The following is a 109,062-nucleotide window of genomic DNA, read 5'->3' as shown; positions in this document are numbered from 1 at the left end:
CTTCCCACTAAGTGCTGCTTTGCTACAGCTTGTAACAGCTCAGATTCACAGAAAAGTTTGACAGTTCCAGCTGCAAGACTACTGTTACACACAGCTCTTGACTTCCTTAGACCCGGAACAAAACAGGGGAGTTATCATTGCAGAAGACAGTGGCCACACATAAATAACATCCATCTGGTTTTCTGTGACATCCTACTTTTCTATTGTTGGGGTATTTTCCTCTTCCCACAATTTCTGCATTCTTAGGGTTGGCAGGCACAAGAATGCTCCACAAATTGAAGTTCCAACGTTTGTATGGTTTTCACCAGATGAATGATACAAGAAAGGTCAAGATGTAACATGTAATAAATTCTTTCAGGAACTAATTCTACCCTGTAGATTCTTGACTAGTAAAGAAGCAGAATTAATTACTCCGGTGCACTTAGAAGATGCAGTTTCCACTATGACAGTTGTCTCTGTGTGCAACACTGTCTCCTGTATCCTTAGTGTCCTAGTTGAATCCCTCAGATTTGACTACATTTGACTGTAAAGAAACTGAAGAGTAGAATAGGATAATGTATTTGAAAACTACAAATAACCATATCTCCATGCCTCTAACTAAAATGCAGACATCATTCTGGGAAAAAAGTTTTGGAAAACCTGATAATAATTGTATGAAATAGCATGCATGGGAGAACTCAAATGTGGCACAAAGCATGAAACAGTCAAATTTAAAACTGTACAACTTCAGAATATCTTCTTGCTAGAAGCCTGTTTAAGATGCTTTATGAAGAAGAAACCGCAGAGTCATCACCACTATGCAGAAAGGCATGTTTCCTCTCCCTTTTATATGTGTTATAAATCCGTGGCATACTCACCATAGAAATCAAAAAAGCAGCACTTAACATTACATATGATATGCTGAATACAAAAGCACCACAGAACAGCATACTGAAATGATCATTTTAATGCACAGGCATTGTAAATCAGTTAACTTCATCAGAATTGAAATACATATAAAAGTACAAAATTCTGGTTACAGGTGAGCTCTCTGCTGTACATATGTATATACTATGACCAATACGCTGCAAAAAGCATCTGATGACAAAGACTGCCATACATCACTTTTATCACAAGGTGGTGCCAGTGACCTAAGAGCACATCCACTTTACAAAACTCGGACAATATTTTTTGCTTTGTCACCCTCATGCTATTAATGCAATTTTTACGCATAAAAATAAACAAAAAATTGCAAAACAACACAGTAACTTTCCTTCCCCTTGACTCACAATCTTCTGCATTTCTTCACTCAGAATACCACTTCAGCCTACCCTGGAAGTTTTCAACAGCCACTAGCTGTAAACCTCTGTTATACCAGTTCCTGCCACGGTCCTGTTCGAAACATTTAATTTACAAAGAATATGGCACATTGAGAACTAGATGTCGTTGATAGGCTATTTAACTCCCTAAGCCTGAGGAACATGGGAGCAATTCTCTAATAAGAGATAAAGAAGTCTCTACTGGAGAAACTCAGAAATTATGCATAGAATACAGACAAAATAACAAGGGGTTTTTTACATGCAGGAGATACTTAGTATAATAATACATATATAGTAGCATATAACAATTCCATAGCAACTTAGAATTGGTAACACAACTCAGGCACAGGATTATATTTTTGGCAGACAGCTCAGAGGAACTTCAGTAGTATCCTGTACTCCCATCAGTAGTACTCATCCACTACAATTAATGTAGACAAAACATTAATACTGCATCCAGTTCCCTCTGTACAGGAAGCAGGTAGCTGTGAAACAGTTTACTTTTCCAAAATCATACACTCTCAACTTACTATAATAAACCTAAATCACACTGCAACTTCCTTGATCTCAATATTTTGAGTTGCATATCTGATATGACACTTCATCACAATTTATAAGTAGCAACAGATTTTCACTATACTGATTATGATTAGAGATTATTTTTTTTACATAAATACATTAATTACATCTTAAAAAAAGAAAGAGCTTGGCTTAACATGAAACAAACTTCTCATTAGCATTCCACTACCTGATAGTATTTAGGTTCCCCTTCCACCAAGAAAAATGGAATGGAGATAATATATCCATTCATGATTGATTGATAAACGTCAACTGTCTACAAAACATTCGGTATGTCTTCTGAAAGATAATCTCAATACATATATCTTTCATCCATCAACGTTAATGTGAATTCAGACTTTTGACAGGATTATAAATGTTAAAAAAAAAAAGCCCACTAAGCAGCTGCAGCAACTAAGAGTCAAATACTCTCTATGACTGGGTGAAATCTTGAGTGTCCAAGTGTCCTAAATTTAGTATTAGCCCATTCTGTTCTTACATGCTACAGCCAGACCATCCACATGAGATAATCTGGATGTCTAACTCTAAACCACTTCAAATGTGAAACTGCAAAATTAATGTTCAAGACTGACATTTCAGAAATGATGAACGTGACCTTTCAACCCACTTACATTACACAGAGGGACAGAGAGATCCTCAGCAAGCAGTATGCAGCTGGGGGTCAAGAAACCACCATTTGTCCACTAAGCAAACACATGATTTATATTTGGTATAAAAGGTGAAAGGAAAACTCAACCCAAGTAAATAAACCAGAAATTATTTGCCCTGGTATGCAGTATGATTATAGACTTTACCTCAAAATATGCAGTTGTAAATCAGAGAAAACTTTTAAACTATAAATCGAATTCCTATTTCACAAAAAGCCCTTTAAAGACCAATAATCATGACTGTTTTATTGGGGGGGGGGGGGGGGGGGGGTAACCACAAAACAAAATCCCTACCAAAATAAATCTGGAATTTCCATTTTCCAGTACCCTGCACATTGGAACACATCTTACAGCCCTTATAGTAGTAGCTTCAAAGGCCAGAAGTATTCTGAGATGCTAGAGGTTTACCTTGATTCACCCTAGTTATTCCCACACAACCTTAAGAGAAGGCACACTATAAAAGAAAATATATATTTTAATGTCTTCTTTGGCTTATGTTCCCACAGCCCTGAATCCCAGGCATTGCCCAAAGGCACTGAAGTGGCAAACAAGAAGCAGCTGTACAAGGAGGGCCTTTATACTCTGTGGCACTTATCTGAATATGAAACACCTGTGTCAAAACTTTGTTATGGTGGCTTAATAGAAAAAGAGTTTCTTCTCAAAATCAAATGCATCCATGTAAATACCATCTCTCAAATCAACATCAAATCTAAATACCATGACAGTTTTGGCCCTTAAAAGGCACACTTGGCAAAGTGATCTGGAGGCAAAAGCTGACAGACATTATGATAAAGAGGCATGCGTATATGTTTACAGAAGTATTTTGAGAACCAAAGTCTGTAGATAGAGCAAGTAAAGCAAGCACAACGTCTCTCCTCTGCTCTGCCCATTCATTTTGCAGCAGGATTCTTAGGAGGCTGAAGTTTGTAGGTGCTGAAGTAGTTCACCACTTGCTGAGGGACTTCTGCCAGGACACACTGAGCCAGAGCTTCTTTGGGAGACTTATAAAAAAAGAACACCAAGTTTCAGTTTCCACCAAAGATTCTAAGGCAAGTAATAAGCACCTCCTCTAGAACGCCAACCAAAAGTCTGACACTTCATAGCAGACTTTACACAATGCCCTTGTATGACAGACAGATGGAAGCTTCCTGTCAGCTTTACCTTCTCACTCCTGCTACCATGAATGAGATGGCTGTCTTAGTTCCTGTTACTTCAGTGGCACGAGTGTACAAAGGGCTGCTACGTCTGAAGATACCTTTTGTCACATGAAATACAAAGCTCAGATATGAAGACTTCACCACATACTACTTCCACTACTGACTTAAGATGACCCTCCAGGGACTTGTCTAAATCATCCACAACCTTTTGAACCAAGTCTCATCCACAGTAACTATTTATATGGAGTAGCTCTTCTGCAGATACTGTTTTTACTGTAAAAAACAGTAATCTTAAGTAACCATAAGAGAAAAAAAAATCTTTTTCTAGAAACTGAAAGCATTTGAATATATAGTGTTATACTGAGCATTGACTCTAGTTAATCTACATCCAAGTGCATTACTTGATAAGCATATTCTGTATTGATTTTGCTCTCTCATTTCAGTTTGCCTGAGCTACTCTGAGATTAAACAAAGAATTTGTATCAAAAGTAAAAATATAAAAGCAAAAGAAGTTGTAAGGAATATTATTAACAAGCTAATACTAAGACATGAAACAAAGTTAGAATATATTAGGATGGAAATAAAAACAGTGATCATATTTATCCATCCTGAGGAAATTCTGGTGGTTTTTATTTCAGTCAACTTTTTCCAACATTATGACTCTTAAAAGTTGACTTCTACTAGCCTACACATACTTTATTGGGTTTTACAGAAATAAAAATATAACAAGACTTTATTCCTTCACCACGTTTTTTTTTTGTATTTACTTCTGTGAAAATGAAAACTACCACCACTACTGTGGCCACAGAGTTTCTACTGATTTTGACCTCCCTGATTATGACTTAGCCTTGAATTTTAATACTGCACTAAATTGTGAGACTAATCCACATTCATAAATGGGTATCCACAATAAACAGAAACATTACCATAAGAAAAAAGTCATAGTAAGTTTTTCCTCACAAATAATAAAAAAAAAACATCAATTTGTTTAATCGAGTTTTACAAAGGTCATTCAGTTGAAGCAGCAACTAGCCAGAGATGCACTGCTGGAACTAGGAAGTGAGGGATTTGACGTTTTTATTTAGCATTTGATAAAGACTTGTCTTAGAGTACATATGGGATACACCACAAAAGCTTAGGACTAGATGTAGGACATCCTAGCAAGCCCAGCATACCTCTACAGCATTTATGAAGCGTATCAGTAAGATTACTTACATTTTGGAACTTTCTGAAGGGCACAAATTGGACAATGTCTCTGACAGCTGGTTCTCCTGATGAGGACCTAAGAACTCCATCGTCACCATCAAGAAACTCCATGGCATCGAAGTCTGCTCCTCCAACACCAACAATGATAATGGACATGGGCAATTTCGAAGCATTAACTATGGCAGTTCGAGTTTGGTCAAGGTCTGTTATCACACCATCCGTTATGATCAGAAGTATAAAGTATTGCTGTCAAGTCAATAAACACCATGTTGTGACAAAGAAATAGCAAACATTTAGGCATGTACACTTAGAAAAAAACCACAAAGACTACATAGTGTTGTCATTTTGGCATGTTCAGTGTGCTCACTGAATTTTACAATCAAATATCTAATTTGTAGTCAGATTTCATCTGTGCAGTCTGAAGAAGTGCATAAGGACAACTATCTTTTCAAAGAAGTAATCTATAAACAGCCACCATCCTAATGGTATCACTCTTCTTTCCTCCAAAATCCCCAGGCAAACCAAGAGATAACCTATTTTTCCATTATTTGTTCTGGGATAGAAGGCAGATTACTGAGGTTTTGGAAAGGTAATACCTTTGAAACTTGTATTTGTTTCCTTTCTGGTCTAAATACCTTTACGAAATACTACTCTTTACTTCATTCATTGTATCTGGAAAATCCTAAATCACACCTTTTAGTGTTGAAACAGATAGCCATTTTCAAATTCCATTAATCATGTTTTCTAGCTGCTTCATGAAGTTAATTACCAAGGTGCCTGAGACTACTTTGTAGTAGATCAGTAATTTAATTATGTACAACCTGAGTTGCTTCCACTATTCTTCTGGGGCTTCTAAGCTTCTGTTCTGGATTGGAGCACCAAAAATGAGCTACAACTACCAAAACTGGAAATTATCAAATGCTTTTTGAATTTCCAGTCTTCCCTCACTTCATTTCAGATGATTACTGAATAGCATAAATTCAAGTCCCAAATATACTCCCAGTATTCTTAGAAGAGAATTCTCTCTTCACTATTTTTCTTCCCATCTGCTTTTATCTGCCTCCAAATAATTGTTCTTCCCTTATCTTGCCTGTTTATATATAATCACCTTCTCTCCCTGCTTTGTGCTAGTCTATTCCCTCATTCCAGCAAGAGTATCTATAAAGCAGTTATGACCACAGAAAGCTATAAGCAACTACAGCAGGATAGCACATCACATGGATTTATTTCTCTCTTCTCACACTTCCTCCACACTGGAAAAAAAACCATCATCAGAATCAAAAGCCAATCCAAAATGACTATGATATGTATTAAACGTCAAGGTAGCAAATTGTCTTCAATACATCCTTTCAGGCAGGAAAAATAAATGTCTTGCTAGGCATACTACATGAAATAAATTTGAAAAAAAACAAACAAAAACAAAACCAAAAAGAGGCTTTCTCCTTTCCTAAGATCTTGACATGTATACATATACATACATATATATATTTTTTTTTACAACTACTAGTGAAAGACTACCAAGGCAAACCTTACCAGCCTCATGGGATATGAAAATACATAGCTCTTTTACAAACTGATTTCTACAGATAATTTTACATGCAAAAATAACTAAATTTATTTTCTGATTTTACATAACATCAAATACACCAGTATTTGCTGTCATCAGTAATACAGGGTTTTTTGAACTTCCATGCATTATCAACATGACTCAGTACTCAAGACTTGGTCTTCAGAATTTCTGTTTTTAATATGGTCAACAACTCACATATAAAATTTTAATATGGAGGAGAGCACAGCCCATACAGCACCTAAATCTTTATGGTACAGTTAATTATCTGTGTTGGTACCTAGGTGTCAGGTGCTGCACCATTCACTTCTTCACTACCTTAGTTAATCCCCTCACCCAGCTATCTGATGTAAAACCAGATCTAGACTTTTCTCAGATGAGGTCAAATCACTCTCTCAGATATTATGGCCTAAATTAAGACTTCAGTAACTGTATAGTACTGCAAGAGCTTTAAACAGAAGATACCATTAAGGTGTTGTATACTTGTAAGTTTCTATTCCAAATCTGAGGAGTTTGTTTAGTTAACTGATGAAGAGGACTGCTATCTACAATATGCAAACAACTAGTTTTTCTATTGTTTTAAGGGTAACATTTATTCACAAGGTAAAAGGCCAACTTTCAAATGAATAAACTTATAAATTTAAAAGAGAAAAAAAAGTATTTATAAACAAGAAGGAAAAGTAAGAAAAACAGAGAGTACCATAAAGAACTTACAGATGCTGTTTGCTGTTGAGTAGCTGCAGCAGCAAATCTTGCCACATGATTTATAATTGGAGAAAAATTTGTTGGTCCATATAACTTCACTTGAGGAAGACAGGCTCGATATGCATCAACAATGCCTTGGATCCCTAGAGAAGAAAGAAATTTTTTTTTATTTTGTATTAGAATTAGGATATTTTAAAGCACCTGATTGTCCTAAAGCTGTATAAATCAGTTACTTGATGATGCAAAGATTTAAAACTAACCACGGCAGGAAAAAAAAAATTATTCATGAGCAATTGAAGTTTTCAGTTTGACCAATGCTCAAGGCACACACATAACATGACTTCCCTAGTGTGAACAGAAAGGCCAAATACTCTATGCTCAAGGGTGTGAAACTGAACTACAGCAGTTCTCTTCACCTGGCTGCTTGTGGTGGTTGGTAGTCTGATCAGAGAGGCCACAATGAACAAGCATTAGCAGCACCATACTCAAACCAGACAATTCCACAGAAGTAGCAATGTAGAATAAAGTGGTTTGACAACACAAGAGAATTGTTCCCAGCCCTGTGCTCTGGCTGTTTAAATCACTTCTTTCACAAATCATTACAGAAGACACATGCAATGCTATTTCTCCTAAGTAAGAAACTGGCTGTAAAATTCTTTTCTGCTACAGGACTAAACTAATTATTTAATTAGAACAAAATGCTTCAGTTCACTTTTCAAGTGTCTTTATGCATTCAACTTAGGCATTTTACTATCTAGGTCTGATGTTACTTTCTCAGACTTACCATTACAGAATGGGTTTGACGGGTTAAAATTTATAGGGAACTCATGAGATACCTGTGAAGACACAGAAGACATAGCCAGAACTTCAGATACCTCCTGAAGTAAGTGCTTTCAGCTGTCCTGGGTAGTACATTTACACATTCCATTACCTGAAAGGATGGAGGAATTTGTGCACCAAATCCAAAGGCTGGAAACATCTTATCTCTAAAGAAGCAATTTTAAAGAAAACAAAGTCAGTGCCTTCCATTAAAAGCTGCCATAGTTCAGTAAGTTTAGTTATCAGTGCTGCTTTTCATCACTAAAAATGCTATTTCAGAGGCAAAATTAAATGGAAGTTCCCCATTGTATTTGTTTCTAGGGCCAAAACCAGTCTTTAACACCAAAGTGGCAAGAATGCAAGCATTTATTTAAATCAGTACTGCTCTTTTCATAACATATAAAAAGCCCTGCTTGTACACAGTAAACACAAGCTTACACTTCAAATTATATGCTGGTGTTTTAATTCTATAACTTAGCTCCGAAGTCTCATTCCAGTGTATCTGCAGGCATCTTCAACACCGGTTTATAAAACTACCACAAAAGTCTATACATATCTAAAATAAATTATCTCAATGAAAGTTGAACACTTACGTATCATAATCCTGAATGACCATCCCGACAGACCAAATAGCTGTTAGGTATTCATTAACTCCATTAGGGCTGAGGTAATGCAGAGAGTCTGGAGAGCGAGGGTCTCCATTGGAGCCTGTAAAATCTATCCCCACCTGTCAAATGCAGTATTTATATCTGATTACTCTTAAACGTTAAATTGTGCTTCTTATCTCTGGCTAAGCCAAAGTGAAAACCATGAAAGAGTAGTAAACAGGACATCTACAAATCTAAGAGGTACAGCACTTGGATGCAGGTTTCTTGGAATATCAACACTCTTAAAACAATGCAACTACAAAACTCTCAAAAGCTCTGCATCTCTCCAGAAGAGCTGAAATTACCTTCATCTGAATCACAGAATGATTTGGCTTGGAAGAGGCCTTAAAGATCACCCAGTTCCAACCTCCCTGCCATGTGCAAGGATAGCTTTCACAAGACCAGGTTCCTCAAAGCCCCATCCAACTTGGCCTTGAACACTTCCAGAGATGGGGCATCTACAGCTTCACTGGGCATGCTGTCAGGTTTTCGCTGTGTTTACTTCCAGTTACTATTCACAGCAGCTCTTCAAAATCTGGCAAATTAACTTCATTCTGTATCTGGCCACACACACCTTTCTTCTCAGAAGTACAACTATCCAGGCTCCACAGAAGCCTAGACAGTTCTTTCTCTGACTTCAGGAGGTCTTCTTCGCCTTAGTAATGAAGCATGTTACTAAGGTGAAGATATCTTACTGTTATTCGTGCTGCATTTGGTTCACAAATTACATAACTTAGGCGTTCTAACCCATATGATAACCTCTGCATGCTGCTTTTGGCCTCCATCCACATAACTTAGCTAGTTCCTAATGAACATAACCAGAGGTTCAGAACCTTTTGTCAAGAATAAAGACTATCTTTTTTTTTTCTAAACCGAATAGAAGTGCTGTGGCAAAATAGCTTCATGCTCCATGCTACAGAATAAAAAAGAAGTAAACAAGAAAAAAAACTAAAATAATCAAATAAAGCGCACTGCCAATCAACTCTATGCTTAAATTTGTTCCAAAACTCAACAAGCATTCATATGAATGATTTAACTTACGGTGAAATTCAGCTGACATCCACCCATGATGTAATCAAGGAATGTGCATTCTACAATGATCTAAAAAGAGAAGATAGAAATTTTGGTTTTTTCAATGGGAAAAACCCAGCTAACATTATTGTAGAAACTTCTCGGGTTCCAGATTCACTGCCTTTACCCATGAAAAGCACTTGTTTTGCCCTTTAGCTATTCCACCCACCCACTGCAATGAGGATATTTGCAACATATGCCACCATACACTCAGTGCATCAGAATCAGGCCTTTAACAAAACTACAGACAGACACCAAAGCAGCTCCAAAAGGACTTTAATTTATAAAATAACACATTATGACAGTTACACAATTTTACTTTGCCATAAAACCATGAGTTGGGAAATGCAGTGTTTCCGGAATGACTTTATAAACTGGTAAGCAACCTTTCCCATCACGAGAAAGTAAAGGGACAGGGGATGACAGGTATGTGATTCAGCTCTCAATTTGTCTTTTTATATATGAATCAGAGTCCCTTGTATATTTACTATGTCTGAAACTTTCAGACATTTTAATGTTTCTTACAGTTTGAAGATGAAGATATATGAAATGAGAGTTATGTGTGAACACTTAAAACCAGAATCATACCAGAATATATTACCAACCTCACAATGCTTAACGCTCACAATGCCAGAGTTTTTATAGTTCTTTTTCTTCTGTCTTTTCTTCTCATTGATGCACTCAAACTCAACCTGCATAAATGCAAATAAATCCAACAAAAATACTATAACATCATTTATGCAACAAGTTTAATATTCCTTTTTTTTTCAGAACTGATACTCTGAGGTTATACTAAAAATGCAGTTCATTTCATAATCCAGCAAAATTAAACTCAGCCTACCCAATGTCAGAAAGAAAAAGCCCTACATTCTCAAGACAGAAATCCTCTCTTACCCAAGGGCTACAAATATATTTGTTTTGACAACTGCACTTCAAACAAAGCAAGAAATTCTGTACCATTCTCCCTCTGAGGATTCTGCTAACAACTTTCGTTTTTGGTAAAAACATCACAATTCAAACAAATTCAAACAGTGTTTCCAGAAGTTGTGGCTTCAATTATTATTATTTTTATTATTTAGTACAAATACAGCACTCAAATCACTAGAAAAGTACGAGCATGCACTATTAAAAGGTTTGGAAATTTTTAAGAGTTCATAAGATCAGGAAGGTAATACCACTTTAGTGAAAAGCCACCTAATGTAACATAGCTGCATTTTTGTACAGTGGAATAAATACTAATTCTTCTCATACTCACTGAAGTACACAAAATAGTTCATAAGAGCCACATTTTAAAATGAAGGATTAACTAGTACCTGAAAAAATACAAGCCTTGGTCTTTTAACTGTAGTTAAATTTGTGCTGCAGTCTGTCTTTTGACAATCCAGGGGTTTTTCATTTCTGTATTTTTATGATTAGTGAATTTCTTTTGTGCTGATGGTGGACCATTTATATACATAGTAATAAAGACTGCAACCAAGACATGAATCCTAAGAAAATGGACATAAAATGTAAATGCTGTTTCAGCCTCAATAGCAATGTCAAGTTGTAGCCTAACACAACTTGGAGGTCACCTGAGGCCAGGTGACCTAGGTTTTGCTTCAGTATGAGTGAAACAGCTCATCAAGAACACACAGGCAGCTTAGACTGTGTAACACTTACAGGTGATGACCGAGATGCTTCCTTCAGTTTTGACATGGTCGTTTGAAAACTTCCTATGAGATCATGAGACCCATCACTATCATAGTCATAGCACTCAACCTAAAAGGCAGCATTACTTAGTGTTAGTAACAGACATGGCCCTACAAAAAACAAAATACTCTGCAAACAGCAAACCTGAACACCACAAATATTCCTGTATCTTTTATATCACAGAGTTTCTCACACTGAAATCTTAGAACAACATAGGGCTGCACTTAAAACAGATTAAGATTGGGTAGAAGCCAATACACTCAGTTTTGAATCTAATCTTCCACTCAAGTGAAGAAGAGACAAGAATACTAAGTAGTGTCAGGTCTTACATGAGCTAGTAACACCAATTATATTGAACTATGTTTTGAGAGTGATGGGGTGTTGGGAAGAGTAAGAAAACAATGTAGGGTTTTTACATTCATCATTTATTTGAGCATCCAGCTAAAAATTTAGTAAATCAGTTATGTGAGCAATCACAAGAGTTTTAGCAACACTTTTATACTACTTCATTAATCCTCAAAATACCACAGAATTTATAAGCATATGAAGGCTCACCCCTAAAGCTAGAACAATATTTGAAATTTTGTTTTGTAAGATTAGCAAATTTAAACAGTGGATCTGTTCAACTATGATCTACACTTCATGGATCAGAATGTCAACTAAAAAATCACTTTTCCTATAGTGAGAGTTTAAAGATAAGCTTAATTATTTAATCAATGCACCCTTTTAACAGCCCAATCTACCCAAGAAGGCAGGAGTGAAAAACACTTTTTTTTTCTTTTTCAAAACATGACAAAACTCCTTTATTATATACAAAGGTAGTTATTTATCTGCAAAAGCTTATGTGAATTTCATCCACTTCTGATATTTTATTTCAATTCAGCAACACAGACAAGATAGCTAACAATCAAATCACATAAAAACATATTAAAATAATATAATAATTATGATGATAAATAGAAACAATAATAAATTAACTGTCAAGTAGGTATCCCACATTACTTGGAATCAAAATGCAAGCTTCAAGAAAAATGTTCCAAGTATGTATGGCTTAAACTGAACAGCTATTGCATGTCCATCTTTCAAGTCTGAAAATACTGTACCTTATATTCAAGAATCAATTTATCTGATTACTTGAGCATTTCAGTTAGAAATAAAAAAAACAAACCAAACAACTTTAACAGACACTTGAGCTTCTGAAAGAAACTAGGCTTCTGAAAACAAACAGGAATGTTGAAGTACAAAACATGATGTGCAGATTGGGAATTCTACTGCACAGAACATGCCTCTATTTTGCAGTTTGCACTACTACAACATTTTAAATTCACTATTAAATAAAAAAAATGCATGCACGTGCACTGAACAGCACCTCAAGTCATGCAAGCAGCCAAAGAACCAAGAGACCATTTAATGTTCATGGCAGATGCTATGTAAACTCTTCTGAATACCATAAATTATGTAAATCAAATACTCAGCCAAGTGCTTCAGTAGCTGAAATTTAAAACTGAACACTATTTCCTGACCCCCCAATTGTTCTGATAACCTGTTAGCACAGTTAGTAGATGAATTTCTTTTTATTTCAAAGAAATCAAAATTTGTCTTGCTTGACATCTTTGACCCATTTAAGATGATTTCTAATATTTATTCCCTACAAGAGAGAACCATTTCCTTTTATTCCATAAATGCCCTCCTGGACATGCAATAGCAGTAGGGAACAATGTGATTTAACATATTTTTCCCAGCAGAACTAGGCATGCCTGCTCCAGATGAAAGGCTCACATTTGTGACACAAAAAAACTTCACTGACTGCAAACACACTCACATGGAACATAACCATGAATCCAGAAGATAAAGGTTCAACTTGGTTTGTGCACTGCTGGGCATACACAAACTAAGCCATTAAAGAAGTGAAAAGCCACTCATAGAAAAATTTCTGGTTACTTACTATGACAAACAGCCCATTACACATGCAAGTGTGTGCATATAAAAGTGTTAAAGGCATTGTTTAATCCTTCAATAACATTCCATAATACAATTCTGCCCACATTTTAATGTTTGAAGTGATAGGTCCTGCATTTCTAAGTAATAGCATAATCAAACTGCCTGTCTGCAAGTCTATAACTATTCTAAGTAAAGTCTATTTCCTCTGGATATAAACCTACACTTCTGAGGTAAGATATCATCATTTTTATTAAAATGATGATAGAGCTGAGAATAACTCTCCATAGATACATTTAGATAAGTGGTCTACAGCTTTAGTATGGCTGTTTACTGAAAAGGAGAAATAAATTTATAGTACGTGGAGATAAAAGAGCTGTCACAGCTGTTTTGGGGAAAAGAGAAGCAAAAAGGAATGAGATGGACACAACATAGAAGCAGTAAGGGAAGAAGGTTCTGGGCTTGTAAAGTTGGTAATTAGTCTCCTCTATAAATATGTATTTAAATCCATCCAGGTGCTGGTAACACCCTGGGGCTGTTAAGAACTTTCCAGGACTGCCTCAAGTCATATAATACCCATTACATGCAAATCATGTTCTAAGTTTTCCTTCCCAGAGGAACATCATCCAATATAGCAGTTTTCTGCATTCAGGTTTTCAGGTTTCTTTTTCAAATGCTGAAATACCAGATTTCTAACATGATCATAATAGCTTATAAATGGCATTTTGATTGGCTGTTTAACTTCAGTTCCACTCCTAAAGGGAATTCCTGAAGAAAAATACTCAGAAGTTAAATACAATTTATTCAAAATAAAATTAGAAAATAGAAAATATTCAAGTCCTGGTAGAACTACCACTACACTATCACTACTAGGTTTGGTTAACTTTCTGACAGAAAATTCAGTTTTAAATGAAGAGAAAAAGTTGCTAAAACTGGTATTCACAAGCTGAATTTGACCCACATCTATTAGCTAGCATATTAAATGTACTTTAGTTTATCGGGCAGTAGGTTAAAAATTTCATTAACGTTATCTGTTGCACGAGTAACAAAGCATTACAAGATCCATCACACAGAACAAAGCACCTTCTAGCCCTTTAACATGTTTCTTTCATTGTACATTATCTTTAACACCACCATTATTGGCTGATGCCATGCTAAAACTGTACAAACAAAATAAGAAACTGCACTGGACACTTCAATGATAATTGTGTTTTGCTGGTGTTCCAGACTTTCAAAGACCAGCTTCTACCACACTATGTATCCCAAACATGCAGTACTTTCCTTTTTTCTCCCTAAAACATGCATGTGTATCTGTGCCTTTCAAATAAGAAACCTAATACTTTCACTAAATTTGAAACAAAAAACCTGCAGTAACTAGAATAACACATCTTCCCTTGTTACATATTTTAACTTTTAATGCATTAATTTATACACACATTTAATAAGCATTACCTTGATTGACTTATCCATGTCACTGTAACACAGAGAATTGAGAGAGATTTTAAAGGGCCTCCAAACAGGATTCAGGTTGTTTTTAATAACCTGTTGACAAGAAAAAGGCAGAACACCATTGTTCACAATGGCAGAAAGTAGTCATTATAATGGGTCATACCTCCATGCCATGATTTTTGTGTGCGATGCAGCTAATGCACTCCAAATACTATAGGATACATAGGATATAAATCAAACTATTCAACATGCTGTTGTTCAAAAAGAGATTGTCTCTTTCAGCTCCAGATTTTGCTATACTTCACTGTCACCTATTATATCCTTCAGCTACTGCACTGCAAAAAAACCAAATTTATCATTACATAAATAAGATACTGGTTGTTTTCTTTTAATAAGCACACATACAAACATACACACACAAATAAAGGCATGAGTTACCAAAAATGTGTGGAAAAATATTACACTGGAATTTCTGAACACATTAGTGCTCCAGAGATTACAATTCACTCCCATGTATTACTTATTCTGAAATGTCATTTATGGAAATATGCCCTCAAGAAGTTCACAGTGTAGTGAAGTAAAAACAGTGCATGAGGATAAAAGGCCTCTCAAGCTGAACGCTAACGTGTTATTTACAAGAAATACTGAAAGATCTTCAAAATTTGTCAACTGTTATCCTATATATACACCAAATACACCAAATAACGATCTTACAATAGTACAAGAAACCACACATAACACGCACTACTGAATTAATAACACCTAACAATAGTAATACTTCCAACACTGTAGGAGTCCTGAGAAAGAAATCTCCCTTGAAAATGAAATTAATAAAAACAGTAGTTAAAAAAGAGGTTTTTCGAACCTGCAATCCACCAGACGTTTCTAGGCTGAAACAAAAAATTCTGACTCTATTAATGAAGTTGATGACTGAAATCATCCTAGAAAAGATGCATCTCAAGCAGAAGAACCACCTCATGAGGGAAACAAGTCTGACAAATAGTTCTTCGATATCCATAATTCAAAAGGAGTACAGTCACCACTTCCTATGGGCACGGCACCTCAGCTGTAACTGGGCCCTGAGCTGCCACTGCAGTGAGACATTTTGAAATTACTCTTAGCCTGTCAGTTGCTGTCACAGGACCCCTATACCTCCTCCTGGGTGAAAGGCTGCTGCTGAAGCACATTCTCCCTCACTCTGCATTCTCCTAGGTTTGCCATTTCTATGCAAGCATTCAGCATCATTACTTTCATTAGTAAAGGGTACAGCCAGGTGACACTTTCCTAAGAACAGCAGAGTTAGGAATGCCCAAGCCCTACCCCACCACTGGGCAGAACTGAGCAAATGTCCCTGTGTGAGTATGCAGCTCTTTTCCAAAAAATTGTTTTCTCCTAGATTGCTGAAAGAAAAAAAAAAGTTTTCTTTCCAAATAGAACGGTGTATATCAAAATGAGCAAAAAGAGAATAAAGCAGATTTCCCAGAGAAGTCAGTGGAAGAGATGATGCAATTTCTAACTAGTCTGCATGGCAACTTCAGGCCAGCCAATTCTTTTCATAAGGCATTATATCTCTAGTGCTGTGACACACTGGAAATTAAATAACCTTAACCTCTTTGTTGTTAACTGAAAATATCCTACCTCTGTTCTGTGAACCATCACCCAGTTTCCATCTCCAGTCTGTTTGTGGAATTCCAGATAAGGATCTGACTTTCCAAAAAAATCCTGTATTTAAATAAATGCAATTACCTCAGAACAGCCTGTAGTGAGAACACCATGAAATTCTAGTTAACACACACTTAGACTGACAAATTTAAATTAAGGGAACAAAAGCTTTAGATGATGAAATGCAAGTCTGATTATATTACTGCCTGCGAAAGAGGAAAAGAAAGTAGGGAATGTCCTTCAATTTAGGAGAAAAATGTCCACATATCAAATACCTGACAGTTCAATACTTATCTATACCAGTAAGAATTACAACAGATAGATAGAAAACTAAGGATTTCCTCCAGTTCGAAAAAAGTATCATTACAGCTAAAGTTTAACATAAAACATTTTTCTATTATTTTTCTAATTTTATTTTTAAAAGTCTCTCTAAAGCCAGCCCTATATTCAATATAACAAATTCATACACACCAGGTACACTTTTCACCATTTATTTCAGAGAGGTAATGGGCAACCATTTACATAGCCATTGAAACCAATGGATGTACCAAAACTCGTTTTCATTTATGAAAAAATGTAAGGATTTGCATTTAAATGGGAACACGCTGCTCATAGACTACCTCTGAAACACATTTTTTATCTTACTTAGAAATACATTACAATTAATTTCAAAATAGTCAATTAAGTTACTCTGCAGCAATGTTACTTCAATTTCTTTTTAGTCTAAATAAAATCTTAATAGATTTTATTTCTTAAGCAAAATTGAGAATAAATACTCAAATGTTTCATACTTTGACAAGAATTCAATTTTACTACTTTATCAAAGAAACAGCAATCACTTAAATACCTTATTGTCCAGTTTCCTTGCTTCTAATTCAAATATAACCACCCTGTTGTCCTTTACTTCTTCTGCTGTAATCTAAGCAGGCAAACAAAATACTGAAGTTTTTATTCAGGAACTACAGAGTTCTCCCATACTCACATCATTCCTATGACAGGTCCATTAAAAAAGCCCCCATGTTTTCTCACAAATGAAGCATTAAAAATGGGGGGGGGGGAAAGCAGGGGTAGAAGGAGAGAAACAATTTGATTTGACATTGGGATTCCATTCCATCAATCTACCACAAATGATGCCACTGACAAAGATATGCCTCAAACAGCAGCCACTGGATGCCGTAATGGTGCATGCAATGGGACTTCTAATACAGAAGGTGGACTGCCACTGGATGACAAAGATAGATTAGAGGAGCAAAAATGTATGCTTTACGGCACTATAGAATAGACTCACTGCATTCAAGCCACTAATTAAAAATAAAACCCAAAAACAATTAAGGATTAACTCAAGAGATTTATTTCTTAATTGTCTTACCGTAATGCTTCCTCTTCCAGCAGGTTTGCCATTTTTAAGTACTAACGGTTTTGTTAGAGTCCTGCTAGAAACTATCTGCCAAGACAAAATTTGAGTATCAAGCATTATTAACAGAATTTAATAGATTTTCAAAGGAATTAAATGAGTTAACAAGGTATTTCCATTTTAGCAATTTCTCCTTTTTTGTGAAGATGACAGCATTATATTTACTTCCCATAACTTTCTATAAATAAATACGCAATATTTTATTCACTTCAAATTTTTTAAATATATATGCAGATAAAAACATGCAGAGCTTCTGGAATAATAAGAATTAAAATGTCTTTAGCAACATGTACACATTCATGGACAAAGACAATACCTTAGGTTCCAATTTCCAATTGTTAAGTTCTCCATACATACCTTTAAAATGCATGCAAGGCATATTTCATAAATGGATTCAGCTAATAGATTTATAAACACAATGTCTGTCATTCATAAAAATCATCAGCCTGCACAGTTTCCAGCTGCTTTTATTTTACCCTATTCAAGCAATGCTTCCTCAGAAGTGTGTCTATTCATTCTACAGGTCCTTCTTTACCTTAAGAATGAATGATTAATTTTTAATTGATACTAAGTTTCAATGCCTCTATCCTTATAACGCACTTAAAATAAAAATACTATAGACACGGGGCAGGAAAAATTCCAAGATGGCTCTTCTGAGAAGTGGCTTTGAAGGATCTATTCAAAATAATAAGTAAAAAAGAAGCTGCCCCATTGTGATAGCATCAGTAGCAGAATATGAGTGGGAAATAGCAGTAAATCTACAGCTGGCAGAACTAGGATCATTGTTTGCATTGAGTGGAAAACAGATTACAAGGATAACATAGCCCTTGTGAACTACTCACATGTTCTACACTCATTCTCTTTTTTTTTTTTTGGGAGCATAAAAATAGGAATTTGAGTATTAGAGTAAATAAAAGGCAATTACTACAACTTCATGCTCATTGATAGTTCTCTTACTTTTAGATAGCTATCCAACAGTCAGCATCCGAGAGCACCTTTCAGGGCATCATCTCAAGACCTTTTGCAAATAAAATGTATATACAGTGAACTGATGCTTGAAAAAATAAATGAAGGGCACCCTATTCAACTTAAGGCATCCTATTCAACTCCAACTACACAAGGACATAGTGATAAATTCAAAATAAAAGTCACTAATGATTTCCAGTAACTTAATTCTAAGGGAAATCATCTGCAAGCTTACCTGTCCCAGCGTACATTCTAATTCTCCTAAGAAGTCATCATCACTCAGATCATAGGTTTTGTTATCAATGTCATATATTCCAAATTTAAGTTTCTGAACAAGCTCAAAATAATAATCAATTAAGAATTTCTTGGCAAACCTTGGGTTCAAGGAATTCTTAACTCTTTCTGTGCGATCAACCTGAAAATAGAAAGATACCACTTTATCCAGTATTTCACAAACTAAACAAGCAAGCAAATCAAATACCATATTATTAAATATATTCAAAAGTTCTTAAAGAACAAAGGAGTATCTTCTATAAACCTTTAATTAAATATAAGTTAAATTACGCAATATTACATTAGATAAATTTCGAAATCCACTGCTCTAAGTTAGGAATACTTGACCTATTTTTCATCACTCCCTCTAAGGTGGGACCTATTCCTGCACAGGGAAGACCAACATAAAATCCTGTATTGTCAAATCCAGGACAAGACCCTAGTTTTGGAGTACTGTATTTATAAAAGCACATTTAAGCACATAGAAGGCTTCTTCTGTTGGTACACACATGGATGGGGAACAGGGCTAAAAATCAGACAGTTGCAAGTATTTAACAGCAAATTATTAGTAGTATGCTGCCTATGTAACTGTTTGTTGTGACCTGACACGGCTTGGATTTTAAGTAAGAGAAAAATCTAAACCCACTACACTATTAGATATATAATCTAACAAAAACTGTTCAAAAGTGCTGGTACAAAATTAAAATATTTTAGTGAAACCATATGCTATAGTATTTTAAAAGGTCCAACGAGGCAGAATGTGTTTTTAGCAGATTTGTGAGAAGCATCAGGCTGTACCTCATACCACTGCTGACCACTTGAGTTCTGGAGAAGCACACACAGAGGGTCTGACTTGGAACCAACATCTTTATCCAAGAGATTGGTGCAAGAAATAGTCAGCTCCACCTTTGTCACACACTGTGCTGCCATTGGTTACACTAGAAAGCAGCAACAGAGATCATCATTAAAATGGACTAAAAAGCAAACAATAGGATTGTCACAATGCATTAACTCTCCAACTGATCACAAGTGTTAGCTTATCAAAAATAATTCTCTGAGGTAACAAATGCAAATTTTTCAATTTATGAAGTACCAACAGTATAGCATTATTACTGTCACATTCTTGTGTTTCCCACACAAGTACAAAAAGTAACTTCAAAATCTGCACATAAAAAACAAGGTAAGGTTTCTGAGAATGCTTGAGGAACCAAATGAAAAATGGGATATACCTCAAAGAAGGCACAGTGGTTTGAATTGCTGACAGTAAAACTTCACAAGCTTTAAATGAAATCTAAAAGCCCATTTGAATGCCAGTATCTTATAATGTAGATATTATTAATAACTCCACAAATAAAGAAAACACATTATATTACATACTTCTCTACCAAACCTTTGTAACAAAATGCTGAAACCATACGCATGGCAGAATTGGAAAAGCTGTTTAAGCAGGTAACAGGTGATGTTACTTTACTAAATCTACAAAAACAACTACAAATTTTAATACTAAGGATAAACACTTTGAAGTCAAGTAATAACTGAAGAATTGGGGGGAACTGCTCTTTCTGAAGATCCAGTTTAAAAAAAAAGAATAATTGAAAGCATCCTCACATTTTCTCTTTAAGTCCATCACTGTCCACTGGACAATGTCCACTAAAACCAGCAGATACTACAAACCTGCAGAAACAACTTGATTATCAGTTATGAATCCCACACTGGCATAACATGTATTTGCAAGCCTAAGAAGGTCTGAGCACCAAATTACTTGCTATATATATATTAAAAAAAACTCCATAATTACACACTTCAAGGATAGAGTTGATAATTTCCAACAACTCTTGGGGAAGTAAACCTCTACAGTACAAACGTCCTTGACTCAGAGACTAAAACTTCCAAATCTTTCCACAAGCAGACTACCTAGGAAGCTCCCAAGCCTCTTCAGTTTCAGGTTTGTCTTCTCTCCAGAAAACCCACAGTTTAGACCAAGTATCCCTCTGGATTAATTTATCCAAAGTGCATGAGACACCAAAGAGAACAAGGCAGAAGGAAAGGCATCTGCTTCTATCTGGTCAGCTCACTAGCAACATATGCATTCATATTTGAATATGAAACTATACTTAACCCAACTCAGCTCCCTTCCTTTCACTGTATTCCTAAGACTTTTCATGAAAATGAATCATTTTTTAGAGACAAAAAGGGAAAAGAACATGGAAAAGACAAAGAAGAAGCTCAAAATAGGAGAAAGAGAACATTGTAGAGTCTCAGGGAATTTTCTTGAGGCTTCTTGTACTCCACTAGGGCATAATTCACATGTTGTCCCATCTCCATTTTTCTATCTCAGTGATGGACCTTTCAGAAACTGAGTACATATCTGTAAAAGAAACACTCAAACATCCATGCACATATTTTAAGAAGCATGTCAGTCATAGAAATCTTCATGCACCTCCCAAACACTTCAATGTGATTTCTTCTTTGAGTATCTTTTTGTTCCCATGACTTTATAAAGTTTAATTAATTGTCCTTGAGGGGAAAAGAGTGAAGGTCTAAGTAGTAAAATAGTTTTTAAACCAATGGTTTTTAGGCTTAGAAAGCATACCTCTTAAAAGCAGTCTGCCCTTTTTTTCCTGGTTCACTTTTTATACTGGTATTTTCCATTCCCTATTGTTTTCCTGGCTGCCAGACCGAGCTCATTAACAGTCAGTGCCTTTCCCACAGCATCCAGTGCAGACCAGTATATGACTCCTTAATGACAGTTTCCAGAGAAACAACTTTCTGCTGACAAAATGATGCTCTAGCTCTCCCTGATGCTGCAACACCAAGTAGAAAGGGTTCACATGAAACTCAACAGAATTTAAACTTGATTTGAGATGCATTTTCAAACCAGTCAAAATTTTCTTGCTTCAATTTGTCTGAAACTCCTCATTATTAAGCACTTTGAAAGCACCCATTTCTTTTTTTAAGGTAATATTTCCAAAATCACTGGAAAATGGATAGCATCCAGTCAACCTAAAAGTATGGTCAGGTTTTTCCACTTTTTGTCTGTGTGTGTACTTCTTGTACACTTCTTACACTTCTTGTACATCTGAAGTACTTTCTCACATGAACATATCAATTCCATTACTGCCTTTCCTCCTCCATGTCACCAACTCTCCCACTATGCATCTAATGCAGGAAAAGAGATTAAGAAAGAGTGCCACTCAAAACTACATCCTTTAGCATAGAGAAGGGAAGAATAAAAAGGCTGATTCCCTTCCATGAAATGCAAAGGCTCATTTAAGATGCAACAACTGTGTCCTTGTTAGATAAAAGCCAACTTGCAACAAGAACATGCATTTACTTAAGTGGAGGACACTCAAAATCAACATAAAGAGCAAAACTTCACAAACCACAAGATGGTCCTGTAGTCTTTAACTTCTCCAGTTTTGAAAAATGCAAGATGAAAAACAATATAAGGCATTTTCTCAGAAGTTATGAGAATATTAGGAATCTATATTTGCATAATAGGTTGAAGAAGTCTGTAATATTAATACATTTCAAGAAATAATTTTGCTATTTTACTCAAAACAAAAATGTTTCTCCATAAGAATGTTATCTTTTACTGCACATAGTTATATTGATTTTCAGTAACATTATAAACATTAAAAATCAGTAAAACACTTACTAGCAAGAAAAAGTCATGTCTTACGAATCGAAATAAGTATTTAAGGTAGTGAAACAGTAAATAACAAGAGATACTTTTTTTCCAACACTGCACACCTTACAGAATTTGCAGAGGGCATGTAGGCATCGCATGTGTGAAGTGAGGAGTCTTTCAAACAGCAGGACCTGCCGGAGCTCTGCCCACCCTGCACAAATCTTTGTCATCCCAAATGCATGAATGGAAGCATTACTCCAGCTCCACCCAATTCTCTTCACTTCTAAAAGCCCATGTCATCTGAAAATTTCCAATAGCTTGAGAGGTGGATAATGGTAAAGATGATAAACATCCTCAAGGATCAGTCACTGCCAGGTAATCAAGCAACCTCTTCTTGAGGACTTGAGGTCTGGCAAATTGCAGTCTTTGCAGGATGGTGAAAATAAATCATGGCTGCACTAATGCATTCCCTCTTGAAATACCATTCTACAACATATCTAGTAAGCAAATCAAATGTAAAATATTCTATATACATGACCAGATTACTTGAAATTGAATACTTGCATACACTTGGAATTCGGGAATAACCTTACATGGACAGATTATATTGTTCAGGCTGTGGTAGGATAAGCCTCAACTGCCAGTAAGTTACAACACATAACAAGAGATTTACTTATTTAATTAGTTAGTGTTATTAAAGTAGCTGTGATCCACATTGGTCATATTTAATTAAAACCTTTGTTTTTCTTAAGCTATCAACTTGCCCTCCATGTAGGCTACCATAAAGAGAGGCAAAGCACACCAGAATGCATGCAGGTGATAGCTCAGTCATCCTTTTTATTGAAATAGCTTTTATGATTGCAGAAATATATCCGGATTTAAAAAATTGAAAAGACTGAAGATTACCATATATAATGTACATTTGAACTGCAATGATTTACGGTCACAAGGGATCCTCTGCCACATCTAGGCTGCTCAAGAGCTTGATTAGGTCAACTAAGAATATGACAAGTCTTTCTCCTTGAGCTGTAATTATCAAAGCAAAATCTAAGTCAAGGACTAGTCTTGTCTTGCAGTTTTAAAGATCAGAATGTTCTTTGAATTCCAGTGACAATTCTAATGAAGATATGTGGTGCACATCAAACAACTGAGTCAACAGAAACCACAAACAAGTCATTCTACCTGGAAAGGAACAGATCTATTATCAGAATGATCTAATGGCACAGTTGGGAACTGCTAGTCTGTAGCAATCCTCTCCATGCTGCATTGTCAGAGGACAGTATTGGCTTGCCCAGATAACCTTGCAGAGCATTACAATGACATGTTCCCAATTACAGGTGCATTCAGTCTGACAAGCAGAAATACCCACCTAAAAGACAAAAAGACTAATGAAGTGGATTTGGCATCAGTGTCTTTAGTCACAAGTTTCAAACCTGTTCTGATGAAAATTATTGCTGACATCGAATATCTCCTAGTTCCTGTGAAGTGCTAATGGAAACAGACCTAAAATCCGTATTTTTTAGATATCTCAGCACCCAAATGAACAGAGAAAGGCCACAAGAAGCTTGCAAATGAATTCTATTCCTGATCAGCTCATCATCTTGCCAGAATACTACACTTAAGCATTTTATATCAGCAGTGTGCCAACTGAAAAAGGCAGACAATGCCATGTCTGCTGCAAGAAGCTGACAATGAAATTATGACAAATGGATGCTTCCTCTCACTGATAGGGCTGGTAGCAACACAATTGCTAGTGATCTTGGCCTACCTGCATATAAATAGGTATTTTTAGATCTCAAGATATCCCTTCAGTTTGCAACAACAGACCACCTCATAGGAAACAGACATTTCATACAAGGTTACAAAAACTAAGACTGTTTCCCAACCTCATTTCATCACTGCATTCGGAAAAAAAAAAAAAAAAAAAAAAAAAAAATTCTGGCTCCTCTTTTCAGTTTGTTTACAAGCAACACAGCTGGAAAAATCATTCAGCTGATGTGCTGACATGGTAAGCACCAGAAGCAGCTTGAGTAATTCTGTATTTGAAGAACCACACAAAACCGTAAGATTTCTCTTCTAATAGTATGGGTACAGCTATCACTTCTTGAGTGACAGCTCAATCTTTGAGGGTAGGAAGGCTCTGCAGAGGGGTCAGGCTGGACCAATTCATCCTGCACTTGGGTCACAATAACCCCATGCAGCATCACAGGCTTGGGAAAGACTGGCTGAAAATCTGCCCTGTGGAAAAAGGCTCAGGAGTGCTGGTGAAAAGCTGGCTGAACATGAACCAGCATGTGTCCAGATGGCCAAGAAGCCCAAAGGTATCCCTAGCTTTTAGCAAAACAAGAATGGCCAGCATGACAAGGGCTGCGATTGTCCCACTGCACTCAGCACTGGTGAAGCCATACCTCAAATCCTGTGTCCACTTCTGGGCCCTCAATTCAGGAAGGACATGTACAGAGAATGGCAACAGAGCTGGTGAAGGGTCTACACAATGAGTCCTATGTTGAATGGCTGAGGGAGCTTGGGGTGCTAAGCCTGGAGAAAAGGAGGCTCAGGCATGACCTTATTTCTCTGTACAACTCCCTGAATGAGGCTGTAGCCAGGAGGGGGTTGGCCTCCTCCCAAGGACAAGAGGACATAACCTCAAGCTGTACCAGGGGAGAGGTTCAGGTTGGACATCAGGCAGACTTTCTTCATGGGAAGTGTTGATAAGCATTGGAATGGAGTGCCCAGTGAGGTGGTGGAGTCACCCCCCTCAGAGATGTTCAAGAAGCATCTTATTGCGGCACTTAGTGCTGTGGTCTGGTTCACAAGACAGTGATAAGTCACAGGTTGGACTTGATGATCTTGGGAGATTTTTTCCAACCTAAATGACTCCATGACTCTCATATTCACTATTTAGTATGCAAGAAGGAATAAGAGCATTCTGAACTAAACAAGTAAGATTAGGCTGATAAAACATTAATGATCACACCACTCATTTTAATGGGGATTATGCTAATCAAAAACAAAATCTAATATTTAAGAACTCTGAGGTAGATGCATGCATGAGAATGGAAGCATAGTTTTCTGTACTGGACATGAATCATCTATTTACACAAGCTTTATGATACTCTATTGAATTGGTAGCACACTGGTAGAACAAGTCAGGCAACTACATACAGGCTGTTTCCGTATATAAAAATCTATCACTAAGTTACATTGCCAAAGAACATGTTTAAAATTCAATTTTGTTTATTTTTTTAAATCCACTGCCCAGAAAATATTCATTTGATTTCTATGACACCTGTTCACAAAATTACTTCAAAGCAGTTATTTCTAAATATCCTACTGCTGTCTATTTGTTTGTTTGTTTTTTTTAAATTCTGTATACTTGTCTTTGCTCGTTAGGCACATCTTTAATGCTTGGTTCTTCCCAGCATCTTCCTCACACAAAAGTATTTTGGGTGATGTTTTGATTCAAGTGAACTAAACTATAAATGGCAATATTGTGCCTTGAGCAAGAAAATTAAGAAATACAGATCTCCTGACTTCAAAATTCAATTATTTTAAGCATACAGCAGCAAACCAGAGGAAAACGTGTTCCTTGCATATACGTTTATATGCTTTATCAGAGTATCTTTATACCAATTATTTCATGTCAAACAATCCATGAACTATGCAATGTGAGTAGTATCTTAAACTGTGTGCTCTTCATTGCAATTTCTCTGTGTGTGTAGAGCCACTGACTGATTGATTACATAATTAACATTATTCACAAGAAAGAAAAACACATCTCACTAAACCTTGCGCTATACTTTACTGCAGAAACAAGATGCAGGTGAACACATGCTTTAGACTAATCCTTTTTACAGTCTGTTTCAAAGGACATTGTGCCTCTTCACTGTTATAAACAGTAGATCTTAAAAATAAGTTAGAGTAACTTACCACAGAGGTCTGCCTCCAGGCCTCTCAGCAAAAGTCTAAAGCTTCAACCAACAGTAAGCACTAAAATGTGAAATGAAAGGAAATTAAAACCGAGAATTGTTATTCCCATGGATCAAAGTAAGAGGTTTGAAGGCATATGGTCTGAGGAACTACAGTTCCTCTTAAAATAAATAACCTGTCCAACAATTTTATGTGTCCATGACAGCAACGCTGTAAAGATTACTCAATGGAAACTCAGAGCTTTTGTTAGAGAATAATACATACTAAATATTATAAAAGTCCAGCAGAAAAACTTCTTTAAGATTTTAAGAACAAAGACCCAATTACTGGTTTTGTCCTATTTATTATTTTTTTTCCAATAAGGTGATAGTGGATTAGAGTAAGTAGATCAAAATCAGTGGCTCCCAATGTTGTTTATGCTCTAACAAACCTGTGCATCCTTATACAGCTAAAGGATGACTAAGAAAAATCAGTGAATCATAGACAGACCGCAGAATCACAGTGGTCCAGCATATCTCAGTATAAACAATAGCAGCACAGCAACACTTTGAAACCAACAATCACAAAACTGTACTTTACTGTAGCCCAGAGATATTTCAAACCTTCCTGTATGCAAATCAAGAGCTCTCCAGTCAGCTGCCCTTCAGTTCTGTATCACAGCAGCTACTTGCACTCAGCATTCCCTGTGCCTGGGAGGCATCATTCATGCTCTGCATATCCACAGGCTCCCAAGTGGCTCTGAAGACAGGCACACAGCAATCAGGCTACTTCCTGGAACCTCCAGATTAATTGCACATATGCTAATCACCTGCCATGAGGAATTTATAACAACCCTTCTGAACAAACTGCCCCAACTAGAACTAATTCAGCCGCCTCCTAAGTGTGCTTTTGACAAAGCACTGAGCGAAAATGCACTTGATCCCTCTACAAGATGGAATGGATCTACAGGATATAGCCTTCCTTCAACCAGAGAACAAAGTACAAAGCAACTAAAGCAAATCAGTAAAGACTACTCCTTAAACAGAACCTCGGATCCAGCAACCAAGCCCTAAAATTCCTGTATTCATAAATCTTTCAGACACTTAATAGTGCCCTTTCAAAATGTCTGGGCAAAAGCATCTCATCTAAAGCAATATTAAAGATAAACCAAAAAAATCAAACAGAATCAGACTTGATGGAAAAGACCTTTATGATTATAAAAAAAACTACAACACAATTCTACTTCCTGCCTACTTTCTTGCACAAGCCATACCATGCATTCAAATGTCATACTAGGAGGGGCCAGTATCTATCTTTGCCTAACTGATCTATGAACAGAAGTAATTTTCTTGGGTTTAACAGGAACTACTATCTACAAATACTAAGTTGATCATATATTACTTATGTGCAAAGAGCATCGTGACTTTCACAGGAAAATAAACAGGAAGGAATAGAAAGTATCTTGCTCCTTAACTTTTTCCCTGAAGCATTTCCTTTAGGAAACCATGTAATGACAGCATTTGTTCCTAAATCAAATAAAGGTAAAAAAGAAATAAATTAAATTCCATCTCAGATATGTGTACAGTTGAGATTTGAGATTTTAGTTTTACTACCCCTAACACTATGGCTTCCCTTTAGCATTCAATTCTGGAGAAACATTCGGCATAAAAGAAGGCTGTACAAACACTGTGGTACCAATTTTAATATTCTGGAATTCTGGCAAACTACATTTAATAATATCTTAGTTATTCAGCCTAGCAGAAATAGATTTTTGCTTTTGATAGCTGAACCAAAACTAACAGTCTAACAATCACCTATAATGAATCTGTATAGATTAATGTTAAGACATTTCGAACAAACATACCTGCTGTAAAAACACTGCATTGTTCCTAGCACAACAGATAACCAAAAAGATCTCTGTCTCTTAGTCCTTGAACATATTTCCTGATTTTTTTTTCCTCTAATGCTTTTTGGTGTTCTGCATGCACCCCAAAAGATCTTTCCTCTGTGATTACACATACATAAAGTTAAAATTTAAAGCTCCAACTGAAAAAAAAAAAAAAGGCTGGAATTAACTTTGGTTGTACTTACTTCTACTAAACAAACTTTTTGAACCAACACAAAAATATTTTTAACTCGAACCTTCAGAGACATAACCCTTCAGGAACATATAAAAATATAAATAAATAATAAATAAATATAAGTGTTGGAAGCAGGGCAATACACGCCACTTTCAGGATACTTAATGTACTTTCAAGATACAAGTACGTAAGCAAAAGTGAAGCGGTTTCACATTTTAGAAGTTTTCCCTAGTGGAAGGGTAAGTTATGACAACATGAACATTATCTAAGGTTTGTCTTGTATACATTATGCAACTACAGTGAAGGAAGAAAACAACCACCCACTCAACTAGCAGCTCAGATAGAACAGCATGTGGTTTTCAGGAACGACGCTGACTCTCGACAGCCTCCTCTCCCAGAGGCAAGGATGCTTCTCAGAGCGGCGTTTACTCCGCCACGGAGATCGGCACTACCGACTCAAACCTTCAGGCCTACAGCTTTAACTTCAGCGAGCTCCACTCACTACCTGCGGGACGGTGGATGGGGCGGCGCTTCCTCGATCCCCGCAGCAGCAGCCCCCGGCAGCGCGCTGCGTGTCCCGGCGCAGGAAGCGGGGCCGCACCTGCGGAGACGCTTCACGCGAGGAAGGGCCGGGATAGCAGCCGCCCGGAGCCCTGGTCTGCCGCCCTAGCACCGCACGGCTCCCCCCGCGCAAGGCAGAGGGGCCAAGAGCTCACACCCGGGGGCACGGCCGGCCCCCGCCCTCACCTGCAGCGCGGCGCCTCCGCACCCCGACCCCGGCGGCCACACCCGCGCACCCGGACACGGCCCCGCCCGCCCCGGGGCGCAGGCGCAGAGCCCCCGCGCGCCCCCCCGCCTTGGCCCGCCCCGGCGGCCGCTCGGGCCCGGCGCGGCTCGGGGCCCGGCCGCGCAATGTCCGGCCCCCGGCACGGCGGGCTGGCCGGCCGAGCGGGCGGCCCTTGCCCTTGTGTGCCCCCGAGCCCGGGCAGGGCCGCGGGGCGGAGCGGTTCCTCCGCAGGCGGGGGGCGGTGCCGGCGGCGGCGATGGCGGCGCTCATGGTATCATCGCTCGTGACATCGCTGGCGCGGCCTTTCCGCCGCGGCCCCGCTGGCCTGGGGACGGCGCTCCGGCGGGACACAGCGCCCTGCGGCCGGGGGTGGCCCAGGACTCAGGTAGCGGGGGGAGCGCGGGCCGCTTCCAGGGACTGCTTGGAATGCGCTGCCCGGGGGGGCGCTGGGGAGTCCCGACCCTGGAGGTGTTTAAGGGAGGACTGGACGTGGCGCCCAGTGCCGTGCTGTGTTTGATGTGGTGGGGTTCGGTTGTTTGTGCGAAAACCGAGCCCTGGGCTGGCTCCCTTGAGCGGTGCGGGTTTGGTTTTTGCTTCCAACCTTGTGCTTGCTCCGTACTTCTGGTTTGTGTTCAGTCTACTGCTCTGTTCCTGTTTTCAGGCGTAATCGTGAGCTTCTGTTGAATATACTTCAAATACCCGCTTGGTGAAGTGGCGTTTTGTCTTATGAGGGTTTTTTAACATTTTAAAGTTTGCTTGTTTGTTTTTTCAGAATCTGAAATATAACCGGTGGTACAGACAAGAAAAACCTTTTATAACTCGGAGTGCTAATGTTCATTAATCATTAACCTATCGTACGATTCTACACAGGTGCTTAGAAAAAGTCTTCAGAGGGGGGTTGTGCTGTCAACAGGGTCCTTTTTGGTTTATGAAGCTCATAAGCTGATTTCTGGCTTTGCTGAGGTTCATGCAAGCTTCAAAGGTAATATTTTCAAAATTTGAATTCTGGTTATTTCAGTGTGAAACTTAATATTTTTAGTGCTAGAATTATTAAGGGAGATGGTGTAATGCTTTTGATATTTTTCCCATTAAGTTTGCATGTAGCATCATATCATGAGAGGATGCTTTTGAATTGGTTATGGAAGGTGTGGTAGTACTTCAACAGGTGATTATTTCAGGTGTAACCGAAAGCAGATTAGCAGCTCCTCCTGTCAGGGATAGAACACCTACACAAGGTGGATAATAACTAATTTGTTGCCCAGTCTTATTATCTTTTATTGAGCAACTATGAGAGAGTGCTTCATAGGAAATTGAGAAACATCTTCTCTTTCTGTAACACTAAAAAAGGGGAAGCAAAAGCTTGATTTACCTACTAGAAAACAATTTAACAAGTGGTAAAATGTTTTTTTCATATTATCCCTTGAATAAGAGTAGTGTCACTGTGAGAAGGACAGTAACAATATCTTAAAAGGGGATATTTTTGCAGACTTAGAACTTGTCTGTCTAAATAAGGATTTTCAGAGTAAGCCTGACTGAAAGGAGAAAGAGCCTAAACTGGATGTGTGCTTACTGCATAGTTGAGGCAGTAACCAGTTCAGGTAGCCTGTTTCTCTGTGCCTCAAAAAAAGGAGCATCTTAGATGTTTATGCAGATAGAAATAAAAATTCAGATAATAAATTCTTAAATGGAGAAGGAGCTGTTTCCTTTGCTAGAGCAGGAGCATCAGTGAGTAGATTTGAAATAGCTACTCAGTACACAATTAGGGAATAATAGTAATGAGGATTAAAGAAGTCATCATTTCTCATGAGGAGCATTGCTTAGTTCCCTTTGGTGTTTTCAGTGCTCCCACATGAATGTGATGTTTACATTGCCAAGAAAAGCAATGCTAACAGGCTTTCTATACAAGACATGTAATAAATATGGTGCAAATAAGGGTAAAATAGAAATACCTGAAAAATACTCTAAAGTAATAAAAGTATAATAATTTATATAAAACACCTTGTGGGAAATGCATTCAGAGGTCTTGAGTTCTCAGCATTTAGTCATTAGATATGGTAGTAGTGTTCAGGTCAGCAAGCAAACATAACTGTTTAGTGAAGATCATACTGAAGATGTACTGCAAAGCTAATTTTGGACGCTAAAATCCAAAGTCCATGTAGACTGCTACCTTGTATTTGAAAGGGTTGAAAGAATACATTTAGAGACAGCAGGGTTAAAAATTGTCCACAATGCATTGATTTATATTCTAGGATCTTTTTAAGATGAAGAACAGGCTTTTGTGTTCAGTAGCTTTCAATATTTTACTACTTCTGTAAAGAAAGACTTTAAACTGACTTGACTTTAAGCTGACTTTAAACGTGGCTACCATATTTAGTAGGTGACTTGAAAAAGGAAACCTTATAAACATGATTAGTTTTTATTAAAGGGGTTAGAGCTTATGTTTTGACTTCCAAGTTTGATCATGGATCCAGGAGTGATACCAAAGAGACAATAAGCATAGGTAAAAGGTCTGTAAAAAGTTAAGGCTCTACACTTAAAAGATAAACTTTTTATGCTTAAATGTTGGCAGAAGAGTAAACCTGAAATTTGTTCTTCTCCAGTACAGTTACATATGTCAACAGTATTACATATCTGCTTGCCTTTGTGTTATTTTCCTAGTAATTCCATCTTTTTTCATGCTATAATCCTCTGTAGTGTGGCGTTTGATAGTTCTGTTTCCTGTACATTGTTCCAACTACTATATTAATTTCTATAGTACTATATTTATGTATTATAGTCATCCAGTGGGGAAATTATATTCCCCTACCATTGTTGTGTTTCAGAGTATTTTCTAGAAAAACAAAGTATCATAACAATTAGGGTGCTTAGTTCATAAAGTGATACTCCAGAAAGCCAGTTCTGATTTTCAGAATTATTTTTTCTATTAGTATCTGGAACACACAGGAGTTTCAGTAGATTAATTGTAATTTTTGCGGTTGTACTTGGGGAAATCCTAAGGACTTCAGTCAGAAACCCTTTAAGCAATGTTTTCTTTTGGCTTGTGAGTAAATTATGGGACCCACTCAAACTGCAGTAATATTCCGGCAAAACTGGGGGGGTCATATTGAGAGTGAAGAATATTTTTCAAAGTTGGGGTTTTTTTCATTGTTATTGTAAGATTTAAATTCTCTACATATACTAATGAAGGGGCTTTGTCACTGTCAACTCTGTTGTACTTGCTTTCCTGACCCATTTTCCGTACATCTTTTTTCTTTTCTGCCATTTTCACAAGTTAAAAAATAAGGTTTGTGTAGTAGTCTGATTCAATGAGAAAGACACCTTAGAATGTTAAATCTGTCCAGCAAGCAAAGATGTCTTGCTGAAAGCTGTTGTAGTTTCACTGGAGAGGCACCAATTGTCATCCTTGTTATGCAGTGTACATGTTGCTTATCAATCCTGCTGTGCTTGTAAGTTTGAAATGATGGCCTAAAAATGAGCTATATCATTTTCAGCTAGGTTGTCTTGCTCTGAAATGTTTTGGTTTTGGTGATAATGTCTTAATTAACTGTAATTTGTTCTTCTGTTCCCATAATTTTAATTCCTTCATAAGTGGAAGATGTGATAGAACAAGCAGATTACCTGTATGGGAGTGGAGAAACTGAAAAGCTATATCGGTTGCTGGTTCAGCATAAAAATAGGTACTTCATTGCCTTGGGACAATACTGTGGCTTCTTTTCTATGCTCTTCTGTGTCTGTTTTTCGACTAATACTCTCACTGTAGAATGCTGGAGAACCTACTTTTCACCCCTATGTAAGCAGGAAAGAAGGACTTGTGATCTTTTTCCTCCTAATGGAAAAATGAATGAAGAAAGAACTGATAGTTGTAGAAGGTGAGGGTTAACCCTCAAGTTTTTCAGTCATGGTTGTTTATTTTGTTACTCTAAGAACTCCTTAAAATAAACTGCAAAATTCTGAAAGACTCTAAAATCTCTATTGAATTAGTAAGGCAGTGGTAGTTATTTAAAGTGTAATGAAGCAGTGTTCCATACCAGTATGTCTTGGACTGTATATGCTTGGACTGTAACCTACACTACACCATTTGTTAAAGTGATATAAATAAGTGCATAAATGTACAGGTTTATGTGCTAATGGTGTGGCCAATCTGTGGTTTTGTTATTTTTTTTTCTAGGAAGAATTTAATAATTTAAGTAAAATTTGAGGAAAAAAAGGTGCATAGTGATTTAAGTATTCCAAATAAGCATCAATACAAACCAGCAGAGTGCTGGAAAAAATAGCCATCTATCTAAGAACAGAGTAGCCCTCCTTTTCTTTCTGGTGTTTTGAGTGATACCATTGGAGTTTCTTAAATCTATATCTTTTTTCTGAGAAAATAAAAACCTTTCCTGCAGGTGTGTTTGCTCTGCAGACCAGAATGGCAGAACAAAGGTATTGTCAGAGAGCCTATGATAGTGGGCTTTCATTTGCTGTTTGTTACCTTGGGGTTGTACATAGAATGACAGATGATTCTCTGTTGTCCTGTCACCCACTTGAGAAAAGACTCGTTTTTGCTTTGTTTCCCTGATTGCTTTAAAACATGAGTGTTTCTGTTCCAAACCAGCGACGATGCAGAGTTGTTATGGCGGCTGGCACGGTCATCACGGGATCTGGCTCAGCTTGGTAGTACTTCAGCAGAGGAGAAGAAACAACTGACATATGACTCCCTTGAGTATGCAAAAAAGGCACTTGAAAAAAATGAATCAAATTCTGCAGCACACAAGGTGAGCCGTACAAAATTACTGAAAACAAAACAAATGCCATTGTGCTGATTTAGGCAACTTCAACATAGTTTAACTTTTCAGTTGAGAATGAATGAGGTTTCTAGTTCTGCCTAATGTTTTTGGAAGATCTGAGTTCAGACTTTTCCAGATAAACTTCCTCTAGGGAAACAGAAATATTCAGTATGTGCAGGACCATGGAAAGAAGTGACTGATCACGGTGATTACGGTAATCAGCTCCTTCTATCCTGATGTAGCCTTAAAAATGTTGTACATCCTACATTCACATACCTTTTCTGTCAGGCTCTGTCAAGTTTCACCTTGGCTGCATTCTGCCCTTTTTTTTTTATTTTTGGTCCTGCTTTTCTCACAGGCAAAGAGGTAGCAAAATGTAGTCACTTGCCTTGGTATGTTGGATCAGAAGAGGACATTGATTCCCCCTACACATGAAGACCAGCAGCTTGCTCTGATATTGATTGAGCTGTTCACAACAAATACTTATTGTTTGTTGTTGTTTGTGGTGGTGGCAGTTGTTCTGGTTGCAAGTTTTTAAAAATCTTCATTTAGTATAGTGCTGTATTAAATGTTTTATTTGTGTTATTTGAATTACAGTGGTATGGAATTTGCCTCAGTGATGTTGGAGACTATGAAGGAATCAAGACTAAAATTGGAAATGCTGTTATCATCAAAGAGCATTTCCAGGTAATGCAGTTTACATGTAACAAGATTAATGTGTCCAGTATGTAGATTGTGTGGCAGCTGGTAACTAATTTTTGGTGAAATATTGAAAGCATACTTCTGCTCAGACTTCCTAGTAGCACTTTGTTTTTAGGGTTACTGTGACACATGGTCCAGAAATGCCCCAGAAACAAGGAATACAAATTGTCTCCTGCAGTAAACTAAGTCACTTTGGAAGGGAGTCTTGAAATAGCTGAAGTGCTTTAGACACCTCTGAGGACTAGATCAGTTGTAACTGTGATACTGAGAAATGGCAGTGTGACTGTCCTTTTAGCTGTGGATTATGTAACAGTAAAGGACAAATACTGGAGAATATGAAGAGCTACTAATTTTATATTACCAGAGATTATATAAAAATCTGAACATGCCATGACTCAAATGCAACTTTTAATAAGCTACTAAAGAGACAGGCTCAGACATCTGTCGGTGTCATCAGATTTTTGGAGGTGAGCTGATTAGGTTGTGCACTGAATAAATAGTGTGTTGCCTTGAAATTCTACACACCAATCTTGTTTAATTAACAGTAGGATAACAAATCTATTTTAAAATGTATTTTAATCCATGTGTCAGAGCAACTTCTTTACATATTGTGTTGTTTTCTTCTCCCTGTACCAGAGGGCCATTGAACTGAATCCAAAAGATGCTACAACAATTCATCTTATAGGGATTTGGTAAGATGTATTTTCAAACTAAAGTTAGCACATGGCACAGAAAAATACAAGACTACAAAATACCTTGCATGAATTGCAGAACTGCTTGGAATAATTCAGAATGTACTTGTAACAATTTGGTGCAAGCATGAAAACATATTGAACAGATACAGGACGTTGTGCTTTGAAAAAGTCTAGCTATTAATTCTTATGCAGTTGAAAAGATGAAAAATAATTATTCATTTAGTTTATTTGTATGGAGCTATTAAAAACTCTTTTTGCATATGTTAAGTTTGCTTCATAGAATCCATAGTGGGCATCAGTAAGTAGTAGCTCATTTTGTTCTGGGGTGCAAATGGAGTCAAAACTCAGCACTGGCTTTATGTTGAATTTCAGTGATGGCTGCAACTTAATACGATCCCTGAAAAGCTATCAAAAATGAGATGTATTCCTAAAATATTTCTGTTGCTATCTGACAGAATACAGTATTGTAAAAGTTGCATTAAATAAAGTGAGCTTATAAATGCATATGTATTAACTAAAAATCACTGAAATTGAATTTACTGCTCAGTGAAAGTGATACTAAGAATTACTGTTACCTAGCAGGCAAATGGAATGGAAATTGAACTTTCCAGAGTAACCAGGGTATTCTGTGCAAGTGGTGTCATGGAAAGCAGTATCATTTACACGTTAATGAGAGACTCCAGACAGCACTTTTGATTATTTGTCTGAAAATGACCAAAGGTGTTACATTGTTTTACTGAAGATCTCTACTGTAATATTGAGAGATTGGAAACTTTATTTTTTCAGCATCCATCATTTATTCCCACATGATCTAACAATTGCAATTGTCCAGATTTATATGCTACCAGCTGCCTGAGCCTCAAAGTCAGTTTTGAGATAGGAAACTTAAGATATTGTTCCTAAGTAAAATTGGAAAAGATGATCAGAAATGCTGGATTAATGCTGCTTTTGGCTCTAAAATCTTTCCATGTTGTGTATTTAAATATACTTATTTCTGAATTCCAGAGCCATCTTGATCTGAAACTGGCATTTAGTATCAGCTAGTTCTTGAGTATTTTTCTCTTTTCTCTTTCTAACCTGTCCCTGACTGAATCCCTTTCTGATAAGGCACATCTAATGACAGAATTTCAATTCCAGCTGTGTGTTCCATGTCTTGCCCCCCTCTCCTCCAAACATTTGCAGTTACTAATTTTTCAACTCCTCTAGAATGCTCTATTTTACACAGTGAATAACAGTTATAATATCATTGTGGGAGGCTGCTAAAGTGAATATCATTGTTTAATGTTTGCACCTAGAATGTTCTGTGCACTTGAAATGCTTCAGTAAAAATGTTTAATCCTTCCAGCACCAATAAGATAGGTGACTGATTGATTACCTGTGTTATTTAGTAGATAGAAAAACGGGGTAGCATGGCTTAGCCTAGAGCACAGTGGTTTGATTCTTGAATTTATTTTCATTCTTATAGATCAGAGTCTCAGGAATGTACTGCAGATCTACTTTATGTTAATAATTGAGAAAAGCAAAGTAGTGTTGAGGTAAGGCAATGACATTACTCAGTTGTGCTGCTTTTGCAAATACATTAGAAAAAAATACACATAAATCATTAAAATCATTCAAGTTCAAAATCTGTCTCATGCTTAGTAATCACCCCAGTTTTAGCTAATGTAGTTAGTTCCCAGTAAAATACACACCAAAAATTCTTTAGCAGCAGCTTCAGACATCCTGCTATTTTCTTTTACAGCTGTAAGAACACTCTTATAGAACTTGCGGTGTGTCTGCAGTTTTGACTCTTGAAATCAACAATTATGACATCCAGTTGTTATGTCCAACAACAATTATGAGAGTGTTGCTCTAAAACAAGAGAAATGGAAAAGGTAGATAAAAATTTTATTTTTGCTTTAGGTGTTACTCCTTTGCTGAGATGCCATGGTACCAAAGAAAAATAGCTGCAACGCTCTTTGCCACACCACCAACCTCAACATTTCAAGAGGTACAGTATGAAAATATTTCATGGATTCTTCCCCCCCCACAAAGCTGATGATACACTTTTTATGTATTTCCCTGACAAAGCTGACCTCTCGTTATGGTACAGAGTTGTGAGTTTACAACTGTCAATAATAAAATTAGAATAGAACAGGAGAGTAAGGGGTATCGAAAAGCATAAAACCCTTTCATTTTATTCAGCTATAGCACACAGAGAATAGTGTAAATCATTTTGTGTAGTTTTTGCATGAGAAAATAATAAGTTATATGTAACTTAGTTTGCATTTACCGTTGCGCTCTCTTGCAAATAACTGTCTGTACCAGTCCAGGGCTGATGATTATATGGTGGTGTTATGCCATGTACTTATTTCATAATTCTAATAGATTTTATCCCCATATAACTAAATGCAAAAAGCAACAGCTTGCTTTGTTACTTAAGATAACAAATACTCTTTCATTCTCTGGCCACATATGGTGTGGGTTTTTCTCAATTGAAAGTACTTCTGTTCCTCTTTTCTGTGATGATTCCTTCTGTCATACACCCTAAAACATACTGTTCAGATGTTTATCCTTTAAAATCACGTGTCTAAAACTGTGTGTGTCTAAACCAGTGTGGCATCTTATTTAAACAGCCATACATATATAGAAGCTTGACAATTAAATGTGCAACAGAAAAGTTTGGTGCTGCTGTTTTAATCTTTGTTTAGAGCAACCAATAACTGTTTTGCTCTCTTCAAGTGGGGGGGGCAGGAGTCACTAGAAAGTAATTGTAGCAGGCTGCTTGCTGTTACACAGAAAGCAATTTAAGAGCTGATTGAAAAAGAAATAAAGCTTTTTAATGGAATGTCAAGCTTGTAAGTTTTGCTGAAAAACCACACTCAGAAGACTACAAAATGTCAGCCAGGATTTCAAATGCTGTCACAATAATGCCAATCCCAGCATTCAGTTCTGTAGCACCTAAGCTCACTGAAGAAGCAAACTTATACTGGAAGGATTTCTGCAGTTTCAGTACAAAATCTGCTTTGTAGATAATGTCCACCCTTTCAAGTTCTGTAAGACCTTCTTCCCTCCAACTACCATTAGGAAAAGTTAGGGATGGACTGAAATTTCATATGTGCTGGATAGGAAACTTGTTGAAAATGTGTGGATATCATAGATGTTTATCTTCATGTAAGAAGTTACTTACTTGTGCTCTGTTGGAGTCAGTTCTCTCTCAAATATTAATAACCTGAATCATAAGATTTGTTTCATCTATGAAATTTGTTCATGAGAAATGGATGGGGGAAACTACAGATGTGCTGAATAGTACAAACAAAATTCAAAATTTATCTTGACAAGTTGAATCAGAAAAACACATTTCAGTTTGGTAGGAAAAAGTAGGAGTTAATACACTTATGGAAAAAGTGGTAGGCATTTAGGTAAGTACTAGTTCCTTTGAGATGATGTCAAATCTAATTCTACATTGAATGAGAACCATCAGTAGCATGCTGAGTTAATAAAATAAGATCATGGACAGGAACTCCTTCTTCAAGTACATGCATAAGGTTTGACTATTGTGTTGAGTTTATTCTCCACTTTAAAGAATGCTACTGTGTCTTTACAGGCTCTTCGTTACTTCCACATGGCAGAAGAAGGTAAGACTTCGTGGCTTGTTTTCACTGAAAAATATCTTTTAGGATTGATGACTTGCAGTAAACCTCTAGCAATCAGTATTACCTTCATAACTGTAGCCATCAAACCCAAAACAGTAGTATATGATCAGCTGGTAAATGTGGTGTGCCAGTCAGCACACTGGGCTGTTAGATTGAAACATTTTATCAGAGATACTTAAAAGGATGTTACATACCTAGTATACATCACTTACATGTAACATGAAGATTTTTTTCAGAGTAAATACTAAAGTGAAATTTGTACCTTCCTGAGAATAAAGTACTCTTCCTTAAGGAATTCAACAGGAGCACAGGGAGGCAGAAGAAATAAAAAGGGAATGCTGTGTTACTTTTTCAGAATTTTCTTAAGAGTCTAAAAGTCCTCCATATTCTAAATAGAAAACAGAAAAAGCAGAGTTCTTATTATGTTCAGAGATATTATGATCAGAATGGCAGTCTTGACAGTTAAACTGTCCAGAGGATATATAAAAAAAAAAAAATTAACATGTTATTTCTCCAGGAGTGAGACCATAAGCAAAACTCACTAGCTGAAAGATAAAGGAAGACAAGGGTAAACAGTATTTTATGAAAGATTTATTGTTAAATTATTGAAGATTAGAGGGAAGGCTCATAGTGTGTCTTCCCCTGAGCGTCAAGTTATGCATCTGTGAACTGGAACAATTAACTTAATCTCAAAATGTGCCTCCAAAACACCTTCATATGTTTTGAAACCTGACCTTAAATCCAGCAGTAGAGAAAGCCTATGTTATAAGTAGGGACAGCAGGCAAGATTAGCCTTTAATAATGAATGATGCTTTATAAAAGCAAGGTTTAAATCTCTCCTTAAAAAATGTGTAGTGTGGATGCTAATAGTTTTGTTTTCTTCTGTGCAGCAAAAACTAAGCTGGTATCTGTGTGTGCTAGGAAATGTGCACTATTTTCTCTTGTCTATACCTGCTGAGATGGTTACATTGTGTGTTGTACCTGCTAGGTCCAGAAAAGCCCAAAACCTGCAAAGCAAAGCTGGTATGCGTTACACTCACTGCTTTGCTCTTTGTGAGGAATCTAGTCTCATTCAGTATATTCAGCAAGCTGCTAGTTAATACAATTGTTTATGAGACAAAAATCTATCAAGTGAAAGTTTGACACTGGCTTCCTTTTGATCCAAAGCCAAGCTATATTTTCTGAAACAAGTATCAAAGTATAGTACCAAAGTACAGTATGCTCCTAATTCTCATCTAAAGCTTTTCTCCTGTCTCTATGCAGCTGATCCAAATTTCTACAGTAAAAATTTGCTCTTTTTGGGGAAAACATACTTGAAGTTAAACAATAAGAAGATGGCTCTTCTGTGGCTAAGCAAAGCAAAGGAGTATCCTGCACAGACAGAGGAGGACAAACAGGTAGGAAGTTAAGAACTGTAATTGTACAATCGTATATTGTATCCAACATGTATGACATCATGGCAGTGGAATGTTTCATAAAATAACTCAGGGGAAGTTGTAGTTCAGCACCTTCAATTCAGAATCACATCAGGACCAAAAAATTCGAGTATGTTACTAGTCACCTCTGAAAATAGTGGTTGGAAATACTGTGTTTTATTCATAGCAGAGAACTGTACCCCTTTCTTCTTCATGAAAGAAGTGCTAACAATGACCCAGCCTTAGCTGTGTTGCTGAAGTTCAGGCTGTCACCTTCACTAGCCTCTTTCTCTGTGAACACAGATTCACCTTTGACATGCCTGAAATGGGTAAGGTAGGAATTATATTTTGGAATAACTCACAGTCATGTGAACACAAGGAAAAGGAAAACAAAGATGTACCATAACCTTAACATTGCAGTTCCTTATAAAAACATAGCAAAACATAGCAAATCTCACTTTATTACCCTTGGAAACTGTGCAGGATTCTGGTTTGAAGGCTAGCCATCTCCTTCCTACCTAAACATTCAAAGTACTTCCAGGAGAGGTAATCCATTAGACTTCTTCATACCTGATAATGCATTCAGTATAAACCAAAGCATTTGCAGTTACCTTTCAAAAACAATCCTGTTAGCATTAGGACTAAAAAAACCTGATTTCCATTTGATTTTCTTATTGTTGATTGACCTCTATTTCACATTTAACATTAAGCGGCAGTTGAGATGTACATTCTGCAGCTCCATGCAATACTATGGATGTCCAAAGTAAGAAATCCTTTGGTTGGATTTTGCATTTCACATTTCAGAAAAAACACTACCGAGGTAGGGTTTCAGAATGCCTGTGTAGATTTGCCAATAACCCTCAAACCATTTCTTCCAAAAGTGAGTCCTTTTAGTAACATCTTTCAGTGGAAATATGAATCTGACATTCCTCCAGTGCCTTGCAAAATGTTTAGGAATTTAATAGCCTGAAGAAGCAGTGGTCTCAGGTGTGAAAGAAATTGGTCAGTTCTTCAGACAGTTACTAGTAGCTAGAGGCACATGTGAAACCAGTGATCCCAAAAACTTGTCTTTCTTTAGGAACCATACAAAGTATAGTCAGGAGTGAATTCTGTGCAGTAGCCAAGTTGTTAAACTGCTGATCTGCTTCAGCTACTTGCAGCCTCCTATATATGTTAGATAGATAGATAGATAGATAGATAGATAGATAGATAGATAGATAGATGTTTCCTAATCACTTAGAGGGGTGCAGAGCTGTTGAACTGAGAAAGGCAGCATTCTCCCCATTCTCTGAGTGAATGTGTAAAATACAAAATTCATTGGGAATTAGACTTGATAGTCCACTGTGAAGGAAACTGGCCTGTGCAGACATTTGAATTCTTGTCTCAGCATAACTAGGGTTTTTTGAACATTTGGTACTGCAGATACTGAGAGGTATCTGGCTTACACTGTCTGCATGGCTTGCTGCGTCATTACCAGAAGTTTGTTGGGTTGGAGGTTTTTTTGTGGTTTGAGGAGGGAGGAGAGGGTGTTGAGACTTTTTATGCTGTTTTGTTCAGTTTGTTGTTGCGAGGTGTTTTAATATGAATGTTAGAGATCATATTAAAATTTTATTAGGTTTTAACCAGAAACCTTAGGCAAACAGAGCCTCAGAAATGGTCTCACACTTATTAGTCACTGCCTAAAGCATTGAAAACTCTACGTTGGTTGGTATGGTCAGAGGTAGGACAACTTCCTTCATGCTAGTCTTGGACTGCAGCAAATCAAGAACTAGTACTTGTATTCAACACAAATAAACTTAATTTATGTAGTAAGTGAATTACACTGAAGACCTCAGCTTAAGTGTTTTATTCCTATCCATATTTCAAGTATTGAGCATCTTAAACTACAGAATAAAAATTACTTGTCCTAGGACTGGTTTGACTTTACACAATTGCAGTGAAACTCTGGGTGCTTGTGAGGGAAGTTTTGCTAGAAGAGCCTGGAACTGCCTGGGACTGTTATGTTACATTTATTTCTTTCAGGTACAGAAAGAAGCTTTGGAACTACTTAATTCTATATAAGAAGAAACAAGATAATGGGAATTCAGTGCCTCAGGTTTGAGCAGCATAGGAAAAAGGCCCCAAATACTACTTTGGTTTAGTGAAGCTGTTACTAAAAGTACAGCTCATATCTTCTATCTCTCTCTCATTTCTATTAAACTTTGAATTGGAAGATCCATTTCATTATGTGATCCTGTCTGTTCATTTACGTGGGAATGAAGGGAGCTTCATTCACAAGCAGGGTTTGTAGTTAGACAGAAAAGGCTGGGAGAGTGATAGCATGGGGTTAAATAAAGTATTTTACACTTTTAAACTACACGTTATTTATGAGGAATAATGAGAAATGTGACTAGCATAAGTTTAAAGAAAGGAGGGAAAGGGTCATGACATAATTAGAATCCTGCAGATTTTTCTGCAGTGTTTTCCTGTAAGGTTAAATGGTTAAATGGTTCAAGAGTTACAGATGTTCCTATAGATTTATCATTAAGGCTGCACCATCTTAATCCCAAAACTATTAAATGCTAGTGTTTGACTTTGCAGAAGGTGTTGTGGTTTAAAGTAAAAAATTGAAGGGAAAACAATCCCTTTATGGGTGATGTGAGCAAGTGCAGTGAGAATTTTTCCAATGATTTAGTGGCTGTAAACGTTTGTTGGGCACACACACTACCCTAGACTGTAACAACAGGAGCAATACACACTCCCAGTACATGAGAAAGGAACTACTGTGTGGAAGGATGTGGACTGTTGTTTGTAGACATAAAACTTTATTCTTGTTCTTTCTACTAATTTTCACCAGAAATACAAAATTACCTAAGTTAGGTGTCCAGCCAAACACTATATTCCAATTACCCAAGAGAAAAAGTGGAGTAAATAATGGGAAAAATGGTAGGCAATCACTTACATGTGGTATTGACTGTAGAACAGCCTAGAAAAAGTTGACTAGAAATACCTAATATTTGCTTTCCTAGGAAAGGGTATTGCAGTTTCTAGGAGGAAGATGAACAGCATAAATTGCCTAGACCAACAAACCAAGCCCAAGCTAAGTCCGCAGTAAAAATTCACAGTTGAGAGACATTCTGGGGCTTAAATTAAAGCCTGATGCCACAAAACTACAGTTCAAACAGGGCCATAAAGTAATTATTATTTTTATATTAGTAAAGCATCATAATGAAGTCCTCTATGTCACAGTGCGTCAGGGTAGATGGTAGAGTGTTTGAGAATTTTCTGCATTGATATTTTACAAAAACATCTGCATAGTTGCTTCTAGTGCCTTTGTGGCAGAGGCACCTTTACTTAGGTGCTTTTGCTGCTGCTGCACAAAGGAAGAATATCCAGTACTGAGTAATAGCTGTGGAGTGTGAAAAGCAGCTGAGTTGCAGGAAGAAATGAAACAACAAAACCCATGAGCTACACAACAGTTCCTTCAAGTAGTATTACCTCCCTGGTACTCTGGTCTGATCTGCAACCCTTGCTGCCTTCCCTCTTTTTGCTGTCTTACTCACTCACACCAAATATATGTGAAATATGGGGAGTTCAAGTGGGAAAAAAATTACAACGTAGTCTTACTGAAATAACCAGAAAATTCAACTATTGTACACACATGCACACAGGTACATTAATTTTGCTTTCTTTTCCGCTGGAGCCATTCTTTCAGTCAGGCCCTTGACACCAATTCACAGATCATACACGTGGACAGAAAGCTGTGTTTTTTTCATGCTTACTAATCCTTACCCCCAGGAAAAAACACTGCAGATATGAGACAGCTGAAGTTACCAAAACAATAAAACAACTACATTCTTGTGATGTGCTGTCTTTTTTATTTTGTTCAGTTACTCACAGATTCACAAAATTCAGCAGTTGGTAGTGGGTCACCAAGTCATTCATTAGTGCAAATTCATTAACTGTGACATTTAGCCCTCCTTCTCTTTTAGGCAAGTGACGCTCCCGGTGCTTGGCCTTGATCCTTCTTGGTTTGTTTTCTTAAACTTCCTCCATTCTAACCAGTATAAGTGATAATTTAAGTGGATTTGCACCTTAAATGAATTTAGTGCTGTATAAACATAACGTGGTTTTGCAGAATGTATTTGGTGGTGTATGAAAAAGCCTCAAAGTAGTGGAAATTTTTGAAGCTCTTACATGAAATTTTCTGTAAGACAGCAGTCTGCACCACTGCTGTGACCAGAGCTCTGTACAGGTACAGCTCCAGTGTAAGCTGTGCATATTGAATACAAAGCCTCGAGACGATTCAAGATGTAGAAAAATAAATTTTTGGCAGAATTCAGCTGCTGCATTGCAAATATACATGAACAGTTATAGCAGGTTTTTTTTCCACATGTACACTTTTAACAGTGCAATATGATATGTTAACACACGTGTGTTGAATCGTATTCTAAAATTATTTTCATGTGTGTATAAAATTCTGTGTACTTTAAATGTAATGGAATTTACAGGTAATATTTAAAGCATATTACAAATGGTGATTTAAAACACGTTTTTACTCTATAATAAGGAAGCACAGTTTGCTAAAAGTAACAGTTAATATAATTCACATGAATAAGGTGTTAAATTGTAGTATTTTTTAAACGCATCTTTGCACTTCAGCAAATATGTGCCAATAAAACTGATTTTAAAATGCTTTTATATTATTGTGCACTTAAGACAAATCTGACCTACATAAAGGGATGACAGGTTGTAGAAGTACTTCATTCAAGTACATCTAAATTTCTGTAAGAACTTTAGAGAAATGAGAGTATTTAATACTAAATAATATTTTTATCTGCAAAGCTTAAGTAACTTTCCTTTTATTTGAGTTTTCTAGATCCAGTATCTGAAACTGAACATGAACACAGAAAGCAGCAAAATTCACATTACCTTTTGTATACCCTTATAGCTCAGTTTACATTAATATAACTCTACAAAGTTATAAAAAGGACATCACAGATTGAAAAGGGAAACCAAATAAAACAAAACCAAATTAAAACAAAACCAAAAAAAAAAAAACCTGCAAGACACCAGACCAAGAAGAGAATGGGTAATATTTTCTCTTTTATTATTTTTTTCTTTGAAGATTACCTAACATCTTCATGGTAATAACCCAAGGTACTATGTAAACAAATTTCAATGCTGCTCAAATGAATTAAAATACTCTGTTCAGCTCCTGCAGTAAGTCAGAACAGTGGCACCAATTCCTTTCAACATTAAATCACATTCATCTCTTTGTACATGACTCTTGTGCAAGTAGTAAAGGTTTTATTCATGACCTTGGCTACATCAGTAGAGAGGGATATATCAGCTATTTATGTATTTTAAAAAATTAAATGGACAGAAGAACAGATTCTGTCATCTCAAATACCAGCAGCATCTTTCTACATATTTAGGATAAGTTTGGCCTAAGCCTTTAACACCTTTTAGAACAGCCATGCAGTAAAACAAACTTGGAGATGTTTCTTTAGAGAACACTGAGCAGTTTAAACATTTTTCTGAATGGTAAAGCCAAGATAAAGCAAATCCAGGCCCCTTTAAATGGCTGCAACTTTTCATACACTTAAAGCTCTATAAAACTAGAGCCCATTAGTATATATATTTATATTTATATATATATATTTTAAATAAGTCTCTTGTCTGCTTTCAAAATTTATGGAGGGGTTTTTCTGGTCTTTTGAAAGGGCAATAAATAAAAGTATAAAAGGCTGAACTGTTTTGCATATATTTGTGGAAGAACAGAGAACAATTTAACTTTTAGAGTTCCAGAAAGATCACTGTACAGAACAAAAAGCTTATATACAATTAAGTGTGCAATTTTAGTTGGCTGGGCCTTTTATTATGCAAGATATCCTTTTTGACTACAAGTCACTTCTACTCTTGTCCAAATCCCTCAGTTTCTTCAATGGCAAAGAGCAACTTCTCTTTTAGTTGTTCATAGCTTTTATATGGTGGCAAATCCAAACGATTAAAACTGAGCAGGAAAAAAACAGAATTTTGTTAAATATATCTAAATCCCATGTAGAACTCTACAGAATATAAAATCTTATGATCTAACAATTAGAAAAAAAAAAATAATCAGCATGATTTCACTGCCTTGGTATTTCTACCAGAAGTAAAATCAGACAAAGTTTCAGAGGAATATTTTAAGAAAAAGAAGACTGTTACCAGGTAAGAAAAACAATGGTGAAAGATTAAAGGCTGTACAAGATACAGGGAACTATAATACTTAGAAAAAGACAATATAAAATCATGATACTACTACTAATAATAATAATAATAGCAATAATAATAATAATTACTTGTAATATGTAGAAAAGGAAATTTTCAGCATGAAGTTTAATATAATCCTAATTTGATGCTTTTCAACAACAGCATGAAAAAGATGAACTCTTCTCCTTCCTACACTTTTGGATATAGATGGGTGTTTTCTGCCCTCTAAACTTTGCCCTAAAAGGCTTCTTCCAAAACATTTCATTCCATGTCTTCCCCAAAATTGTCCTAGACAAGATATGTTTAACTCTTGCAAACATCACTCAAAACAAAATCCAGTGGAGAAAATGTAAAAGTGAGGATACTCTTCACAGAATCACAGAATAACCAGGTTGGAAGAGACCTCCAGGATCATAGAGTCCAACCCATGCCCAAACATCTCCACTAGACCATGGCACGGAGTGCCACATCCCATCTCTTTGTAAACACATCCAGGGATGGTGACTCCACCATCTCCCAGGGCAGACTATACCAGTGCATTTTTATTCTTTCAATGAAAAACTTCCTAATATCCAACCTATATTTCTTTTGGCACAGCTTGAGACTGTGTCCTCTGGTTCTGTCAGTTGCTGCCTTAAGTATTTTAAAAGTAAGATGAATATTACTGTCACAGGTTGCCAAAGGAAAGTGTGTCCATTTTGTGCAGTTTATATAAAAACACTGATCTGTGTACCTGATACCCCAGTTCAGTACGCACAGGAATGCCAAGCCCATCTGAAGCCTGGTGGGAAAAAGTACCAGCATTCTTGGCTAAGGTACCAGCATCCTTGTTTTGAAGGCTATAATTTCTTTCATGCTACTTCTTCTCGTGACTATACATTTTATCTTTTATAATGTTACTGCACAATAACGGTATCTAATAACTATGTGCCTACTACTAACGTGACTTGTTCAGTTATTTAATATTCTCTAAAAGAATCAGGAGAACACCTTTCAGTTCTACACAAGGATGTTCTCATGCTCTTGATAGATCCAACATTGACAAACTGTTCAGTGCAGTTGCAAAATTCAAGAAGAGGGCAACTAGGAAAGTTTTCAATACTGGCATGTCAAGGCAATCAAATGAAGCTGAAGATGGAGATAGAGAACTGATCCGAATTATATTTCATTTGATTTGGCCAGTGTAAGCCTGGAAGAGATAAAACCACTAAAGGTACAGGAAGTTTACACATAACAACACTCACCAAGTGTGACTTCTTGGTAACCACGTTTCCTTACCAACTTTTTCAATGCAGAATTTCTGAGGACCATTGCTTCCTAGAAAAGATTTTGAAAAGTATAATCTGTTCCTTTTAGTAGCATACATGATATATACGTGACATAAGACACAAATGAGACACAGCAGACAGAATTCATTAGTTACATGAACATGTTCCTCACAGAAACAAGCAAATTTCCAAATAGTTTATAAATGTATTCATGGGATTTATTATATAAAAAGCCCTTCTAGATCCAAGGTGATGAACATTAAGTTCCTCTTATCTGTACACTTGCAGCATGGTTCATTTGCAAATGAAACAGTGACAATATACAAACAGTTCTGGTCACCTTTTACTTACCCATAAGTTCAGCAAATCCACCCAGTGGTAATCTGCAAGTGCCAGTGACAAACTGCAGAAGTCGCATGCGAACCTCATTGTCTGTTTCTTTTACAAACTAGGCACAGAAATTCAAATTACTTAATAAAAAGCCTTTATACAGCTGGACAAAAACAAAACCCCCATGAGATGGTTGAAAAAGTATCATTCCGTTTAAAAATACACCACCTTGTTTGGTACCAGTTTGCTGTTCTTTACTTCAGCAACATTGGGTGGAGGGAAAAGAACAGTGATTTCAGATTATATGCGCTGTCAGCCATTATAATGTGAAGGCTGGGAACAGCAAATAAGAAGAATACTTATTTTATTCTACACTAAATCATAAATCAAAATTTGTATGAAGACTACTGCCATTGTTATTAAACACAGCACTAGTCTAACCACAGAGTCTGGGTATTGCAAGACTAAGAAAAACTTGCATATAAATGTTGATACCTCTGGTATAGATTCCTTCAGTACCAAGCATCTTAAAAACATATATCATCAGATCTTATGATATAAATAAGACAGGAAATAACCCATTTACATCACTTTCCCAGAGAAACTTAATCAAAAGCATCTCTAAAATGGTGATTTTTTCAAAAGATAGGAAGACCCTAGATCTTACTTCTCTTTAGGAAAATTTGTAGCAACTGTGAGCCTGAATAGTATTTGAGGGTTTTCCTTAGCCAACTTCATTAAAATGTGAGTGAAGATTAGTCAGTGCTAGACTGGAACAGTTAATATGACAAATAACCATATGTACTATGTGACACTTTTAGATAAGAGATTCAGAATGGTTTGGGTTAAAAGGGACCTTAAAGATCATCTAGTTTCAACCCCTCCGCTATGGCAGGCACACTTTCCACTAGAACAGGTTGCTCAGAGCTCCATGCCTTGAACACTTCCAGGGATGGGGCATCCACAGCTTCTTTGGACAATCTATTCCAGTGCCTCACCACCCTCATAGCAAAGAACTTCCTCCTAATATCTAGCCTAAATCTACCCTCTTTTTGAATCCATTTCCACTTGTCCTGTCATTACATGCTCTTGTAAAAAGTCCTTCTCCATCTTTCTTATAGGCTCCCTTCAGGTACTGTGAAGAGATGATATACAGGTGTACTACATATAAGAACTTTTAGAAGGTAGATCATTACGAAAAAAATAAACCTCATGGAATAATCAGTAAGGACAAGATACAGAAGAAAATATAAGCCAACATCAAAATGTAATGTGTGAATCTATCTGCCATTTCTCATCCTAAAGTATCCTCCCTAAAGACCAGTAACCCTCCTTTTCTGAAAAGGAAAAAAAAAGAAAGAAAGCTCTAAGTACCTTCATTTGGACAGCCCTCCACTCCATATGTCAGTTGTGCTACAGATAAAACAAAACCTACAGAAATCAGAAATGTAACTGATTAATATACCTGCCAGAACCATATGATCTGCTTGCTATTCCTTGTGTAATGACGATAAACAGTGTTCCTCTGCCAGTCTGCTAAATCAACTTCTTGCATACCACAGAGCATAACCTAGAAAAGAGAATGATTTCTTCACATTAAACACGTAAATTAAGAGTATTTTCTATTTTGTATGAGACGTGGTAACAAAAATGAAAACTTCTGCCCTGAAAAAAGGACCAGCAAATTTTTTTACTACACCATTAGATTTTCCTTTATCCTAAGTTTATAGAGCTACTCAAAAATTGTATGGTCTGAAAGACTGAACACCAGAAACTTGGTATCTTCCAACTAATAGCTCAGTGATAAAAGATACTAACTTTCCATAAGAGGAATTTTATATTAAGGAGGATATTACCCTTTCCATTCAATCTTCACCTCATATTCCAAAACGATGATGATTAAATTGCTACTACTGCTACTATTAATAAAGATAAAATATACTGCAAAGTATAAGTCTGAAAAGTATTCTTTAAAAGAGGCAATGAAAGCTGAAAGCGCTAAAGGCAAAGCCTTCTACGAAACTGAACACTGAATAAGACAAAGTCTTTTCTTAGAAAAAAATCCTCCCTATTTAATATAATAAGGTTTCAGAAAACTGCTCATTATATACAGGGGAAATTGTCAAGTCACAGAGAAATAAATGAGTACAGCACTACAGAATCTTTTGTCCCTACTCCAAATCACAATCCCAAGAGTGAACACAGGCCAGGCTGATTGTTAAGTAAACGTGGAGCATGCAAGCAATCCCTGTTATCAGCTCTTGGGTTGCACACTGAGGATCTACAAAGTTCCATTTCATGCTCTGTTGGTTCCTCCAATTTTCTGTCTTTAAATATAAGAATCCTAGAACCTGTCTCAGACCATGTATGTGATACTAAGCAATCACTAACAATCAACTTCAGTGTCATCTGTTACACGGTAATTCTACCCATCTACCACAGAGGGAAAAGTCTGTGACTCAGATCCATCACTGATCTCATTTACTTTCACAGAAACTTTCAAAAATACATTTTAATGCTGAACACCACAAAACACTGATTCAATTTTCATCATGATTTAATCCCACTGCTCCTAATAAATTCTCCATGTTCCAGAAGCTAATAAATGCAGCATGCACAGAGAAGAGATTCACACCGACCTATCCAGGTAATCTCTCCATACATATTATCTTTGCAAAAGGCAAAAATGCTGAATAAAAAAACCTCACCTCCAGTTCCTTCTCATCAAAATAATGTAGCCACTGTAGAGGAACTACTTCATTAAAACCATCAAGAAAAGCTTTGGTTTGTTCTCTAACTCCCCGAGAAAATCGCCACTCCGCCATTAGCCTGGGATAGAACAAAACCAAACATAAATTAAACCTCAATTAGCATTCAACATGAAGAAGTTCAAACATAGGACTGCATATGTGTTCCCATCAGGTAAGAATCCCTCAAGTTTCACTTCTCACACTGTTCAATTCCACTAATTATAAGGAACCTATATTATCACAAATCTTCAAATGTAGATATTACTAAAGTAGCAAGATGTTACTTAGATTACCATTCCAGTTAAAAAGAAATGTTGTTATTAACCTTGATTTATATATATACTATAGAAAGTATTTCTCTGAGAAACTGAAGACTGCTAATTTAAGTGGAAACTTTATGTGCAGCACAGGACATACACTATCACAGAAAAGGGTCTGTATACATCTGCTTTTGAGACTTGAATAGATAGATCAGAACAGAGGCTCAGAAAAAGAGGGACAGTGATAAATTTTGGAAATAAGCAGAAAAGAGTAGCAGAATGAGTTTCAAAAAACAGTTGAAATCACAGCTTGTTACACACCACTCTGAATTTCAATTTCCTCATTTATAGCCAAGTTCTTAACAATTTTATAATATTCTATCAAATAGATATCTTCCCTCTACCTAGATTTGTTACCTGAAGTTACTGAAAATAGGCTTGCTCATTTCAGTTTCACATGTTCTCTTACTGTACATATAAGAGCATGACAGGTCATCTCTCCACATGGTCTCCTTTTGTACCAAATAACTGTGTATCAAGATATCAACACGTACAAGATACCACTTCCATAACAGTCACAAGAACTACACAGTAACATGGGAAGAAAAAATAAGAACAAAACAAAACCAAACCACCAGAAAACACCATGTCAAAAAAGACTAGAGCAATAGGAGAAACGTGGAACACTTTTTTCAGCATCTACACCTTCCTACCCTATATATTCTTCTTTGTTCTCCTCAGTTACCAAGATATTTGAACCTCCTGATTTCAGTTCATGTGAGGTTACTTTTCCTAAGAGCTCCATATCCACACAGAAGTACATTTCCAAGTTACACTCCTCAATGTTATTATCCCTGTATGTAAAGAAAAAAAAAATTGCAATTAATTCTATATAAACAAAAAAATCCATAAAATATCAAACACACACACCAAAAAAAAAAAAAAAAAAAAACCAAAAAAACCCCAAAAATCTGACTACAAACCTTATCCAAATTAGTGAGTTGTAAAATTCAGTATCAATAGATTCCAGGTCCTTAATAGTAAGCTTTTTGCTCAGCATTCGTTTGTAGAAAGGCAGAGAAAAACCAGTGTCAATAAATTTCCCATGAAATAATGCCTGTTGAACAGAAAAATATGTTAAGTTTTATCGAACTACTGAATTATTGAAGTGTTTCTGGACTTGAAGTCTTTTTTTTCTTTCTCCTTCAAATAATAAAAAGCACCAAATAGCAGTAGCAGCTTTATAAAGTCATATTTATAAAGAACAAAACATTAAATTAAATGGGAAGCAAAAAAAATGGACAAAATGTATCCAAGCATATGTTATTACAATTTAGAAATTCTTTAATTAAAAAAAAAAACCTACTCATAAAGAACTTCATCCTTTCTTCCCTTAATTATGTGAATAGACATAATTGGGAATCACATTTTCTTTATAGTTGAGTAACAAATGCAAGGAATTAAGTTCTCCACAAAACTGAAAAAAACCACCAAACCCAAAACATGGTCATACTTGTCTCACCACACATGCACATATAGTGTAAGCTGATTTCTAGTACTGAAGCACAGCATTACACACACACACACACACACACACACACACACACAGTGTTAACCCTACACTGACTCAGTGCATCTGAGAGCTCATGGAGCACAACCACAACCATCAAAACCCTTTCTTCCCCTGAGCTTTATCAAATACACTTTCCTCACCAATACAGCTCTTAAAAATAAAACAAATCTTAAACATAGGCATTCATTGCTTCTCTTTCCTCTCAACTGAAATTCTGTGAGTGGAAGAGCTGATTAACAGTCCATTACCTCTCCATCTTTTTTCCCCACATCATTTACCCCTTTTAGGCTTAGTCTAGGATGCATTTTATTCTGCTTAAGGAGACCTTAAAGAGGTTTTCTTAAAGGCCTTTATTTATTTATTTGTTTATTTATACATTAATTTACTTTTAAACTAGTCTATTATTCTTCTCATGGGAGGGTGACCTGATAGAAATTCCATGTCAGGTGCAGTATCTGGGGATATGATTTACTGCTTTTGCAAAATCAAGCTCTTAAGATCATTTTACTTGATATGTGTGATAATCTTACAGCAAAATATATAAGTTTCCTCAGCCAACTTCATTTAACAGATTTTTATTATGAAGTAAGATGTGTATTCTTTATGTTTAATCCTGTTTCAGTTGAAAACAACTGTGGCTACTTCAGTACTTAAAACTAAAAATCTCACTACTATTTTAGAACTGTGGGAAGAACAGAAATTGCAACTTCATTTCCCAGTTGCATTATTACCTGAGCTATCTTAAGCCACTAGTGGATATCCCAGGAAGCAGTGCAGAAAGTTCCATCCAGTATAAACTATGAATACACTCAAACCTTGCAACAGACCACATCAGGCAGCATTACACAGGTCTCTCTCTTGCCCCGCTTAGAGAATTTAAAATATAAACACATAAATATTTCAGAAAATAAAACAATTTGTCTTTTAATTACAATACTTTAATTAAGTTCTCTACTATAATCTGTACTGTTATGAAATAGCTTTCCTAAAGTTAACATTTCTTACACAAACAATCCAAAGTCACCAAATGTAAGAAACACTGGCTCTAGCACCTCACTGGCTTTATCATGCCATCCTGCTAAGTGCCCCTGCAATTTTCTGAGGACTAAAATAAAGAAAAAAGGTGGCAGCCTACTTAAAGTGTTAACCCAATGAGGAAAATTTTCATGACAGCACAAAAATTATGAACTCAGCCATAAAACGCTTGAAATCAGTGATGTTAGTGTCATAATTGAATACATTTCTGAAGAAGCATCTATAAGAAAAGCAGAACTCAAAAACCACCCAAACCTAATTTATTTTAACTCTGAAAGTAGTTTTTCGTTTATGTTACACTTGGCTTTGTATTTATGCTAATTTTGTACAAAAAGCGTGAACAATACAAGGCAATAGTCTCTTCAGTATGAAGATGCACTTGTATCTACTCTTTTTGGTTTCACTATCCACCAAGTTGAGGGATGCTGCTGAGGACTACCTGTAGACGTGATGATTATGTGGAAAGATGACTGTATCACTACATGGAAGGAAACAAATGTGACAGAACAGGAGTCACTATAGAAGACCGACTCAGTGATACTGAAGAAATGATACAGCATGCCTGATCAGCTTGTAGTTTGAGAGAAGTCAGATGGCAGAGAATCAGTTCCCTGACAGCTTCTGGTCTCCTCCTTATCAAACTCATATCCAAACATATACATTTAAATTACGGCCCAGTGTACTCTGCAAAACTCATTTTTTCAAATATACTGAGGTATACAAAGTCCAACCGAGGAGCCTTTCTCACAAAATATTAGTCACAGTTTTCAGAGCATCAATATTCAGACACTCAGACAACAGTTTGCATGAAGTACACACATCCAATTGATGAAAATAAAATTTATTAAATGTCGTATTAACTTTGATCACTCTCTGAGGAAACATGAGTGTGCAAGAGACTTAACTCTCAGGGAATTGGCTAAATAAATTTATATGCCTTAATCTTCCATTTCTATGAGATTAATAAAACCTTTAATAACTGTACAAACAAATACTGTTCAGGAGTAAACGTATAGCTACAGCAAATATAAAACCTTAAAAATCTAACCTACCATGGCAATAAAGCGCCCAATGAAACAGAAATATGAAAGATGGTCAGGATTGATTGTTGATGCTGGATTTATCTGCAGGCAATAGTTGCTCTTGCCAGCATATTCAAATAGGCAGTACATAGGGTTCAGTACTTCATGGGAAAGCAAGAAAAACCATTCTCTAAGGAAAAAAAAACATGTATACACATAAAAACCATCAAATACAGATGTTCATCATCATTCCCCTTAGGTAACTAGCAAAAAGGTAAAAATATATGCAAATTTTGAAAATTAATATAAACAGTTTTTTATTAGAATCACAGAATAATATATGGTATATATTTGTTAAATATAGAAAATTAATTATCAGAACAAATAATGTTAGAAAATCATTGTTTCCAAAGCTTAAAAATTGCAATTAAGATTTTCATCTTGAACACACCATCACAGCACTGGTTTTAGCTGCCTATCAGCAATATCCTTTTCTTACACAGTCCTTGCCTCAACCAGTACACAGCATTTACCCACCTCGTGCCTACTTTACTGACAACTCACATCTTTACTCAAAAAAAATCACAGATTATTCCACGCTTATTATAAACAGCTTTGATAAAACAGAACAGAACAAACAAATTGAAACCTCAGCACACCTCATTTGCTTTACCAGTCTGACAGCAAAACACTCACTGAGTTACTGTAGTTTAACAAATTACCATGCATTGGTTAAGCCTACACAATATGACAATATAAAAGTATCTTTTTGCTGAGGTTAAATGAACGTATGTTTTTTACCACTCCAATTCTTTTCAACTCATCTGATATGAAATAATACCAGAATCTGTATTTCAGTGTTCAGATAGGTGATTTTTAGAGTATTTCTTATAGTATCTGCATATAGTATTTGCAGAGACCTCAGAACAGTCATACACACTCAGAAGCTTTTCTGTCAGGCACTAAAAGGTTGGTGCTGAACAACCAGACCTAGGGATAACCCATAAAAACAGCTGAAAATCTGTCCTATGATAACTGTAGGGACTGAATTCCATTCTGACTGCCTTTCAGCCGTCACAGTTAGGAGGCATCTTTTCTATCCCTCTATTTACTCAAGATCAAGGAATACAAATTAGGTTTGCTGGCATGTTTCTCCTAACAGTGCCATGAAACTCAAGTCATGGATCACAATTCACTATGATACACTTCCAACCCAAAGGCCAAGTAGAAAGAGTAAATGGAAAAAGGCAGCCAGGATCTGATAACCCTAACAGGGTTCCATGTATCTTCCAGTAAGCACAAGAATGTTGTACAGCATACTAGGCAAGTTTCATACTGAGACAATCATATTAACTACACAGATGCATCAAATTTGATAGGCATTTAAATTAGAACAAGTCAGATAACAGGGGAGGACTAAACTAAATTAAAAAGAAGTTGCAAAATCAATGATTTTTTCAAATCAGCAGCTAAAACTTGCCACAGGACATAATGTCAGATTGGTCCTTCTACATGCAAGGTAAAAATCTGATGGGAACACTGAGTGTAGTCTGCTGAGAAACAGCTGATCTGTATTTGTATTAATGCAGTATTTCATTAGTCACTACATGAACATTTAGTGTCACTTAAGAATTCTCAGCTCAAGTTACAATGAGATCCTGGCTGGTTCTCAGTTTCACATACAAAATCTTGGGCAAGACTTAAGTAACTATGAAACTATACTACTTATGTTTTATTGTTTCTTTATTTATTCTACTTTGATTAATATGCTTCAGTTAAATTATTCTAACATCTTTTCTATGGAAAGAGCTGTGAACTGTTCTGGTTGCCATCCTAAACCTATGGCACTCACAATGGGGACACCAACCAAAGAAAACCCATGCAAAGCACAAATTTAATTCCTCCCTGCAATCACCCCCCAAAAGTCTATGTGATACTGTAATCAGAAGCAAAACACCACATACCCAAAGAAGCTCAGCTTTCAGAGGCAAGCTGCCTTATTTACAAATACTACACATTTTCATTGAATTCAGTTTTAACATAGAAAGCTACATAAAACCAGAACAAAACTAAACCAAAATACATTTATGTTAAAAAAAAGAAACAAAAAAACTCCCAAAACAACACAACAAGAAAAATTCTATCACTGATGACCTCTTCCAATTTCCTGGATATATAGTAGTACTGAATTTTTTTTTCCTAGCAATAACATTTAATTCAAGTAACTGGCAGCAGCAGTCACTGGTTGTATTCTCTGTGGTCAAGAAGTGAAACCTTGTCTGTGGTTTTCCTGTTATCAGATTTTTCCCCTCTGAGTTCCACCTCAGATTCTAGAAAAGCCCATAGTCCAGCTGTTTCACAGTCCAGTGGAGCCAACATTGTCTGTCTGTTGTTCCTCCATGCCTTCATGCCTCTCCCTTCATTCATACCCCTTCTGTTCTTATCAGCCCCAATCTGGTGTTCACTTGCCACTTTTCCAAATAAGCAGAACACTGTAGTTTCCCACAGTCCCCACTTCTGGGAAATTTGAACTTTCTGATAGAAAGTTTTCGAAATAATTCAGTCCAGAGCAATTAATTTCATTCCAATTTAAACATCACTTTTTGTCAAAGAACTGAGCAACTGAGACCATAGTTCAACCAATGTGAAGTTATAACCTGTTACAATAGCCAGTGCTGCCAGTTCCACCTACTTAATACATTTAGGGGGACAAAAAAGGTACCTAAGAGGTCAGACTGCAAGAAAAATCAAGGCTAAAGTGCTGTTAAAAAATAAAAACTATTTAAGAAAACTTCTTTTACCTTGCCAAGCCACCATAATCCAATCCTTCTTCTCCTCTAAATATAACATATAATCTTCTCCTCAAATCATAAGGTTTTAATGCCATAATCTATTAAAAAAATAAATTAATAAGTTATAAACTATGGATTGTCTCTACATCACTCATTGAAATATAATTTATGTTGACACAGAAATTGTATATATGTCAAATGTTACACAAATTTGAAAAGCAAGTAGACCACCTCATGGAACAAGCAATCAGTGAACTACACACAAAAATACCAACTTGGACTTAAAATCCTTGAGCAGCAGACTGCTAGCAAGTTCTTACATTCTTCCTAAGGCAGTCATTATTTAAGGAAAATAGGCAAAAAGGCACTTCACCTGATATATATGATTTTTGATTTTAGGGAGATCACTTAAAGAAATAATTTAATCCAGACTAAGTTCATACTTTTTATTTATATAGAATCCCTGCCAAGAGATCTTGTGTTGAAAAGAGCAAGAATTTTCATCATACATTGGCAGCAGACTGTAAGAGCTCAAGGACTGTAAGCTTCAATTACACAGATTTAATCTTTGAAGGACAAAGCAGGACACCAGTTTTAACTGGAGAAAACAATATACTGAAAGGTATCTAAACACACACAGGAATCAGAAAAGCAAATCCAATGTGGCTGATGCCACAATAGGTTAAGCTATGGAACTCTACCATAAGAGGTTGTAGATACAAAAAGTTCACAAGAGGAGCACAGACAAGTTCATAGAAGAGAAATCCCTGGAGGATTATTAAAGTACTCTGAAACCACTTCAAGCTCAAGAAGCTTTTCAATTGTAAGCAGCTAAAAATGAAAGATCATATGGTAAAAGTATTATATACTGTACTTCTTTTCTTACAGTCTTCCCTAAGAAACCCCCACTAGCTAATTCCAGGGGAAGATTACTGTGCCTGAAGGACCATTAGTCTGAACTAGCTATGGCCATTTTTGTTCTTCTGCTGTCTTCATAAACAAACACAACAATTTTTGCAGGCTTACTTGCTGGAAGGAATCCTCAAACAAAGTCTGTCTGGATACATTGATTTTCACATGACTTGGCAGTGCATTGGACTGTAATCATAAGGCAATAACATTAAATGGCAGCACATACACAGGTAAAAAGTAATATAGTTTAAATAAATAAATAATTACTAAATCAGTACCTGACACAAGTAACGGAAATGAGCAAGTTTCCACCTGAAGCTACGCTCATAAGCAATCTGTGGCCCTTTATTTCTGTAAGGAAACATATTGGAGTTACCTTAAGCATCAGACATCAAATAATAGTTTCAATGCTAAACAACAGCATGAAGATTTCAAAAATACACAACAAATGTTATTGCAAGATATGATCAAATGCAGCTGGTGGTTTGGAATGCCAGTCTTCCTTTCCACCATCCCTCGCCCATTCTTTTTTTGCAAGTCAATTTACCAAATTTGATAGAAAGATAAAAGATCAAGGGGATATGAAATCCCTATGAGATCTGTAAAAACTACAAGTCACATAGATGAGAGACATCTAATTTATCATCTCCACTCAGAGAAAGACTGCTAAGTGAGGCTTTATAAATTCAGCTGTATCTGGAACTATCAAGGAATTTCTACTGCAACATTCTACAGGCTCATTGAATGGTAAGTCATTACTATGTTGTCAGAAGTAAACCCCACCCCATATACAAGACATTAATGAAGCCACTATAGGTTGGGTAAATACTTCTAATCAAAATATTTTAAAAATATTTGCATGTAAATTTTGTCAGTTGTATCACTAATGTGTATCATTATAAGCAATACTCCTAATGACCATTTGCCATTACTTTAAAAATGCACTATTAGTTACATTGGTTCAGTATTCAAGTTAACCTCATTGCCCCACTCTATTTATAAAATTGTTACCATCTTGGTATTTCAAAAGCATATAAAATCTATTGAACATCAGAGCAGTACAGTAGAATGTGTCATAAAGTCACAAATAAAATTTTTTAACTTATTAAATTTATAATTTAAAAACTTGCTTTAGTGTTCAATTCCAGCTAAAAGACTAGATCATTTTATAGTATGAGAAAACCTCACTATCAAACTATAACAAGGGAAAACATTCAAAAATATTTAATTTCTCACTTACACAGAAGATTTGCCAGTACGAGGATCATTAAAGGTGGTGGTTCTTGTATTATGATCAACAAAGTATCTAACACCTTCTCTGGTATATCTGATTTCCCAGCCCTCTGGAAGAGGGTCCTCATTTTGTAAACTGAAAAAGAAATTGCAGGCAGTGCTTTTTCCCCCATATCACAATATAAAAGAATTAAGCAAGATCTTTTGAATCTGCACAGTCATTATACACACCTACCCTTGAGTTCGAGGGTCTTCCCACTGTGTTGTCTTTGTGTTATGATTTACAAAATACACCCTATCATTTGAATCCACTCTTCTTTCTACAAAGAAGAGAAAAAAAAAATTCCACTATACAACAGCTGTATTCTAAATTTCTGTAATTGCCACTTCCTGAAATCCACAGCTGATTAACTTACCCCAACCTGGTGGTAAAGGCCCAAGTGGATCATTTTCTGCTGACAACATTGAAGCCTATTTAAAAACAAGAAGATTTTCAGTTAGGCCAAATATTAGTCATATTATTTTTCTCAGTGTTTTCTAAGACTACCACGAGTCCTGAAGACTATTCATTCTGAAAAAAAAAACCCATCATGTCATTTCTAATCCAGTTTTGCAAAATAACTTAGACTATATGATTGGAAGATATGCTTTGCACATTTATTTCCAGCACAAGGTACCCTCCCTTCCCCTTCCCACAACAAACTTTAGTGCCTGTACAAAGGGGTGCAGTTCATACAAGTTTTGAGGAAGCATGTATCAGCAGATAAGCACTAAGTTCTTGCTTAAGAGCACCTTTTACCATAATAAACATTTCCAAGCACAGTGACTACTGCCAACATAGGGGGTTTTACTTCCTCAATACATCATTAACTTCCCTGGATGTTTGGCTATTTTCAAATATTGTCATTTTGTTTAAAAATGCAGCTGCGCTCATATGCGGATGGGTAAAATTACACCAGCATACAGTAAGTTTAAAAGGGGAAAAAAAGGGATTACATTATTATGTAAATAAGTGCTAAGCTCATAATATACTGTAACCTTGCAGAAGTCCCTAAGTAGCTCCCAAAAATACAAAGCATGGGGAAAATAAAAATAAAAGGCAGAAATCCCACAGACTATAGGAACCATGCTCTGATTTATAATTAAAAGCATCCACTCCTAAAATTTTGTGGACACTAACTTTTACTGTGTGTGGCCACAGAATGGAATTTTGATATAAGGGAACCAAATTATGTTTTCCAAAGAGAGTCTTAGAAACTAATACTGCTTTATATAGCATTTGCAATACAAAAATATCAAATAAGAGTTTACAGGAACAAATTCAGGCAAAACAAATTTATGATATTTTTTCTCTGAAGGAGAAACAGATCAAGGATTAGAAGGAAATGCATTAGTTACACTCAAAATCAAGCTGCATAGTTGTTCCAGCCACCAGCTACTACCCATGAACACAGAGTTATCATTATTTCAGCAGCAAATGCAGTTTTCTGCTTTAGGAGACCACACAATCACAATAACCCTCTAACCAAAGACTTCTCTGTGGTGACTGTAAAAGAATAGTTCACAAAAGCAAAAAACTGTTTGCCAAAGAACTGAATGGTGGCACAGTTCAGATATTTCCAACCTTCTTAATGGGTCTGAGGATTTGTGTGTAGCTGCTGGCACACAGAGCTATGTATCTAACAGAACACACTGAAAGACCAGGCAAATTCACTTTCAAAATGACTATGATAAATTAATCAAGGTAAAAATGAAAATAATTCAAAGAACTATATCCCATCTACTTTTCTTTCTTTACAAAGTTCAGCTTTTCTCATTCAAGGCAATTGAAACATTCTCTAACTGAAAGGATTCATCTACATTTTCTCAAAAAAATAAAATACAATCTCACTCAAACTGCTATATAGGCAGAGTCCTGGTCTGTAACCAGAGCATGAAAAGATAGCTGTAAATTGATGTAAACTATTCTAGAAGAAACATATACAGAAGCACACTAAAGTAAAAACAAACAAACAAACAAACAAATAAAAAACCAAAAACTACCACTTTCTACAAAGTAATTTCAAATTTTCCCTTCAATAAACTGTGAGTTCTACCTGTGCAATAGATATACTACATAGAATTCTAAAGAGATGACAACAGTGAAGTTTTCTTTTCCTTCAGGTTTATTCTGTCACACTAACAAGTCCTCATTTATTGATTCTAAGGTCAGATGAGACATTTTAAGGAATGGGTCTGTGGTGTTCAGTAAGGGCTACCCTTTAAAGAAGGAAGTAACAATTTAATTTTAAAAATATATTGTTCACCAAAGGATAAATCTAGCAAAAAATAAATCTTGGCATTGGAAAAGTGAGAGTTTTCTCAGATGTTTTATGCAAGTACACAAATACACGAAGTTGGTCAAGCAAGAGTTTTTAGCTTGATGTGCTTCAGCTGTGATTTTTGGATTTGCATTAGAAAATTACAAGTGTCTTTAAATACCTGAAGGAGGGTGCAAAAAGGATGGAGCCAGGCTTTTCTCACTGGTTCACAGTGGCAAAATCAGAGGCAATGGCACACACTGAAACTCAGGGGGTTCCCTCTAATCATCAGGAAACACTTTTTACTGGGAGGGTGACCAAGCACTGGGACAGGTTTCCCAGAGGGTTTTTGGAGTCTCTATCCTTGCAGATATTTACAAGACATCAGTCCTGGACAGCTGGCTCTAGGTGGCATTTCCTGAGGAGGGACACACCTTAAGAGGTCCCTTCTAGCCTTGACCATTCAACTTTTCTCTAATTGCATAAAACAAATTAAATTTGATGCACAGCTCTGGGAGTTCAGAAAATTTGTGCTGATGTATATTTCCGCTATTGTTAGTGACAAGATATAATGTCTAATTCAATAATTTGAGAATTTTTAAATGTAATACTGCAGCATCCTTTACTTCAGAGGGGTGTGTGAATAAAGTCCATCAAATTCAAACTTAAGTCTGCACATGCAGAAAGTCTTATTCCAATGAAGCTGTTTTAGACTTGTACTTCAATGGTTTCATCTTTAAAACACTCCAGCTTTGCTGCATATCACTTACAAAGTTTCTGGGATCAGATAATTTTTTTAAGAAGCCAAGCACAATTCTTAAAGTACACTGTTTAGAGTGACCGTGACATACAGGCACCATAATTCTTAACTCTGAAGAAACAACTATCCTATTTATTCAGTCACAGATGGAAAAATCTGACTCAAGAAGTATTCTTTTTGAAGCTACTCAAATTTTCTTCAGGCAGAAGTAAGCAACTATGTGAGATAAATGGAAAATCATGTAGGAAATTCCAGAGCTGAACCAGATGTATAACCTTCAAAGTAAAAGAACTTCCACTTGTATAAGTGAAGGACTTCATTAATACAACAATTAAACAGTTTTTTGTAACAGAAGGCTATTTAATGCTCAAAATAATCCCTCATAGCATTTCCATTATTTTTCAGTTTAAGGGACAGTTTTAGTTGTACTTCTTACTACTGGCATTAAAAGTCTTACGTAAAATGCAGTACACAAAGCTGCTGTTGGGGAACAAACAAGGAAGGGAGTACTTTCTGCCTTCAAGAATGATTTTTAACTTTTTTCAGAACAATCAAGCTAAATTACTAAATTAAATTAGATGCTAAACGACTTTTAACACATGTGGTTGAATAGTTACAAAATCCCTTTCTTTAAAGTTAAAGAACAAAAAGTTCACCTGTACCTCTGTACTAATTTCAAATTGTGTAAACTTTACCGAATAGAGGTATCGTTGGTTGAATTGTTGCATAGCTCCCTGCAGCTGATTCCGTTGAGACTGCCATTGCTCAAAGTTCCTCACTGACTCCATTGTTGGCCGCTGCCACGTTGTCGTTCTGGTGTTGTGGTCCACATAGTAAACTCTCCCACGATCATCAACTCTTCTTTCCCAGCTTTCAAGAAACACAAATGTTAACAGTTAATTCTTTCAGTAGTGTTATAACCGATTTTCACTTTATGCTAAATTCCTAGGTGTTACTTGAATGAGCTACTGGAGTCACAGGTATGATTTCCATTTCTAAAAGACACAAAAGCACCCCAGCTTAATTGGTAGACGAACAATCACAATGAGCATACGCAGACTTCAAGCAATTGCTTGCTCAGCTCTCTGACACCTCATTTTTAACTTTGTAAACAACCATGACTGCAAGTAATGTTGGCAGATTCCACAGAGAACACTTTGCTGGGAAATCTGAGGTTAGGAACCAGTGCACTATACTTAGTGGTGCCACCTAAATGAAGGCAATCAAATATGCATTATTTCATACTTAAGTTTCAAAGGAAGAACAAAATACTTTAGTAGCTGCATTTGAAGAAGTGATCAGAACTAGTGACACAGTTTCACCATTCCTGTAACAAGAGCTGCAATTAATATAATTAAATGAAAGCTAGAATTTATTAATATATGATACAGAATACAGTTTTGATGAGCTGCTGTTTGTTTCCAGCAAAAAAACAAACAAACACAAATATAGTAAGTTTATCGTATTTAAATCAAAAAGTTTACATTACCCAGGAGGTAAGGGCTGTGGTCTTTCCCATGTTGTAGTTCGTGTGTTGTGATCAACGTAATAGGTTCTACCATGAGGATCCTTTCTTTGCTCCCACCTTCAAGACAAGGAGACTTGCATGTAAGTGAAGGTGCAAACACTTCCTTGGGACTTCCCACTAACACAAAAAAGTACCTTGGCATTGAATGAAAATTCCATGGTCCAAAACCCATTCTTGAACACCAAAGAAACTTCACATCAGAATACAGATCAGTTACTTCCTATTTATCTGATATCACCAAAAAGACTTTGAAGGCTTTAGCACATAACAAGCATACATCAATATTCACAAGCATTTTCCTTTTATGTTTAAGTTGGGAAAAAAGTCAATTAATTATCCACTCAATGCCTAGCTGCTAAAATAACCTCATTCCAAAAGTGCTTAGAGATGCATTCTTTGCATTTCCAAGTTCACATCTCTCAAAAAACGAGACTGTTTATATTTTTAAGCTCTGTTCTCTATATCCAACCAACTGCATCTTTCATAGTGAACCTGAAGTGTGTGCTATCAGCTGTTCTTCCTGTGTTTCTATTTAGTATCCGGGTAAATTCTAGATCTGATATCCCTGAGGAATACTTCATTTTGTGAAACAATTTTACATTGGAGATGGAGCTAGGACCAAACATTATCAACAGTTGAAGTTTCATGATGCTGAGAACTACCATAATGCAATAAAAGTATGTATAAATGGCAAGGAAACCAGGATAAACATTAGGTGAAAAGCTGAAGGGCTTGTCTGCAGTTGACATATATTTTTCTTACATAAACACTTAATTCCTAAAAATGTAGGCAGAACACCTGGCCTGCTACTCCTAGGACTGGGTGTGCATTTCCTCACTATTGCGGAGCATTGTATGAAATGACAAAATGTTTTCTGCAATTCAAGAGGTTATGTGTTAAGACTTCAAGAAGAGTAGAGAGGAGAGGAGCAGCAGCATTTTACAGAGCTCCCAGTGCTATTGATAATGGAGACTCAATTAGGCAGGGGTGATAGAAGGGGGGGGTGTGGAACTACCAAATAAAAACCCCACAGAAACGTGATCAGGAAATGATGAAGAAATGCAGTTGGCCATAGTGTGCACTATGCCTGGAACTCATGACTCTCACCTCAGTGGGAAAGCATGTAATTAATTGAAAAAAGAATTCCCACCTACAAGGACAGAGTATCTGAAAATTAAAAACTAAGTAATTCTTCCAAAATTTATATACAATACATCTATCTTTTAAATATTTGTTTTCATTTGCTTCTAACTGCAGAAACTCAAGTGAAGTGTCACTAATAACTTACTGAACCTTCTTCACAGGGAGCAGGTATAAGACAGACTCTCTGCAAGATCAGCTACAGTAACACAAGGTATATACACTTTGGGTTAAGAAACAGTTTCTGTGATCAAAAAATGCTAAAATAGTTAATATTTACAATATTACAGAAAAGTCAGTATTTCTAATTTGAACTGAAGGTATCTTTTCACCCCAGCATGAAAGCATGTATTAAAAATCTTAAGATCTATCTGTATATATTTGAGCATGTACTGTACTTTCCTTTAATGTCTAAGTACATTTTTTATTTTGTGTTTAAGACTACTAAGGCAATTTCTAAAAGTCCAGTAAAATTAAAATATTCTAGCTCTTCTTAGCCCATACCTAGATACACATCAAATCTTACTTTTTAACTATTAGATTATTGAACTCATTCTTACACAGCAAGCACCTACGAGCATTTATAGATTAGTCATTTTCACTTCTTTGTAATTTGGTCCCTACTACTAAGAAACAAAGGAATAATGACTTATGGCCCAAATAAGTTTGCAAATATCAAATGAAAAGTCTTCACATCCATAACACCCAGGAGTTTGTCTGTTAAGATCACAATACCTTCTCAGCAAATCAGTTACCAGTTGGTAATTTCTGGGACAAGAGTAGCCAGTTATAGCAGCAGTACAAATCCCATTTTAAATCCAATAACCCCGTCTCAGCCAGCTGACCTGCATTTGACAATCCCTGCATAGAATTAAGTTTCTGCTTCTTCATATGCACATTTAGATGGCACAAAATGATAGCATTACAATCAAAACAACATACCCTGGTGGTAAAGGTTCTGTACTGGCAGTACCAGGCTGCTGTCTTACAGGTTCTGCAGATGCACTTGGTGCGGAGGAGGATTCCCTTGGCTTTGCTGCCTCTGCTGCTATGCTGTTTCGAGCATTAGGCTGAGCACAGTCTGCTGCAGCTGAAGGTTCTAGTCCAGCAGACACAACAGATAATGCAGAAGTGTGGCTTTCAGAACAACTAGTTGCTTCTGTTGCTGACTGAGGTTCTGCTGTATCATTAGTGCAATCTGCTGAAGACGCAGGAGCTTCGACTGAACCCGTCGGAGCCTCGGAGACAGAGGAATTACCAGCTTCAGGTGCAGAGGCAGATGACTCACCATTAACTGAGAAATGGGAAATAACATTTGTGTATCAGAATCTGATGAGATTTACTTTTCAAATAACCAAATTCTGGAGTAAACTACTTGAAGGGAATATATTTAAGTTGCACCTGAATGCCTTAAGCAGCACTGTTATTTAAGATGACAAAAAGTCACAACATACTTGCCTCCAGTTAAAACGTACAGTTTGCAAGGCATTCTCTATACTTCCCTGTTACATATGGATATATAAATGCAGTTTTTTCTTAGTTTCTGCATGTCTTGGACAACTCAATGTTACACCTTAGTCTAAATCAGCAAGAACACCCATCTGCTTTCCTCAAAACTGTATAGTTGTTTTTAAAACTCTGAACTTACACTGAAATTCAGAAAAGAATCTTGATCAGCATGACATGAAAACAAATATTAAGAGATTAATCTCTGAGATTTGGAAAACTAAGGCATTTGCTACAGATAACTTCTTTCCATTTTCAGAGTTGAGGTACAGAACCCCACAATTAACCCTACACCTGTGTGTGACTTTGAAGAAAAAATCCCCCCTCCAAAAGAGGGATTAAATTATAAAAGCTGCTATTGGCTAAAACAATGTACATAGTTCAATGGCTGAAGAAAATTGCTTTAGAATCACAAAGTAAATCAATTCTATCTTTTGAAGAACAATGAAAATTCCATCAAACTGAAGCAAGCACAATCTCATAAAAGGTTTAAAGAAGGCAAGGATTTATCAGGCAAAGGGTCTAAGAAGGCTTTGTTAGTCCCAAACCCACTTGGCCAACAGTACACCAATCATCTGCAGAACTCAACAGAACAGTCTTTCAGCACATCCAGACCTTGTCTTACTTAGACAAGTGACATCAGGTATAGCAGTCTGTATGACATTCATTAAAAGTCAAGGCCCTATAAAAAGCTGTGCAACATCATTCAGCACCTTCATTTTCTGCACCACTAATCAACATCATACAGTGACAATTCTATTTATGCTTAGTAGCTTGTAGCTGTTTAGAGCTGAAACAACTTTCTAGAGGACTAAGGATATACAACTCATGCTTCAAGCAATTTTCTTACCTTACAGTATATTATCACCTTACCATTCTAAAGACTGAAACTAATATAATTCTATACCCTTAACCTTACTGATACACATTTTCAAAATTTAATCCTACACTACTGCCTATAAAATGTTGCTTCATTATTTTAAAGAGTTCACTTGTTTAATTCTGTCATCAGAATTTAAATTGGAAAGTCACTTTCTTTAAGGAATTATCACTGCACAATATGAACTTTCTTGATATACATCATGATAAGCATTACTTTACAGGCAACAGATTTTTAAGTTCTATAAAGGCTCTACTTTTTGAACAAAACTTTTCCAGAGTAATACCTCACTACTTCCAGATGGCATGAAAGAAACTAACTACATTAAGACATATCAAGATTTTATATTGTTTCTGCATTACATGAAATCTATGAACAATTTGATCAAGTTTCATCAAATTTCTGCTTAAACTAGCAGTAACTTGCACAAGAAAAAAGCCAACTGAAATTTCAACTTCCGTTTTAAAAATTCAACTCATCCACATGAGTGAATAGGATTACATAATTAAGTTAGAAGCAAAATAATGAAAAAATCATCTGCTCTATTAGTAAGTTCATCTCCAAAACAGATGTATAAAACATTACATCAGATGATTACTTCACCAATTATGCCTAAAACAGCAATTCTGGCAACATTACATAAAATTACAATCCTGCTAAAGCAGGAAAAAAAAGTGGGGAAAATAGTGTCATCAAAAATGCCAGAGATCTGTTTTATGCCTTGCCTTAAAAAATCTTCACCCACTGATACAGTTGTTGATTACTCCTACATCAGTGTTTCAGTGCAAGCTCAGTGATGATTTAATCAATATTGCCACTTGAACAAATCAAAATTTTTCAATTACCCTATCCTAATACAGATTTCAAATGTCTCTCTTTGCTGTTGAAGAAAAAGAGAGCAATGCCTTAATAATATATATGCCCTCTAGCCTTGAGCTGAAAGAAGGGAATCAAAGTTGTCCAAATAGAGAAAAGCTTCAGAGCAGACCTAATTTAATTATTAATTTTTAAACTTCATAATTGTTTCTGCTATCTTCCAACCATACCAATATTTTCCACTGTATTACAGACAGTTTGACAATCTCTGTTCTCCCATTTAGTAACAACTTGTCTACTTCTATTTCCAGTTGTCTTTTCTCTCTGCTGTCACTGTAGTCTCTCTCAAATGGCTGAGAAAAGTCATTATTAGATGCCAGAGGAACAAAAAAAATCAAAAAACTTTTTTTTTTCATTAGTTTCACTGAATCAAAAGTGAACTGAAGTCAGAATCAATGTTTTTGTGTTTAAGAGGAAAATAAAATTCAGTATTTGCCACTACCTGTTTTTAAATGGAATTTTTGAAAAAACAATGAATGCATGGAAAGTCTGCACCACATCTTGACTCAGAGCACAGCAGTTCTCTGCCTAAATCAGATTTCTGTAATGTCAGGAAAAATTTAACCATAGTTACTCAAATTAATTGTGAAAGAAATCTGATTTTTCCTCCAGACAAAGAGCAATATGGTTTCATCATCTGGGACAGAAAAACAGAAGATTTTGGACACTTTAATCTTTCTTCATCAGAGAAAAGAACTTATGATAAAGTGTGAAACTCAGTATATTTAAGAATGGGTCTACTGCAAAAAAATTTACAAAAGTGGACACTCAAGGTTATAAATTCAAGCCACATCCTTTCAGTACTTTTGAATTCTAACAAAAATTTATAGAGAAAGTAGCTCACACTGAGATACAACTAGATAAAAAAAGCTTCATGGAACACGTTCTCCCATTCTTACCAGTGCTGTTGACAGGCTGAGCTTCGAGTGGTTTTGGTACTGGTGTATTTTTGGGTCTGGCTGCAACATGATTAGGAGATGGTGTACTGTCTCCATTAACAGCTTCTACACAGAACGTATTCTGTACTACAGAGCTGGAAGGTACTTGATTGTCTATCCCATTAGAAATGTCACAAGCAGATCTTGATAAAAATAAAAGATGATTTTAGGTTACTACAAGCAACATATTAAACAATTATGCATCTAAACTAAATGCTACACTAAACTGTGCTATAGAAACAAAGAACTGGTGGTAAATTCACAACTGTTTATAGCATTATATCTTGGTGTTTGCAGCCCAGATAACTGTTTTGGTCTTCTACTTGACTGTAAAGAAAAAGGCAATAATCACTTTTGAGGATTTCAGATACTTAAAACAGGTAAAAGTTTCCATTTTCACTTTCTCTTTTACTTTTAATGACATATTAGAATTGAATTGAATTGAATCGAGTTGAATTGAATTGAAAAGACTGATGCACCTACTGCATCTTCCAAAACAGCCTTAGGGACCCTTCCAAAGTACAGCTATGAGCAGGAAGGCTTTTCCTCTCATTAAGCAAGAGGAATAGCTGGTTTTGTCAGTCATATCACTAAAAATATTCATAAGATAACAAAATTCTCCCTCAGTAAAAGGAAAGTAAGATGAGTATCTCTATGCATTGGCAGGATGGGGCATTGTGAGGACAAATACACACAGGCAGCTCTGTGTTTACAAGGCCACATGGAAATAAATGCACTTTAAGGGCTTGTGAATGGAAAGTTTTGTTCAGTTACAACAGTACACTCGTTTCTTTTACTTAAATCTCTTTCAGAATGCTTAAGGCCATCCACCAGAGACACATATTTTGAAAATTACACTCAATGCCAACTCTTTATCATCTCAAGGAGTAGAGGTTAAATAATGAAATTATACAGAGGACAAAAAATGTGAGAACAGCTAGAAGTCAAACTTTGTGGAGTAAGAAGGGAAGAAGCAGCATTTCCATGCTACTTTACCCAACTTCAAAGGAGCAGTATAAACAGAGAATTGAAGTATTATCCCTTTTCAGCTCTGGACTGCCAACTGAATTTACCTCCAAAAGACACGCAGAGAAACTACCTTAAAACTTTTCTTCGTCTCTTAATTTTAAAACTGCAAATCGAAACTGCTGGATAGTTGTGTGGAAAACTGCAGTAAATTAAAATATAAACACCAAGATCAGGATCTCAGTAAAAGAGATTATCTCCAGCAACAATAGCTGAATGAAAACAAATGATTGGTACTACTGTTTCAAAGTGGTATGGAGATGTGCTTCAAATCACTTTTAGCAGTCCCAAACCTTTCAAAAAAAAAAAAAAAAAAAGCAGAAGCAACTTTTTACTCTCACTCCTTCATCTTGAGTACCCATTGGGGGAGACAAACATCCATCCATTCAAAAAAAGAATCAAGTCAAACATACAAGGACAAACATGTCCCTGTCACTCAAATGCATAGCAACTGGATGATTTTCAGTTCAGTCAATAACTTAAACAGAAATGGGTTCACACAAGGTAACTAAGCAGACCAGTAACATTAAATTGATCTGAATTGACCAGTTTGTCTTTGGAGATGAGGGGGCGAAAAAATCTATTCCTACTTCTCTCCAGCCAGTCCTTGAGCAGGTTATAATGGTAGAGAAGCCAAGAATGAAGCTCTGAATTGGTCTGAATGTCTTTTTCTTGCCACTTCAGGAGGAAACAGGCCTTGGTCTCAGTGTTACAAATACTGCTTGTGAAACTCAATACAAATCTCTTAAGTTCCTTATCATGACCTTAGAAAGGCCGAGGAGGAAGTAATTCAGGCTTTTTCTTCCTTTTCCTTCCATTCAGGTGCTACATTGCAAAAAGCTGGTAGACATTAATAGAAATGGTTCTTAAGCAGCAAAAGAAAATAAATTGAGTAAGTACATAAAAATACACTGAGCCACTGCTCCCCTAATTTCTGCTGCAGCATTTTATAGATTTCCAATCAGTTGAACTAAATTATGTAATTATCAAATAAATTTTTCTAAAACCTGTGGCAATATAATTTAGACCTCAGCAGCTGAAATCTGTCATCTTCAAAACCATTAAAAAGCAAACAAACAAAAAAACCCCACCAAAACACAAACAACCCCAATATTTCAACTGATAAATTTGCTAATATACTTCATATTGCATAAAACACAAAAATAAATTCCAACCTGGATGAACTTCTTGCTGAAGCATCTCTGCTTTCATGTACAGCCTCGCCATTTTGCTGAACTTCTACTGAACAGCAAGAAACAAATTCAACAGAAATAATTCTATTATATCTGTTTGAAATCTTAATCCAAATATTATAATTTGAATTAATCATTTCAACTTACTGGCTGCTGATGAACTGAGATTTGTAAGAGATTCTTGTTCAACCACCAAACCATCTAGCACAACTGTCAGTTCACCTGTTTGCACCATGCCACTCTTGTTTTCCAAAGACAGTTTCAATTGCTCTTTCACCTTCTCCACTAAAAATGGAGTTGGGGTGGGTAGGAGATGGGAAGAAAATAAGGGGTAAAGGAAAAATTAAATTCTAAATAATATTAGAAGAGACCTTCATCACACAAATGTGGTATCTGCATTTAGTTCTATAAAACTGAACATCAGAGATATCCAAATCAAAGCAGAAATCACTATGGAGCTGTATGTATTTACACCTGCTGTGTGCAAATGTACACTTCACTTTAAAAAAGAACTACCTGTTTATACAGTATATTATATAGGTATGCTAAAGAATCCATGTGGATTCAGTACTTTGTTGTTAATGATTTCCCAGGTCTGCCATTTCCATTAAGCCCTTCAGAAATTATGCACTACTTACATAACATGTGATGGCTTAAAGTAAAACAACTTCTGAACCACACATCCAAATATTAAAAGTCATTGGGAACCTCATTTTACAACCAGAGCCCATATTCATTTCTCATAGCACCTTCCAAAACTAATTCTAAAAGACGACTGAAAAAAATCTCTTTGAGGAAGAAGTAAATGCAAAGACTGCATAGAGTCCTCCCTCAATTTTAAAAGTATTTTTAGTAAATGATTACTAGTATTTTCATAGATTGCAACTCCAAGGATTAAACAGAGAGGATGCCTCAGGTAACCAAAAGTTAAATCAGAATCTATTTTCTCTGAAAGAAAATTTGAGATAACTGATGGTGCAGTAAAATAATCCAATCTGACTGACAAGCAGTACACACATTTGTAGGGAGACATATATAACCCAGAGGTAAAATATGCTGGAGATGCTACGTAATTCTCTCTAAACCAACTATTACAACAGTCAAAGCTACATGTCATAAATCCAAACACAGTTAGCTAGGAGTTCACATTAATCAGGTTAAAATGGTTAAGACTTTTTAGTATTTGTGCTCTCAGATTAAAAGATTAGTTTTTAAAGGTATGCCATCGTATTTCCCCCCATATGATAGCATTCCAAGTTAAATTTAAACTGGGCACTTCTATGCATTAAACCAGCATTTCCTTTATTTTTTTATTTTTTTTTTCATTCTTAGCATGCATCTCAAGTGAACAATAAAGATGAAAACAAGGGAGGCTGCCATAACCTACTGCCAGATACCCCCAGGCTATTACTTGAAAGTGCAGGTTTCACAGTGTAGCTGGGCAGCAGTTACCAGCAGACACACACTGCTGTGCTACAATGGATTTTAAGGGACTATAAAGCTCTGCAGCAAGTCCAAAGCTCCTAAATCTACAGGATTACTGATTTAGCAATATGCATTTTGGAAAAAAGTACCATCTCAAAGAAGAGAAGAAACTAACCTACCACTGAATTGTTTATTTAACACATTTTAAATTTTTGCAAAGGCTGGTTGGTTTAACTTCGGCAATTTTAACATGTTATCTTCCTAAACCAGATCGACTGTTGGCTGTAGTTCAACTGAGCTGGCAAGAAAACTCTGAGGTGTGTGGGCAGCAATTTAATACTTGTGGTATTTAGGAAGAAGTAACCAAATTAATTCTAAAGTTTCTGCATTTAGAGGACTTCCTATTTCATATTCATCAGCATGGAGCCTTTCAAATGCTACATTTTAGAATAGGCATCAATAATTAAATGAATGAATGATACTGATCAGATTATTCTACCAGTGAACTCTTAGATAATACAGTGTATAACTACTGACTTGCCCAAATAAGAAACATTGCACATAATTACTTCTGGTGCAATGTACAGCAAACTCAGTCAACCATTCCCTGAAAGAATTTGTCAAGTTAGATCCAACCTCCCCTGGATCTACTGCAATAAAATTGCAGTAATAAAAAAAAATAAAATTAAAGTAATAAAATTGTTAACTATTTTGTAAGAAATTGTTAAAATATTAATTACTTTTTTGCGGATAACATTATTAGAAACCAAGTTTCTTCTGATACAGTTTTCTTATTTAAAAGAAAATTTTCTGCTTAACTATAAAATTTACTGCTGAATTGTTATAAGACTGTTGAAGAAGCCCCACTTAATTTTGGATTCTGTTTCAATTTTCTCTACGAATCAGAAAAATGTATATATATTTTGTTGTTGTTGTTGTTGTTGTTGTTGTTGTTGTTCTCCTTTCCCCTCACCTTTCTAAACAGTCACCTCAGGTTTATATATATAACTTGTGAGAAAGGTTAAGATTGGTTTAGCTGGAATTCTACTGCCACTCTGGAGTGGAATTTAAAGTGTGGATTCACCATCTTGTTGTACTAAAGAAAAAAAATTTGCAAAGCAAATTATATTAAATACTTTTAATAGAATGCATATTAGAAGTTACATAGAACAAAGACTCTCTAATGTACTAAAAGGAAGATCACAATTGTTTAATTAATCAATGTTTTCTATTGCTCTCTGGGCAGCTAAATTATGAGGGACAAAAATCCAGCCTTTCTATTAGTGACTCCAGAGAAGGAAAGCATGAAAAATTACACAGCTTTTATGAAAGTTTAATTTTTTTTGTTACCAAATATAAAACAGATCTTCTATCAAATTAGTTACTAGCTTATTACAAAACATAGTATTTAATCACTTCTGCTTTTACTTAATTTTCAGCAGCTAATACTCTACTGTTTGTTTCAAAAGTATTATATCCCATTGTTACATTTAAAATGTAATGTTCTCAACAGCACAGACATCTCTAGAAGAGACAAGTAAAGATATCAACTGAAAGTCAGTTGTAATTACACATAGAGTTAGTAGTCCGGTTGCTGGTTTGATATATAGATTAGTAATAATAATTTTACTTCATTCAAAATATCCTTCATGATAACTTACATTTTCTATTGTGTACTTCCAAAGCTTGTCTCAAGTCTACAGTGGCTCTTCCTAATAAAGCATCTGCTTTTAAAGTGTGATGGCTCCACACTCTAAATTCCAGCGTAGTCTGTGGAGTCACATTCCTGCATATAAAATACATTTTTTAAAAAATATATACAGATTTTTAAGAATTAATTATTGTTATTAGGAGTATTTGAACTTTATTCACTTTCTCATTGTATTTCTTGATACTACCAAAGTGAAATTTTGTATTGCAAGGGGAAATTTTTAATTAAGAACTGAGAACACTATGATATTTACAGTTAGGATCAAACTTAAAGTGCATTACTATGATAGCATAAGGAATTTGAGAAGTATCAGAATAACCTACACTCAGTTCAAATCTCAGTTATATCAAACATATCTTTATTTATGAAAGGCTTATTTCCCCTATTCCTTCAGAGCTCTAGCTAAAAACTTATACTATTAAATGTGGAGAAAAAAGGTGGGAAGTATATTTGTTTGTCACTGAAAACAAATACTACAAACAAACCACATATATTTTTTAAAAAGCAAAAAGCGACAAAGCATCTACTTGCAAGCAAAAAGAACCCACTCAACAGATATCAGCCTGCCACAGAAGTGCTGATAAACATTTTTTGTGAATCCACAAATTATATAAAACCATAAGGCATACTCACAGAAATCAGAGGGGAAAATTCAAATGATGAAGCTAAAGTAAAAACTGGAGGGAAGCAGAAAGGTAAAGGACCCAATTGCAGTAATATTATGACAAGCTTTGGCATTGATCTCCCCTGCTCAAGCTATGCTAGGTCCTGGAGAGTAAGTTTTGTAATACAGGGTCTAGTACTGCAAAGGTGCTCTTGGCTGTGAAAAATGGGAGTAGAAGTACTTCATTGCAAAAAGTCAAAGGCCAAAACACAATATTGACCTAATGTATAAAGAAAGTTATATCAGCAACGATGAAAACAAGAACAAAAACAAGCATCACTCTCCCAACAACCGGACTAGCTCTACAGTCACTTGAACATGTTGGACAAGGTGGACCATTTTTGCTGAAACACAAGCAAATATATTTTTGGATTTTGAATAAGCTGTCTTCTAAAGGAAGTCTTGGTAAAAGAGCAGCTCAACAAAGTAAAGAAAAAAATCCCCAACACCTGCAGACAAATATATTGCTCATCCACAGAAGTGAGGGGAATTTGGTAAGCCAGAGAGGTCGCTTAACCTCATATACCATTCCAATAGCCAGAGGAAGAGGAGGTCAGAATACCTTAAAAATACATATAAGGCTAAGACCCTAAGTAAGCAATACTTATTATGAAACAAGACTGCCTTTACTACGCATTGCAATTTACCTCATTTCTATCAGATCACCAAATCCCACCAAATCAAACCTGTCTCCTCAAGAGAAACTCAGGTCCCTGTGAATACACCGATAACTCTCTACTTGCTCTAGTTCTTGATACTGGAAATCATCCTCAGGTCCAAGACTACGTTACTCTCTTTTGCAACATTGCAAAGGGCTAATAAGTTCACTAAACCTGAAATACCAAGAAATGAGGCACAGGAGCACCTAATTGATTCAGACCAGGTCTGGAATAAGTGCTCCCAAGCAAAGAATTCCCCAAAGTACCACCACTCCCCATTCTCCAGCACTGTTATTGGAATCTAGCATGGTTCCTACTGCTAACAAAGCTGGCTATAGCACACAGACATGTCAGATGCTGTGAAATGTACTGGCCCAGGCTTGATGCCACTTGATAGGAGCTGTGCTGTTTCCAGACCCAAGTCTGAACCAATATAATCTTGCTTGTGAATAAAGAATTCTAACCAAGTGCCAGATTGCCAGTTCTTCTTGGAGTCCTATTCAGGTATAGCTACACCCCTAGCATAGTTAAACCAAACTAAACCACAAGAAGATTAGAACGGTCAAACAAGGTAACTGCAGTTTTTGTGTGCGCATCCCTTCAATGGGAAATTCAAAGCAAGAAGTGACCTTCCTCGTAACTATTACTCATCCAGTTCAGACTTTTTTCCTTCTAAAACTGAGAATGACATGGTTACAATTAGTAAGTCTTTCTAGCAACGTGTGCTAAACACAGTACTAACAAATATCAAGACTATATCATGTACAGCCACTGTATGCAAGTAGCACACTCTGTAGGAAAAAATATTCTCAAAACATTGTAAAGATGAAAAAAAAATAAAAATTTGAGATAAATACCAACTTATGTCTGCATTTAGACAACAACAGCCAGAGCAAACTATGTAGGCAGCCAAGCTTAGTAAATATTTGCTTGCAATGTCTATCTAATAAATAGTATCAAACAACCAAAAAATCTACTTACACTGTCAGCTGCTCATCCCATTTGGGATTTGAAGAACTACTTGATTTTGCTGTTTTCTTAATTTCTCCATCTGCAGTTAATTCCGTGTAGAAAGTTGTTCCAAACCAATTCTTTTTCCGTTTCAGTTTGGCACTAGAAACTAATAAAATACATTGCTTTATCTATAACAGCATACTGTTGCTGAAAAACAGAAAATGTACTGCCTACACAATGTATGAAATATTTTCCATGGCAGTGTTTTTCCTCACCTTCTCTACTTCTGCTGAACAGAAAGAAGACAATGCAAAAATGGTACCTTTTATTTTCAAAAGCGACTCTGTCAGATATTTGAAACCAAGTGTCACATACTCTTTTCTCCACACATTGGTAGGACTGGTTGTAGAGACAGCACAATTATTTTAGGGATAAATACTGGAAATAACATAGGTTATTTTCTCATTGTTCTCCCTATTCTTCCCTTAACTGAAAAATGCCTAAGTATGATGCATCTGATGATGCACCTGAGGGACAGACTTTATTTTTTAGTTATATACTGTTATGCAAGTCGATGCAGCTCACACCTATTTCAAAATGTCCCTGCATAGCAAAGCCTGTATACAGAGCTTCATTTCTTTGCCTGCATTACTGCATGGTTGAATTTGTTGGTTTACACATCAGTTTGTCAAAATTAAGAAACCTACTCTTAGATCCCCCCCCCATTTAAACAGATGAACTCAAAGGTTTCAGGTAAATATTCAAAACTTAGGAAACACCACAGATCAAAGAAGTCATTTCAACCTCCAAATCACTGGTGAGTTCCTCTGTGTTCCTCAACATAAATCTGTTCTCCTTCTTCCATGCCCAGCTGAGGAAGTCACTATAAAAACCAACAGCAGCATAACTGCCAAGATTTTAAATTCTATTTCAGGCAGATGGTGTCTTGAAAAGACAACAAGAATGGACTCTCAACTATATTTACCTGTTGGCTGTGCCTTCTCTCTAATTCCTCCCTTGCTTCAATGGGATTCTTGTTCCCTCCGCTTGCAAACTAAAACAAAGCTGAGTATTTTCAGCCATTTGGAAATAATTCTTCCGTGTTCCTTTCCTTTCTGGTACTTGCTAACTCAACGTGGAAGTTTGCTTAACTGAAAGGCAGACATATTTCTGGGCTGCAGTATTCTGAGATGCATACTTTAGTCATTTAAAAGCTAGTGGGATGCAACCATCCAAGATTCTAAAGGCACTAGCCATGGACTTTTACTTGGTTTCAAATAAAAGGTGCAAACTGAACTCCCTCACATTTGGAAAGCCCAGTCTTAGTAAAGCATCATGAGTCATAAATGCGAACTGCAGCCTGATAATGATGAAAGCTGGAATATAGAAAACTGAAACTGTAATTCCACACACAAGTCATATTTTTCCATCTGAAATCATTATATATTTTTAAACTTTGACAACCTCTACTTCTTCCACATTTTCCTCCAGAATTTGCTTTCCAAAGGAAAATACAATATCTATTAAAATACAGGTATTTAGTAATGATATTCAAGCTTCATTTTATTTTCCCCTCTTTTATCTGATTATGTTTCAAGTTAGTATGCTTTGAGTACCCAAACATAAAAGGAGACCATTATCATATTTTGGCTAGGACATCTTCTAAAAAACCCCTTATGAATAAGTAATAAATCCAGCAAGACTTCCAAAAAAACTAACAAGGTAAGATCCCACCAAGAATATTTGAACAAATACTGATGGCAAAACATGCCTACAACATGCTGTATCTGTCCAAATGCAAGTCACCGCTCCATGTGAATTCCCTGTATGCAAAATGAGTCTATGATACTTGCTGCTTTTAGAAAACTGCTTCCTAAGTATAGTTCTTGAAATATAAGTCTAGCTTCTACAGCAAAGAAACTAAACAAAACTGCACATAATATGCGGTGTAGGTCAGCAATACTACAGTCCCACATTCCTCTGTCTCCCAGTACTTTCCCCACAATACCGCCACTGGCATTCATTCCTGAGAACTTGCAATAACGACTAGGTTTAGAGAACTAAACCTTCAGAAAACTAATCACAAATGTTGTAAAGCCTTCTTCCCATTTGAGCCCTGACCCAGATTTCTTGGAGTCAAAACAGGTCCAAGTACCAGAAAAACACAAGACTATTTACATAAAGAGCAGCTCAGCACAAGATAAAAAATTGCCATTTCTGTATACATAGATCTGAAATTAAGGGTCATTTGTGTAAGTCAGTTTAGTTATATATATACACATTCAATCGATAGGTGGCTGAATCTCTGCTGTTAGTTATTGCCAGTTTTGATGATTCATCACATTATTGAGTACTGTGCTCCTTACATAAGGTTAATCATTTTTGAGGTTCCTTTCTTATCTAATTTCATAAAATATCAATTTTGGGGACTCTTCAACAGTATATTTTTTCTCAGATAACCTGGCCATCTTTGGATCATCCAGCAAGATGCATCTGTCTTTAGATGCAGCCTTTATTATGACATGGTACCTTACTCATATTTTTCCCAAGTTTTGTTCAGGATAACCTTAATATATTATTGGCCTTTCCCAGATTTCTCAAAATCCCTGGAAAGTTCAAGTTAGTTATCAATGGTAAAATACTAGTTATACACATATAAGTATTTATTTATACATATATATTTACAATAGGTGCATTTATGTACAGTATCTTATCTATGCGCTGCTAACATTTTCATTTTAAACAGCTGTAACACTGTCACAATTAGCTAAAAATCTTGTTTACTTAGATGCACTTTGCTTATCTTCAGACTACAAGGAAGTCTCAGTTCTACTCTACTATGCCACAGAGAGAGTAGCCAAGATTGACAACTGTCACATCTTTGACCAGTTCTTGTCTATCAGTAGCAAAGTGCATAATCTACTTGGCCTGTTCAACACCTACTGAAAAAGTGTCCCCATCACAATCAGAAATTTTCAGGACTGTTTGTAGCCTCCTGTGCTTCCCTGCCACAGATACTGTGATGGATGACTGCTGCCTCAAACTATGAGAACTAGCAGAGCAAAAGGAAAAAAAGTAAACAGTCACTAGAGACGACATGGTAAATTATAACTGGATAGAAGGAAAAACATTCAAAGTTACATGGCTTATCACAAGGAAAGCTGGTAATCTACAGCCTTTGAGATACTGAAAATTCAGCTGGACAATATAATGAGCCACCTGATCCAACTTCAAAGGTAGCCCTGCCTTCTTAAGAAGAGTAGACTAGGGAATCACCAAAGGTCCCTTCCAAACTAAATTATTCCATATGTCTGTTTAGCCCAACCTGCGGCCCTAAGGATACTATATTCAACAAATTACCTTTCATTACCTGATATGTAATGAAAGAACTTAATCTTTTGAAGGGCTAGAAAATTTTGTGATCTCCAGTTCTCCACCTTCACTTTAATATCATACCCAATTTCAGCTCGGGGTTCACTAGAACCACCAATCATTTTCCTAGAATTTCAGTAATATGTGTTCCCTCTCCAGAATACATGTTATTAACCACTTGATCCCAAGCAAAATTTCTTGCAATTTTCTGTACTGGTGTAGAGAATACCTTCTTTTACATTTTTTTTCTTTTTGAAGATTTATTAAACCCTGTCATGCAACTCACTGTATAATCTCTATTTAGCCTCAAATAATCTACATATATTATAGTCACTTTATTAATTGTAACATGCATATCATTAATTAAAATATTAACTAGTTCATTTTTAAACTCACTTCCAGGCTTGCTTTTGTAGAATACATATGTTTTCCTGTAAAAATCTCTGTCATACAAATCACTACTTGCCTGTTACTTGCATCTGTAATCTTCCATTACGGTTGTGACTTGCATCAGACCTTGGTGAGGCTGTGGCCATGTCAGAGGTTTAGGCTTCAGCCTAAAAAAAGCAAACAGATAGCTTATTAAAAAGTACTTTTCTCTGCATGTTAACTACAGCTATTAAATAAAACGTTCAACTAATCAAGAAGTCACCAAATATTATTTAGGTACAGAAGAACACATTATTTCATAACAGCAGTTATAAAAAGCAATTACTTTGGAAATTTGTCCCACGTTACACCTCTAAGGATGCCAAGACACTTCAGTAATGTATATATTTACACAGTTTAGAACAACTGTGTAAGGCAAGAATAGCAATTCAGCTGTGATATATCAATAATTCTCTCTCTAGAAGGCATACTTATGGTCTGATTTCAGATCAGGCGAGCACCAACAACTTCAAACGAGCAAAATATTTGAAATATTTACATGCTTGAAAATCATGCTGTCACAAGAACAATACACTCAAGCAACGAGAGCGACTCAGACAAATAGTTTGCATTCTGTCCCTAGATTTGCCACCAGTTTTCTGCCCCACTCTTGTCCACCCACAAATCACTTCCCTCATCTCCTGAGACAGGAAGCACTTTACAAGGACACCCCACGTCACCACTAAGTAATTAAAACTGAGTGTGTCAGATCCCAGCTGGGGCATCCCAGCACATACACGTGCACACAGCATCACTCCTGTCCTCCTGAATTACACCTGAAACACAACTAGAAGTGAAACTTTCTGTTTGTATCAGACAACTACTTTTCACGAGAAAAGAATACATACAGGCAAAATAGACTTCCCTGATCTGGATGAACTTCCACATATTTGTTTCTGTGAACACAAATGGTTTCAATAACAATATGGGAAGAGCTGTCACCAAACCTTTTTGATCATACTGTAAGTATGAAAATTTCCAGTACATACCCCCAACATGTATGCATTTATTTATAAATTAAATATATGTTCCTCTTTACTAATACACTCCATATATATTACTACATCGAAAACCACAAATTAAAGAGTATGAGATTAAGATGAAATTTTAAAAAATAATAATTTTAATGGTAAAAAAACCCTTTTGCTCTTACAAAAAAAAATAGTTAGAACCATGTGATTGAATATATTTAACCTTTTTTTAAATGTTGACTTAAAATTTTATTATACAGTGATCTGAAGGTCTAGTTTTAAATTCAGTTTATTGGCTGTCATAGCTGGAAAAGACAATTTATGAAATTTATGAAGATATGTGCATCCAAATCAAAGTGCATCACCTTCTAAATCATGACACTCATTTTGCATCTCCATCCACTAATTATGCAAAGGTTTTTCTTGAAATTTGGCCAGCAAATTTCCATCTTCCCTGTTATCAATCACTTGATATTGCAAAGCAATGGAAGGTATTACATTTTTATACTTTCATCAAATGTTCAGATTCTGAAACTCTTAACTGGGAAGAGTTTTAAGCCGACAATGAAATTCTGCTTCCAAGTTTAAGCATACAAATATGGAAGGTTTTACAGATGACACCTTTTTAATGGCAACAAAAATCACACAAGGAAACATTTCAAAACATCAATTTTCAAAATGCTTTCTCCACAGCATCAGTTTATTGCAAAGAGCAATAGGTTTCTTACTTGTTAAACAACATCTTCACCTTCAAGGGAAAGTGCCTTAAGTGTCTTTATTTTTTTGAAAATAACTGATAGTCAGCATACTGCTGACTGTTATCACCAAACAGGTCAGGAAATTCATAAGACTTGTCTTTTTGTGAGACAAAATAGGTAATTAATCTTCAAGTTTTACAACCCATCTAAGCACTTTGCCACGATAACTAGCGATCCTCTGCACAGTACACAAGATCTTCCTGGTAACACCCAGTGTCATGACAGATTATTTTAAACACTCTACTATTTAAAGGTTTTGTTTTCTCAAAATGAACCACAATGATGACATCCTGCAGCACTCTGTGCACTTACGGCTTTAACTTCCTTGTTGCTTTTCTATGCATGATGTAGTAAATGAATTCTGCAAGTGATGCTCAACTTGTAACCTTAGCCAAGAACCTTTTTTACTTCAGTCAAATCAGCCACTCCATCTGTGGTTACTTTTGTACAGTTTTTCCATTAAAAAAAAATGCTGTTATTAAAGACGATACTGTTTAGAATTTATGCTTAAGAATGTCTCTTGTCTGGTACATCTTTCCATAGTGACTTAGCTCTTTGTGAATTTCATTATGGACACAGAATCTAGCAATTACCATAAATTGAGCCACACCACAAGCACCTATACTTTCATCCAACTGTCTGTGCAGCAAGCCTCTCCTACAGTGCAATATTTTCTGATATTTAGTTCTACAGAACTTTGGTAATATTTTCCAGACATCTTCCAACAGTATCTGCTGACAGAAGACTGTGTTTTAGCTTGTCACCACATTGTTTGCCATGTATTATTTCAGACATTTATACTACCAAAGGAAGAGGAAATGTTTCCCCAACAGTATCTGTGTCTTCTGCTACTGAGAAATTGCAAAAGAGGCTCCTAATGATCTATCACTAAGTTTAGTGAAATATTGTAAAGCCTTGGATTGAGTATAGCGTGACTTTAACATTGCTAAAAAAAAAATTGTAGATGTTTTTCTTCATGTTCTAGGTGCTTAGTTATTAAATGCCTTGCTAATGGTGATGGCTTCATACTATCATTAGCTGATATCTCAAGAAACAATGTCCATCATTTCCAATAGCGGATGTACATCCATATTTGAAATACCATTCTTGATAAACCAAATTGTTTTGCCTGACTTCTTGTCAGATCTAATTGCCAATGGTTTTATCTCATAATATATCAGACCAAGAGCTCGTGCTAGGAGTAGAAAAAGCATCAGCTCTGCCATACTCTTATTATTCACATTACTAGTATTATCTTCAATTCATGGTCTATTTGCAGGAAGTTTTTTAAGCCACTTGCCCATTTTGTGAGGTTTTGTTTAGTAAAAACTAAATATCATAATCAAAAAATCCTCCTAACTGGGCACAAGTACACTGCATCCATTACAATACACTGAAAGTGAATGAACAAATGAAGGTGCTATTCTGACACCATCATACTGTGGAATATTAAATCTGTCCTCAGGATATCTCATAAACCAAATGTGACACAGGACCATCCAACATAGAGACCTAGAGGGTGCCAGTGTTAATATGTATACTAAATAAAGCTCAATTTATTTCTTATTTTTCAGGCAAAATGAAAGTCAGAGATTTTCTTCCCACATTTCACTGGATGATCTTCTACACCTGCTTTGGAGGCCACTGATATAGAAAACATATCATAAAAGCAACACATTCAAACAATTCTGAGCCAAATAAATTCAAATCCTTCACAAGAAACCAAGATCTACAATCTAGTTCTAAACATACATTTAAAAACTAGTCTAGACATACTCTTGCAATTGACAAATTAGGATTGTTTCTTTCCTCCGACCATTCAACCTGAAGAGGCCTAAAATGCTGGGGGAATTATGGTTTTTATTTGGTTGGTTGGAAGTTTTGTGCTTTTTTTTAACTTTACATCAAGGATGCACAAATAAAATAAATAAATAAATAAATAGTGTCAGAAACCTCAGGTAGACAGTTCACTGTATAATCTCCTCAGACTTCACATGTTGATTTATCTGTAAGTAATACCACCTGTCCAAACCTGAGTTTCTGGCTCTGCTAGATACTAAGCTGCTAACTGCATTTGGCAAAAACATCTGCCAATCTTCTGATAACAGGGAAGAGAGAATTCACTACACTCAGCTATGCACCTTCGTCTTGAAGGAAAAAATGACCACAATGCCCAGGAGAAATTATTGCACTGTGACAGAGGTCTCAGTAGCTGATGAAGATAAAACAAAGTTAGGCTTGGGTTTGGCTAAGGGGCTGTAACTGCATGACTGCAACCCACAACAACAGTCCCTGGATGTTCTGTTCTGACCCTGATGAATTAACATCCTTCTATAATAGAAATCTATTTTATATTCTTGCCAATATGGTACACTTAGGTGCATTTACACAACAAGGATTACAGCCCCACACTTTCAGTATGTTGTAAATGAAATACTGACATGCACATCAAATATAATTTAGAAAAACACACTAAAATATATGAAGGTTAAAAAACGGCACTTAAAACTTTTAAAGATAAACATAGGTTTTTACTAACAATATACAAAGTTTCGTGTCATGGTTTATATTGAACAGAGCAAATTAGTTGAACTGACTGCTTTCAGCATGTTCCAAAAATTCTAACACGTTCCAAAGACTCTAACAGATGCAGCCCACTCATCCTTTCTTAAGTCATTAGAAATCAAGAACTGGTTAGGAATTAAGGAGAAAGGAAGCATTAAATTTATTTAAGGCTTCAGTCATCAGTTATTTTCATCACTAACTATCCAAACTCAGTTACTGACATTTTTAAATTAACATGTTATTGCCTAATCAGCCCAGATGCAGGTTGGTTCTTTCAGGAGACAGCCTGCTCACATGAAAATGTTTTTCATTTTCATTCAAGATCCAAAAAGCTACTCTAACATAAAAAAAACAAACAAGACAGTCTTCACTGCCTTATGCACACTGGGTCATACTCTCACTTCCAGTCAAACATGTTTTTACTCCAGGTAAACAAAGCCTTCAGGAAGAAAAGTTAGCCAAGCTAGATTGCACAAGATGAGCAATTTTACCTAGAATTTTGAATGCCTATTAGTCCCTAAAGGTTGGTCTGAACATATGACAAACGCTGCTGCACAATTGAAAAAGAGAAGCATAATTCAAAATTTGGCCCTTCAATCTTTGACAGGAAAATTACTGATGCAGACATGGCAGGGGGCAGAGGTGAGGTGTAGTGCTGGACAAGAACTCTATCACAGGAACTGTTTACACTGCTGACAAAAATAGTATTATTGACACTTTGTAAGGTACTAGTATAGACTGCCATGCTCAAGAAGAAGACATAAAAAGCTCTTCTGGGATAATAGACCATGAAAGAGCAGTCCAAAATTCACAAAAACTGGAAGTAAATAGTGTTGACATAAATGTTTCCAAAAATCTCAGGCTTCTAGGGAGCAAGGCTGCTGCAGAGATACCACATATATATTGAATGAAAATAAGCAGGGACAATAAAGAAGTCACACAAGTAGAAGAACTGACAGACTTACATCAAGATGGGACTACCATAAGCTTTTTTCTTTTTTAGAAGTAAAACCTTTTATATGCTGAATAAGATTTCTGAAAGTTCTACAAGTAGAGATTTTTCCAATACTGAAAATCTGAAAGTTTCAAGGACTAGCAACCTCCCGTCTTGATGAGCCAGAAGAAATTATACTCGCACGACCAAAAATAAACAAAATTTCAACTAAACACATTGTCTGATCTGCAGAAATGCATGGGATGACAATTAGACCAAGTGAAGTGAAAATACTCATTAGGAGGACTGAGTAGTGTTCACATCCAGAGTAATGTCAAAAGCAAAATACCTGTATTTTCTTGATCTAATTTGCAAAAAAGTCTCCATGAGAAAGAAAAACTGATAGTGAAGAAACACTGAAAGATGAGGATTTTTTTAGCTAAACAATTTCAAAAGTCATATTTCAAGCAATGCAAGCCCTTACCACTAAAGGACAAAGGAACACTATGTCAGAGAGGCCTATTTACTGTTTTCTTGCCTCATGGATGAACTTCTTTTTTTCCTCATCGCTAAATCCCTTTTTCTCACCTCTCAAAATAAATGCCCAGTTTGGCTCCTGAATATGTTGTTTAAGGGTTAAAATCTTTGAGGTTATCTTTACATAATCTTAAAAAGAGGGTTACATACCCTCTTGTAACAGTCACCATCTTTGTAGTTATAATCTTCCTGAAAATCAGGGGATTAATTCTGACCACAAATTCCCAAATATGAAGTTGCTGCATTTTTTTATTCAAGCTCTAGGTTAAATTCCATTGGTCTAAAGGATGTGAAGCTTTAACTTCAGAACTGTTTCATCAACACACACAAATACCACTCCCAGCCTCAAAATTCCTGGACAAGAAAAATTCACCGAGAGACTCTGGAGAGCCCCATGGAGAACAACCCTTCTGTCTAAATCACCCTCACCATACACAACTGTCACATCAAGTGAAAGAGTACAATCTAGTCATCAACTCCTACCGCTGATATTTTAATATAACTTCAGTTGTATATATTATTTTGGGTAACTACAGATCAGTTAGGACAAAGTAAGACCCAAGCAAAACCATGAAATGGACAACACAGTAGTCTATTAAAAGAATTAAAGGATTACTTCCTAATTCATGTGAATCAACAGGAAGTCAGTCTTGTTAACAGTAACATTTATAAAATTTACACTTCTGTGAACAATACTCTCTAAATCTCAAAATGTTATTAAAACATCAGAAATCAAAGAGAATAATACCAGTGAATGTTTCATTTATTTATTTTTCAGTCATTAGTAGAATAATTACTTATTCATAGAATTTAAGCAGGCACATTTTAAATTGCATTACTCATTAATGAGTGCACCTGGTCCAGGTATTTCTTGTAAAGCTAAAGTTAGAAAGTATCACTGGAGCAGCAAACACACATTTATAAATCCCCTGATGCTGTGAACCAGTAATGGAGGAGATATTTCATGAAGAACCAAGGCACTCAGACGTAAAAGTGTACACCAACAAGAGAGAAAAACCACTTCCTTACTCATATGATACCACAAAAGTCAAGCTAGGATTAAGACAAAAAAAAAAAAAAGTACCAAGACAGTATGATCCAATTACCTGTGGTATCATTTCATAACATATGGAAAATCCCATCACAGTAAACAGTTAACTTTTTTTCTTCCACTTTAATTCATTAATGTAAAATGGTCAATTAATGCTGAAGGTTGGAGAAGTGAACAGTGATTTCAGGAGGCTGTAGAGGTCAGGATCGCTGTACTGTAGCTGTCCTGATCTTCTCAGTGTGAGGTATGGGAAGGAAAGATTCTAGGGAAACTCTGCCCATGGTAGAGCACGCAGGGTGACAAAGCAACCCTGTGTGAGCACGTTTCAGGAAAAGACAGTTGTTCCACTTTGTTGGGGAGCATAGGAAATCACCCACACTTCCAGTCCTGCCTCCAGGCCCTCTTCTTCCACCAAATAAACAAGGCTGGGGTGGGGGGAAGGGAGCTACCACGCTGAGGAAAATCAGCAAGTATAGGGCCAGAAGCAAGTTTCTTGATGTAAAAATAAGAAGAATAAAAAAGTAAAAAATGTCTGTTCTTATGTCAGATGCAAGTAAGTTACTTAATCAATTTCTTTCCATTACGACTTTAAAATCCAGAATTTTTACTCAAGACAATTCTGATTGAAAAGTCCATTTCACTCTTTATAGACAATAAAAATGGTGATGATTTTGTAACAGCCAATTGAACACATCTAATTAACTGGGTTAAAAAAAAAAAAAAACCAAAATTGTATTACTTCCAGAGAGAAACAGTAACTCTAATATAATTTTTAAAATGAAGGGTTTCTCCCTTTTCCATCAGGAAACTTTCAGCTCTGTAATTTGATATGCTCAAACAGAAACCAGATCTAAAACAGATCTGGAGAAACATCTGTACAATTAAAAATGTGTTGGCCTCTCTTACACTAAGCAGGATAGTAGAGTCATTTCTACAACTCTTCTTGCCCTCTGCAAAACTAACAACAACAACCCAAAAATTCTAAGACTTGGCTCTCCCTATATGGATAGCTTTGATCATCAAAAGTTAAAATTACAGTAATATTTACACATAGGGCAATCGAGATCTTAAAGGTTTCTTTCCTCAAATGCCACAAACCTTATCACGAACCAAAAGCCACTTTAAGAAGCAACAGAAATAGTTATCAGTAAGAGATGTCTTCCACAAACACCAGTAGAGCCCTCTGAGAACCACTAAGACAAAACTAATTTGTTCTTCACAAAAAATATCAACTCTCCTCCTCCATTTCAGATGTTCACCTCCTCCTTACGATTTACTATTACAGGCCAATTCAGAATTTCTGCCGTTCCATTCTCTTTTCTGAACAAATATATGGTAACCAGAAATACACAGTGAAGCCAAATACAAATTTTGGTCTAGGTACAATGGATTAGGGATATAGATAAGGCATCGTGTAGGCCAAGGTATTGGCTTTAATTAATCAGCAATTAATTTGTGCATGGGGGAAGAGTGAGAAGAAAAAACAACCTTACTCCTGTGAACATTAGCTTCCAGTAAAAAGCTAAATTCATGGACATCGTACACACTTAATGAAAATATTTGCTGCTTTGATTCCTTTCAATAGAACACCAGTATTTAAAATACTTATAAAGCTGGCAAAATGGTACTTTAACAAGGCTTCAGCCACTTAGAAGAACTCTTTCACATATGCACTCTGTTACACTCACTCTTAAGGAACTAAATTGTTTGAATACAGGAACAAACTTTAAGAAAAGGAAAATACTGCCTAGCTGTACTATTGTTTTCATTATTTCACATTACACATCTTTCTAGCTGGCAAGGACTTTTAAAAGGGTATATATAGCTGTAAATGAACACATTGTAACAGTTAAGCAGGCAGTAAGTCCCATTTAAAATTAGTACAAGTTGCAAAAACATTAAAGAGATTTTTTTCAATGTCAAATAAAAGCCTTGACATGCTTCAGTTAATTGAAATTAAGTAAATTAATTGAACAAGAACTATGAAGTAATGAAGCACCATTAAACAGCATGTGGGTTTTTTGTCATTCTTACACATAGACTGAAATAAATGGTTCAGTGGCAAAGCCCAGTAAATAGTGCTTCAATGTGTGACTCCTGCTAGATATATGAGAGAAAAGCAAAGTCCAAATTATGCGAACAGCTCTAACCTTTGATTTCTAATCTGGATGCCTTACCCTGAAAGTTGTAGCTTCTTTCAATTGAACTTAATAGAGCTATTAATATGACATTGAAATGTTACTCTTTTCTTTTTTTTTTTATTTTCACAGACTAAACCAAGTTCCACATCTTTTGGTATTCTGCTTTTGCCCCAAGCAGCCAATTCCCATACATTTTTATCTGCATGAATTTAAACACTTCCTGTTTTTTAAACCCCTTACTTTTTTGTTGTTTTCACCTTTATTACCTTTAAATTTCAGTCCTATGTATATTTTTTTCTTTGCATTTTATACCTATATCACTTAAAATTTTTCTGGGAGATATTTTCATTATTCAACACGAAAGTACACATTAAGTCATATGTTACAAAATAAAAAATATTTAAGAATGGAACAAAGTAGCATGCATGCTTACCATCAGATTTTCTAACTGTCTTAAAGTTATGCATGAAGTCAAAGACCTTGAAACATTACAAATACTAACTTATGTGACAGTATGCTCAATGAAGGAAAAATTATTAACTTTCAGAATCCCTGTGGAAACAATTTAGTTCTATGAGTTCTATGCTCAAACAGAATGCAAAAGATGGTACAAAATGTATTGAGAATCATAAAACATAGCGTAAGTTTAATAATTAGCTAGCACATTTGTAAGATGCAGAGTAGTACTGAACAATCTCCTCACCTGTGAAGTAACATTTGTAAAAGTATTATAAATAGTAGCTTAATTAATTGTTTAATAGCTTAGAAAATATTAGAAATGGAAATCAGTTTTTCCCTGATCATTTAAAATAACGCTAAGAGCACTGATTTTACTTCTCACACAGTGGAAACACACAGTGACAGTACTTCTAGGATGGGATTATAGTAAAGACCATTGCTTGTTGAGCAACAGATTATTTTATGTGCTACCTACTGCTCAACTTGAGTCAGACAAATAATAATGTATCTTATTAAATATAAGATAGTTTATAACAATGCAAAGGTAGCAACTTGAAACTATTTAACAGAATAGTTATCTACTTGTCAAGATCATAGATTCCCTCAGATCCCTTTAGTACTTACTTACTAATAAGTTTCTCCAGTTCCTTAGGTATTGATGAGTTTAAAATACGTATGTTAAAAACATAACTATTCCATCAGGCACATAAATATCAGCTATACAGATCGATCTGAAAAACCTAAAAGGATAGTAAAATGTATTGTTCAAAACATTTGTAACTGTAGGACATATTCTATGCTAATAGTGCATACTGGAAACTTTTTTTTAAGACGTGCTCGAGTGCCTTAATCGTCTTGATAGCCCTTAATTAAGCTCACCCTTTCCAGCACATCCATGTATCCTTTGTACTGAGGAGCCCAGTACTGAGCACAGCACTCCAGGTGCAGCCTCATCACAAGTGCTGAATAAAAGGAAGAACCTCCCTCGACCTGATGGAGATTCTTTGTCTAATGCAGCCCGGGAGCCAGTCACCCTCTTTGCCCCCATGGCATATTGCTGCATCAAGTTCAACCTCATGTCTACCAGGACCCTCAGATATCTTCTGCCAGCAGAATGTTTTGCTTCTCCTGTTAAAACTCAAAAGTACTATCAAAACCATCTTCAACTGTCAATATCCCTCACTCCTTTATCTAAGAACAGTTTACAAGTATTCTCCCAAATAATGAGAAATACTTGAGGCTGAGAGGTCTGGAAAAGGACCCAAATGTATTAATTAGTACTTCAACAAAACAAATGAGAGGGAAGCTATGAGAATATCCTCATACTTTCTGTTTTCATTGACATAGTTTTGGGAGCGAATCTTCAGACCAGCCAGAACAGTCGGGGATATAGGAACATTTAATTTCTCATCTTTTTGCCAAGCCCACAGTACATCCTGATGGGCATAGATACAGTAGTGGCTTCCTCAGGATCTCCTTTCACAGAAGTAGAATTTCAGCTTCATCACACTCCTCCTCCCAGATTCATGAGGCCTTGACAAAAAGACAAGGCATTAGTTCTCCCTCACAGAAACCAATGGCTTCTCCAGAGATACTTCAATGTCCCTGATACTTGGTAAATATTTTGTTACTAAGTTCCAAGTTGCCAACCCTGCAACAGACCGACAGAGAAATGAATGGAAAAGCAAACTGTAACTCATCTTAAAACACAGGACGTTCTGAGATGGAAGAAACCCCAGAGGATCAGCCCATCCAACTCCCGACTCTACCAGAGCAACATAAAAGTTAAACAATGAATCTAAGAGCACAGTCTGAATGCTTTCTGAACAGGGTGGATTGGTCCGTTCCTGGGGCTATGATATTATTGGTGTTCGCAAGGCTTGGTGGAATGAGTCCCATGGCTGGAGCACTGGGACGGAGGGCTACAGGCTGTTTAGGAGCAATAGGCAGAGCAGGTAAGGTGGAGGAATTGCTCTGTGTGTAAGGGAGGGTTTGATCACACAGCCACTGAGAGAGGATTAGGGCAATGGAAAAAAAGCAGTTGTGGCAGTGGGTGTCTACAACTGATACTCCAGTCAGGACATAATCATTGATGAATTGTTCTCTAGGCAGCTTAGGGGAAACCCCTGAATTAGTAGCCCTTGCCCTTATAAAAGACTTCAATTACTATCAACAAGGAGCACCATTCTACTATGATATGGAAATCTTGGAAGATTCTTGAAGGCTGTAGGAGATAGTTTCTTGTTACAGGTACTCAGTGAGCCAACTAGAAAAGACGCCCTCCCAGACTTGCTGTTTGTGAATAGCTTGTCTTGGCAGCTGTGATTATGAAATGATCCTGTTTAATTTTATATCTTTCTAGGATAAGGCCACTGACCTTGTGGATGAAAGGAAGGTGGTGGATATAGCTCTGGATTTTAGCAAGGCTTTTGATACTGTTCCTCACAACATCCTTCCAGTCAAGTTGCCCAGCTGGGGGATGAGCAGGTTCATGGTATGCTCAGTGAAGTACTGACTAAAGGGCAGAACTCAAAGAGCTGTACCAAACAGGACTACATCTGACTGGTGACCTGTCCCAGTGGTGTTCCTCAAGGCTCAATTCCAGGGCCACTCCTGTTCAATATTTATATCAATGATCTGGATACCAGAGTTGAATGCACCAGTAGCAAGTCTGCTGATTGGAAACTAATCTCCTCTCCAGGTTATTTAGTGACAGGACATGTAGGAATGGTTCAACATTGAGTCAGCAAAAGCTCAGACCTGACATCAGAAAGTATTTCTTCACTGAGAAGGCAGTCAAACAATGCAACAGGTTTCTTAGAGAGGTGGTCTATGCCCCAGGTCTGTCAGCATTTGAGAGACATTCAGACAATGCCCTTAACAACATAGTTTACCTTGCTGTCAGCCCTGAACTGCTCAAGCAGGTAGACTAGATGATCATTGTAGGTCCCTGCCAATTGAAATAATGTATTTTAGACAGCTTGGCACCATGACCACTTCCCTGGGGAGTTTATTCCAGTGGTTGACCCCGCTTTTGAGATCCTTTCCAACATACACCATTCCATGATTCAGCAGAGATCTTATTAAGCAACCAAACCAAAACAGTTGTAAGCAATTCCCTCACCTCCTATCACCGGTCACCAGAAGATGAGCACCTCCTTATCTGTTCCCCCTCATAAGGAAGTTGTAGACAGCAATGATGTCACTTCTACATTTCATCTTCTCTAAGCTGAACAAACATAGTATCCTGAGCTGCTCCTCATAACTCATGCTCTCTACTTCTCCTTTGGACAACTTCTAAAATTACTGCCTTTATGTTTCTTAAGCCAAGCTATAGGCATTTTTCCACCTCTCCACTTCAGGAACCAAATCTTAATCTATTGATATGGAGAGCAAGCTATATACAAACAATATTTTCTGCATTTTTTTAGCACTGAACATTGCTACAACTGCTGCAGAATTGATCTGTACATTATCTCTAACATGCTACCAGCCTCATATAAGGGTCTAAGAAAAAAAATATAGTACCATTACAGAAGTTCACAGAAAACTGTATTTCCAAGTGTTTAGCAAGAGGTCGAGACAAATTACTATGAGTCTGATGCCTTAAGTTTTAGCTTTCATATTTTCCAGATTCTGTACTGCACTAGTATATAACTCTGAACTTCATATAAAGTGTTAGCAAGTTGTCTTCACAGTTTAGTTAGACAAAAAAATCCTTTTCCAGCCTGAGAACTAAGGACGCCATTGCAGCTTCAGGCCCAAAAAGTGTAAACAACAGTGAGTTGAGGAGAGCAATCTGGGAGGATGGGACTTCATGACCTGAAGGTGTAATTGGACAATTAACCCCAATAGGCAAATGGATCAAAACTTATAAAAGTGTAAAAACATGTGACCTATCATTCACTTGGTGTAGCCATGGCCGGGCTCTTGTACTGCCCAAGGTGTGTCTTTTGAAGGCCTTTTTAATAAACACTTTATTCCTTTAACACTATCTAGCCTCTGTTCTACACTCTAAAGGCAATAGTTCCACTGCACACACTGGCATCTTCTGTTCTGCCTTATACTTGGACCTTTTTAGCCTTGTTTTCCCAAGCAAACATCACATGCATGACTCATACTGACCACCTGCCTCTTCCCCCCTTTCCTTTCATCTCCATCCCTCCAAGTGAATCAATATGCCACCAGATTCACTTAGAATAAACTGAGAAGTAGTATCTTCTGAAACACTAAGTCCCCATGAGTTTCACAAAGTTCAATAGCATAGCAAGAGACACAATTTCATGTGCTTACTGAGCCAAGGGCTGCAGCGTGAGCTCAAGCTCTCTACACTGTCTGACTCAAAAGCTACACAAACACCACAGAAAGCTCTGAATCAGTCTGAGCTGCAGCACTGCATAGTGCCTTTTTTAATACAAGTAAGAAAGGCCTAGGACAGCACATGAAGCAAAGAATTGTAAGAAAAGTCTGTATGGAACCTTACAGTAAAATATTTACAGTATACATTGCTTGCAAATGTTAATTACAATGATACTTCTAGGTCGTACCACAATGTCAAATAATGAAAAATAACACAGTGCCTCATCCGTGTGTTACAGATAAAAACACGTACAGAGTGAAACACACAGAGTAAACAACTTCCAGGTTTCTTGAACAGAACAATGGTATAAATTATTGTTATAAATTATTGCTCATCAGACTTGCATCAAGAGCAATGTAAAGCAAAATATTAAGATCAATTGTTAAAATATGGGCAGATTTTAGTGTACCTACACTAGAAATAGTGTAACCCCCTAGTTACATACAGGCACTTCAAACTATATAGGTAACCTATTTTAACCACATGGAAAATGGAGAAGCATGAGCTTCCAAACAGGCAGAGAACCTGAGCACATACCAAGAGTGCCCAGATAGCTTATAAAATCCACTCACAGGAATTTGTGCCTGTCAGCACCACCTTATTAGTTGTAATAGCTTTGACTGGTGTAAACACATCTCTACTGCAGCCACAGCAAAATTAGCAAACATGGAACAACTTTAAAAACATTTAACCGAGAGTGCTGCTGTTACTGTTACATCCCCCCCACTATTTTTTAATGGGATTTGAAAAAAGGTGACTAAGGAACACCAATAATGGGGAAATACATTATTAGTGCTCCACAAAAATAGTTTCCCAGCCTCCCCATTGTTTTGGTAAGTCATAAAAAAACACCAATTCAAAGAGGGGAAAAGAAGCCTACTTAGTGTTATGAGAAAGTGGTAGAAAGGGTTTTGCACAATTTTTGTCAGTAAGACATTTGATGTGATCCACCTCTCACCAGTAACTTTATCTCAAAAAATAGCTCAAAGAGGTATAAGTAGAATTCACTGCATGTTCTCACTCTCTTTTCTCTGAATATTTGATTTTTTTAAAAGTGCTATGCAAGGCTCTTTCCAGCTGTCAATCTCAGCAGTGTTAAAACACTAAAACATGTCTGTCCTACTTCCAGTCACAGACTGCACTAATCTTACCTCCAATCTTACCTATTGCTACCTGAGATCCAAATATTGTCACTTACTTTTTCAAAAATAGCCCTTCAGTGCTAGAGAATTCAACCTGATCCTTACCAAAGGTCTAAGTTGATGAGTAATTCTCACTTCTTAAAACAAAGAGTTGCCTCTTTCTGCTAATTATTTTACAATCGAATTTTAGTCTGAGTTAATCTGATTCCAAAATTTAACTACAAGAAAAAATCACAAGTTGAAAACATGACAATTAATAAAACACAAGTCTTACCAGAACAGCCCAAAGTTTGACTTCTCAAGGGCCAATACTGAACCACAATAATACTTTGCATATTAACATGTTACAAAAGCAACAGTCAAAGAAAACACACTTTCACAAAGGTCAGTATCCTTTCTAGTGAAAGGTGAAAGACTAAGTTACAAAACTTAAAATAAAGAGCTTATTCTTCAGAGCAACACTCCCTTGAAACCAGGTGCTACAAAAAGTGCACAAAAAGACCAGCTTCCCACTGAAGGATGTCAAAGTTATTCCCTAATTCAGGCTGATTTTCGAGGGACTTTTGAGGGTAGATATTAGAGGAAAGACAAGCAAGAGAAAAGCATCTCTAGCATCCTTTACCCACTCACTTCCATGATATGGTCAACACACAGGCCTTCATCCTGAAGAGTACTAAAAACCCTTAGTCATTCTCTAGTCTTCTTCCATATGAATCCCTCCTCCTCTTGCTGGCCTTTTTTTGTGCCTTCTCCAGTTGTACTATATACAGCTTTCAAGATAGGGCAGAACATGGAAAAGTTGAAAAAATACATAAAGCATTCATTCAAGCTAGGAATGCACTGTGCACATAAACAGTGGCACGATGACATTGTCTGTTTTCTTCTTTAGTCTATTCCTACATCTTCTATATCCACCTCTAAAAACACCAGTTTTCAAGCTGTGGAATGTCCCTGAACATCTGGAAAAATGTTCCTAGATCCCCTCTGTTATCAGGGAGGGATTGAAACACAAAATGTTCAAATATCCAGAAAATAAGCACAAAGTATATATCTCTGCTAATAAAGATTTATTTAATCAATTTTGATTTCTTATGGCCTTTCAAGCTTTGAAGCAACCAGCATGATAGATTTATACAAAAGAGATAAGAACAGCAACCAATTTTGAAAGTAGGCTGTTCCTGACAGTTATATTCAAAAAACATCAAACCAAAACACAAACTATAGCCAAAAAAGGGCTACATTGGGCAGTCTTGATTAACTTGCTCCTATAAAGCATTTCAAAATGTATTTAGTTTATGCACCCAAGTATGATCTGTATGATCTTTTTTATTAAAATCCCTATTTCTTAGCAATGGATTTTCTCCATGCCCGTATAACAATTTATTCCTTATTTGGAATCATACATCAGTCAATTTCAACTGAATTGTGTAAGAATTACTTCTTGATAGACTACCCTCCTCAACTTTTCAAAGTGTGCTCTAACATCTCTTTGTTTAGCTGTATGACAGGATTAAAAGCATAATGTGAGAGCTATATTTATATTTAATATTTAGGTTCTCTGGCTCTCTGCTTGAGGCCCCTCTTCACTTTTTTAATGCAAAAAATTAACAACATTTTTCATTTTATTTGCACAGAAGCTGTATTACTCTGATGGTTTCCTCCTCAATCAGTTATATTTTCCTGATCAGAAACTGAATACAAACAACTAAAAAACCCAGCAGTTCATTTGTAAAAGATTTGGGAGATTCCCAAAACCATTTACCATAGAATAGTAACAAATATGCTTATGCAAGTAATACAAAAATAGCATATAAGCTCATATATATTGTGAATACATTCCAACATTTAGTTTTTTACTCCATTCCTGATAGGACATTTCCATAAAGCAAGTCTTAAGTATATTTGGTTCTTGTTACTTCATTGCGCCTCATTTCAAGAAGTAGTTGCAGCTACTCTTTCCAACATACATTAGGTCACCTGTGTTAACACAAAAAATGTACCTATCACCAAATATTACACTACCCATTGTTATTTCCATCTGAAGGTTCAACTTTCATTACTCAGGAAATAATTTCACTACCTAAAGATTTTGTCAGTTCATTAGCAGAAGACTTTTTATCATGTTATGAACTAAGATTCCAAATAGTTTTCTTTCCCATAGCTATTCCCTTAACAATGCAGTTTAATTCACTATGCCACAACAACATTTTACCAGCAATCTCTTCCAAGACTTTCAGCTAGGGATTTATTTTATTTTGGATTAACACACAGATATCAGTCTTCCACCAGATTTTCAATACTAACTGAAATTTTCCTGTCCTTGTAACTTGCATCTTGAAGTCAAAATACATCCCTTTTTTTCTTTCTTTTTTTTTAAGCCCAAAATCTTTTCAGCTACTAAGTAAGAAAAGTGACCATTTTTTAAGAAGATAACACTGTACAAAGATAGCTGGAAGTGGAAAATAAATTGTTCCAAGAATGTAGGAAGAAAGGGAAGTGAAATTTTAGAATAAGCAGCTTCCACACTTCTAACCTGAGGGAAAAAGGGAAGCTTGCCAATCCTATTACACTTCATCTTCTATTGAGCTTTCCTCTTGTATTTTGCTTTCTGTTATGTTTACAAATATAATTTTATGTCATCATAGATGTTAGGAAATTCAAGAGAGGATTGTGTATGTAATTTTGGTACACCAGTTCATTAAAAAAAAGTCAGCTTTCAAGACTAAGGTATCATGATCTGTTCAGCAGTTTAACTTCATCCTTACAAACAACAAACAAAAAAAGTCTTTCTGAATTTTTCAAGAACTACAACAGCACTCTATTTCAAAACTGGACACATATTATTTTTTCAGTTCTAATGCCAAAGTACATTGTGCAATTTTACAGATTATCAACTATATCTTACCTGTTTACTTTAGCCCATTCTAAAACTACAACTCATCGATTTTGAATTATACTAAGAAATTGCTAGCTACCTTGAAATGCATATACAATCCAAAGTTATCTTGTATTTTCACCCACCTGCACGAGGAACAGAGAAGTTTTTAGTTTCTCCTTTTTCAAAGGATTCTTCTGCTAATCTCCTGCTCCTTTTAGAGCTTATAGCAAAAGATCTGGGTTAAAAACCCCAGTAATGAGAAATGTGTGCAGAGTATGCTGTTTACTGCTATCCATGCTCACAGAAGCACAGAGGAGAGCTCTCCTCTGCCCACTTCAGGCTGCAAGGTGAAGATACTTAAATGCATAAACCAGAACTATTTTGCTGCTTATCTTTAGAATCTGAACTTCCTCTTCTCATCAGTTTTTAAATTGCTTTCTTCTATCTTCAAGAAAATTTTCTGTAAAATAAGCCTAAAATCCTAATAGACTCAAGGTAGACAGGAGTAATTCTATGCTGTTTGAACTACTTGAGTGGTCATTTGCATTTGCATTCTCAATGCCACTTACACATAAGACAAATCCAGAGATTGTCCTACCGTGTAACAGATAATTTTATTGGAAAAAAAGTCTTCAGGTTTTGAACTGGTTACATTTAAGCATGATAGGTGCTACTCACTTAAAGCAGAACATAAGCATATCTAGCATACTACAATGGAAAGTGGTGATTAATAAAAACCAAGGAATATAATATGCTTTGTTAAACACATGCTTCACTCCAATTTTATTCATGACTTTATTTTAGTCAAAAGCCATTATAAAGTAACACAAGCAGCTCAGCAAATTTCAGTTCACTTCAAAATCAGTAGAATTCATATGTTAAATCCAAAGCCATACTTTCATTTAACAGGACTTTAAAAGCTGTTTTTTTAACATTACTGAATTATCAAATTTTACATTAGATTAACAATTTACACAATCATCAACACTAACTGAGAGGGAATTAAAATACAATTGTTTCTTTGCCATACATAGGCTGCTATAGAATTATAGTAGTACAGTCAGGTAGACCTGCAATGATTAATTGCTTCTTACTATATGTGCAATAATTAGTAAGACCCATACGTAACAGAAACGAAAGGTTTTCCTGGCATACTTTCCCTGCAATGCTAAGAAATTTAAAAAAAAAAAAAAAGCCCCACCAAACCTAGCACTCTCCCCTGTAAACAATTCTCACATCCTATAACCACTCTGACAGCTGATCACTTCCCTGGGATCTCCAATGTTTTTCTGTAAAGCAACACTACACTTGCAAAACAGCTAAACTTAAATACACTTCAGATTAAACTAGCAGGTCCTCAAACACAGTAAATACATATCCCAAACAGCAGTAATTAGAGCTTTTCACTTACAAAATGCAATTAAAAACAAAACATCCCTCTTATTCTGTCTTAAAAGTATCATAGCAAATTCCAGCAAAAACTATGCCACATCAGTGCTCTACAGGGGAGAGAAGCAGGGCAGGGAAAGAGCACGCATCACTCTAAGACTTGTTACAAATCTTTGGAATGCCTCTTCTGGATACTCCCAACTCCTGCTGATAAGAAGAGCGGGGTTCTCTTTCCAGCTTTATTATTTTTCTTCAAGAAAACAGAGGTGAGACCTCCAGTATTTCCCTACCTATGAACTCTTTATTACATAACCACAGGAGAACTCCAGCACACTACAGTAAATCTGAATGAACGCTGACACAGAGAGTGGCCTACTGATGCAAAGGAAACAAACTTTGAAAGAAGAACCTGGATGTAACCAGCCCCTACTGCCTGCACTGGGACAAAGACCTAAGAATACAGAAGAGTGTCACTATGCATTGCATAACTCAGAATTCAAAGGAAGAGTTCAGCAGTTCTGGTTTATAAGTTTCACAAGGACAGGAAAAATAACAGGATTTTTGCTAATATCACACTACCATACAAACTGGGGAATCCTGCCCCAGTTTCCATACTTTATTACAAGCATACTGGAGCAACTCTTCTGATTTTGAGTCACTACACAACTGATTTTCTGGCAGAGCCAGAAGGGCTTTCTCTTCTTCTTCTTTTTCTTTTTTTAATTGGGGTGATTGTTACACTGTGCAGAAACAGCTGAGTGCAGTACAAGACTTGCTTAAAGGACAGAACATTTTTATCAGTAGCTTCAGTCTTTTTAACATAGCTAAAACTAACATACAAGAATCACTTGAAGACAGCTTGCAGCAAGCACTTACTTTTGTTTATCACTCCATCCATTACCTCACCTTGCCTTCACACTTTATTATCTCAATTCTAAAATGAACTTGGGAGTTTCTGTGGGGGATTTAAGTTGCAGGGGTTTTCTTTAAGCTAACAATGAGTATTTGCTTTAAGTACATAAAGAGAAGCCATTTCCAATTAACAGACATGGCTTAGGTCATGATGTTTCAATGATGGCACCTTGGTTTCCAATCTAATGTTTTAATGGCATAGGAAGAATGAAGAAACTGAATGCAATACGAACGCCCTGTTGTAGATCCTTACTTCTGATTCTTCCTGTCCAAAACCCAGACGAAATCTCTTTCCCCGCACACATTCTTTCATGAGAAACAACAGGGAAGTGGGTAGAAATTCCAACTTATCAAAATTTCTAACTCTATACTGAGAGAAAAAGGAAGATGAGCAGCAAAACTAGCAAACAGTTTTCCTTCTTCCAAGTGTTCCATAGACTCATGAAAAGGGGTTAGCTCTGAACTCCATCGGTATTCCTGGGATTTAAGAACTTGTAAGCAAGTGATTACTAAACTTTATTGAAAACCCTTTAACAAAAATGTACTGGCTGACTTACAGTGTTCTTTTCACTGATATTTAGCAATAAATGTAAACTATTTTACGAGCAAAAAATAATCCGTATACTTTTGGTAACAAAGTCTCCCGTAGCAAGAGAATAAATAAGTCCCAAAGCTCTCAAGCTTTCAAGTATAATTGTGTATTTAAGGGAATTATTCTACAGTATCACTGGGGAAAGTCTACAGATGGCACTAAACTGCTCAAGCTAGAAGCACTTACAGGACCAGACCTTTAAAATATAGCTCAAAATACACATTGAAGACGTGACAAAGGGATTCTAAATGCACAAGTTCACAAGCAGCATCAACCAAAAGTCTTTCTAGTTGCGCCGTTTGAAAGCATCTTTGTCATAAATCCAAGTAAATCGTGCTTTTGCAGCTGTAAATTTTTTCTCAAAAAGATGAAAAATCTTCAGCTTTTTTTCTCTATGTAAATTTCTTTAATCTTTATTAGTATTTAAATCGACCAGAAATAGCTATTCGGTTTATACCTTGACCAACAAGGACTCAGAGAAGGCAGCATAGAAAATGTTTTAAAAATATACAACAGTCCAAGGTAGCTAAGCAATATCACAGCCAACATCAGTGCCTTTGTTTCTGTATTGCAGAGATTAAACCAGTATACCAATTTTAAGAGTAGACTTCTTACTACGAAGATCATACTGCCTTTCACATATATGACCATATATAATCCAGCTACCTGCAGTCAGTGATTGCATCCCCTAGTAAACCAGTATTATTAAACGTGCATAACCTGAGTGTCTTTCAGTGCACAGCATTTTCTATATGTACATGTGCATTTTATGCACAGCTTCTCTGCGAAAATGAAACTAAAATATGAATACCTCTTTTTACACTTTCACCCAAATATCGAAGAGCTCCCATTAAAATGATTAGATGGTGTTAAGTCCTTTTCTCTCTATGATGTACAGTTTAAACATTTATAGATCTGGAAGCAGAGCTAGATCATCCTAGTTAAACTGGGATGAGAATTGGTATGGTTCCAAACATAAGACAACCACAAATAAAATCAAGTAAATGAACACACTGAGTTGTAACATTTCGCAACAACATAAGCAAAGATAAGCGACACAAACAGGTCTTTTGAGGTCTGCAGTTCACAGAGGCTGCTCAGCCATCACAGGACCCCGAGAGACGAGCAGAGACCAATAACCTGAGCGATGGCCGAGAGCACCCCGGCACCGTGTGGGGCGACAGCAGCGCACCGGGGAGGGGACACGGCTCCTCACCTCCTCCCTCCCCGGCACCACCAAAGGAAGGCGAACATTAACGTAACAATATCCTTCTCCTGTGCTTCCACCCCGCACAGGAGCAAGCCAGGGCCGGCCGTGGAGCTGCCTCTGACTCCTGGCCACTAAAGCCTCTCGCAATCCACTCAGCGTTGACACAGGTCACGACTCAGCCCTCAGTCACCCTCGCAAAGGCCATAGACAGGAATAAACAAGGTTATTTGCCTGACACCGGACACCGGCGACAAACCCCCTCCCTCTCCCCCCGCCCCATAGCGACACAGGCTCAGCACAGCCCCGACCCTCCCTCCCCTCGCCAGGTGCGGGCCCACAGGCCCTCAGTCCTGTCCAGACGCGAGCCACAGTGGGAGACGGCAGGGAAACAGCAATTCCCCGAGCACCGTGCGGGGCATCGGGAGGGGAGAAGCAACAGCCGCCGCCCCCCGCCAGCAGAGCCCGAGGGGTGCGACGAGTGGAAACGCCGGAAAGGAGAGACCGAGACCTCAGCACGGCTCCCTTCGCCATTTTAGCCCCCACGCCCATTCCCCTCCTCCCCGCCCCTCGGTGACAGGGGCAGATCGCACCCGTCCAGCGCCCACCCCCCTGGCTGCCCACGGCCGAGCGGCGGCGAGGAGCGAGGACGGCACCGTGGTTCTGCCGGGCCAGACCGCAATCCGAAGCGGCTGCGGCACAGCCTGATTTGTGCCCTTACCGTGGCTCGCAGCTTCACAGCTGCTGCCTCCTCCCTTCTCCTTCCTCCCACCTTTCTCTTCTTCTTCTTCTTCTTCTTCGCTTCCTCGCCGCCGCGGCAGCTCCTCACCCCTCCGCGCCGCGCTCCGCCGCCGCCGCCGCCGCGCAGAATGATGCCATCTCACAGCGGCATCGGCGGCTCCCGCACAACAGCCCTCCTCCTCCTCCTCCTCCCGCCCCTCCCGGCGCTGCTCCCGCCGCCGCTCCCGCTGCTCCCGCCGGCCGCCCCCGACGGCCGGGCCAGCCTCGTGCGCGCGCCCGGGGCACGGGCAGCAGGAACTTGTGGAGCTGGAGCTGGAGCCGCCCCGGCGGGAGGGCCCAGTCGCGACCGAGCAGTGCGCAGCGGCGGTGGGAGGGAAGAGGCGAGCCTGAACCGAGGCTCTTCAAAGGGGACAGGGCTTATTCCAAGCGCCTGCCTCGGGCTGAACCAAGTCGGGCGCCGCGGCGGGGAGAAGAGCCGAGAGCACGGAATCGGCCTCGGGGGAGGCGGGGTCGGGCTGTAGTCTCGGAGCACGGTCCGCGGGACAGAGCCTGCTGGGACAGGATAAGGAGGGCTGCTGCCAGTCGCTGTCCCCTGGCAAGGCTCCCCTGCGGCGCCGAGAGCCGGCGCACCCCGGTGCGGTGCGAGCGATAAAGGCGGGGGGTGTCTCCTCCTCCCGCCCTCCCTCCCGGGCCGTGCAGGCGGGGCGGGCTCCTGCGCCCCGCCGGGAGCCTCAGCAGCCGCCGTGACAGGAGCGCTGCCCGCGATCCCCCTGGCTGGTCCCCGTCCTCCACCGCCGAACCTCTTTTCCCTCCTGGAGTCACGCAGCGTTTCCCGCAGCCGGGCGGACGGATGCGGGCAGGGCAGAGGCAGAGGGAGCTCCGCAGAGCTGTCCCTCTGCAGGGCGAGACACCGCCCGCCCCGGCGGCACCCCCGACAGCCCCGGCACGGGCGCGGGGCCGGCTTTCCCCTGGCAGGAACCACGGGGCCTCCCCTGCGGATTTACAAACCGAAAGTAGTTATATGCACAAATATGTGGAGCTGAAGTTGTGCCTTATACTGAAGACTAGTGAAGCTTTGTCTCCGTGCCGTGCAGCATTACGCTGTGGAGGCAGTGATAGCATGAACTTTCGGGCGTAAACAAGGCCTTTGAGTGGTTGTCCCAGAAAAGTCCAGCACTACTGTTAATTGAAAGGAACAAAAGCTTACAGTATGAAACTCTGAAGCAACTTTCAGCAACGTCTGGTATTTCATTATTCTTAAAAATCAACATGGGGACCAGCAATCAGATTTGGGCATGTAAATTCCTTCAGGAAATACAAGGAATGCTCTCAAAAGTACTACTTTCCAACCTATCCATTCTCCCTAGATAATCTATAGGAAAACAAAGTTTCCAAACAGAGTTTGGAAAGGAAACAGTATTTACAGTTCGACTTTAAAAGTATCTTGGAGTATCCTAGAATAAAAAATATTGCTCTTCTCTTCACTGGTAATACTAGTACAAGTGACTGAAAACTGTAATGATTTGAGCTTCTGCGCACAACAAATACAACAGAATATGTGAGCTCTACACTCATGAAATCTGGCACGGGCACTAAGACTAGCTGTATGCAGTTAGCAACCTGGTTGCTATTTGCGAGTTAACCAAATTAATCCATCTGATTTACAGAATTCAGCATATAGTATTTTCTCTACAGTAATTAAAGATTACATTTAAAGAATACTAGGGTGTCTCTTTACTTCCGAGACTGTCCAAAATTAGGAATTGCTTAGTACAAGGAACCACTTTTACAGTATTTTTGTAGCACTTCCACAGTGTGATATTAAGATCAGTCTTGCTTTCCTGGCTGTTTGTTTCTCTGGTGTAAAGCAATCTGATTGAAATGGATGTAGCATTATATTCCGAGCTGCAAAGGGTGGGTGAAGGTGCAAATGACAACATTTTATCTCTAGTCTTTGCAGAAGATATAAATTTCTCTTGCATAAATCTTTGCTTGTTACTAATATCAGTAATCTGATACTGATGCTTCATGTAAAATATGAGCATTATTTCTCAGTATATGTGTAAAATTTCTAAGTGTTTCTTTCTTCCTTTCTGAAGCTGGAAAAGTGTGTAGTTACTTAATACTCTGTACACAAGTTATGGGTTTCTCTGGCCTGCCTCCTCCTATTTCAAAACAAATTTTGTCATACATTTGTGTCACTCCGGGGAACCATGACATTCCAGTATTCTTCCATCTTAAAAGACATTTGATACCCTAATGATTGCAAAATATCACAAGTTTGTTAGTGCCACAAGTTTGGTTTTGAATATCTTATAAAACCTCAAGACTTTTTAATATTTCTGACTACTTTTAGAGTAGTAGGTAATGGAAACATAGAATCATAGAATGGTTTAGATTGAAAAGGACCTTAAAGTTCATCCAGTTCCCCACTCACTCTGCCATGAGCAGGGACAATTTCCACTAGACCAGGTTTTACTCAGAGCACCTCCAACACGTCCTTGAACACTTCCAGGGATGCAGCATCCACAATTTCTCTTCTGATCCACTGCCTCATCACCCTCACAGTAAAGATTTTCTTCTTAATATCTAATCGAAATCTCCCATCCTTCAGCTTAAACCCATTCCCTACTATCCTATCTCTACATCTAAATAGTTAAAAGTCCCTCTCTGGTTTTCTTGCAGGACTCCTTAGGGACTGGAAGGTGCTATAAGGTCTCCCAAGAGCCTTCTGTTCTCCAGGCTGAGCAATGCCAACATTCCCAGCTCTGTCATAGAAAAACCTCCTCATATTCCAGTCCTATATAGTATTAAATACTTAAAGGTTAAAAGCCATACATTGAAAATTTGCTGAAAACATTCAAGTTATAGAGTTATACTTGTACACTTATATCAGAGAAAGTGCAAATACAGTTGTCTTCATTTTGCAGATAAACACCTCTCTTTGTTTGTTTGTTTGTTTGTTTGTTTGTTTGTTTGTTGTCGTACTTGTTTTGGCCAGAAAAGATTACAGACTCTGTCCTACAGTGCTGAAGAGTATCAGGAATTAATGCAGGTCTGGTGTCCTTGTTACCTTAGAGCTTTGCTCTTTATAGGGTGAAATAAAGAGTGTTTATTAACCCCTTCGCTATCCCTTTAGAAATGTTAACCTCAGGGAAGGTTTGATAAGCCACTAAACTTACCACAACAAACCAACCAAAGTTGGAATTTTGCAAGAGGGTCTGCATGAAGATTTTTCTAAAAAAAAAAAAATATAGAAGTGCCTTCTAGACACAACATACCTGAGATAGTGATTTATGATACCAGTGAAAGATTTTAACAGCACCTCCTTGTATATTTCTGATTTTTTTTTCCTTTGCTCCTTACAAAGTAAGGAGAGTATTGAAGAACTTGGATTCAGAATAGACCTCTATAAAAGAGAATCTAGAATTTACCAGTTTTATCCTCAGATTTTAGTAGATCTTATTTGGCATGCAAATGTACATTTAATAAGCATGGATTTTTGTGACAGGCTATTGCAATATCTAGGACTTAATAAACTGTATCCAGTGGCTTGAATTGTATCTTGCCTTTTCAGTAATTGTTTCTCTGTTGTAACTGCACAAACAGGAGTGGCAGTGAGCTCTTCTAGCCTTTAATTGGAAAGTCTGAGTGACAGTAGTTTTGTTTAATTTATACTTCTGGAGAACTCTCGTAGACCTCAATAGACAGTAAACCAGTAAAATTGCATATTAGTGGCTTTCATAGCCCATAAAATTATTGTAGAATACCATCTATTTGCATTTCTGTTTGTCATTGATTTGTCTAACATTTTACAAAAGCTTTGTGTTAAACTATAATCCCTGAATGTTGCAAGATAGTTTAAAAACTTCTGTAGAAAAGTGGAAGTGAAGTGTAATAATCCAACTTCCGTAACAGTAATACAGTAGTAAAAGATGAGGCTGAAACCAAATCTTTCTCTCTTTAATAGACTCCAATGCAAGCTGATTTCACCTGAGCAAAGACATGCAAATCTAGTCAGTGTGGTTTCTGTTTGAAATGAGCAAAATTTTATAATACAAGTCTGAAATGTAAATGGTTAGATTGATCACTTATTCAACACTAATTTCCAGATTTTGGAGGCGGGGGTGGGGGGGGGGGGGGGTGGGGGAGAAGGTGTCTAATGAGAGTGGAGGGAAAATTTCCTTGGTAATTGTTGTTGGATTTTTTATTTTTAATTAGTTTTTGTTTGTTTGGGTATTTGTTTGGTTTTTTGTGGTTTTTTTTTTGTTGTTGTTTTTACATGGAGATTTATTATTACAAAACTCATGCAGAGTAAGAAAAATTTTGGACAAGTTTCTTTGGACCATATTCAGAAAAAGCATTTAGGTACCTGAATTGTGGTTTAGCTAAAACATAAATTTTATCTTCAAGAGCACAAGCCACAAAATCCTGTATATGTAGTCACCCAAGTCTGCCAGTGGATGAACTCAGTGTCCATAGGCATTGGCAACAGGCACATGATATCTCCATTGCAGTAAAAACAATTATTACTTGGCTGATGCCTGGTATGTTTGGGGTCCATGTGGTGGGTAATATCACCTAAGATCCATGGAAGAGTGAATCAGGGAAGTGTGATTAAAGGCATATCCAGTACAGAAAAGATCTGAAATCAATACAGAGTACAGAGTTACAGTTACAGAGAGGATGGAAGGAGGGAGAAACAGTGATCACTAGGCATTACAGTGTCATGATTGGAGAACTCAGAACCTAAAACAACCTGTGTTCTGTGCCCTTCTAAACTCAAACCAATCTCTCTTTCCCACTAAGACTGCCCAGTTAGTGCTGGCTGATTAGAGACCAGGATTATCCTTCCTGTGCCAGCCCTATGGAGCTTTACAGAGGCACACTGAAGTAGTGCAGCAGAGTAATGCCGGACAACTCAGCAGCTAGGGAACATGAGCT

General features: G+C 36.9%; 3 protein-coding genes across 8 annotated transcripts; 1 reads left to right on the top strand and 2 right to left on the bottom strand.

The window, feature by feature from the left end:
• Nucleotides 1-2,780: 2,780 nt before the first annotated feature.
• CPNE3 (copine 3) lies at nucleotides 2,781-29,501 on the bottom strand. Of its 3 annotated transcripts, none has more exons than XM_062490062.1 (17): nucleotides 29,456-29,501; nucleotides 26,649-26,708; nucleotides 19,886-20,025; nucleotides 19,050-19,229; nucleotides 17,804-17,878; nucleotides 17,282-17,353; nucleotides 16,411-16,494; nucleotides 14,776-14,865; nucleotides 11,356-11,454; nucleotides 10,302-10,388; nucleotides 9,667-9,726; nucleotides 8,572-8,705; nucleotides 8,091-8,145; nucleotides 7,944-7,995; nucleotides 7,169-7,302; nucleotides 4,897-5,133; nucleotides 2,781-3,525 (listed from the first exon to the last, which is right to left on the bottom strand). In XM_062490062.1, exons 3-17 carry the CDS (start codon nucleotides 20,015-20,017, stop codon nucleotides 3,415-3,417), a joined length of 1,602 nt encoding a protein of 533 aa, XP_062346046.1. In that variant the 5' UTR covers nucleotides 20,018-20,025; nucleotides 26,649-26,708; nucleotides 29,456-29,501; the 3' UTR covers nucleotides 2,781-3,414. The 3 variants fall into 3 exon arrangements, with proteins under 3 accessions (XP_062346046.1, XP_062346055.1, XP_062346065.1); XM_062490071.1 differs by lacking the exon at nucleotides 29,456-29,501 and adding an exon at nucleotides 29,033-29,164; XM_062490081.1 differs by lacking the exon at nucleotides 26,649-26,708 and having other exon boundaries at nucleotides 29,456-29,487.
• An 80-nt stretch (nucleotides 29,502-29,581) lies between these two features.
• RMDN1 (regulator of microtubule dynamics 1) lies at nucleotides 29,582-42,934 on the top strand. The gene is made up of 10 exons (XM_062490048.1): nucleotides 29,582-29,880; nucleotides 30,366-30,477; nucleotides 33,085-33,172; nucleotides 34,093-34,252; nucleotides 34,862-34,951; nucleotides 35,603-35,658; nucleotides 37,564-37,651; nucleotides 39,248-39,278; nucleotides 40,560-40,693; nucleotides 42,734-42,934. Exons 1-10 carry the CDS (start codon nucleotides 29,752-29,754, stop codon nucleotides 42,770-42,772), a joined length of 927 nt encoding a protein of 308 aa, XP_062346032.1. The 5' UTR covers nucleotides 29,582-29,751; the 3' UTR covers nucleotides 42,773-42,934.
• WWP1 (WW domain containing E3 ubiquitin protein ligase 1) lies at nucleotides 37,228-104,519 on the bottom strand. 4 transcript variants are annotated; one of them, XM_062490026.1, is made up of 24 exons: nucleotides 104,099-104,258; nucleotides 81,519-81,609; nucleotides 77,708-77,846; nucleotides 75,354-75,478; nucleotides 72,415-72,552; nucleotides 72,250-72,316; nucleotides 70,010-70,191; nucleotides 66,791-67,142; nucleotides 64,670-64,765; nucleotides 63,876-64,050; nucleotides 60,537-60,591; nucleotides 60,356-60,440; nucleotides 60,128-60,256; nucleotides 59,166-59,238; nucleotides 59,002-59,073; nucleotides 57,985-58,073; nucleotides 55,214-55,373; nucleotides 52,537-52,670; nucleotides 52,267-52,407; nucleotides 51,252-51,372; nucleotides 50,009-50,113; nucleotides 48,565-48,661; nucleotides 48,190-48,262; nucleotides 37,228-37,512 (listed from the first exon to the last, which is right to left on the bottom strand). In XM_062490026.1, coding segments are annotated over exons 2-24 (2,679 nt in total). In that variant the 5' UTR covers nucleotides 81,589-81,609; nucleotides 104,099-104,258; the 3' UTR covers nucleotides 37,228-37,511. The 4 variants fall into 4 exon arrangements, with proteins under 4 accessions (XP_062346010.1, XP_062345992.1, XP_062346000.1 ...); XM_062490008.1 differs by lacking the exon at nucleotides 37,228-37,512 and adding an exon at nucleotides 45,777-46,706; XM_062490016.1 differs by lacking the exon at nucleotides 37,228-37,512 and adding an exon at nucleotides 45,777-46,706 and having other exon boundaries at nucleotides 72,250-72,313.
• Between the last annotated feature and the right edge of the window lie 4,543 nt (nucleotides 104,520-109,062).

The sequence above is a fragment of the Cinclus cinclus genome, chromosome 1 (genome assembly GCF_963662255.1).
Source record: "Cinclus cinclus chromosome 1, bCinCin1.1, whole genome shotgun sequence".
Classification (NCBI taxonomy): domain Eukaryota; kingdom Metazoa; phylum Chordata; class Aves; order Passeriformes; family Cinclidae; genus Cinclus; species Cinclus cinclus.
The sequence above is the reverse complement of the archived record's forward strand: the minus strand, read 5'-3'. Positions and strand labels throughout refer to the sequence as shown.

Excerpts from the sequence above, each read along its gene's own strand:
- CPNE3 (XM_062490062.1), bottom strand. The coding sequence starts at position 20,017 with ATGGCAGCACAGTGTGTGACAAAGGTGGAGCTGACTATTTCTTGCACC. Across the intron at positions 8,146-8,571 it reads GTCATTCAGGATTATGATAC|AGATAAGATGTTTCCAGCCT; the intron begins GTAAGTGTTCAA and ends TTGCTTCTTTAG. Across the intron at positions 7,303-7,943 it reads GTCAAACCCATTCTGTAATG|GGATCCAAGGCATTGTTGAT; the intron begins GTAAGTCTGAGA and ends TTTCTTCTCTAG.
- RMDN1 (XM_062490048.1), top strand. The coding sequence starts at position 29,752 with ATGGCGGCGCTCATGGTATCATCGCTCGTGACATCGCTGGCGCGGCCT. Across the intron at positions 34,952-35,602 it reads TCATCAAAGAGCATTTCCAG|AGGGCCATTGAACTGAATCC; the intron begins GTAATGCAGTTT and ends TCCCTGTACCAG. Across the intron at positions 35,659-37,563 it reads ATTCATCTTATAGGGATTTG|GTGTTACTCCTTTGCTGAGA; the intron begins GTAAGATGTATT and ends TTTTTGCTTTAG.
- WWP1 (XM_062490008.1), bottom strand. The coding sequence starts at position 81,588 with ATGGCCACAGCCTCACCAAGGTCTGATGCAAGTCACAACCGTAATGGA. Across the intron at positions 52,671-55,213 it reads TTGGGCGCTTTATTGCCATG|GCATTATTTCATGGGAAATT; the intron begins GTAGGTTAGATT and ends TCTGTTCAACAG. Across the intron at positions 51,373-52,266 it reads AACAAAGAAGAATATATAGG|GCTAATGGCGGAGTGGCGAT; the intron begins GTAGGAAGGTGT and ends GTTCTATCCCAG.